This window comes from Amblyraja radiata, unplaced genomic scaffold (assembly GCF_010909765.2).
Source record: "Amblyraja radiata isolate CabotCenter1 unplaced genomic scaffold, sAmbRad1.1.pri scaffold_4_ctg1, whole genome shotgun sequence".
Classification (NCBI taxonomy): domain Eukaryota; kingdom Metazoa; phylum Chordata; class Chondrichthyes; order Rajiformes; family Rajidae; genus Amblyraja; species Amblyraja radiata.
This window is the reverse complement of record NW_022630571.1, coordinates 392,823-494,391: the sequence shown is the minus strand read 5'-3', so window position 1 is coordinate 494,391 and position 101,569 is coordinate 392,823. Positions and strand designations below refer to the sequence as shown.

General features: G+C 42.4%; 1 protein-coding gene across 10 annotated transcripts; it reads right to left on the bottom strand.

Annotated features, from left to right (window-relative positions):
* Nucleotides 1-1,252: 1,252 nt before the first annotated feature.
* tsc2 (TSC complex subunit 2) lies at nucleotides 1,253-97,770 on the bottom strand. 10 transcript variants are annotated; one of them, XM_033016788.1, is made up of 42 exons: nucleotides 97,689-97,770; nucleotides 90,093-90,263; nucleotides 89,486-89,572; nucleotides 87,933-88,043; nucleotides 86,637-86,781; nucleotides 85,182-85,299; nucleotides 83,971-84,019; nucleotides 79,132-79,257; nucleotides 77,815-77,888; nucleotides 76,739-76,865; nucleotides 74,661-74,804; nucleotides 72,251-72,388; nucleotides 71,462-71,565; nucleotides 71,191-71,272; nucleotides 69,945-70,100; nucleotides 68,915-69,034; nucleotides 66,098-66,220; nucleotides 65,105-65,211; nucleotides 62,878-63,013; nucleotides 58,822-58,944; nucleotides 56,851-56,985; nucleotides 54,358-54,547; nucleotides 52,774-52,867; nucleotides 47,201-47,303; nucleotides 45,993-46,090; nucleotides 42,535-42,660; nucleotides 36,450-36,611; nucleotides 34,796-34,951; nucleotides 32,610-32,722; nucleotides 28,550-28,795; nucleotides 26,298-26,504; nucleotides 25,387-25,455; nucleotides 20,643-20,806; nucleotides 18,884-19,389; nucleotides 14,656-14,734; nucleotides 13,177-13,263; nucleotides 11,752-11,938; nucleotides 9,910-10,049; nucleotides 6,755-6,833; nucleotides 5,657-5,748; nucleotides 3,473-3,571; nucleotides 1,253-2,085 (listed from the first exon to the last, which is right to left on the bottom strand). In XM_033016788.1, the coding sequence occupies exons 2-42, from the start codon at nucleotides 90,225-90,227 to the stop codon at nucleotides 1,834-1,836; spliced, it is 5,589 nt and encodes a 1,862-aa protein (XP_032872679.1). In that variant the 5' UTR covers nucleotides 90,228-90,263; nucleotides 97,689-97,770; the 3' UTR covers nucleotides 1,253-1,833. The 10 variants fall into 10 exon arrangements, with proteins under 10 accessions (XP_032872679.1, XP_032872678.1, XP_032872680.1 ...); XM_033016787.1 differs by having other exon boundaries at nucleotides 90,093-90,253; nucleotides 97,689-97,764; XM_033016789.1 differs by having other exon boundaries at nucleotides 36,450-36,590; nucleotides 90,093-90,253; nucleotides 97,689-97,764.
* Nucleotides 97,771-101,569: the final 3,799 nt, after the last annotated feature.

Here is a 101,569-nt window from a genome sequence, read left to right as displayed (position 1 = left end):
TGTGTGCTAGCCTGAAGCAAAGCGCGTGATTGGCCAACTGGCATGTTAAACGTGCTTTGATTGGACTAAAAATACCCAAAATTTTTCCGGTTTTTCTCTAATTTAATAAAAATGTGCAAGTCTTGTTCATGACGAGTTTCAGGGGTGATTTATATAATTTTTTTACACAATATGTGAAAATTTCATGTAGTTTGGTGACTTGGGTCATGAAACACTGGAATAAAGTTCCTCGGCCCACAGCCTAAAGCAGACGATGGCTGCAGCCAACAGAGAGAGAGAGAGAGAGAGAGAGAGAGAGAGAGAGAGAGAGAGAGAGAGAGGGAGATGCAAGAAAGCAGCTATGACATATAATACACAATAAATTATATTATAAATACACAATAAACAAGTTATGCATTCTTGTACTATTACATGGGTATGACCGCACATTAAAAAAATCCCCCCCCCCTTCCTTCCCAACCTCATGGACCTTAGAGTACCCCTATTTTGAGTGAACCCATTTCCATCACTGCTCTAAAGGTACGTCCTTTCATCCTTTTTTACCAAGCCAATTAGCCTCCAAACTTGTCATCATTAGAGGAAACCGGAGCTCCCGGATAAAACCCACGCAGGTCATGGGGAAGAACATACAAACTTCGTAGACAGCACTCATAATCAGGATCGAACCCACTGTAAGGCAGCAACTCTACCCTGTGCCACCGTACTGTAATCCAGATTTCTGTATGCAGGATGTCTAAAAATATTAATCTGCTACTAGCAACAGAAGTGCCATCAACAGCAGACTTCTTTACCAGTGGTAAGTCTGCATACCCTCTCTCTCTGCCCCTCCCCCAACCCGAGTCATCCTGCTAGTTCCACTGTGTGCATCCATAGACCCCTTCATTATCACCTCTTCCACAGCCAACAATGGACCATTGTGGGCTCCACCTTTCCTTGGTCATCGGTGCCGGCTCTGATTTGTTCCGAACCTTTTCATACCTCTAGTTTCCCTCTCCCCTGATTCTCAGTCTGAAGAAGGGTTTCGACCTGAAATGTCACCTATTCATTTTTTTCCAGAGATGCTGCCTGACCCGCTGAGTTACTCCGGCTTTTTGTGTCTATCTTCGGTGTAAACTAGTATATGCGGTTCCTTCCTGCACAGCAAGTCTAAATGACCTTGTTACAATAGTTCCAGTTTAAATTGACATTACCGATTGAAGATTCAAAGAAAATTTGACTCTGCAGTGTTGAGGTTTTTAAAGCAACTCATGAATTATTTTCAAATGAAATTTATTCATTTTTAGTACATCATTTCAACACTGACACTTGCATTTAAAAATTGTGTGAAGCTTGACAACACGTCTTCCTTTACAAGGTAATTGCACAAAGAATAGTTATTGCCGGATCAGAAGGGAACTGAATAAGAGGTGCTGTCCGAAATCCCACTTACTTTCATTTGTCAACTCGCATCCGCTTGGTAGGGTTGCTCCCTGACCCAAAGAATGAGTGACGTTCATGACCTCTCAATGCTCATCAGGGCAGTGAATGGTCATTTATTTCAATACATCCCCATCAGATCCATCAGAGTCGTTTTGGAGAGTGGAGAAGGAGGAGGAGGGAGAGCTACATCCATAATCAACAAGAGACTCCGCTTGTTTATCTGTGTCTTCAAAGGGGGTTGGAGTCCAACCAGCCCACCCACCCTCTTCGTGGAGGTCAGTTGAAGCAGCATTTTCTGGACAAACAGTGCAGCGGTAAATCCTATCCTACCCCCACGGCAAACTAAACACTGTTTTTGGCTTTCGTCACAGTATGGCGTACGTATTGCACACTTTCGCCATGCGGGAGACCGCTCTAAACAAAGTCTGTGAAATCGTCCACGGTGGACATCAGCCTCTTCCTCTGGCCGGTCTCGCTCCCGACAGACTGTGACTGCGACAGGTGCTGCGGGAGGTAATGGTGGTGAGGGAGGTGCTGCTGCTGTGCTTGGTGGTGGTGGTGGTGGTGGTGGGGATGGTGGTGGTGGGAGCTCTTACTCTGGTTCGCAGCGTGCATGTGTATCAGAGAGATTCCGGCGTTCTGACGATACTGCAGATCCTCGCATACCTGGGCCAAAGGGAGAAAAACCCCCCATCATTTCAAGAATAAACTTTATTTGAGCAAGAGCGTGGAAACAGGCCCTTCAGCCCAACATGCCCATGCCAACCAACATGATGCCCCATCTACACTAGTCCCACCTGCCTGCACTTGGCCCATGTTCCTTCAAACCTATCATGTTCACGTACTAGGAGCAGGATTAGGCCATTCGGCCCATCAAGTTACTCAGCCATGGCTGATCTATCTTTCCCTCGCAACCCCATTCTTCAGCCTTCTCCCCATAACCCCTGACACGCTTACTATCCTATCCATGTACCTGCCTAAATGATCCTATGTCTTATGAACATGAGCTTTATATGGGGAAGATGCAGAGTGCAGAATATAGTTCTCAGCATTGTAGGGCATCAGTTTTAGTTTAGAAATACATGCGGAAACAGGCCCTTTGGCCCACCAGGTCCGCAATGACCAGCGACCCTTGTACATTAGCACTATCCTACACACAAGGGACAATTTACAATATTTACTGGTCAATTAACCTAAAAATCTGTATGTCTTGTAGTGTGGGAGGAAACCGGAGCACTCGGGGAAAACCTACACAGTCACAGGGAGAACGTATAATCTCCGTACAGACAGCACCCATAGTCAGGGTCGAACCCAGGACTCTGGCGCTGTAAAGCAGCAATTTAATTTAGTGTAATTTACAGATACAGTGCGGAAACAGGCCCTGCGGCTCACCGAGTTTGTACTGACCAGCAATCCCTGCACAATAACACTACACTAGGGACAATTTTTACATTTATACCAAGCTGATTAACCTACAAACCTGTGCGTCTTTGGAGTATAGGATGAAACCAAAGTTCTGGGAGAAAACCCAAGCAGTTCACGGGAACGTACAAACTCCGTGCAGACAAGCACCCATAGCTATGATCGAACCCGGGTCTCTGCCGCTGTTTAGACCACAATTCTACTGTTGCACCACCATGCGTGTTCCATAGACAAAGTAAGTCCAATGCCCGCAATGGGGTAGAGGTGAATCGGGCATAACCCTAGTTCATGGAAGGACCTTTCACAAGTCTGATGACAGAGGGGAAGAAGCTGTTCCCAAGTCTGATGTGCTTTCAAGCTTCTGTATCTTCGGCCAGATTGGAGGAGGAAGAAGGAGGAATGATCGGGAACATTTATAACAAAAAACTAGCTATTTACCCCTGAAGGTGTATGCCAGAGATTGTGCCCCACCCTCCATGAGCTGAATTGTCTGCGTGTTTGTATAACCTCCCCGCCAATCTGCCTCCCTTTTCTCTGCCATGGCAAATTCCACACTTTAAGCATTTCGGATCAGGATGTTTCTGCTGAACTTCAATTTTACGTTCATGTCAGGGAACCCAGTTATGAATACCTTGGATCGAATACGTTTGATCTGGCGTAGCCTCGCTAGCCACTTGCTTGCGTAGGCTTCTGAAGGGACTGCACTTTTGTGGTGTACAAGAGAAGCCATCTGCAACAAAGGAACATAAAGCATATATAGTAATTAGTAAAATGTCAAAAGTGTTTAATCGTCATATGTACCGAAAAAGGAACAATTACATTATTTTTTGCAACAGCAGAACTGGTCAGTAAACACAGTAATCATAGATAATGTAATAAAGTGTACAGGTGATCGCTGGTCGTCACAGACTCAATGGGCCGAAAGGCCTGTTTCCATGCTGTATTTCTAAACTAAACTAAAGTCAAAGATTAATAGGAGGGTTGTCTCCCTTGAAAATGGGTGGGGTCTGAGTACACCATCTCCAATCACAGACCATGACTACTGTCGACAACTCTACCGAGATGTGGGTTGTAATGGTTGTAACGGGACAGTAAGGAAAGGTAACGATAAAAGACATATCTTAACCCAACTTCAAAGTGTAAAATTCCTCAAAACCAGGCGGCTTCTCCACTCTGGATGCACGTTCGGTACATTAACCTGTGATGAGCGTTTGATGACGCTGGGCCTGTACTTGCTAGAGTTTGGAAGGATGAGGGTACACCTCATTGAAACTTACTCAATAGTGAAAGGACTAGGTAGAGTGGGTGTGGAGAGGATATTTCCACTAGTGGAAGAGTCTAGGACCAGAGGCCATAGCCACAGAATAAAAGGACATAGCTTCAGAAAGGAGATGAAGAGCAATTTATTTAGTCAGAGGGTGGTAAATCTGTGGAACTCATTGCCACAGACGGCTGTGGAGGCCAAGTCATTTGATATTTTTAAGGCGTAGATTGACAGATTCTTGATTAGTAAGGGTGTCAGGGGTTATGGGTAGAAGGCAGGAGAATGGGGATAAGATGGAATGATAGATCAGCCATAATTGAATGGGGGAGTAGACAATGGGCCGAATAGCCTAATTCTACTTCTATAACATGAATTTATAATCAAAAAAAGGAAAAAGAAATAAACCGAAATTAGTGCAAAACAAAATCCAAAAGTTCCTAGTACAACCACAATAGATTGTAGTTCAGTTGGTGTTTGTCATGTTTGAGAGCCTGATGGTTTTTGGAAAGAAGCTGTTCATGAACCTGGAGGTCACGGTTTTCAGACTCTTATACCTTTATCCCAATGGAAATGATCATCAAAGCTATGCATCACGTTGACTTGGTCTTGATGTGGCAGCCTCTAAAAGTGATGGCCTCATGAAGACACCTATAGCTGTAAAGATTAACAGCTCAGCAGTGATCGAAACTGATTCTCGTGAAGCTTGGGATAATTATGGTGGCACAGTGGTTGCAACGGTAGACATCCAGGTTCGATCCCGACTACGAGTGCTGTCTGTACAGAGTTAGTACGTTCTCTCCATGAATGCATGGGATTTCCCCGGGTGCTCCCGGTTTCCTCCCATCTCTCAAAAGACGTGCAGATTTGTAGGTTAATTGGCTTCTGTAAATTGTCTGGATAGAACTAGTGTACAGGTGATTGCTGGTCGGCACGGACTCAGTGGGCCGAAGGGTCTGTTTGCACGTTGTATCTCTAAATTAAACAGTTCTGACTGGAAAAGTGACCGAGAGACTCGGGTGTTTCAGTCTCAGTCCAGTTCCTTGTTTCTCCATTTTGACTACTCGTAAGCCCCTCATGGTATGCCTACTTTGAAGAAGCTCTCCCCCTTTCTCTGAACAGTCTGAAGAAGGGTCCCGACCCAAAACGTCACCCATCCATGTTCTATGGAGATGCTGCCTGCCCTGCTGAATTACTCCAGTACTTTGTGTGTGTTTTGTTTTGTAACCCAGGAACGGCGGTTCCCTGTGTCTACAGTCTGACTGTGTTGACTGAAGTCAATGGAAAGGGAAAAAGAAAATTCATGCAGGGTGGTGAAAGATAAAATTAATCTCAACTTATTTCTCAGACCAAAACGCTAAACTAGCGAGCAAATAAAACAAAGTGCTGAAGGAACTCAGCAAGTCAGGCAGCATCAATGGAAGTGAGAAGACAGATTAAGTTTCGGGTCGGGATCCTTCTCCAGACCAAACAAGTGATATCCTTCTCCTAAAGAGCTGAATGAACCATTAAAATGACCCTATTAAAATGAACAGAAAAATAAAATACACTTACATTTGCATGTAAAGCCATTTGACGCACCAAGAGAGGGAGGTTCTTGTCGGACACAATCCTAGCCACACTTGTGTCAACTAGCCCCTCCATATCTACAAGAAGAAAACACATCAGTAAACCACACATACAAATATTAATCTTTAATACTCAAGCAAATGTTTAAAAAACATTTGGTTAGGTACACGGATAGGATAGGTTTAGAGAGATATGGGCCAAACGCCGGCAGGTGGGAGCTAGTGTAGTTGGGACATTTCACTCGGTGTGGGCAAGTTGGTCCAAAGTGGCTGTTTCCACTCAGTATGTCTCCATAAATGATTCCCTGAATGAGGATTCGATTTACTATGTTTGATTAAGTAACATTTAAGCATTTGAGATAACTTGAATTTAAATAGATAATCACAAATATTTTGCAGCTCGGCAAGACTTTGGTTTGGGGGCATTTGGAGTACCATGTGCAGTTGTGGTGGCACGATTAGAGGAAGGATGTGGAGGCTTTGAAGAGAGTGCAGGTTTACCAGAATGCTGTCTGGATTAGATTGTATTATCTACAAGGAGAGGTTGGATTTTTTTCTCTGGAACGCTAGAGGTTGAGAGGAGACCTGATAGAAGTATATAAAATTAGGAGAGGCCTAGATAGGGTAGACAGACAGAACCTTTTTGCAATGGTAGAAATGTTAAATATTAGGGGGCATAGCTTTAAGGTCAGAGGGAGAAAGTTTACAGAAGATGTGCACTACGTTTTTGTTTTAAACAGAGGGTGGTGAATGCCTGGAAAGAGCTGCCAGGGGTGGTTTGTTCAGATACAATAGCGGCATTTAAGAGGCTTTTAGATAGGCAAGTGGATATGCTGGGAATGGAGGGATATGGATCACATGCAGCAGATGAGATTAACGGACATTGTGGGATGAAGGGCATGTTCCTGTGCTGTACTATATTCTATGCATTTACAAGGAAGGGTAAACCAAGTAATGCCAGACATTAGAGACTGGTAGTAAGCTGTGTGCAAGAGAACATTATACACTTGTAGCCAACTTAAAAACAACAACAGCAAACATTCGTACTTTGAGGAAATCCATTGCACATTAAGCCTCCACTCACCTTGGCGTGCTTGTAGTGTTACCAGGTTGCTTTCAAAGTCCAGAGGTTTAATTATTATTTCCACAAAGTTAAACTGACCCTATTAAAATAAACAGAAAAATAAAAACCGTCAGTGATCAAACAATAGGTTTCTCAAAAAAGTTCCTCTGCATTTTCCTCATAATCCACATGGCGTTCAGCTTAGAGCTGCTAGTAAAGTTGGGAACTTAAAACTCTGCAAATCTGATGTGGAGCAAGTAATGCAAGTAAATGCAGGCAGAAAATAATGTCACGGTTCCCTCTCCAAGATTCATTGGGAAGGTTAATAACAGTATTAGTCCAGTTACAGCCAAATTCTGCAAACATAACAAAAAATATTCATAAAATTCTGCGGTACAGTGGCGCAGCGGTAGAGTTGCTGCTTTTGAGCGCCAGAGACCCGGGTTCGATCTTGACTATGGCTGCTGTCTATACAGAGTTTGCACGTTCTCCCTGTGTCCGCGTGGATTTTCTCCGGGTGCTCCGGTTTCCTCCCACATTCCAAAGATTTGCAGGTTTGTAAGTTAATTGGCTTCTGTAAATTGACCCTCATGTTTAGGGTAGAACTAGATGATCGTTGGTCGGTGTGGACTTGGAGGGCCAAATGGCCTGTTTCCACGCTGCTTCTCTAAACTATACTAAAAATTACACACCAACAGATTATATGCCCCAATATGCCACAATGGCATTAATATTACCAACAATCTGTCGTGGACCAACCACACTGATGAGACAGTCAAGAAGGCACACCGATGTTTCTACTTCCTGAGGAGACTCGGGAAATTCGGCATGTCTCCAGTGACTTACAAACTTCCACAAACGCACCATGGAAAGCAGACTGTCAGGTTGCATCACAGCTTGGTTTGGGAACAGCTCTATCCAAGAACGCAAAAAATTTGCAGAGTTGTGGATGTAGCCCAGTCCAGCACACAGACCAGACTTCTCACCATCGACTCCATTTGTACCTCACGATGCCTCAGAAAAGCAGCCAACATAATCAAAATCTTGTCCCACCCCAGTCATTCCTTCTTCTCCCCATTCCCGTCTGGCAGAAGGTACAGAAGCTTGAAAGCATTCACAACTAGAATTGGAAACAGCTTCTTCCCCCTCTGTTTTCAGGCTTCTGAACGGTCCTTCCATAAGTTATGGTACTGCCTAATTCACCGCTGCCCCATTGCAGACATTGGACTTTGTCTCTGCAACTGATATGCTACAATGCTGAGAACTATATTCTGCACTCTGTATCTTCCTCATTGCTCTATCTGTTGTGCTTAAGTTTGACTCCTTTGTATTTCAGCATAGTATATCTGATCTGATTGGAGAGCATGCAAAGCAAAGCCTTCCACAGTACCCCAGTACATGTGACAATAATAAACCTGAACCTAACTAAGGAATGATTTGCTCCGAATACTGCACCTCAGACCCATTACACCACAATGTCATTGCAAAGCCAATAACAATCACAATAATAATTTATTAGGCAAGTATGTTCTGGAACATATGAGGAATTTCATTTGCCAGGCCAGTCATCCAAATAAAAAGCAACAGAACACACAAAACACATTTGGACATAAACATCCATCACAGTGACTCCTCCACAATCCTCTCTGTGTTGGAAGGCGAAAAAAAGTTCAATCTCTTCCCTTTCATTCCCGCGGTCGGGGGCCTTGAGCCCTCCATTGACGGGACAATCTTGATTCCAGTAGCCGGCGGCGTTTGGGCCCTCCGCATCGAGGCGATCGGGGGGATGTTAGCTCCCCCGTGCCGGGCGATTGAACCCCGGGTCGGGGCTGGTCGAACCTTCCACGACATTGGAGCTCCCGACATCCACGGCCTCTCCCGAGAATGCGAGCTCCCGATGTAATGTCCGCAGGATGCGGTTTGAGCGATCACAGGCAAGGGATCGACTCCGATGATGTCCACGCCCGCGGGGGCCCAATGTCAGTCCGAGGAGGCTCCATCGGTGGTAGGCCGCAGAGCGACCGGAGAATGCGATACGAAAATTAATCGCATCTCCGGCAAGGTAAGAAACTGAAAAAAAAATGTTCCCCCTCCCTCTCACCCCACATAAAACAAACTGAAGAACATTTACATGAATTTTTAACACACACTAAAAATATAAAAAAAGATGAAAAACACGACTGTTGGCAGAGCTGCCAATCGTTCGGCGCCCCTGGTGGTAAACACACCCGAGATCAATAGTGTACATCAAAACCACTTAGTACTTAAGACACAGTGAATGCCAAACTATTACAGCAACTCCAAAGCTTGGAACACTTCAAACTGCAACACCCTGAAGCCTAAACCATCCCAAAGCACCACACATTGGACCCATAAAAATCAATGGATGAAAGACATCATCTACACAAACCAATACTGCTCTTTATAAGCATGAAGCACATCAAAGACATGACTCCTCAAACACAACAGCTCAAGCTAATACAGCACCACAAACAAAAACTAATGAAGCACCTCAGACCCATAAAACACCCTAAATAAATACAGCAACTCAGACCAGAAAGAATGCAAAACTAATAAAGCACCCAAGGCATTAAAAACTTAACTTAACGCAACATCTCAGAAAAAACACTTTAAACCTATTAAACTCTTTATGATCTTCAAACAAAAATAACCCCATAAATCTATTACACTCAGAGAAAGCCAACCACACAAAACTTCTTAAATTAACCTTGGACTCAAATCCCAAACAGAAGAATTCAGCAACTTGGTGTTGTGTTTAGTTTAGCTAAACAATTAATCCACAGTTGATCGCCTGTCCATACTAGTTCTATGTTATCTCACTTTCACGTACGTTTTCTACATATGAGGGGCAATTTACTGAGTGCCAATTAACCTACAAATTCGCAAGTCTTTTGTGATGTGGGAGGAAACTAGAGAAAATGCATAAGCTCACAGGGAGAACGTGCAAACTCCACACAGCCAGCAACCTGAGGTCACACGGGTCTCTGACGGTGTGAGGCAGCGGCTCTACTGCGCTCGCCACTGTACCGCCCTATATTGAAAGGGGAGAGAAGAGAGCAGGTAACAAGGATGTGAATGGCAGGAAAGAGAGAGGGTGAGAAACAGGGAAAGGGGGAAGGAGGTGGCAAAACAACAAAAAAGCGATTCAAATTTACCTTTATAGTTCCCAGTTTGTACTCCTCTTCAGTGTCCTTGTATATAACCACCACATAGTCATTTCCAATGTGCCTTTTCTTGTTGCAACAGGCTCGATCTGATTCTTTGTTCGGCATCAGGGTCGCGATGTGAAAGATTGCTTTAAAGGGATTGAAGAAAATGAGAGTTTGTCACTGCACGGAACAAGGATGGGAGACCGGAAGATTGCTGACTTTGCAAACTGGGCGATTTGAATTTTGGAAATGCATGTTCAATGGCTACAAGACAAGGTGCATTTTACAAATCATCTCCCAATAAAATCATTGGAAAAGAAAATCAGTAGTGAAATAAAAGGGTTACAGTCAGAACCTTTTGGCCCAGGGTGGAAATGTCCACCACTGGATGGCATAGCTGTAAGGTGAGAGGGGATAGTTTAATGGAGATGTGTGGGGAAATATGTTATTTTACACAGAGAGTGGTACGGGCCTAGAACGTGCTGCCAGGGATGGTGGTGGAGGCAGATATGGTAGTGGCTTTTAAGAGGGTTTAAATAGGCACATGGAAGTGCAATGAATAGAGTGATATGGATCATATACAGGCAGATGAGATCAGTATAACTTGGCATCATGTTCGGCACAAACATTGCCCAAACAAAGGACGTAGCTTTAGAAAGGAGATGTGGCGGAATTTCATAGAGGGTGGTGAATCTGTGGAATTTGTTGCCACAAACGATCGTGGAAGCCATGTCTGGGTATTTTTGAGCTATTGACAGATTCTTGATTAGTAAGGGTATCAAAGGTTATGGGGAGAAGGCAGGAGAAGGAAAGATAGATCAGCCATAATTGAATGGCAGAGTAGACATGATGGGCTGAATGGCCTAATTCTGCTCCTATAACTTATGAACTTATGAACAGTACAGCACAGGAACAGGCTTCTTTAGTCCACAATATCTGTACCGAACATGACGCTAATCTCATCTGCCTGCACGTGATATACATCCCTCCAATCCCTGCATATCTACTTGCCTATCTAAGAGCCTCTTCGTTGCCACTATCGTATTTGTCTCAACTACCAGCCCAGGCAGCTCTTCCCAGGCTTCCAATAACCTCTGTAAAAAAAAATCAGCCACGATTGAATGGCAAAGTAGACTCGAAGGGCCGAATGGTCTACTTCTGCTCCTATGATTTATGAGTTTATGAACATTGTGGGCCAAAGGGCCCGTTCCTTTGCTGTGCTGTTCGATGAACATTGTAGATGTGATGATGAGTAATTTTGCAGATTAAATAAAAGTTGACAGACTTAGGGGCAGTGACGAGGGTTGTCAAAGGATGCAGCAAGAGGGTGATAAAGTATTTGAGTTTTCCTCTGCACATCTACATAAAATGTAGAGCAGCGAGAATGTGGAGGAAAGAACTGCAGATGCTGGTTTAAACCGAAGATAGACACAAAAATCTGCAGTAACTCAGCGGGTCAGACAGCATCTCTGGAGAAAAGGAACAGGTAACATTTCGGGTCGAGACCCTTTGGTTTAGTTTAGAGATACTGCGCGGAAACAAGTCCACACCAGCCAGCGATCCCTGCACATTAACACTATCCTACACACACTATGGACAATTTTATGTTTATACCAAGCCAATTAACCTACAGACCTGTACGTCTTTGGAGTGTGTGAGGAAACCGAAGATATCGGAGAAAACCCACGCGGTCACGGGGAGAACGTACAAACTCCGTACAGACAGCACCCCGGGTCTCTGACGCTATAAGGCAGCAACTCCACTGTTGCGCCACCCGTGTCACCCTATCTATCTTCCATGCCCATTTTCAGCAAGAATACGGATCTACGGCAGGTTACAATCACCCACCTTGCATGATGTCGTCATGCCAGCAGTAAGTAAACTGCCCATCATCACCGTAAGTGTCAAGCCCACCAAGGAATATTTGTTCTGGGTTGCAGTCTTGAAGATAGATCAATTTACCAAGGCCAGTGAGGAACTGTGCATACCTCGACGATCCATATGCATTGGACAGAATTTCAACTTCATTATTAGTCTGAAACAAAACAAAATTAAAATTACTTCAGAAGCTCTCTGAACAAGCTGAAGATTTGCTTATATTTATTGAAAATGCACTGGCTTGCTTAGTTTTTGTACTTTAACGATACAGCATGGATACTTCCCTTCCTTCCCTTCCTTTCCCCCTCCCTCTCCTTGACCCCCCTCTCTCTCAAAGTCAGGATCGAACCTGGGTCTCTGGAGCTGTGAGGCTGCAGCTCTACCAGATGCACCACCGTGCCCCCCCCCCCCCCCCCCCCCCCCCCGGTTGAAGATTCTGGATGAGATATTTTTATGTTCTTATTTTATTTTGAGGAAAGTGCAATATTACAAGGCTTCACTGAACATTAATTAAGATGCTAGAAACTTAATCCAAATGGGTTGAAAACACATCCTACGACAATGCAGCTTTTAGATAAACATCCCATCTTTCAGCCCTCATTGGAACAATTCCAAATTAACTCGCATACAAGAATCCCACCGACAATCGGGATTTGGATGGACACATATTTTGCAGGTTGTTACTTTGCATAATTCGAGGGAGGGGAGGAAGGGAAGGAGAAGGAGGGGGGAGGAGAGAGATGGGGAAGGCGAGGGATGGGGAAGGCGAGGGATGGGGAAGGCGAGGGAGGGGAGAAGGAGAGGGGGGAGGAAGGGGAAGGATGGGGAGGAAGGGGAAGGAGGGGGAGCAAGGAAGGAGAGGTGGGGGATGGAGAGGGAGGGGAGCTATTTTGTTGTGTGCTATCCAGTCAAAGAAAAGATTATACATGATTACAATCAAGCTGTCCACAATGTACAGATAAAGGATAAAGGGTACCACCGGCCAGAGACTACAGGTTCGAACCTGACTACGGGTTCTGTCTGTGCGGAGTTTGCACGTGAGTTTCTCCCTGTGACCGCATGGGTTTCCTCACAACATCTCAAAAACGTGGGTGTTTGTAGGTTGATTGGCTTCTGCAAATAGCCCCATAGTGTGTAGCTAGTGGATGCAAAAGTGGGATAACATAGAGTGAGTGTGAATTGGTGAATAATGGTTTGAGTGGGCTCGGTGAGCCGAAGGGTGTGTTTCCATGCTCTATCTCTAAAACTAAATTCTAAACCTTAACTAGGGAGGAACAAGTTAGCAATCTCAGCAAGGTAGGCCAGTGGTCATACACGAGGCTGTTGTTTGAGTACAAGGTAGGTTAATTAGAGCTGGTCAGTATATCAGTTTACTGATGTAGAAGATATTAGTACCTGTTCTTCCCCAACATACACCACTCCAATCTTGTGCGTATCGTAAGGTGGCATCTGATCAAGGACTTTAATGGCGCGGTCTGTAATCTAAGATTAACAAAGCTGCCTGTTAATGACTTATCACTTGCAATACATGTCATGTTTCTCAACCATATTCAAGGAGAAACTATTCACATTTTCACTGGACTTGCAGCAAATTTTGTAAGGTCACACACTTATCCAGACACACGGCCTTTCAGAAGCAGAGACATGAACTAGTAACTCATCTTGGATAGAGTGGATGTGGAGAGGATGTTTCTACTAGTGGGAGTCTGGGACCAGAGGGCACAGCCTCAGAATAATAGGGCGCACATTTAGAAAGGAGATGAGGAGGATTTCTTTAGTCAAGAGGGTGGTGAATCTGGGATTCATTGCCACAAACCGCTGTGGAGGCCAAGTCATTGCGTATTTTTAAGGCGGAGATTGACAGATTCCTGATTAGTTAGGCCTCCAAAGTTTATGGGGATAAGGCAGGAGAATGGGGTTGAGAGGGAAAGATAGATCAGCCATGATTGAATGGCGGAGTAGACACGATGGGCTGAATGGCCTAATTCTGAACTGGTTCGTGGATTTTGTTTCAATTACAATAAAAGAGGGATAACACTAAACTCGGGTGAATGGGTGATTGATAGGCAACGTGGAAACGGGCCGAATGGCCTGTTTCCATTCTGTATCTTTCAATCAATTCCGTTAATCTATCTAATCACCACGGGTTGGAAAAGTTTAGGGATATAGGCCAAACGCAGGCAAAAGGGCCTAGCTTAGATGGTGCATCTTGGTTGGCATGGACGACTTGGGCCGAAGGGCCTGTTTTCATGTGGTATGACTCTATGATGCTAATCAACCAAAACATGAGGGTTGCAGGGACTCAAGTAAAATTATTTGTTTCTCACACACCAAGGACAAATCAATGTGAAGATGTACAGGAGGGAAGCCATTCATTTCATCATACCCATGCCTGTACTTCAAAAGAGCTGGCCAACTTGTCTTACTCTTTCCTTACAGGCTTTGAACTACTTCCCTTCACAAATACAATGTCAAAGTCAATTTTATTCGTCACTTGCACCCGAAGGTGCAGTGAAATGAATTTACCAGCAATGATACACTTTAAAAGAACACACAATACACAATAGAATTTAACACAAACATCCACCACAGCATTCTTCACTGTGGTGGAAGGCAACAAAGTTCAGTCAGTCCTCCTCCTTTGTTCATCCGTGGTTGATCGCATCCGTACGCATCGATCACTCTGTCATAAGCTTCTATCAGGCAGTGTGCTCCAGATTGTAACATTTGTCATTAATGTCCTTCCACTCACTGTGAGTAGCTTTATGTATTACCTCTGCTGCCATCCGAACAATTAACTTATTTTATATACCTCAATTCCGCCCGTCACTTATAGCAACATTTTAGATGCACTAATGATTTAAAACTACTTACCTCATTCTTAGGAATGAGAAGTGGCTTGTTTGACTCACTACCAAAGAAAGGCGAATGATATAACTGAAGAAACACAAAACTGGGAGGGAAAAAAAAACATTTTTCTTTCCACATTCTTCGAGTAAGTTGAGGTTTATTTTAAAGTTATTTCAAATAAGTCAAGCACATGGTGAGAGATTCCTGAATTACCAAGAACAGAGGGTTGTTTTTCAGCACAGGAACATAGAACAGCACAGCACAGGAGCAGGCCCTTCAGCCCACAATGTCTGTGCCGAACATGATGCCAAGATAAACTAATCTCCTCTGACTACGTGATCCATATCCCTCCATTCTCTGCATATCCATGAGCCTATGTAAAAGCCTCTTACTGCCACTATTGTATCTGCCTCCACCACCAGACCAAACAACTTGCAGTGTATAAAATTGAGAGGCTTAGATAGGGTAGACACAGAACCTTTTCTCCCAGGGTGGAAATGGCAGCGTGTTCCAAGCATCCAACACCTGTGCGTAAAAAACTTGCCTCACACCTCGCCATTGAACTTTGTCCCTCTTGCTATAAAGGTACGATCTACAGTCGTTGACATTTCCACCCTGATAGCAAAGGTTCTTACTATCCTACCTAAGCCTCCCAATTTATGAGTTGAGTTTAGTTTATTGTCATGTGTACCGAGGTACAGTGAAAAGTGTTTGTTGCGTGTGAAACAGTCAGCGCAAAGCCAATACATGATTACAATCGAGCCATCCACAGATACATGATAAAGGGAATAACGTGAATAATGTTTAGTGCAAGATAAAGTCAGATTAAAGATAGTCTGAGGGTCTCCAAATGAGGTAGATAGTAGCTCAGGACTGCTCTTTAGTTGTTGGTAGGATGATTCAATTGCCTGATAACAGCTGGGAAGAAACAGACCCTGAATCTGGAGGTGTGTGTTTCATACTTCTATACCTTCTGCCCGATGGGAGATGGGAGAAGAGGGAATGGCGGGGGTGCGACTTGTCCTTGATTATGCTGGTGGCCTTGCCGAGGCAGCGTGAGGTGTAAATGGAGTCAATGGAAGGAAGGTTGGTTTGTGTGATGGTCTGGACTGCGCCCATGATTTCTTGCAATTTCTTGCAGTCTTGGATGGAGCTGTTCCAAATCCGACCAGGGGAGAGAATGGGCCAGGTTACACCAACAACTAACCAGCCTTCTATAACCAGTTGGAAATCAAGACCTGGTGGCCGTGAGTGTATGGATTAGCAGGTTCCGATTTCTGCACTTACCCACCTTGGCAACAGAGTACAGACTGCTCTCTCCTTTCACCCTACATGTACTCCTCAATTCAGTGGTAATTTTAATACAAGGCAAGAAGTTGGATTCACTTCATATTTGGCCTCTCGACTGCATTGGAAGAGGGCGAGTGATACAAATTAAAATGAAGAGAAGTAAATCAAGTGCTTAATGATTTTAGTTTATTTGCATCCATTATATCTGTTGAATGAAACTGTATAATTTACATTGTTAATGAAATTATTATGGCTCACTGGCGCAGCTGGTAGAGCTGCTGCCTCACCGTGCCATAGACCTGAGTTCAATCCTGATGTCGTGTCTGTGTGGAGTTTGCAAGCTCTCCCTGTAATTGCGTAGGTTTCCTCCGGTTTGCCTCCCATGTCCCAAAGACTTGTGAATTTGTAGGTTAATTGTCCTCTGCAGATTGCCTCCAAAGTGCAGGGAATGGATGAGAAAGTGGGAGAACATAGAACTAGTGTGTGCAGGTGACCAATGGTCGACATGGACCCAGTGGGCAGAAGGGCCTGTTTCCACGCTACATCTCTGAACTAATTACACTAGACCATGCCAAAGCTGTTCTCAGCAATTCCCTGCTGCTTCTGCTGTTTCACAGTCTTTCTCGATGTAATCATGCAATGTCACTCATTCAATAAGAAAACACCAGAGAATGACTTCCAAGTTACCTTAAAAATCTTACAGCACATGAGAACTGGTAACCTGATTAAGTTTTAATTATTGTTTCACAATCTCTTGGTCCTTAACCCAAAAGGACGTGGGGAGATAGCTATGACCAAATGTTTAGAAATGTAATGGATTTCAATAATTTTTTTGAATATGTTCTAATCTTTATTTTAAGCTCTGAAAATAATTAAAATGTATCTAAGGATTCAGGCTTTCATTCCATGGTATCTTGCCAGAACAGTCAAGGACCAGCATCAACTCAGAGTAGCTGACATTGAGAGAGGTAACCAAGAACTTGACTAACTGAGACCAGAGCATCAAATGCATGAATAAACAGTGGGAGCAGAATAGTTTGACTCCGAGATCCCTCATCCATTTAATAAACTCTATTGAGGTAGATGGTAGCTCAGGCCGGGCGACTCTCTAGTTGTTGATAGGATGACAGCTGGGAAGAAACTGTAACTGAATCTGGATGTGTGCATTTTCACACCTCTGTATCGCTTGTTTGATGGGAGAGGGGGGAAGAGGGAGTGTCCGGGTCCTTGATTATGGTGGTGGCCTTGCCGAGGCAGCGTGAAGCGTAGAAGTCAATGGAAGGGAGGTTGGTTTGTGTGATGGGCTGGGCTGTGACCACAATTCTCTGCAATTTCCTGAGGTCTTGACTGTTCCCAAACCCTACCATAAAATGCTTTCCACGGAGCAAATAGCAGGCAAGATAAAGGTAATGGTGGCAGAGGTTTGTAACTCAGTCTAGGGTCAAGGCAGCAAACCATACTGCTCAGCCTGAAACAATGACTGAGAATCGACCTTACAGCAAGATTGTGGTATCTGTTTTCCCTGCATTTAACCAGACCAATCTGAAACTTGTACAAATTGAGAAACAAGAGGTAGCTGGGAGCTGGTGATGAGATAAGGCAGGGTGTTAGGTGTTTATGAAATCTGAAATCTTCAGATATCATCAGTGATGGGAAGTGCATGAATAAGGAATGGGAGGGGCAAAGTCTGCCAATATCAGGGACTCTTATAGTTAGTCTGAAGAAGGGTCTCGACCCAAAACGTCACCCGTTCCTTCTCTCCAGAGATGCTGCTTGTCCCACTGAGTTACTCCAGCTTTTTATGTCTATCTTCGGTTGAAACCAGCGTCTGCAGTTCCTTCCTACTCTTATAGTTAGTCAGATGTATCTGTACGCTTTTTACCATATGAAGTATGGGCTTTAAATGTTATTTTTGTTTGCCATTATATTAATACATTTAATAGGACATTAATGAATATAGAAATGAATGCGTGAAGTTTTGCAGATGTTTTGTACCCATGAAAGAATGAATGAATGAATAAGTTTATTGGCCAAGTATTCACATACAAGGAATTTGCCTTGGTGCTCCACCCGCAAGTGACAACATGACATACAGTGACAGTTAGGAATGACAGATAAAACATTAAACATTAATAATAAAACATTATCTTGGCCTACTTGTCACTGTTGTCGTATGATTAATCGAAGTATGTGCCAATATATTGGTGATTATAAAGCTTTTGGAGAGGCACAACAATATGCAATGAATGAAGGTGTATGGATCACAAGCAGCTAAGAGATTCATTTACCATGACATCATATTTGGCACAGACATTGTGGACCGAAGGGCCCGTTCCTGGGCTGTACTGTACTCTTCTATGGTCTATTAATTGTACTGTTCTATGCATTAAGGAAAATGCATCTTATTCCCTACATAACTTATGGCCATAAGACATAGGAGGAGAATTAGGCCATTCGGCCCATCAAGTCTTCTCCAACAATCAACCATAGCTGATCTATCTTTTCCTCTCAACCCCATTCGCCTGCCTTCTCCCCGTAACCTTTGATGCCCGGCTAATCAAGAATCTATCCATCACTGCTTTAAAAATACCAAATGATGGCGTCCACTGCTGCCTGTGGCAATGAATTCAAAAGATTCACCACCCTCTGGTAAAGGTAATTCCTCCTCATCTCTGTTCTAAAGTACGTCCTTTTATTCTGAAGCTGTGCCCTCTGGTCCTAGACTCTCCCACCACTAGAAACATCCTCTCCACATTCACCCCATCTAGACCATTCATTATTCGGTAGGTTTCAATGAGATCCTCCCCCTCATCTACCTAAACTCCAGCGAGTAGCGGCCCAGAGCCATCAAACGCTCTTCATATGTTAACCCAATCATCCCCGGGATCATTCTCGTGATCCTTCCTCAGATATGAAGCTCTAAAGGGACATCTTTCAGAATCCAAAGAGGGTTTTTACCTACCTTGGGTTTATTCCACTAATCTTCTCCGCATTCGAGGCCGACGATCTGTTCTGAACCCCATTGCGCTGTGACCTCCGGCCTCTCCTTGACGGTGCAGAGTCAGAAATGGTGTGGCCCCTGGGCCTGTAGCGGTTTGGAGACAGAGGGGGTTCCTTCTTTTCTGCCGGAGGTAGTGTGTCCTGCTTGCTACCGTCGCTGGTTTCCAATCTGCCATTGGGAGGACATTCCTCTTCAATACTCTCAGCGTGACTCCTAGGCTTTGCCTCAGTCACTGGCTTCGCAGCGAGTCCCTCTTTCCCATTTACCTCCGCCATTTCTTGGAGGTTCTGAAGCTCTGGGGAAGAGCTGGACTTGTTGAGAGTTTGAGCGTGGTTGAAATCAAATTCTTCCTCCAATGGATCAATGGCCAAAGAAGATGGCACAACCTTATCAGAGGCAATGCTCATTATCCCTGGATCTTCTCCCTGAAGAGTCTTTTCCTCCTCCTGACTGGACGTTGATGACGACTTAAGCCCAAAAAAATATTGGCATTCAATAATTTAGTATTCATTACATATTTATCTTCTTGCAATTAGTTTTATTTTACCCAAATTCACTAAAAATATGATTCCGTATTTCATATTTCTTTCAGTTTCGCTAACAAAGTTTGCAGATTTTAGGACGTTATAATCATCTGATGAAAGTACCAATGTATTATCTTGTTTGCCCAACACTATGAACATTAAATTCTCCAGTTTTAATTAACACCCTATCTTTCCTTTCTCCCCCTCCCTCTTTCTATTTGTCTATTGTCTTGTGAACCCTCCACCCCGGTGTGCACCCATTCTTCCCACTATCTCGCCCCCCCCCCCCACCCCTTCTGCCTACTGTGTCCACGTTAACCATCGATCATCCATTCACACTAGTTCTATCCCACTTTCTCATCCACTCCCTTACCACATGAGAGGCAATGTACAGAGGCCAATTAACCTATAAACCCGCATGTCTTGAGGATGGGGGAGGAAACCGGAGCACCCAGGGGAGAGTGACGGGGAGAGTGACGGGGAGAGTGAGCAAACTGCACACAGACGGCGTCCAAAGTCAGGCATGAACCCAGGTCACTGGCGCTGCGGGGCAGAGGTTCTACCAGCTGCGCTACAGTGAAGGTGAAGTGCCAGTCAGTTAATCAGCTCAGAACAAATGAACGGGTGCCTGGGACTACTGAGGAGGGTGAAAATCTACATTCTTGTTCAATAAGGTACATGGACTAAGAATAATCCAGGATCATTGGGTTAACCTATGTTGAGTGTTTGACAGCATTGGGCCTGTAATCGCTGGAGTTTAGAAAGATGAGGTGGGACCTCATTGAAACTTACCGAATAGTGAAAGTCCTGGATAGGGAATGTGGAAATGATGTTTCCACTAGTGGGAGAGACCAGAGGTCATAGCCTCATAATAAAAGGACGTACCTTTAGAAAGATGAGGAGGAATTATTTTAGTCATAGTGAGGTGAATCTGTGGAATTCATTGCCACAGATGGCTGTGGAGGCCAAGTCACTGGGTATTTTTAAGGCGGAGATTCACAGGTTCTAGGGTGTCTGGGGTTATGAGGAGAAGGCAGGAGAATGGGGTCGAGAGGGAAAGATAGATCAGAATGACAGAGTAGACAATGGGCCAAATGACCTAATTCTACTCCGAGAGCTTATGAACATGACTACACTAGTCATACAGATTTTTATGAAAACAGTGACAGAAGAACAAAGGAAATAGAGCAACTTACTCTGCTGTATGATGCTGTAATGATGTCCTGGCTCTCTGCTGGCATGAAGATCGGCTCAGAAACCATTGCCTCAAAGTCCTCGAGTTCGTGAGACTCCACAGGGGAATCACAGGCCTTCAAGTGCATGCCCAGTCCATCACCTTCCTCCGCTACAGCAACCGAATCTACAAATGTGGTTTATCGTCAGAACACATCCACCTTCTCATTCCTCACTACAACGACATTTCCTTAAGTTTAGATGAATGCGGTGCAAATTGGAAACTTCATAGCAGACAAGCCCTTATTCGAGATGGATGATTTGAGGTTTCGCATGTTTTATCCATTCAGAATATTGATGTTAACATAACATTGATGTTAACATAAGCAGAACTGCAGCCACAGCCATGAAAAGCACTACGTTTATTCATCATTCCGACATTTAACTCAGACCTTTGCGGCTTATCAATGTAGCTAATCTGAACCTTCCAAGGCTGGTTTCAACACAGCATAAAACAGGTCCATCACTGATTTTTCAGTCCCTCCTTTAATACGGACAAGATCCCCCTCCCCCCGGAAGTTCCCCCGAAAATGTGGAGCCTGGGCCAGGTGAGACAGCCATCTCAACCTCATCAGGAATTTGAATTTTCCCTCTTTGACCAGGGCTCAGGAACTCCGGCCTAGCCGGAGCTGGCAGATCCGCCATACAGCCAACTTCTGCAGCCGATCGGTGGGTCGAATTTGCCGTCTGCTGCCGGGGCTCAGGAGGAACTCCACCCCGGCCGAAGCCGGCAGATCCGTTCACATAACCGACCTCTGTGGCCGGCATTGCGGGCCAGTATCTTCCCCCACCCCCCCCCCCCCACCCCAGGGCCGTGACCTTTGTTGGTCCAGCAAAATGGATAATCCAGAAAGGCGTAAGAAAGAACTGCAGATGCTGGTTTAAACCAAAGATAGACACAAAACGCTGAAGTAACTCAGCAGTAACTCAGTAACTCATAGACACAAAAAGCTGGAGTAACTCAGCGGGTCAGACAGCATCTCTGGAGAGAAGGAATGATTGATGTTTCTGGTCGAGACCCTTCTTCATCCCACTCCCCTGACATCAGTCTGAAGAACGGTCTTGACCCGAAACGTCACCCATTCCTTCTCTCCAGAGATGCTGCCTGACCCGCTGAGTTACTCCAGCTTTTTGTGTCTATCTTCGGTTTAAACCAGCATCTGCAGTTCCTTCCTACACAGATTAACTAAACCTCTAGCATTTTTAGGAGTACTGGCAAGGAAGCGCAAATACATTTTTGATGGTTGACACACAAGGAACACCGGAGATTAAAAAAATCAAAATGATATGATTATCATCTATGCTCCTTGAACCTGGACTTTCAATGTCGCAGTACTTCCAACAAAACCAGTTTATATTGGGAATTACTACAATCACACAATACGATGAGAAATGTTTGTTTGACCCATGGCAAATCAAGTGAACTACTTCAATTTAAAAATTATACTTCAGGGAAACACACATAATTTCCCTTCACACTGGGACAATATCTGCCTGTTCGTCAATAAGTGATATTGACCCATAAACACCCCACATCTCTTAATATTCAAAATTAAACCACAGATCTAGTATCAATTCCTGCTTGCAAAACAGCTTCAAATTTCTATAATTGTTATTAAACTGGAAGATGCAGCATGGAAACAGGCCCTTTGGCCCCCTGAGTCCACGCCGACCTTCGATCCCTCGTCTCACTTTCGCATCCACTCTCAACACATTAGGGGCAACTTGCAAGGAGGCCAATTAACTTACATACTCACACGTCTTTGGGATGTAGGAGGAAACCGGGGCACCCAGAGGAAAACGGAGAGAACGTGCAAACGCCACACAGACAGCATCTGAGTTTAGAATCAAACCTGGTGCTCTAGCGCTTGAAACATAGCACATAGGAGCAGGGGTAGGCCATTCGGCCCTTTGAGCCAGCACCGCCATTCAATATGATCATCACTGAAGCAGCAGGACTACCAGCTGCACCACTGTGTCACCTCCAACTACAATCACCTTTAAACAGATGGCAGGCTTCTAAATTCACACAACTTTTGAGTACAGGCTGGATCACGTTGAACAGCTTAAAATAAAAGTATTTCCTAACTTCATAACTGATTTGATTTTTTTAGTTTAGTTTAGTTTACAGATACACCGCGGAAACAGGCCCTTTGGTCCACCGAGTCTGCGCCACCCAACAATCCCCGTACACTAACACTATCCTACACACTAGGGACAATATACAATCTTTACCTGAAACAAATTAACCTACAAACCTGCACACCTTTGGAGTGTGAGAGCACCCGGGAAACATCCATGCGGACATGGGGAGAACGTATAAACTCTGTACAGACGGCACTCGTAGTCAGGACCAAACCCGGGTCTCTAGAGCTGCAAGGCAGCAACTCTACCGCTGCGCTACCATACTGCCCCAATGTTTCAGATTAATCCTGTTCTTCCCTTTAAATGTGCATGTTGACCTGAATGGCCTTCTGTGTTGTCATAAGTATGAGATTGGAAGAACAAGATTCTTGTTACCCTTCCAAATAGCTTATTAAAAATATCAATCTAATAAAATGTCAATACTGAAACTAGGCTTGTACTCCATGGAATGTAATGATTTAACCATCTGGTTAAATAGTCACCCATTCCTTCTGTCCAGAGATGTTGCCTGCCCTGTTGAGGTACTCCAGCATTTTGGGTCTATCTCTGTTAAATAAGTTAATTTTAATTGATACACCAACCTCTCATTTACTTCCTATATTTTACTCAAAATAAGGAAATTATACTACAAGTTTGTGGAATTCTCTGCCTGAGGGCAGTTTCTCTGGATGCTTTCAAGAGAGAGCTAGATAGGGCTCTTAAAAATATTACGGAGTCAGGGCATATGGGGAGAAGGCAGGAACGGGGTACTGATTGGGGATGATCAGCCATGATCACATTGAATGGTGGTGCTGGCTCGAAGGGCCAAATGGCCTACTCCTGCACCTATTGTCTATTGTGTATTGTCTATTGTCAGGCAGCATCTGTGGATAAAAACGATAGGTGATGTTTTGGGTCGGGACCCATAGAATCCTAGTCATACAGCGTGGAAACAGGCCTTTCAGCCCAACTTGCCCACACTGACCAACATATCCCATGTACATTAGTCCCACCTGCCTGCGTTTGGCCCATATCTCTCTCAACCAATTCTATCCATCTTCAGCCAAGTCTGAAGGAGGATCCCGACCTGAAAGGTGATCTTTCCTTTTTCACCAGAGATGCTGCTTGACCCGCTGAGTTAGTCTAGCACATTGTGTCTACCTTTGGTATAAACTAGCATCTGTAGTTCTTTGTTTCAACAAGTACACAGGCAGACAGGGTGGTGAAGGCAGTATTTGGCACGTTTGTCTTCATTTGTCATTTAGAATGGAGATGATGAGGAATTTCTTTAGCCAGAGGGTGGTGAATCTGTGGAACTCATTGCCGCAGATGACGGTGGAGGCCAAAACATTGGGTATTTTTAAAGCAGAGATTGACAGGTTCTTGATGAGTAAGGGCATCAAAGGTTACAGCAAGCAAGCATGAAAATGGGGTTTATAGGGAAAAATAGATCAGCCATGATCCAATGTGGAGCAGACTCGAGGGCTGCCAGGCCAAGCCAGGGAAATGAGCCCCACATCAGCTGTGGGAAAGTTAGTGCAGGGGATTCTAATAAACAGGATCTATCTGCATTTGGAAAGGCAAAGTCTGAGTAGGAATAGTCAGCATAGCTGAGCATGTGGGAAAACACGTCTCACAAATTTGATTGTTTTTTGAAGAGAACACCAAGAGAACTGATGAGGGTGAGGCAGTAGACAATATCTTCATCGACGTTAGCAAGGCTTTTGACAAGGTCCCGCATAATAGGCAGGTCTGGAAGGTTAAATCGCATGGATCCAGGGAGAGCTGGACAAATGGATTCCAAACTAGCTTGGAGAAAGGAGTCAGAGGCTGCTGGTCAAGTCTTTATCATTATATTGGAGGCCTGCCACCATGTGGTGTACTGCAGGGATCGGTGCTGGGCCCTCCATTGATTATCATATATATATTAATGATTTGGATGAGAATATGTGCCAAATTTAGTACATTTGTGAATGATACCAAAATTTGTGCTGCAAGGACATTGAAGAAGGTTGCCTTAGTACTTAGAAGGGAGAAGATTGTGAGTAAAAGTTACTTAAAATTAGAGAGTCCTCAATGCCTCCAGCATCTTGTATTCTCCTATGCATTAGCCAGTATCTGCAGTTCTTTCTTTCTACATTCTTACAAACCAAAGTTTTCATCTACTGGGAGTTATGAAGTATAAAGGAATGCATACACAGCAAGGCTTTGAGAATGTGAGAACATCCCCAAATAACCACACAAGACTAAGTGTTGGAAACTGCAGCAGATAATGAAGGAGAACAATTTACTTCAAAATCATTTGGAAGGGCATGCTTGATTAAGTTCAACTTCCAGATAATAATGAAACTAAGCCTTTTGTTAGTAAGCAAACTGCAAGAAAATTTTTTTTGACAAGTGTTTAAACGCCGTAAGCTTGTCAGAACTGTGCTGCAAAGCAGCAGCCACTTTCAACTGGAATACCATGCTACTCCAGCTAATTAAAGAGCTACATATGCCACACACACATAGAGAACTATGAAACAGCACGGGATGCATGGATACTAATGATTCAAGGGCGCCCTTGAGGGTGCTGGCAAGTACCTGCCCAGGAAATGCTCCTGTGCAATTCTCCTCGACAGCTTGTCTGGCACATAGAAGAGAAAGAAGCCACTGCAAAGGGAAATGAAATCAGTGGCCGTGTGAAGCATGGGAGAAATTCTTTTTAACAGAATGCAAAATGCAAAGGCCCAAATGACAAGAGCTACACAACCCCTCTTACTAAGGCTATTTACAGTGCCCTCCATGTTTGGGACAAAAAGCCATAATTTATTTATTTATTTGCCTCTGTACTCCACAATTTGAGATTTGTAATAGAAATAAATCATATGTGGTTAAAGTGCACATTGTCAGATTTTAATAAAGGTCATTTTTTTACATTTTGGTTTCACCATGTAGAAATTACAGCAGTGCCGACCAGCGATCACCCCGTACACTAACAACATCCTATGCACTGGGAACAATTTTACAACTTCCCAAAGCCAATTAACCTACAAATCTGCACGTTTTTGAAATGACGGAGGAAACCGGAGCACCCGGGGAAAACGCAGGGAAAACATACTAACTCTGCACAGGCAGCACCTGGAGTCAGGATCGATCCCGGGTCTTGAGATGTTGCCTGGCCTCTCCAGTTACTCCAGCACTTATTTGTCTTTTTTTTTGTCTCACTTTCTATTTCCCATCATCATTTACTTCTACTTTTGAACCATTACCCCTCTTGTTACTTAATCTCTCCCACCTACAAAAAATCTGCCTACTCGTTCTTACCTATCCTCCCAATTTTCTCTGCATTCTAATATCTCTAATCATTCCCAATTTTTATGAAAGATAATTGTCTTGAAACATTGGCCGTTTCCTTCTCTGCAGATGCTGCCTCGCCCAGCTCCAAGATGAATTTCAGGAGCAGCACATGAAGATTCAGCTCATGCTTAGGAAAAGAGATGGGACATACTCACCTGTATTGAAACGCTGAAGTATTGGTGGCTTGGCTGTTAAGCTGGGGCAGGGCATGGATTCTGATCGACCAGATGCTTGCTGGTGTGGGTCCGTCACTCTCTCTACAGCCATCAGCATAGTGGACAGCTCTTGCAAGGGCATGTTGTTTATCTCGGAAGAAAATGGGCTTGGTGGATTCTCCAGACACAGAAGCCAGCTTGCATTACCTACAAGGTACCAATGCAAGTACAATTAAACCAGATGTCACAAGATAATTTGCTGCCTACTTTCCTGTTAGGATGTGCAACAGAGTTGATTTATTTAAAAAAAATGTTTCTAATTTCAATTCAATTCTAACGTGGACACAAGGAACCGCAGATGCTCGTTTACAAAGTAGACGCAAAGTGCTGGAGTAACACAGCGGGTCACGCAGCATCTCTGGAGAACATAGATAGGTAATGTTTCAGGTTGGGACCCTTCTTCAGACTCGGTGACATTTGGGGCTGGGAGCCAAATGGCCGCCTATCCATGTTCTCCAGAGATACCACCTGATCTGCTGAGTTATCCCAGCACTTTGTGGTTTTTTTCCCTTCAATTCATAATTGCTCAACAATCGGGAATAACCAGGAAATTAAGAGTAAAATTATTAGTTTTCAACAAAATATGCGCAAGGGAGAAAGTTGTTCAGGCTGCACAAGATGAAGTAAGGTGCACAGCCGGAAGAGTTGTTGCCTTGCACTGCCAGAGACCCAAGTTCAATCCTGACCGTCAGTGTTGTCTCTGTGGAGCTTCCACGTTTTCCATGTAACCGTGAGATTTTGCCCTGGGTGCTCAGAGTGCCTTCAACTTCCCAAAGATGTGCACGTTGGTAGGTTAATTGACCTCTGTACATTACCCTTGAATGTAGGTGAGTGGCACACCCTGGGTGGAGTTGATGAGCATGTGGATGGAGTTAAAATTTGGATTGATGTAGGGTGGGTGTAAATGGGTGGTTAATGGTCGGTACCCACTCAGTGGGTCGAAGAGCCTGTGTCCACGCTGTATCTCTCTCTGGCTATGGTGGAGGCTGCTCATGTGGACCTGTAAACACAGGCAGGAAGCAGGAAGGTTCCATGGCCTGACTTAGTGCCACTTGCATTTCCAAACCACTATTTCTCATAGAGGGCAACATGGACAAGTGGAGGGTATTTTTTTATAACTTTCTTGACAGCTAACCTACAGAATTGGGTGCAATTGCAATATCACACCCTGCTCCATATTTTAAATTAACTTTACTGCTGTCTGAAAAGTCAGGCATACAATAAAACAAGCATTCAGTTTCTTCCCAGTTGTTATCAGGCAACTTAACCATCCTATCAACCACTTGATAGTGGTCTTGAGCTACTATCAACCTCATTGGAGACCTTCCAACTATCTCTAATCAGACTTTACTGGACATATCTTGCTCTGAAGGTTATTCCCTTTATCATATATCTATACACTGTGGACAGCTTGATTGTAAGCATGTATAGTTTTTCTGCAGACTGGTTAGCAATAAGAACTTTTCACTGTACCTCAGTACACGTGGCAATAAACTAAACTAAACTAAATTTGCATTTGCCCTTGGGTGAATTTCTTGGAAACAGTATTAAAGCAACAGCTATAAATGGTTGTACAGATTGCCAGTTATGCTTCTGGCAAAATAATTAGTTTAGCTTAGTTTAGAAATACAGCATGGATACAGGCCTTTCGGCTCACAGGGTCCACGCTGACCAGTGATTACCCATACACTAGTTCTATCCTACACACTTGAGCCAATTTTACAGAAGCCAACTTACCTACAAACCTGCACATCTTGGAATGTGGGAGAAAATGGAGCAACCAGAGAAAACCCACGCGGTCACAGAATGTACAAACTCCGTACAGACAGTACCCCAGGTCAGGATCGAACCCAGGTCTCTGGTGCTGTAAGACAGCAGCACTACCACTGAGCCACCCTAGATTGCCCTAAGAGGGGCACAACAGGAAGAGAGGCTTAGAGGGATATGGGCCAAACCTAGGTAGGTGGAACTAGCGTAAATGTGGTCAGGCATGGGCAAATTGGGCCGAAGGAGTTTGTTTCTGTGCCATATGACTCTAAAATGAGATTCAATAACAATCAAAACACTTGTCTTGCTCAGACAAAGTCGTTCTCCATTTCTGAAGATAGAAACCTTCTTTCAATTCATAACCAATAAAGGTTTATTAGATCCACATACAATCGTGGCAGCACAACACAATACGATGATCGTACCCGAGGGTCGGCGAATGTATATTTCTGCCCATCCCTGAGTCAGGACTGAGGCATATTCAGCCAGGTTGGCCTTTTCCTTCTGTGAGAGAGGCTGGCCACTAGAGGGGGCTGCATCCCGATGCAGTGATTTGCGGTTTTCCAATCCTTTTGTAGCTGCCATCACAGAGGGAGCGGAGATCTCGGACTCCGAGGGCGACACCAGAGGACTTAAACTCTGAACTGAATCGCTGTGGAGAGCATGACCACCTGGAGAAACAGAAGCAGCCAACTTTAGAGAAAGCAATTGCATAGTAGTGTAGCCATAGAATCATACAGCTCCACGGTGTATTAGATATTTAAATAGAACTTTAAATAGCATTTGTTAGGCTTTTGGATAAGCACGTAGATATGGAGGGAATGGGGGAATACGGATCATGTGCAGGCAGAATCATAATGTCATACAGCATGGAAATAGGCCCTTTGGCCCAACTTGCCCACACTGCCCAACGTCCCATTTATACTAGTCCGACCTGCTTGCGTTTGAACCATATCCCTCTAAACCTGTCCTATCCATGTCTAAATGTTTCTTAAATATTGCGATAGTACCTGCCTCAACTATCTCCTCAGGCAGCTTGTTCCACACACCCACCATCTTTTGCTTGAAAAAGTTATCCCTCAGGTTCCTATTAAATCTTTCCCCCTTCCCTAATGTGTAGGAAAGTGCTAGTTTAGTTTAGAGATACAGCACGGAAACAGGCCCTTCAGCCCGCCGAGTCCGCGTCGACCAGCGATCCCCTATACTACACACACTATGGGGAATTTACAATTTTACCAAACCCAATTAACCTACAAACCTGCACGTCTTTGTAGTGTGGGAGGAAACCGCAGAACCTGGAGAAAACCCACACAGGTTACGAGGAGAAAGTACAAACACTGTACAGACAGCACCCGTGGTCAGGATCGAACATCGAATCTCTGGCACTGTAAGGCAGCAACTCTACCACTGCACAACCCTGCCGCCCCTCGTGTATGGGGATCGTTGGTCAGCGCGAACACAGAGGGCCAAAGGGCCTGTTTCCTTGCTGGATCTCTAAACTAAACTAAATACAAATTTCACCTTAATGGAGAAACCTGGATGGTGACCAACATGCCAGATTTTATTTATGCAGGTTGTCGATGAAATACTGGAGAGGAGCTCTCAACATGTAAATCCGCACCAGATGTCATCGTTAAGTGACGATGAGAGGGACAGGATCTGGGCTGACACAGTGACACAACTGTTGCCTCACAGCGCCAGAGAACCAGGTTCCACTCTGACCTCAGGTGCTGTCTGCTTGGGGTTTGTATGTTCTGCCTGTGAAAGCGTGGGATTCCTCCATGTGCTCCAGTTTCCTCCACACCACAATGTCGTGCAGGTTTGTAGGTTAATTGGCCTCTGTAAAATTGTCCCTGGTGTGTAGAGAGTGGATGCAAAAGTGGGTTAACATAGAAACATAGAAACCGTACACTAGCACCATCCTACACACTTGGGACAATTTACTATTCTTTTTACCGAAGCCAATTAACCTAGAAACCGACACATTTTTGGAAAGTGGGAGGAAACCGGAGCAAACAGAGAAAATCCCACACGGTCATAGGGAGAACGTACATACTTCGTACAGACAGCATCTGTAGTTGGGATCGAACTCTGGTCTCTGGCATTGTAAGGCAGCAACTCTACCACTGCACTGCTGTGCAGCCCATCTCAATAGAGATATAGAGGATTACATTCCACCAGCCTCCACTGCTCTTTGATTTTTTTTGCACTTGCAAGCACAACAGGCTATTGTTGGGCAAACCTTTATTGAAGTATTAAACTGAGATGGCCTCGGCTAGTTAAGATGCAGGCATGGATAGAGTGAATGTGGAGAGGATGCTTCCACTAGTGAGAGAGTCTAGGACCAAAGGCCATAGCCTCAGAATAAAAGGACATACCTTTAGAAAGGAGAAGAGGAGGAAATTCTTTAGGCAGAGGGTGGTGAATCTGCGGAATTCATTGCCACGGATGGCTGTGGAGCCCACGTCAATGGATCTTTTTAAGGTGGAGGTTGACAGATTCTTGATTAGTAAGGGTGTCAGGAGATATGCGAAGAAGGCAGGAGAATGGGGTTGAGAGTGAAAGATAAATCAGCCATAATTTTACAAATGGCCTAATTCTGCTCCTCGAACTTGTGAACTTGTGACATGGACTAATTCAAAGGATGGAATAGATTCAAGGGGCTAAATAATTTAATTTCTCAGTTGCAATTTAGTTTACTCTGAAATGATCCCACGTATAATTTATGAATTTTGGCACCATATGGTTAATTGCTTTAACAGAACAGAATGTTTCACAGAATTTGTTATTTCACAATTCTACAATCTTCATCTCCCTGTAGATAAGTAATGCTGGACCACCCTATCGTTACATGAATATAGAATATAGGGGCTAGGGGATTCTTAAAAATACTAAATCAAATGGCTGAAATAAAATCCAAGAAAAATTTAAAAGGAATCGAAATGTATTATCTTAGCTAAGATGCTTCGAAGAAAATTCATTCTTAGTTTAAAATTATTTTTAAAAGGATATGGCAAATTGTTCAAACTGCTGGAGTTGGAAGCTTATCACGACTTGATAAGTGCCTTCCATCTTAATTTGGGGACATGTCTCAGAATTTCTATAGGGGCACAATTGAAAGCATAATAACCTACGGCATCACTTCCTGGTTCGGGAGCTGCAAGGCTTATGAACAAACTCAACTAAACAGGATAGTGAAGACCGCCAGCAGGATTATCGGTGCCCCACTCCCTTTCCTGCTGGAGATATACAAGAAGCGGAGCATCAGTAGAGCCATCTCCATCATCCAGGACCCCTACCACCCATCACATCACACCTTTTCCATTCTGCCATCTGGGAAGAGGTACAGGAACATCAGCTGCAAAACCAGCAGGATGCTCCTCAGCTTCTTCCCACAGGCAATAAGGCTGATTAAAGGACTTTGTCCCCTCCCAAAATATCGCTCATCCACACATCCAACCGCGCCCATACTTTGACAGTTAGGCACCAGTCAAAGTAAAGCCACTGTGAAGCCACTGTCGATCAGAATGACTGTTTTTATTATATTGTTAATTTTTAGGCCTACTTGCCTTTTAAAAATGGTAATTTAAATTTGTTTTAAAGCTCTATGTATTATCCTTTTTGTTTTTATTTTTACACTGAATGGAAACCGATTGAGCAACGTTTTTTCGTTTCCTCTGTGTATGCGAGTACTCAGTGAAATTATATTAAAGAAATACTGATACTGATACTGAATAGGTGGCATAGGTAGAGTTGCTGCCTCACAGCTTCAGAGACGTGGGTTAGATCCTGACTACGGGTGTTGTCTGTGCGCAGTTTGTACGTTCTCACTGTGACCACGTGGGCTTTCTCAAGGTGCTCCAGATTCCCCACACATTCCAAAGACGTGCAGGTTTATAGATTAATTAGCTTCTGTAAATTATCCCTAGTGTGTAGGATGGAACTAGTGCACGAGTGATTGTTGGTTGGCACTGACTCATTTCCACACTGTATTTCTAAACTAAAAACTGTACTAAATTAAAGAAAAACACAAAATGCTGGAGTAACTCAGCAGGTCAGGCAGCATCTGCAGAAAATGGATAGGTGACGTTTTGTTTCGGGACCGTTCTTCAGACTGATTGTGGTGGGGGGGGGGGGTGATAGGTGGGGAGGGGCCCAACACATCACCTATCCATTTTCTCCAGAGATGCTGCCTGACCGGCTGAGTTACTCCAGCACTTTGTATCTATCCTTGGTATAAACCAGCATCTGCAGTTCCTTTTTTGTTACTAAACTAGATTAATACGGTTCAGTAATCAACGAGACATCAGTAGCACTAGTCCATTATGTACCTAGACATCAAACTACGAATCATCAATTGATCAATGCAACCAAAGTACCCAGATTTTAAGATTTATGAATACAATAATTATAGTAGGACACTGGCCAAACGTAAATCTGGTCATATATAATTTTTAAACGTCATGTCCCAGAAGCAACATTCACCTGATACGGATCTCACTCGCAAGCGAGCTGCCTTTCCAATCTGCTGGCTGGCTTGAGACTCCAACTTGGCAGGGGCTTCTTGTGTTGTCTTTACTTGCATCGACAAATCCAACCTTAGAGTCAAAACAGTAAATCTACCTTGAACATTCTGATCTCTCTTTAACTATAGACCAAGTATATAAAATTATGAGTCAGTTATGAGAAGATGATGAGACGGTAGACAGTCAAAACCTTTCTCCCAGTGTGGGAATGTCAAACACCAGAGAGCATAGCTTTGAGGTGGGTAAGTCGGACCACCAGTTGCCGGAAAATCGATGGTGGACCTGGACATGATGTCGGATCATGACAAAAATAAATCTGCCCTTACTGAGAACTTCGACCAGTAAGCATGCCATCTGTGGTGGATGAGTTACTGAAGGAAATTCTGAGGGATACGATATACACGCATTTAGAAAGATAGGGGTTGATTAGGGATAGGCATCACAGCTTTGTGTATGGGAGATCACGACATGTGAATTTGATCGAGTTTTTTTGAAGTAATAACTAAGAAGGTCGATGAAGGCAGGGAAGGAGATGTAGTCTACATGGTCTTCAGTTAAGCCTTTGATAAGGTTCCATATGGTAGTAGGCTGCACTGGAAGGTTAGATCACAGGGAGCACTGGCTAATTGGATACATAAACGGTTTGATTGTAGGAAGCGGAGGGTAATGGTGGAAGGTTCTTTATACGCCTTGAGGACAGTGACTAATGGCGTGCCTCAGGGGTCGGTGTTGTTTGTCATCTGGATCAATCATTTGGATGTGCATGTACAAGGCATGGTTAGTAAGTTTACATGTGACACTAAAATAGGTGGTCTCATCAAAAAATACAGAGATGTCTTGATCAGCTGGGTAAATAGGCTAAGGAATAGCAAATTGAATTTAGATAAGTGTGAAGTTTTGCATTTTGGGAAGTCAAACCAGGGTGAGGCTTTCAAAGTGAACGCAGGCCCTGGGGAGTGCTGTAGAACAGAGACACATAGCAGTACAAGTACAGAGTTCCCCGAAAGTGGCATCACAGGCAGACAAAGTTGTGAAGAAAGCTTTGGCACACTGGCCTTCATCAGTTAGAGCATTGAAAATAGTTTGAACATTATGTTGCATTTGTACAAGACATTGATGAGCCCCACATTTGGAAATATTGTAGATAAAAAACAGACACAAAATGCTGGAGTAACTCAGCGGGTCAGGCAGTATCTCTGGAGATCATCGACAAGTGACGTTTCAGGTCATGACTCTTCTTCAGACTTGGACATATCTTGGAAATATTGTGTTTTGTTTTGGTCACCCTGATATAGGAAAGATGCCATGCAGGTGGAAAGAGTGCAGAAAGGATTTACGAGGATATTGCCAAGATTCCAGAGAGTGAGTTGGGTAGGCTTCCTTGGAGTATAAGAGACAGGGGTATACAACATCATGAAAGGCGTAGCCAGGGTAAATGCACAGTCTTTCTCCCAGGGTAGGGAATCAAGAATTAGAAGACACAGGTTTTAAGCTGCGAAGGGAAAGTTTTTAACAGGAAGCTGTGGGGCAACTTTATCACACAGAGGGTGGATTGTATATGGAATGAGCAGTGAGATAAAATGGTTGAGGGAGGTGCAATAACAATGGTGCTAAGAGGTTTGGACAGGTACATGACAGGTACTAGCTTAGATGGACACCTTGGACAACATGGACACATTGGGCCGAAGGGTCTTTCTCTGGACCCTGTGACCCTACAACATGATAACACTGCATTACTTTTTGTGACAATTTTTGGGATAAAACCAATGACATGCAAACATTGTATTTTACACAAAAGCTACAATCTCAGCAGAGCACAGGGCGGAACAGTGGCACAGCTGCTGCCTCACAGCGCCAGAGACCCGGGTACGATCCTAACCCCGGGTGCTGTCTACATGGTGTCTGCACGTTCTCCCTGTGACTGTGTGGATTTCCTGCAGGTGTTCTGGGTTCCTCCCTCAGCTTAACAGACGTGCGGGTTTGTAGGCTAATTGGCTTCTGTAAATTGTCACTAGTGTGCAGGGAGTGGATGCAAAAGTGAGATAACATAGAACTCGTGTGAATGGATGATCGAAGGTAAGTGTGGATTCGGTGGGGCTGCATCTCTAAACTAAGCTCTAAGCTAAGGAGAGGGTTGTACCATACCTAGTTGTTTCTTCAGTGTTCTTCTGCTCCAAGGAATCCAAACCCATCAGTGCTCTTGTTCCCATACCACTGCTGGTGGTAACTGTGACCAGCTTGTTTCCAACCAGCCACGTATTACTCCTTCCTGCACCAAGGAGAAATTCTGCTATAGGGGACCTTAAAAGAAAGCAATAAAGAGAAAAAACCCTTCATGAAAATGAATGAAAGGAAACACTGTAAAGCATGATCAGTATTTGTATGTTGAAGAAAATCAATAGTCAGCTATCAGAAAACCGTGATCACACAAACCAGACAGTCCACCTTTGACTCCATCTACACTACACGCTACCTCGGAAAAGCAGCCGACATAGTGAAAGACGTCACTTGTCCCACCCCGTCATTCCTTCTCCCTGCTCCCATCCGGCAGAAGGCACAAAATCATGAAAGCGCGCACCACCAGACTGCGCCACCAGGAACAGCTTCTTCCCCTCTGTTATCAGGCCTCTGAATGGTCCTTCCATTAGCTAGGGTACTGTCCAGTCCACCTCTACCCCATTGTGAACATTGGACTTTGTCTATGGAACTGATGCGCGACAATGCTGAGAACTATATTCTGCTCTCTGTATCTTCCCCTTTGCTCCATCTATTGTGTTTGAGTTTGAGTTGTTTGTATTTATGTATTGTATTATCTCATGATTGAAACGCATGCAAAACAAATCTTTTAACTGTACCTCGATACATGTGACAATAATAAACCTATTTACATGGGACCACATAAAACAGACATTTGGCCCAACTACTCTATGCTGGCATTTTATGTTCCATCTAAGCCTTTTACAGTCTTTTCTTATCTAAATCTATTGTCATGGCCCTCTATTCCATTGTTCCTCATCTGCTTCTCTTGCTCCTCCCTAAAAGCAGCAACACCATTCTCCTCAACCCCATTCTCATTACGCTTTGGTTAATATCAGCTGAATTCCCTATTGAATTTCTGGTGATCCAAGATGTTCCATTGGAAAACACTGGTTGTGCACAGCAGATCCAATAGAACTAAGACAAGCAGTTTAACAAAAGTGCTGGAGTAACTTAGCGGGTCAGACAACACCTATGGAGAGAATAGATGGGAGGAGTTTTGGGTTGCGGCCCTTCTTCAGACCGATTGTAATAGGGTGGAGAAAGCTGTAAAAGAGAGATAGGGCAGGACAAAGCCTAGCAAGTGATAGATGGATACAGAAACAATGAACTGCAGATGCCGCGTTCCAAAAACAAAATCACAAGTGCTGGAGTTATATTTAGCATCAATCATCTGGTCTGATTAAATAGCGTGCAAAATAATGCTTTTCATTGTACCTCAATACAAGTGACAATATTAACCCTATTTACATGGGACTTCGTAAAACAAAAAAAATGATGGAGTAACTCAGTGGGTCGGGCAGCATCTCTGGAGAAAAAGGATAGGTGACATTTCAGATCGGGGCTTCAGACTCTCTTCAGACTGATGGGGGGGGGGGGGGGTGAGAGGAACTTCAAAGCAAGAAAATAGCAGGACAAATCAGATGACGTCCGGCATGAGGTTCCCCGAGAGACCAATGGTTGGCTAGGAACGATGTGATCCCATGAGGGATATATAATTGTGGGACTGGTTAACTGTTTTTTTAGTGGTGGAAATACTAACCTCTTGGGCAGAGCAGAGAAGTTGGAGAAAACGTATCGAGCCATCATATCCAAGCACGTTTCGGTAAGTTCAAGGTGCACAGTTTTTAGACTGTGTTCCGCATCTGCCATTGAATTCTCGTCTGACGATCCCAAACTAGAACTCGTAACAGAGGTTTGCATTCTATTAGAATGAGAAGTTCCCAGGTCAAAAGCCAGAACATTGCAATGAAAACTCCACCAAACTATTTGCTCTTGCCCTCAATGGCATTTATCTTTCTCGCGTGATTTCAAGCATGCATTCAGAATGTGCCCTTGTACAAGATTTCAAAACTATTCTTTAAATGCAAAGCTTTGACCTTTTTCAGAATCATATTAAAAGTAGATCAACCTAGGACGTGGTTTCAAAACACAAACTGCAACATTCCAATAATACTATCATATATAACAAAGACCATGGCTAGATCTGACACTTTTAAATTAGGTATTTCTTATGTAAACATAGTGTTATACTAAAAATTTACTTTAGAAGGTCTTGGATCTTTAAACTAGCAAAATTGAGTTATTAATTACAAAATTGATGCATTTGATCATTTATTACCTTTGATTACAAATAGGTATAACATTAAAAATTGTGATATTTTTCTATCAATTATTGTAATCGGTTGAATGAATCCTATGTTTGAAAGTTTTAGTTTAGTTTAGCAATACTGCACGGAAGCAGGCCCTTCTGCCCACCGAGTCCGTGCTGACTAATGATCCCTGTTACATTAGCACTATCCTACATACACACTAAGGACAATTTACAATTTTTACCAAAGCCAATTAACCTACAAACCTGTAGGTTTTGGAGTATGGGAGAAAACCAGAGCACCCGAGGGAAACCCACGCGGTCATGGAGAGAACGTATAAACTGTACAAACAGCACCCGTAGTCAGGATTGAAACCGGGTCTCTGGCACTGTAAGGCAGCAGGTCTATCGCTGCGCCACCGTGCCGCCCTCAGCCAGTAACTTGATGCATCATCACATAATATAGCAAGCCAGGATTAACCACAAATTAAAGCAGATTTACAAGTCCTGATAAATTTAGGACACGGTAATTCAATATTATTTTAACATTACGTTTCCAGAGTAAGATACAGTTGAATTATTGGTACGTGGCTGTATTAAGATCTGTGGTCAGTGGTTGTCTTTTACGAGATCCAAGAATAGCCAACATCTCTCCAAAGGTTTAGCGGCCATAGTTTTGAGCCACTATTTTTAATGAGGCTGAAAGACGAACTGGAAATGGTGGTGGGTGGTGTGTGTATGGAAGGAGGAAGTAGTTGAGGCAGGTACTATCGGCACGTATAAGAAACATGGATAGGGTAGGTTTAGAGGGATATAGGCCAAAAGCAGGCAGGTGGGACTAGTGTAGATGGGGCATGTTGGTCGGTGTGGGCAAGTTGGGCCGAAGGGCCTGTTTCTACGCTGCATGACTCTCAATCAAAGTTTCCCAACTTTTATTGTCAGGGGGAATTTCAATCCTGGTTCCGACATTAAAAAAAAATCTGTGCAATTTACTCCCAATTTGGACATTACTAGAAATGTCAGTATTCATGGCCCATCCCAAATTGCTTTTCAATCATTCTGACATGGTTTAGTTTAGTTTATAGATACAACATGGAAACAGGCCCTTTGGCCCACAACGACCATTGATTCTTTAGTCAGAGAGTGGTGAATCTGTGGATTTCTTTGCTACAGAAGGCTCTGGAGGCCAAGTCAGTGGATATTTTTAAGGCAGAGATAGATTCTTGATTAGTACAGGTGTCAGAGGTTATGGGGAGAAGGCAGGAGAATGGAGTTAGGAGGGAGAGATAGATCAGCCATGATTGAATGGCGGAGTAGACTTGATGTGCCGAATGGCCTAATTCTACTCCTGTTCCTTATGACGTATGACCTTATCATTACCCGCTCACACTAGTTCTATGTTAACCCACTTTCGTATCCACTCCCTACATGTTAGAGGCAATTTAAAGAGACCAATTAACCTACAAACTCACATGTCTGTTGGGATGTGAGAGGAAACTGGAGCACCAGGAGGAAACCCACAAGGTCACGGGGAGAAAGTGCAAACTCCACAGACAGCATGCAATAGATAACCAAGATGCACCATTTACACATCCCACCTGTCCACATTTGGCCCACATCTGTCTAAACCTTCCCTATCCATGTACCTGGCCAAATGTCTTTTTTATATTGGTATACTACCTGATTGTTATACTCCCTCTGTCAAAGCTCAGTACCCAATTGCTTCAAAGAATCCATTATCATCCCGGTTCCCAAGACCAAGACCATCTCCTGCCTCAATGACTACAGACCCATTGCCTTGACATCGGCAGTCATGAAATCATTTGAGAGCATCATACTCAATCACCTGAAAACTGTCACCACCCCACTCATGGACCCATACCAATTTGCATACAGAGCCAACAGGTCAGTTGAGGACACCGTCAACTTAGCAACTCATCACATTCTGAACCACCTGGAGTCCGCAAACACATATGCCCGCATCCTGTTCATGGATTTCAGCTCTGCATTCAATACAATAAACCCGGCCAAACTGTTCAATAAATTACTGGACATGAACATTGACCCATGCATCTGTCACTGGATTCACAGCTTTCTCTGGAACAGGCAACAGAGGGTGAGGATCAACAATAACACATCCTCCCCTCTGTTCCTCAGTACAGGCACACCCCCAAGGCTGTGTTCTCTCACCCTGGCTATCCTCCCTTTACACAAACCAGCTCACATCCCACCACAGCTCTGTCAACCTGTACAAGTACGCGGACGACTCAACCATCATAGGATTCATCACCAACAACCAAGAAACTGAATACCGTGCACAGGTCAACCAAGCAGTGACCTGGTGCACAGACCATGATCTCTTACTCAACTCATCAAAAACAAAAGAACTAATCATCGACCCAAGACGCCAGCCATCCCCCAAAACTCCTGTGCTCATTAAAGGTGAATCCATCTCCATCACTGACACATTCAAACTCCTTGGAACCCACATCAGCAACAACCTCAAATGGAGGACAAACGCAGACCACATCTATGGAAAAGCCCAGCAAAGACTTTTCCATCTCCGACAGCTCAGGAAGTTCAGAGTAAGGTCTCATCTCATGCTCCGCTTCTATACAGCCATCATCGAAAGCATCCTCACTTCATCCATCACAGTCTGGTTCGGCAGTCTCGACTCACTCTCCCGGAAGAAATTACAGCGCATCATCAACAGAGCATCCAAAATTATTGGCTTATCCCTACCATCCCTTGAATCACTTTACCACAAACGGACACTTCACAAAGCCTGCAAGATCATCTCTGACCCCACTCACCCTGCACACTATGCCTTTCAGCTACTGCCCTCTGGGAGGCGTTACAGGACAATTGCCTCCAAAACAAACCGCTTCAAAAACAGTTTCATTCCCACTGCAATTAACATTTTAAACTCTGTACGGTGAGGAATAAGAATAAGCATGGCCCTTATGTATTATATAATGTGTCTGTCTGTATGTATATCTATGTTATATGTTTAATGTTTGATGAAATGTTGGAACCTGTACCGAGCTGTACTGATAACAAATTCCACCAGCCTGGCCGTGTGGTCATTAAAATACAATACAATACAAAATTAGTTCAATTCAAACTCTCATCTCCAATCAATTATATAAACAAGCTGCTTATCCAGTAATATGACCATATGCTCTAGTATTCTCAACTCTCATAAAGTGGTAGGGTCATACAGTGTGAAAACTTCAGCTCCACTTGTCCACGCTGACCAACATGCCCCATCTACTCTAATTCCAACTGCTTTGTCCCATATTTCTCTATCCTATTCATGTACATGTCTAAATGTTTCTTAAACATTGCGATAGTACCTGCCCACTCAGGTTCCCATTAAAATGTTACCCCCTCACCTTAAACCTATGTCATCTGGTTCTCGATTCCCCTACTCTGGGCAAAAGACTCTGTGTGTTGCCCCGATCTATTCCTCTCATGATTTTGTACACCTCCATAAGATTACCCCTCATCTTCCAGCGCTCCAAGGACTAAATCCCGAGCCTGCTCAACCTCCCCCTATATCTCAATCCCTCGAGTCCTGGCAACATCCTGGTAAATCTTCTCTGAATCTTTTTAAACTGGACAACATCTTTCCTTTAACATGGCGACCAAAACTGAACACAATAATCTAAATGTGGACTCACCAATATCTTACATAACTGTAACATGACCTCCCAACTTTTATATTTGTTGAACATGTAACATTAATTTTTATCAAGCTGCATCGCAAAAAGGATCAAAAGTTGTTTGAACAAGACACGCCCTCATCAGCCTGACAGGGGAAAGATGTTCAATGACTAGTGGGTAGATAAAGGTGACATATAGCAGCTGACATTTTTACCAAGAACTTTTCAGATGCTTATTTTCAGGAGGGGTCTCAAGTAGCTGCCAATCAGCATCCTCATCTTAAGTGTAACTGAGCAAACGTAAAGATCAGCTTCTTGTTGCAGAGTTTGTAACTGCAAGTCTTACATGACATAAATGATTTACAAAATAATCCATGTCTGCAACAGAGTTAAAGGAATGGCTGATCTTAAATAACAACTCCCACAATCAGCATGGATGAGTCATTTGAGCCAGAAATGAGGAGCAATATTGTCATGCAAAGGATTGCATGTCTCTGGAATTGGCAGAGGACTGTGGCCAACGGTCAGAGCTTGATTGATTTCTTGGAACAGAAGGCAAGCAAGGAACATGGGATCGAGGCCGGAAAATGGAACGGTCAACAATGATCGGAACAACGGAGCCAATTTGAGTCTGTTAACGCCTGTTTCAAGTGCCAACATCGCAAGCATGCCAGAAATGTTACATCGTGAGACAAACAATGTGCCAAACGTCAAGATTAATGGCAGTTATACACTTTCAAATGCCTTCAAAATCTAGTTCTAGTTCCTTTTTGCCAGATGTGACAATGGAAACCCTATGTTTCCATTAAACAAAACAAAACCACATGGTCACAGTGAGAACATGCAAATTCTACACAGACAGCTCCTGAGGCCAGTATCGAACCTGGATCTCTGGCTCTGTGAAGCAGAAGCTCTACCTGTTGGGCCACCGTTCCACTCATTATACCTTATTCACTCAATAACCCATGGATTCTTTAGAACAAATAGGATTGGCCTTGTTTCCTCAACAGTTACTGCACTTCCCTGCAGCATAATTGTGATAGCTTAAAATTGCTCAGGTGTGCCCTGAAATTGTCAAAAGGTTTAAATTATCTCTTAAATACCACAGAAGTCGTTCGGACAATCAGCACATTCCTATCGGACACAAACATTTTCTCTTGGGAAATATATTTTAAAAAATTGAAAAGATACAAAGTGCTGGAGTAACTCAGCAGTTCAGGCAGCATCTCTGGAAAAGATGGACACAAAATGCTGGAATCACTCAGCGGATCAGGCAGCATCTCTGGGGAAAAGGAAAAGGTGACGTTTCGGGTTGCAACCCTTCTTCAGACTGAAAGATAGATTGGGGGGGGGTGGGGAAATTGGTGGCGAGAAAAGGCCAGAACTAAACAAGGCAAACAATAGGTGACCATAGGACGGGTGGACTCCAGGGTGAAGCATCTCTGGAAAACATGGATAGACAACGTGAACTATCCATGCTCTCCACAGTTACTGCCTAAGCCTCCGAGTTACTCCAGCACTTTGCGTCTTTTGTTGTAAACCAGCATCTGCAGTGCCTAGTGACTGTATCTTGAAAGTGTGATTGATTTGAAAATACAGCATGGAAACAGGCCCTTCAGCCCACTGAGACGATGCTGCCCATCAATCACACATTCACCAATTGAGAGATGGAAAGCAGAATTCTTGATCGACAACCACTGACCAATATTTATGTTCCTGAATACAGTAGTAATTCATATCAATATCCCTGTGGAAAATGGCAAATTGTACTTTTCGAAGAAGAGTCTAAAAACTAAGTCATGCAAGCATCCCAGCATGCAGAAACCCCAAAAATGAAACTCTGCGGAGCAAAGGCTCCGGATTGTCTCTACCTTCGGACTGCGTGTTCTGAGACACTGATGCTTCGGGACCGGAAGGCCTCAACTGCCGATAGGTCTTTCATATCTTTAATTTGTGAACTATTCAAGCCTGGCTTTTGGGGCTTTGAGCCTCGCAAGCTACCAGCACAGCCCAAAGACACCGCAGGTGGGAAAGACGCCATTAGGGAGGAAAAGGAGTTGATGGTCAGGTCACAGAACAGGGAAAAGGTTCCCGGGCAAGTAAAGTGAAGAAAACAAACACCAGCATAGAAGAATAAAAGGAAGGGAGGGAGGGGGGTGGGGGGGGGGGGGAGGAGGAAGGGGAAAAAAAAACAACAACTCAAAGCATTAAACAAAATCTGGAAGATGATAAAATAGCAAATTAGATCAAACAGCTTATACGCTACAGAACATAAACTTCTATAACTCCTGCTACATTTACAAACAATTGGCAGAAAAAGCAACGCATGCACTTAAGGTTGGAATGACATTTCAGAGTTCGACAACAACTTTCTGAAATACAGATGCAAAGCTATTTCAGAGCGAGCTGATAATTCTGTAAGTGGTTTTACAAAAATGAAACACGACTGTAAACAATTCTTACATAGCCAATCTAAATCTTCAAGTTTAAGAATAGACGGCTCCCTTAAAGCCATCAATTCTTGATTGTTGGAAAGGAGATTAATGAAAGTGTTGAATTTATGAACTTACTCCAGGGGACACTATCCCTCATACCCGAACACATTATTGTATTAAATTGCCTTCTTTAATTTAATAAGGATTAATTTGGCCATAATGTTTTTTTTAAATCATCTTACCTTTAGAAAGGGCGAGGAATGTCTTTAGTCAGAGGATGGTGAATCTGTGGAATTCATTGCCACAGATGGCTGTGGAGGCCAAGGCAATGGATATTTTTACGGCTGAGGTTGACAAATTCTTGTTTAATAAAGGTGTCAAGAGTTATGGGGCGAAGGCATAGGAGTGGGGTTGAGAGGGAAAGATCGATCAGCAACGATGGAATGGTGGAGTAGACTTGATGGGCCAAATGGCCTAATTCTGCTCCTAGAACATGATCTTACAGTATCTTATATCATCCAAATAATTGCATTGGTTAGAAAAGGGGGGCAGATTTTACGACTAATGCACCGTATAGTTCATCTCATATCAATCAGGCCTACTGCCGCTGGGCAAAGTAACAGATGGAAATTTGGTATTAAGACTAATGTTATATCACCTGGTGGTTCGGGGTTCACTATTATTGTTTGTTTGCTTTTATATATATAAATATATATATTTAATTATTTAATATTAAACAATAAACATATATATGAATATATATAGATATATATATTAAAAATGTGTGTATGTGTGAATGTATATATATATATATATATACACACACTGAATTATTTTTTCTCGTTTATTATATTGTTTACAGAATACAATGTTTACATATTCTGTTGTGCTGTTGTAAGTAAGAATGTCATTGTTCTATCTAGGACATTTGACGATAAAACACTATTGACTCTCTTGATTCTTGACTCTGAACACTAATAAAGTAATTCAGTGTGAATGCAAATCTGAAATACTGCTGTGAATTTACAGTTTAACATATACTTTAATTTCAACTTTCGGATGCCGATATTCCAACCTTAAACATCTGTACACTTGAGCACTAAATAAATCATGTACAGTGCAACTATATACGATTTATACCAAGCTAGGAAATAAAAGAAAGCACTAGTTTCAATTTGAGTAAAATGTATAAACACCGACATCAAGGTTGGAGGATGTGATGGGAGAATATAATCAGGGAAGATCAGCAACAGTGAGGGTGCTTGCCAGAAGCCAACTCTAACATGCACACAAATCATAAAATGAGCCGACTGCACAGCCTTTGTTTGCACATGAATTTCTTTAGCCAGAGGGTGGTGAATCTGAGGAATTCATTGCCACAGACGGATATGGAGGATAAATCATTGATTATTTTTAAAGTGGAGAAAGATAAGTTCTTTATTTCGAGATATGGAGTGGAAACAGTGCCTTCGGCCCTCCGAGTCCACACAAACCATGGATCACCCGTACACTAATTGTATGTTATCCTACTTTTGCATCCCGCACACTAGGGCAATTCACAAGCCAATTAATTTACAAACCTGCACTTTTCCTCCCACGTCTTTGGGACGTGGAAGGAAACCGGAGCACCTGGAGAAAACCCACGCAGTCACAGGGAGAATGTACAAACTCTGCACAGACAGCACTGGTAGTGAACGTGCCATAGACGGCTGTGGAGTTCAAGTCATTGGGTATTTTTAAGCAGAGACTGAAAGATTCTTGATTACTAAGAGCATCAAATTATTGGGGGGAAAAGGCAGGAGAATGGGGTTGAGAGGGAAAGGTAGATCAGCCATAATTGAATGGCAGAGCAGACTCAATGGGCCAAATGGCCTAATTCTGCTCCTATGACATGATCTTTCCTACTATTCTGCAGCTAGACTTGGGACTGAAAATTATAAAAGGTACATAAATATGTTCTGGGCTAAAAGACTTAAGAATCTTCATTCTGCCAGCTACAAGGAATCTAAGTAAAAGAAGATAAACCAATCACGTCCAACACAATGTTCATGCCCTGCCTTGTCCATTGTGCAAATATAAAATGTCATGCAAGGACCCTTCACACACCTCCCCAAACTAGTCTGTGCCAGAGAAAGGAAAGCAACACCTGTAGAGTAACAGGTACTTTTCCAAAGTGACTTTGCAAAGGGCAATTTGACTCCACAAATGCCAGCTGGATTGTACAAACAAAACCATGGCAGCAAAACTCAGGGCCCCCAAGTCTCCAATACCACCTGAACCAATTTGAATTAGAATTTAGTTTCGTTTAATTTAGAAATATGGCATGGTAACAGGCCCTTCCGCCCACTAAGTCTGCGACGAGCAGCCAGCAATCAGCCGTGCACTAATTCTATCCTACACACTGGGGAGAATTTACAGAAGCCAATTGACCTACAAATCTGCACTTCTTTGACATTTGGAACGAAACCGGAGCACCTGGAGAAAACTCTCACGTCACAAGGAGAACTTACAAACTGTGTACAGACAACGCCCGTAGTTAGGATCAAAGCCAGGTCTCTGGCGCTGTAAAGCTGCAACTCAACCGTTGTGCCACTATGCTGCCCCAAATTACCATGTTTAAATGTAAACAAGTTTTTATGCAAGTACAAAATCTAAACAGAAAGGATGATTTATGGATCAGCTAGGCAGCCTAATAGAAAATTATCAGCTTGCTGAACACCAATGTAACAGGAAGTAGCAGATCGAAAGATCCCCATTTTATGCTCCACTAGCAAAGTTAAAAGCCAATTGAACATATCAAAATTCAACCTTTTATATTATGGTTTACTTGTGGGCATCTTGCTGGATGAGAAATTATGTTAAAAGTATGCTCCCTTCTCTGGAGGGTAACCTACCTTTTGAATGGTCTTTCGTTTAAGCTTGTGCTACGAGCTCGAAAGCTGCTGGGTTCGTGTGTATCCTCAAATGGTAGCAAGGCATTTGATCGGAGACCCTTGTTTAATGTTTAGAAAAAAAAACAAAATATAAAGTACCAAGACTAATTAAATTCAAATCTTGATTACAATGTTTACTTTTATAATTGTCACGTGTACCAAGGAACAGTGAAAGGCTTTGTTTTGCATGCTATCTAACAGATAAAAAAATACTACTTAAATACAATCAAATCAAATTCAAGTATAATAGGTAGAGCAAAGGGAAAGGTGCAGAATGCAGAATATAGTTCTCAGCATTGTAGCACTTCAGTTCCAGTCCAATTCTACAATGGAGTAGAGGTGAATTGGACAGTACCCTAGCTTATGGAAGGACCATTCAGAAGATTAATAACAGCGGGGACGAAGCTGTTCCTGAGTCTGGTAGTGCATGCTTTGAAGCTTCTGTACCTTTTGCCTGAGAGGAGCAGGGAAAAAGAGGAATTACCGGGGCGAGACAAGTTTTTGATTATGTTGGCGGAATTTTTGAGGGAGTTGTGGAATGAGCAGAAAAAAGTTTTCTAACACTCGCAAAGAACATGGAGGCAGTGTTTCTTTCCAAAATCAAAATGCATTGGCATGTTTGCCAATTTAATGAAAACAGCATTTCATTTGGGAAAATATATGGACTGATTAACAAGGGAGACTTCACTCTAGAAATAGAAACTCGGACCCGAGGAACAGAAGGCTGGTAAGCAGATTTGCTGCAGAAGCAAGTGCAGTGGAGTGCACCACGATGATGGAGAGGGCCGCTGGAGGCCCTGCATCAGCCTGGGGCTCGGCTGGCTCTGGCCAAATGCTTGGATCGGATGCAACCTGCAACTGCACTGAGCGGTAGAGCAGCGGTGGACAATAACGGTTACACTTGGCCAGGCTGACCTTGCAATGCTGCCATGACAACGGGCCTTCATAGTCAGGTTAAGAATTCTGCACTTATCACTATGGACTAGAAAATGTGCCAAACTTGGCAACTCTTGTATACTGTCTCAGTGTACTATTTCTAGACACTTGTACTGTATCTAAGATGTGCTTATGTATAGTAATATTTGTACTGAGCTGCATGCTAAAATGCATTTCACTGTACCTCAGTACATATGACAATAAAGTACTAATGAACCATTGAAGAATCTTACTTTTGTAATGTATCGCACAAAGTCCTTCCTGAACACAAGCCGACACCGAATAAACCACATGGCTATGACGTGGTGTGCTAGGGACACTATATATTGGTTGAATCTAAGAAAAACAGAACAACAATCCAAAATAATCTTTGGTAATTAAACTAACATACATGGTGGAGGTTTAATACATATATTTTAAATGACGTGCAAGGCTATCAATATTTAAAACAACAAATGAAACTTTTTTTTGATACAAATGATATACCAGGTACTTTGCCTTCTTTATTATGGGAAACATTTAAGGCATTTATGAGAGGAATTATAATTTCATATCAAAGTTTTCAAAATAAAAAGAATAAGACAGAACAAATGTTGTTAGGACAAGAAATCAGGGAGTTAGAGTTAGATAATGCCAAAGATTCCACGACAGATATACACAATAAGATAATATTACTGAAATTTAAACTTAATCGAATTTTATCGGCAAGAGTAATAAGACTATTCCAAATTACAAAACAGGAACATTTTGAGTTTGGTGACAAACCACATAAGCTTTTAGCTCGCCAATTGAAAAAACGAGAAAAGGAAAATACTATAACCAAAATTAAATCAGAGAAAGGTGAATTACTAATACTACCTAAAGATATGAATAATAGATTTGCTCAATTTTACCAAAACTTATATACATCTAAAATTAAAATAGAAGATAGTAAAATAAAAAAATTTCTAGATAACTGTAATCTTCCAATACTGGACCTTTTGGAACAAGAGGAACTAGGAGCTCAAATTACAATCAAAGAAATAGGTGAAACAATAAAATCGCTGAAAAATGGTAAGACACCGGGACCAGATGGTTTTAATAATGAATTTTATAAAAAATTTCATGAGATAACGACCCCTTATTTATTTAATTTATACTCCCATGCTTTTAAAGAAAACAAACTACCTGAAACACTAACAGAATCAACTATTACGCTTATTCCAAAAAAAGATAAAGATTTAGAAGATCCGGGCTCATACAATACAATACAATTTATTTGTCATTTGAACCCCATTGAGGTTCAAACGAAATGTTGTTTCTGCAGTCATACACACAAGAAAGAACCAAGACACAACACAATTTACACAAACATCCATCACAGCGCATCTCCTCCTCGCTGTGATGGAAGGCAAAGACTTATCTCTCCCCTGCACTCCCCATTCCCCTCCCGATGTCAGAGTCAAAGCCCCCGGCGGGCGATGGTAATTGTCCCGCAGCCATTTACGCCGCGCCGGGTGATGCAAGGCCGCGCTCCGGGTCTTGTTGTTGGAGCCCCCGGCGGGTGCTAGCAAAGTCCCGCAGCCATTCCAAGCCGCGCGGGGCGATGATGTAAGGCCCCGCTCCAGGTAATCTTCAACCCTGCTACTCGGGCGGGAGAAGTCGCCGTTGCGGAAGCCCCAAAAAGCGGTCTCCCAGCAGGGACCCGCGGGCTCCCGGTGTTCCTGTCTGCCAGACCTGCAGTTGGAGCCTCCGAATCTCCGGGGGTCGGGTCACAGCCGAGCGCCACCACAGCTCCACCCACTCCGAACTCGGCCAGCTCCGCGATGGTGAGTAGGTCCGCAGGCTCCGCGACTGGAGCCCCAGGTCGTTCCTGCTGGAGGTCGCTCCACGGTGCTAGGCCCCAATGACAACGGAGACCCGACAGAGAAAAGGTCGGGTTCTCCATGCAGGGGATAGATTTTTAAAGTTTACCCCACCCCCCGCCCCCCACACACATACCCACACACATACACAAAAAAATAAAAATAAAAACGAGACAAAAAATAATAAAAAGACAGACGGACTGCAGAGGCCGCTGCGACGTGAGTCGCGCCGCCCACCGATCACCGAATACAGAGCTATATCACTTTTAAATACAGATCAGAAAATTTTAGCAAAGATTTTAGCAAGAAGATTAAGCAAATATATTAGTAAATTGATAAACCCTGATCAAACGGGGTTTATACCCAAAAGATACTCATTTAATAATCTGAGACGCCTGTTTAATATAATGTACTCGCATAAAGTAGAGGAAGAAGATATATCAATTATTTATTTGGATGCAGAGAAAGCATTTGATCAGGTAGAGTGACAATACTTATATAAAGTACTACAAAAATTTAATATGGGAGAGAATTTTATAACATGGGTAAAATTATTATATGATAAACCGATGGCAAGAATTTTAGCTAATAACATGTTATCTCAAAAATTTCAACTATCAAGGGGTAATAGGCAGGGATGTGCATTATCACCCCTGCTATTTGCCCTTATGATAGAACCCCTGGCTGAAAGTATAAGAATTCATCCGAATATTCAGGGCTATAATACCAGGGACTCAAAGAATATAATCTCATTATATGCAGACGATATACTTTTATATATTACAAAGTCACAAACGAGCATACCAAATTTATTAAACTTAATAGAGGAATTTGGGTCTTTTTCTGGATATAGAATAAACTGGAATAAAAGTGAAATCATGACATTAAAACCTTAAGAACCTACACACTTATTGAAGTTCCCCTTTAAAATCGCAACAGAAACATTTAAATATTTGGGTATTCAGATTAGTAGAAAATATAAAGCATTATTCAACGCTAATTTCATACCTTTATTAAATAAACTTAATACGCTGATTAAATTTTGGAAAACACTTCCCTTATCATTATTAGGTAGAATAAATGCAATAAAAATGATCTTCCTACCACAATTACTATACCTATTTCAGTCTATACCGGTATATATACCAAAATATTTTTTTTTTAAATTAGACTCTAATATTACTAATTATATTTGGGACTATAGATCACATAGAATCACAAAAAAACACTTATGTAAACCAAAAGAGGTCGGGGGACTTTCACTTCCGAATTTTATGTATTATTACTGGGCAGTGCATATTAAGAATATGATTTATTGGTTGGATAGTTCTACCCAACAGACAGAATGGATAAAAATGGAGAAGGAGGATTGCCATCCTTGTAATATAGGAACGATCCTCTTCTCCCCAAAAAAACTGAATAACACAATATATAAGAAGAACCCAATTATATATGGTACAATAAGAATTTGGAAACAAATAAAATTATCTTTAAAATTAAGAAATCTATCATTGTTAATGCCAATAGCGAATAACCCTTTATTTAAACCATCTCTTATTGATAAGACATATAACCAATGGGAAAGTCTCGGAATTAGAAGGATCGGGGATATGTACGAAATGGGAAACCTACTATCATTCCAACAATTACAATTAAAATTTAAATTGAAAAACAACCAATATTTTAAATATCTTCAGATTTGCGATTTCATGAAAAAATATATACAAGGATATCAAAAAATAACCTCTGAAGTATTGGAAGAAGCAATGAATATTGAAGCTGACTCACAAAAATTAATATCATATTTATATAATAGTATTCTAAATATAGACCTACCATCGACAGAGGTACTTAAAGAGTGGGAACGGGAACTAATGATAAAAATCACGAAGGTTACATGGGAAAAATACTTGATATATATTCACAAATGTTCAATTAATGTAAGACATAATCTAATTCAATTTAAAATTGTACATAGATTATATTATTCAAAAACAAGATTGAACAAATTTTATCCAAATATATCCGCCACTTGTGATAAATGTCTAGCCCAAAATGCAACTATAACACACTCCTTAGTTTCCTGTATAAAACTTTATAGATTTTGGAATGATATTTTTGAAATATTTACAAAATTATTCAAGACAAGAATGGAACCTAATACTGAAATGATTATATTTGGTGTAATGGAAGATGGGAATAAATTGAACACATCTCAAAATCTATTCTTTAACTATGGTTTAATAATAGCAAAAAAATTAATACTTAAATTTTGGACGGGTACATCAATACCAACGCTTAAAATGTGGATTGCAAGTATGTTGGACACCGCTCATCTTGAGGAATTGCGATTCCTCCTAATGGATAAATCAGACCAATTCATAACGAGTTGGTCTCCATTCGTCGTTTTTTTGGAATCATATGGTGCAACACAATTGTAAAAAATAACTGTTTCAGGACTGGATGAGGGTTGGTCAAGATTATAAATAATGATCTCCTTTTTTTATTTTTTATTTTTTTATTTTTTTCTATTTTCTCTTTCTCAACTTTCTTCATTTACTCGTTTTCTTTCTTCACACACTATATATTTCACATCTTTCTATTCTTTACTATCTAACTTCTTTTTCTTATTCTAATCTTTTTTCAATGTAACAAAAAAAAAAAGAAGTTGTACATAAAATGTATTATGAAAATATATATTAGGCACTTTGGTGCCATATGACTGTACCTGTACTTACTTCTAATAAAATAAAATAAAATAAATTTTTTTAAAAAAGGTGCAAACACATTCAGGACTCAAAACAGTTAATCAGAGTCATAGAGTCATACAGCGGGCACAAGCCGACCAACTACGCTAGTCCCATCTGCCTGCGTTAGGTTGATTGTTAAGTTAGAAATGGGCATTATGTGTGATGCATATGTTACTTAATTCTCATCAGTCAAAGTCTGAAGCAAAGGGCGAGGAGCAAGGCTGGTAGGAGAGCAGGGGGAACCGGGGTCTGAACTGCCGCACTCTCGTGGTCGACTGCGCGTGGTGCCCCCGGGGAACAAAGGTGGACGGGCGAGGAGAGGGACTTCGTTTCGCTGGTCGGCCCGCACGTCCAAGGAAGGCGATGGCTGGACACCCGCAGCAGCCTGGGGTTTGTCTGGATGGGCAACGCTCATAACAACAAGAGCACGGACTAGACTTTGGAAATGGCACCAAAACATGGCGCCTCTTGCATGTGGAATCCGTGGACTATTTCTGTACACTTGCTAATTGGGGATGTGCTTGGGGATGGCAATACTCTATTGGACTGATGGTAAGGAAAGAATTTCACTGAGCATTTGCACATCGCATATGTGACCATAAAGGCACAATTGAACCATTGAGCATTGTCGAGACCTCGGTGCAATTTGGCGTAGGCTCCTTCATTTACAACGAATTGCAAATGGAACCAAAAACTAACGCCAAGAGTGAACCTTCCCAGTTAGGCTCATAGAGTCATATTGTGTGGAAACAGCTCCTTTGGCCCAACCTGCCCACACCGGCCCACATGTCCCGTCTACACTAGTCCCACCTACCTTCGTTTTCCCCATATCCCTCCAAACCTGTCCTATCCAAGTACCCGTCCAATTGTTTCTTAAACGTTGCAATAATCCTTGCCTCTACTACCTCTAGTTCCATACACCCATCACCCTTTGTGTGAAAAGGTTACCCCTCAGATGCTTATTAAATCTTTCTCCCTTTACCTTAAACCTATATCCTCTGGTTCTCAATTCTCCTACTCTGGGCAAAAGACTCTGTGCATCCTGACCTTATGGCCGTGATAGAGTGGGTGAAGACTTAAATCACTGCCTGAGAAAGCCTTGTGGAGATGTCCTGGGCCTGAAGTAGACTTGGAAAATAAATTAAAAGCTACAAATAAGAATTACAACTTTAAAAACATATAGTTTTTTTTATAAACAAAGTAAATACTCACTTGAAAGGGTTAGTGTATGGTAACGATATAGCAAACACACTGACATACTGTTCTGCCACAAAGTTGGCATAGAGAGGAGGAAGTCTCACCAAGGCTGTAAGAGAACACATACTTTAATTCTTCTGATAACTCACGGAATCTCAAGACCACCACCACTGCACATTTTTACTGGGTTTTCCAAGACTACCATCACTGCATATTTCTAGGAGGTTTTACAATGCAATTAAGATGAGTTTGTGATCAGTTACCAATCAAAACATACAACAGACAAGAGAGAGGTTGTGGACATTGAGAGTAGGAAGGAACTGTAGATGTTGGTTTATACCAAAGATAGACACTAAATGCTGGAGGAACTTAGCAGGTCAGGCAACATCACTTGTGTAAAGGAATAAGTGACGTTTCAGGACAGAAGGAGGGTTTTGTCATCTTTTCTTCAGAGATGCTGCCTGACACTCTGAGTTACTCCAGTATTTTGTGTCTATCTTTGATGGACATTGAGAACCACTGTCCAGCACTGGAAAGAAGATGACAAGTTGATTGTCCCAAGTCCCATGAGATGCAGTGAAGGATTTGAAGATAAGTTCATAAGTCATAGGTGAAGAATTAGTCCATTTATTCCATTGAGTACACCGCCATTCAATCCTGGCTGACCTATCTTTCCCTCTCAACCCCAATCTCCTGCCTTCTCCCTTTAACACCCTTGATGCACCATTTGCATCCTCTCCCATCAGTCAACTGTGAAACAACATTGTTAGAAGCCCAAAAAGAGCAGACAAATCACCAGAACACATGGTTCAATGCCTCCGCATGTCAACTCATTTCCACATCCAGCGATGCAGTTCACATAATACAGTGTACTTATTATTTAGAAAAACTTTAGACTTTAGAGAAACAATGCGGAAACAGGTCCTTCGGCCCACTGAGCCGGTGCTGACCAGCGATCACCCCATACACTAGTACTATCCTACAAACTAGGGACAATTTACAATTTGATGAAAGCCAATTAACCTACAAACCTGTAAGTCGTTGGAGTGTGGGAAGAGACCGGATCACCCCAAGGAAACTCAAACGGTCACGGGGAGAACATGCAAACTCCTTACAGACCAGCACTGGAGGTCGGCATCGAACCCTGGTCTTTGGCACCATGAGGCAGCAGCTCTATCACCCCCACCACTGTGCTGCATTAGTCAATTGTTACAGGAATTTTCAGTCTGCCACTCTGTCACATTCCAATAGAGTTGATAACTTACAGCTCCACAGTCCTGGGTTCGATCCTGACTATGGGTACTGACCAAAGATCTTATAGCGAAGCTATAGGATCTTTGGTACTGACTGTACGGAGTTGTACATGCTCCCCGTGACCACATGGGTTTTCCCTGGGTGCTCTACTTTCCTCCCACACTCCAAAGATGTACAGCTTTGTAGGTCAATTGGCTTTGGTAAAAACTGTCCCTAGTGTGTAGGATAGTGCTAATGTATGGGGCGGGGACTCGGCGTGCTGAAGTGCCTGTTTCTGTGCTGTATTTCCAAATGAAATTGAACTAAATTTGCTTGTGATCTGTTGAAACATCCAGATATCCTTACTTGATAAGAACTCCAGCATGGGAATGGCCATGGTGAGCGTGGCAGAGATGTGGGTCAGTTTGAGGATGATGCCCGGTAGCAGCTTAACCATGATATCAGGCATCTCGATGATGCACATGGTCAAGGTCACCACACATTGCTTTGCACATCGATAGATGAGCCCAGTATCGAGGCAATGAACAAACTCACGCTATTCAAAACACAAAAGAATAATGTTTAGTTTGGAACCTCAGAATAATGACGTGTTCATAAAGATATAGCAACTACATTTAATCGATTGCAGTTCAGTTTTGAAATGAGTGGTCTCATGAGGAATGCTTCAATTACATTTTAGTTCTGCTGAAATACTTCCAATATGCAATATGCAAAATACTCTGCAGATCTGGCAGCATAGATGGACAAAGAAACAGTATTAACAATACAAAAAGGCACAGTGTGCCGGAGTAACTCAGCACCCCCGCCCCGAAACATCACCTTCAGCTTAGGAAAAGGGGAGGTGCAACGACACCTGGGTGTCCTTGTACATCAGTCACTGAAAGTAAGCATGCAGGTGCAGTAGGCAGTGAAGAAAGCTAATGGCATGATGGCCTTCATACCGAGAGGATTTGAGTAAAGGAACAAAGAGGTCCTACTGCAGTTGTACATTGCCCTGTTGAGACCACACCTGGAGTATTGTAAGTAGTTTTGGTCTTCTAATTTGAGGAAGGACATTCTAGCTATTGAGTGCAGCGTAGGTTCACCAGGTTAATTCCCGGGATGGCATGACTGGCATATGATGAAAGAATGGAGCGAATGGGCGTATATTCACTGAAATTTAGATGAGAAGGGATCTTCTAGAAACATAAAATTCTTAAGGGATTTGACAGGCTAGACGCAGGAACAATGTTCCCCATGTTGGGGGAGTCCAGAACCAGCGGTCACAGTTTAAGAATAAGGGATAGGCCATTTAGGACTGAGATGAGGAAAAACCTTGTCGATCAGAGAGTTGTGAATCTGTGGAATTTTCTGCCACTGAGGGCAGTGTAGGCCAATTCACTGGATGTATTCCAGAGAGAGTTAGATATAGTTCTTAGGGCTAACAGAATCAAGGGATATGGGGAGAAAGCAGGAATGGGGTACTGATTTTGGATGATCAACAATAATCATATTGACTGCCGGTGCGGGCTCGAAGGGCCGAATGGCCTACACCTGCACCGATTTTCTATGTTTCTATGTTCTTGGAGAAGCTGCCTAACCCACTCAGTTGCTTGAGCACTTTGTCTCTTTTTATTTGTAAGCTAGCAACTGCAGTTCCTTGTGCCCCCAGATTTAACAATAGGTTGGGGTCAACCTTTCATCGCAACTAAAATTTAATTGATGCATTCCTCATCAAACTATTCATTTCAAATCTGGACTGCATCAGATTTCAGAGTCAAGGACTATTATTAGTTTATAGAATCGTATGTATGCATAAAGGTCATAAGGGATAGGACTATTTGGCCTATCGTGTGTGTGTGTGTGTGTGGACAATATATAAGGACAAAAGGACAGAGGACATTTATTGTCACATACACCAATTGGTGCAGTGAAATTTGAGTTGCCATGCAGCACACAAATAAGATAAACAGAACACTTTAGAATTTAACGTAAAACATAAAAAACTTCCCCCCACATATATATACACATATACATATAACACTAATTATTTATGTTTTAAACCTCATTGTGTGTAACGCAGTAGGTCAGACAGCATCTCTGGATAATATAGATAGATGACGGTTCGGGTTGAGACTCTTCTTCAGACTTTGTAAACAAGCATCTAAACAAGAGGGGTGATCTTATAGAAGTGTACAAGATTATGAGAGGAATAGATGGGGTAAATGCACAGAGTATTTTACCCAGAGTAGGAGAATCAAGAAACAGAGGACCATAGGTTTAAGGTGAGGGGTGGAAAGATTTAATAGGAACCCGAGAGGCAACTTTTACACAAAGGGTGGTGGGTATATAGAACAAGCTGCCGAGGAAGGTAGTTGAGGCAGGTATTATCGTAACATTAAAAAAAACATTTGGATAGGTACATGGACAGGACAGGTTTAGAGGGATATGGGCCAAACGCAGACAGGTGGGTAGTGTCGATGGAGCATGTTGGTCGGCAGGGGAAGTTGGGCCGAAGAGCCTGCTTCCACATTGTGTGACATTATCTGCAGTTCGTTGTTAAACCATATCTGTAGTTTAGTTTAGTTTATTGTTACGTGTACTGACGTACAGTGACAAGCTTTTGTTGCCTGCTAACCAGTCAGCAGAAAGACAATACATGATTACAATTGAGCCATCCACAGTGTACAGATACATGATAAAGTGAATAACGTGAATATTAAGATCACAGTTAAAGTAAGAAATGGTGCTGTAGAGATTGAAGTGGAGCGATTGTAATGCGTGATTGCAGATCCACCTCTGTGACTAGCACACAAAGAGTCGCCTGGCATGGGCGCCATCTTGGATCTTGTTAACTACCTGCTTGGTCTGGTCCAAGTAAACATGGTAGGAGGTGATGACCGTCAGCACGGGAACCACCACCAACTGGACATCCGTGCGGGAGAAACCCTCGGGCGTATTCCGCAGCCTCTCTGCCAACTGACGGTCGGTGACCTGAAAAGGAAGATCAGAAATTACTTAGTCATAGAGTTGTAGAGCACGGAATTAGGCCTTTCAGGCCAATTCATCCATGCTAGGTTTAGTTTAGAGATACAGCATGGAAACAGGCCCTGCAGCCCAACTTGTCCATGCTTTGTTTAGTTCAGTTTTGAGATGCAGCAGAGAAACAATAGATCACCCATTCACACCAGTCCTATGTTATCTCAGTTTCGCATATTACTCACTAATTTACAGAGGGCCAATTAACCTACAAACCTGGACATCTTGGGGGATGTGGGAGGAAACCGGAGCACCCGGAGGAAACCCACGCGATCACAGGGATTTACCCGGGTGATTCGCAGGGTGTTAACGTCCATTTGTTTTACATAAACAAAAAAAGGCCATTAAATGCAACATTAAACATTCCTCGTCTTCAATAAAAATATATTTCAAGTAGTCGCATAGCACTGTTCATAGAGTGCTGTTAAGAGACAACAACAATGCTGTGGATCAGGAGCCACATACAACGTGAATAGGTATTTTAGGTATCTTACCCACAAACAACCTACCCCCAATTTTCTTTTGCAGATTTCACTCCCTGGTGGATATCAGTGAAATCAGATGGGATTGTGCAACAATCTAGAAATTATAACTATGATACTACCAGTTTTTTCTTTAGTTTAGTTTAGTTTAGTTTATTGTCATGTGTACCGAGGTACAGTGAAAAGCTTTTTTGTTGCATGCTATCCAGTCAGCTGAAAGACTATACATGATTACAATCAAGCCGTCCACAGTGTACAGATACAGGGTAAAGGGAATAACGTGTAGTGCAAGATAAAGTCTAGTAAAGTCCATTCAAAGATTCTCCCAAGGTCTCTAATGATGTAGATGGTAGGTCAGGACCTCCCTCTAGTTAGTGATAGTTGCCTGATAACAGCTGGGAAGAAACTGTCCCTGAATCTTGAGGTGTGTGTTTTTTTCATTTCTGTACCTCTTGCCTGATGGGAGAGGGGAGAAGAGGGAGTGACCGGGGTGCGACTGATCCTTAATTATGCTGGTGGCCTTGCCGAAGCAGCATGAAGGTCAATACTACTTCAATTAACCGGATTTCATTCCTCAGCTGTGGTGGATTTTAACCAGCAAGTCCACTTGAGTCTCTGGATTGTTGGACCAGGCCTCCGCCCTATTAATTCAATAATTTAATCACTTTTGTCACCATTCCCAAACTTAAATAAGCTGCTCATCATATAGAAGACCTATCAAAGGCTGCAAGGCTATACCCCTGCACATGTGCCCAAAAGATGCCCTGTGACAAGTCTAACACAAAGCAGAGGGTGCTGATCAGTCCTGACTGCATCAATGCAGTCCGAGTGGAAAAAATATTTGATTTAAATAGAAAAGAAAAATACAACATAACATAGGCAAATGAACGTCTTTAATTTAGCTCTGCTGTTGGGTGTTGATTTATGCTGTAGTGATCATAATCAGTTTCAGATACTTCGAACAACTCAAGTTATATATACAACTTAAATTTTAAGCTAAAAAAGACACAAAGTGTTGGAGTAACTCAGCGGGTCAGGCAGCATCTCCAGAGAACATGGGAAGGTGGCGTTTCGGGTTGGGACCCTTCTTCAGACTCTACAGTCTGAAGAATGGTCCCGACCCAAAACGTCACCTATGTATGTTCTCCAGGGAAGCTGCCAGACCCGCTGAGTTACTCCACTACTTTGTGTCACAAAGAATATCTACTGAGCTTAAAAAAGGGCTTCCAGCACTTGTGGAACGGCTTCTAAACAGCAGGTTATTATAGTTTATATAGCGTTGCATAGATGACTGTTTTTTTAATCTTACCATGGTACAGAGAGCTGAGCAGAGTTGGTCAATGCTGCACGGAGAAGTTAGAATCAGTCCTTTGTACTTGAGCAACTCTGGCAACTTATCCAATACGAGTTTCAGCACCTTCCAGTCCGTCTCCTTTACAGGGAACAAGAGTACACAATGAACAAGGGAGAAGTCTTATTCACACACGTGAATTTAAATCATTCCAATCATTTGATGTGGTTTCTCCAACAACCTCAAGTGAAGTTTGCACAAAAAACTCATTGGTTGTCAGCCTCACTGATTTTAGTAGAGGTTCAAGATGATAAAATATTTTTTATGATGGTGTTGTAGGAACTTCTGGAAATTAAAAGAAAGCTGGGAAAGACTAGAATATATTTCACCCAAGAGTCATAGCATCAAACAGCATGGAAACTGTAACGTCCAGCTTCTTCCCTACAACAATCAAGCTATTAAACGACAAGCTCCAAACTACATAGACTTTGTTTGGGGCAATGTTTCTGTCTTTGCACTTTTATTGTTTGTTTGGTTTTATATGTGTACCAAACTTTTTTTGTTATTATGGTGTTTACAGCATATTGTGTTTGATGCAAGTAAGAATTTCATTGTTCCATTTCTGGACATATGACCATTAAACACTCTTGACACTCTTTTGACAAGCCCTTCGGCCCAACTTGCCCATGTCAACCAAGATGCCCCATCTACCCTAGTCCACCTGCCTGGGTTTGGCCCATACCCTTCTAAGCCTTTCCTGTCATACTGGGGTAGCATGATGGGAAAAGAGGACAGCATAATGAAGATCATTTTTGGAAAGACAATAAATAGAAATCCAATCGATTTAGGAGGTGTTTATATTGCAAGGTATCTCTTGCTGGTGTCAAGATAAACATAAGAGGTTGTAAACGAGGCTCAACTGATCATAAGATAAGTCTTTTTGACACCCATTTGCAAGAAAATGAAGAACGGTTTTCTGATTAAGAGGGGAGAGAAAGTTGAAGGTTGTTCACTGATGAATTATTTTAAAATTGTAATATCTGTATGCAACAATTGTGTCAGAGGCTATAAAAAAAACCTGCAAGTGTTGTCAATCAATGAAGCACACTGGGTTCTGTCCGATTGTTTCCCAGTACACGCTGTTAAGGCCTTGAACAAGGCGACTTGTTTGAGAAACTTACCACTGCTCTACAAAGTTTTCTTTGCAAGATCCAATCTGTAATTAAGAAGACGACTGGGCCCCCATGTGAGAGCCAGATTTGAGGTTCAGGTCAAACACACAATTCCCTCCGATAGATGGAGAAATGGTTTCTTCAACAAGAATGTTGCCAGCCATTGGACACTGTGTACACTTACAAGGTTTGGTGGGTACTAGCAGGCAAGTAATGCTACAGAAACTAAGAGTCCAGGTTTTCCTTTTATTTTAAAAGCAAGGAGGTAATGCTGCGGCTTTATAAAGCACAGCCTGTTTCCATGCTGTATCTCTAAACTAAAACACTGTTTAGACCCCATACCCGAGGAAGGGCGTGTGTCGTTGGTGAGGGTCTAGAGGAAGTTTACAAGAATTATCCCAGGAATGATAGTTAAAGTATGATTAAGAAGGAACTGCAGATACTGGAAAAATCGAAGATAGACAAAAATGCTGGAGAAACTCAGCGGGTGAGGCAGCGTCTATGGAGCGAAGGAATAGGTGACGTTTCGGGTAGAGACCCTTCTTCAGACTGATGTTGACCCAACCTCATCCTAAAGTATGACGTGTGTTTAATGTCTCTGGGCGTGTACTCGCTGGAGTTTAAAAGGATGAGGGAGGATCTCAATAAAACCTATGGAATATTGAAATGCATGGATAGATACAAGATACAAGATACATTTATTCGTCACATGTGCCAGATGGCACAGTGAAATGAAATTCCCATACAGCCATACAATAAAAATAAAGGACACAACACACGATAGAATTTAACATAAAACATCCCCACACAGCAGAATTAGAGTTTCCCACTGTGTGGGAAGGCACCAAAGTCAGTCTCTTCCTCCATTGTTCCCTGTGGTCAGGGCCTCCCCGTGCCCTCCGCAGTTGCCGCTACGGGCAGCCCGATGTTCAGGCCCGCTCGCCGGGGTGTTGTAAGTCCGACTTCGGGGCTGGGGGACGTCCTCAGCGGCGTGGACACAGAGTCGGCCCCCTCCTACCGGAGTCGGCGGCTCCCAAAGTCCGCAGGCCGCGCCGGGTGGAGACTGCTGCTGTAGACCCTCTGCAAGGCGCCCCAGGACTCCGTGATGACGGTCAGCGCCGCCCGCGTTGGAAGCTCTCCGCACCAGAGCTCCACGATGTTGGAGCAACGGCCCAACGCTCCGGAGCTCCAAACGGCGACCCAGGTAGGCATCGCCCGCTCCGCGGTGACTCCAGCGCTGCGCCGCCGCTGTAGCAGCCCTGGTCCGGTACTCGGTCCCCGGCAGGAAAGGCCGCACCGATCCAGCTGGTAGGCCGCGAGGTGGGGGGCGAGGACGCGACTCGGAGAAATAGTCGCGTCCCCGCCAGGAAGAGACTGGGAAACGGTTTCCCCCTTACCCTGCCCCCCTCCCCCACATAGAAAAGTTAAAGTTTCCCCCAACACAAGACTTTAGACTGACTAAAAAAAAAATTTGAAATAACAGGTAAAGGCCAGTGCAGCGCCCCTAGAGGACCAGGATTTGATGTGGAGAGGATGTTTCCAGTAATGGAAGAGTCTAGGACCAGAGAGCACAGCCTCGGAAAAAGAGTGCGTACCTTTAGAATGTAAATGAGAAGGAACTGCTTTATTCCAGGAGGTGGTGATTCTGTGGAATTCATTGCCACAAATGGCGGTGGAGGCAAAGTCATTTTTAAAGTGGAGATTGATAGGTTCTTGATTAGTAAGGGCGTCAAAGGTTACGAGGATAAGGCAGGATAATGGGGTTGAGAAGGCAAAATAGATCAGCCATAATCGAATGGTGGAGCAGATGCAATGGGCAGAATGGCCTAATTCTCCTGTCTTATGAACCCAACCTCATCCTAACTGCTTTTATTGCAACATATTTTCAGTTAGATGCCGACACAGATGGTTAGGTCCCATGATTGTGCTCTGACTGAAACAGTTCACAATTCTGTTATCAACGTTAGAAAAGTGGAAGTTAAGGAAGTCAGTTAAGTAAATGGTGTATTGCAATGAGGCAAATAGCATGCAGGAAATGGGAAGAAGGGTGCAGTGCAAATAGCAGAAACGCTCTTCACCATTTGATATGGGTCAATAGTGATTATCGTCATAAGCAACAGAACAATTAAATTTGTACTTGCTGCAGCTTTACAGGCACATTAGATGCAACTACAATAAATAAATTACATACAATGATGTATAGGAACAGGTATTTTAGCCAGCTGAATCCACGCCATTGATCACCCATTCACACTAGTTCTGTTATCCACTCCCCACAAACTAGGGCCAATTTACAGAGACTAATTAACCTACAAACCCGCACATCTTTGGGATGTGGGAGGACTACAAACAATATTGAACACTACATACTCCAACTAAACTCCTAACCATGAATGGCCTTGACTGCACTATAGACTTTGGGCTTTATTTTTGTTTTTGCACCATCTAACATTTTAATTTATTGAACTTATTTTTGTTGTTTCTTATGGTATCCATCGAATACTGTGTTTACATACCCATTGTTCTGCTGCATTGTCCCATTTCAGGACATATGACAATAAAACGCTCTTAAAACCCACACGGTCACAGAGAGAACATGCAAACTCTGCACAGGCAGCATCCGAGGTCAGGATCAAATCCGGGCCTCTGGCGCCATGAGACATCAGCTCTGCCAACAGCACCTTCCTTGCACCCACTGGAAAGGTGGAGGGTTCTGATCTAAAACGTCACCTACTCTTTTCCTCCAGAGATGCTGCCTGACCCGCTGAGTTACTCCAGTTCTTTGTGTCTATCACTGCTTGGAAAAATAGAACAGCTGGATAGAACTTCCAGATTTACCCTACAAGAAAAACGAGGTGTATGTCATTTAATTGCTTTGTGTTTTGGTTTGGAATCTACTTACACGCTCAAGGCACTGGAGAATTGCATTGAAAGCCAGAGAGAAAGGCAGGTAACCCAGCCTAATGGTGGCACTCTGAGCTGTGGCCGGACTTCCTGCTGGTGGAGAGACAGTACCTTGCCCTTTCTTCTCAGAATCACTGCAACAAAATACAATAAATGCGTGGATGAAATTTAAAATAAAACAAAGGACAATTTGTACCATCCAAATACCATTGGACAGATCACATCGAATGTCCACGGCAACCTAACCGTCATGGTATTTACTGCACTTATCATATTAAAACATGTTTAGGTTTAGGTTTGTTATTGTCACTTGTACCACGTGTAAAGCTTTGTTTGCGTGCTATCCAATAATCAGATAATACAATCAAGCCAAACTTTTTAGACTTTAGAGATACAGGTGGAAACAGGCCATTCAGCCCACCAAGTCTGCACCGACCAGCAATCACCCGAACACCAACACTATCCTACCCACTAAGGACAATTTACAATGTTACTGAAGCCAATTAACCTACAAACCTGTACATCTCTGAAATGTGACAGGAAACCGGAGCACCCGGAAAAAACCCACGCGGGCACAGGGAGAACGTACAAATTCCATACAGACAGCAAGCACCCTTTGGCAGGATCGAACCCAAGTCTCTGGTGTTGTATGGCAATAGTTCTACCGCCACGTCACCATGTCAAGTGCAATAGGTAGAGCGATGGGAAAGATACAGTGCAGAATATAGTTCTCAGCATTGTAGCAGAACAGTTCCAGAGACTAAATCCAATAGTCGCAATGAGGTAGGTTGGAGAATTGGAACAGTACCCTAACTCAGGAATAGCTACTTCCCCTCAGCCATCAGGCTATTAAACCTGGCTCGGACAAAACTCTGATTATTAGCAACCACTTTCTGTTATTTGCACTACCAGTTTATTTATTCATGTGTGTATATATTTATATCATGGTATATGGACACATTTATCTGTTTTGTAGTAAATGCCTACTATTTTCTGTGTGCTTAAGCAAAGCAAGAATTTCATTGTCCTATACAGGGACACATGACAATAAACTCACTTGAACTTGAACTTGAACCATCCAGAAATCTGATAACACAGGGGAAGCTGCTGCTCCAGTCTGGTGGTGCATGCTTTCAAGCTTCTGTATCTTCTGCCCAACAGGATCAGGGAAAAGAAGAACTGGAGTGGGAAAGGTCTTTGATTAGGTTGGCTGCTTTCCCGAGGCAGCAGATGGAGCCAATGGTGGGGAGTCTGGTCTGTGTGATGGACTTGGATACATTTACAACTCTCTGTAATTTCTTGCGGTCTTGGGCAGAGCTGTTGCCAAAATAAACTGTGATGCTAAACAACAGTATGCTTTCTGTTGTACCTCAGTAGAAATTTGTAAGAGTTATTGGAGACATGGAAAATTTCCTCCATCTCCCGAGGAAGCAGAGATGTTAATCTGTCTCTTCAATGTGACCGGTCTACGACAGGTCATTGGTAACATTTACATCATGGAATTTGAAGCTATTGTACGACAATACCTTCATGGTGTCAAGCCTTGTTGCATGTTTTATGAACAGAGTTTACATGGAAAATTTTATCATGACATTCCCATCTCAGCCAACTAGTGCAGTAAAATTCTCTTACATTTCAGACAGAATCCACAGTAGAACCACACAGTGGGTGATCTGGCCCATAGAGTCAACGCCAAACCCTTGCTGGTGACTTTATTGTCCTATTCTTTGGACATAACACTACAAATTATTTTCCCTCCAGTTTCGGCCCAATTCATAGAACATAGAATGGTACAACATAGAGCAGTGCAGAACAGAAATGGGCCCTTCTGGGTTCAATGCTTGTGCTGAACATGCCGTTAAACTGATCTCTTCGGCATGTACATGATCCATATCCCTCTATTCCCTGCACTTCCATGTGACTATCTAAAAGCCTCCTCAACACCACTAAATTATCTGTCTCCACCACCACCCCTGACAAGCGTTCCATGCCACTATTGAACGTTCTCCCTCTCACCTTAGAGCTATGCCCTCTAGCGTTGGACATTTTCACCCCCGGGAAAAAGGTCCTGACTACCCTACCCTATCTATGTATCTCATAATTTTATCTACTACTGTAGTCTCCCCTCAAACTCCAACGTTCGAGAGAGAACAATCCAAGTCTATCCAATTCATTGTTGAAAGCCTGGACTGACTTCACTTCCATCACCCTTACAGACTGCTTACCTGCTTCCACAGAAACAATAGGGACTGAATCTTACAATCTTGTCCTTGTTTGGCACTCCGATTCGAAAGAGAGAGTCTGCTCGGAGATGCAGGAAAAAATTAAACACCTGTAGAGAAAAAACACGACTCATCAAAAAACACACTTACAATTAGAAACAGGAGGCTCTGCAAAGCAATCATACCTTCCACTTTTAGAACTTACCGCATATACAATGACCAGTTTATATCAGAAGGTGCTGTGATTTAAATTATATTTAATAATATGTACTAGACAAGAATGTCTGACCTCCAAAGTGAGGTTACTTATAAATATCTCTGATTATACGCTTATTAAAGAGCACAACTCCTCATCGGATGATGCACTGAGATAGGAACATTCACAGAAATGTCAGCCTTTAAAATGTTGTCCTAATTGCATCACAAGAGCATTATTTTGCTTCCTGAAATGGAAGTTGTCCAGTTGATTATATCATCGTTGAACTTTAGAATAACAGTGAGCAGGTTTGCAGAACCAAACCCGAGACAGGTCTGAGGGGAAAGCTGGCCTTCAAAGTAAAAGCTATTTTTTTTTCAAAGAAAAATATTTGTTTAACAGACATCTAAACATCTGGAAATTAATAAAAAGGAACTGCAGACATTGGTTTATATCAATAAAAACAAAATGCTGGAGTAATTCAGCGGGTCAGGCAGCATCTGTGGAGAACATGGATATGTGACATTTCAGGTCGGGACCCTTCTTCAGACTGATTGGAAAGGGGGACCAGAAGCAAGAAAAGACCAGAACAAATCTAGGGTTGACAACAGATGACGTCAGGCAGGCCCGACAATCGGTCTGAGTAAGGGTACCGACCCGATACGTCATCGATCCATTTACCCCAGAGATGCTGCCTGACCCGCTGAGTTTGTCCAACATGTTGTGTCCAGAAATCTGGTGTAGGATGTGGCTGCACAAATTTAAGGTTATTGGGTAATGAATTCTCTAGATTTACCTACCTTCAGGCGAATACTGCTGGCAATAGCAGAGGGGTACATTTGCAGGTAATGTGACTGTATGTGGCTTATCAGAAGTTCATAGACTCGACCCGCATGGCTGGCAGGCAAACTGTACAACTTGGTCTGGGAAGAAAAATATGCATGAATTATGCCAAAATACAGTGTGGTGTGAACTCAGGGTCAGAGATGCTTACTTTGCAGCTGAGACAGACCATAGAACAGTCCCTTCGGCCCACTCTTACCTATCTGCACACAATTCATATCCCTCCATTCCCTGCATATCCATGTGCCTATCCAAAAGTCTTTTAAATGCCACTGAAACATATCAGGCACCTGAACCATCCTATTAACAAATAGAAAGCAGCCCTGAGCTACCACCTACCTCATTGGAGACCCCCAGACTATATTTTAATCGGAATATTATGGACTTTATCTTGCACTAAACATTATACCTTTTATCCTGTATCTGTACACTGTGGATTGCTTCATTGTAATCACGTATAATCTTTCCACTGACTGGATAGCAGCAACAAAAAAGCTTTTCACTGTACCTCAGTACATGTGACAATAAACTAAACTAAACTAAATATATAATGGTAGTTTTATGGAGATGCAGGAAAGAAAGGAAAACAGCTTACTTTGTAAGAGAGTTCAAATACCACCAAGAACAAGCACCTAGAAATTACAAAAACCTTACTAATTACACTCTTTGATATGATCCATTTCATTTCTGTGGGAAGTTAAATTAAGTGGAACATTTTAATGAATCTTATTAGCTTACCAAAATTATTTTGTGTATTTTAAGAAGTACAAATTCTAATCTTGAAAACTACACGTTATCTGGGCTGGCACACATTATACGGTGATAAAAACGCAATTATATTTACTCTATAATTGCTTTTAAAATGTATTCACATGATCAGTGTTTTGTTCCCCTCAACGTAAGTGACTTGTTACAATATATTCAGACGGTAGTTAAGATTCTCCCATCATTAAAATTATTCATGTTTTCCTGTTATGATGTTGAGTAGATAATATTTAGATTGTGACCGGATTTCAATCGATTCCCATAAAATCTTTATTTGAGTTATCTGGGAATCTAATAGTCACCATTATGAATACCAGATGTTATTCAGAAATGTACTCAATTTTAAGGTGAGAGGGGAAAGGTTTAATAGGAACCTTAGGTGCAACCTTTCTACAAACAGGGTAATGTGTATATGGAACAAACTGCCAGAGGGCGTAGATGAGGCAATTACTATCACAAAAATTAAAAGACACATGGATAGGAATGGCTTAAAAGGATATGGACGGGACTAGTGGAGACGGGGCAACTTGGTCGGCATGGACAGGTTAGGCTGAAGGGCCTATTTTCTGTTTGACTCTATTTAGATTTCCAAGCTTTTATGTAAGGTTTTAACCCTAAATCAATCCAACTGTCAGGATTGCTGGTCCAATAATTTGACCTGGATAGAGTGAATGTGGAGAGGATGTTTCCACTAGTGAGAGAGTCTAAGAACAGAGTCCATAGACTTAGAATAAAAGGTCGTACCTTTAGAAAGGAGATGGAGGAATTTCTTTAGTCATAGTGTGGTGAATCTGTGGAATTTATCGCCACAGACGGCTGTGGGGGCCAAGTCAATGGATATTTTTAAGGCGGAGATTGACAAATTCTTGATTAATAAGGGCGTAAGGTGTTATGGGGAGAAGGCCACACAAGAATGGGGTTGAGAGAGAAAGATAGATCAACCATGATTGAATGGCAGAGTAAACTTGATGGGACTAATGGCCTAATTCTGCTCCTAGAACCTATGAAGACCTGTTTGATCCTGACCTCGTATGCTGTCTATGTGGAGTTTGCATGCTCTCCCTGTAACCACATGGGCTTCCTCTGGGTGCTTCGGTTTCCTTCCACATCTCAAAGATGTGTGGGTTTGTAGGCTTATTGGCCTCTGTAAATTAGCCATGTGTGTAAGGAGTGGACACAAAAGTGGGATAACATAGAAGTAGTGTGAACGGGTGATCGATCGTTGGCATGGATTCTGTGGGCCGAAGGGCCTGTTTCCCTGCTGTATCTTTCAAACAATTCTACCAAAGGACTTGTTACTTCAACGCAATACCAATCTTTGTAGTTCAACCCCTCCCTGAAGTGCAGGAGAATGAGGGGTGATCTTATAAAGGTGCATAAAATCATGAGAGGAATAGCTCGGGAAGGCGCACGGAGTCTCTTGCCCAGAGTAGTGGAATCGAGGACCAGAGGGCATAGGTTTAAGGTGAAGGGGGGAAAGATTTTAAAGGAATCTGAGGGGTAACTTTTTCACACAAAAAGGGTGGTTGGTGTATGGAACGAGCTGCCCAGGAGGTAGTTGAGGCAAGGACTATTGCAACCTTTAAGCAATTAGACAGGTACATGGATGGGACAGATTTAGAGGTATATAGGTCAAATGCAGGCAAGTGGATCTAGTGTAGATGGAACATGTTGGTTGGTGCGGGCAAGTAGGGCGAAGGGCTTTTTCCGCACTGTATGATTCTATGACTCTCAGGGTAATTTGTGCACAATTGTAAGCTATTAAAAGTAGCCAACATAAGGAATGGATAGAAAGTCGGCTAAAATTATGTTTTTAAACCAAATAATGTCAGTTTTTATCTCAGTTGAATAACCAACAGGCCAGTGACACAGCCTTAATTGCTTCCACAGAGAACGGTTCACGAAGGGTGCCTAAGCATTTGAGGTTGGCTTGTTCATTAAAGGTAGCCAGGTTTTCAAGCTCAACATTCACAAAAACAAGCTCACATGAAATTAAGCATATGATCAACCTGCAGAATTTCCAGAAGACCCAAGACTGCTGTCTTCACGTCCTCCAGAGGTGAATCGTATAGAAAGTTGCTTTCCACTGCTTCAACAACAGATGGATCAATGAGTGGTCGATTGATAACCTTAAAAACAAATTAATGTTATTAATATATTTTGTTAATTTTAGGTGTTTTCTCCTTGTGACCACAAGGGTTTCCTCCAGGTGCTCCTGTTTTATCCCGTCCCAAAGACATGAGGGTTTGTAAGGTAATTGGTTCTCAGTAAATTGCCCCAAGTGTGTAGGGAGTGGATTTGAAAGTGGGATAACATAGAACTAGTATGAATGGGTTATCGCCAGTTAACTTGGACTCAGTAACCCTCAGAGGCCATTTCCATGCTGTATCTCTAAACTAAACATGCATGCATGTTGTAGCCATACATAATTATATATTCAATATTTTAGGTTAGAGATACCTAGTTACAAACTATTAATTGGTGAAATAGATGTATTTCAGTATAAATTATCAAATTGCAATGCAATATAATTGTCTCATGAAATCTTAACAATAGTGAACCTCTTGCAATCTTAACATGAGTTAATTTGTATTGCTATTATGAGTTAAGAATTTGTATTGTTTATAATTGGTATGGCTATATTTTAAACACAACTCTTTACCATTTTATGAAAGCAACCCGCAATATTTTAACAGCTATATCATGAGATGTTGCTTCTATTCAAAAATCACATAACTACAATTTCTAACAAACAGATTCACATGGAATAGACAAGAGATGAAGTGGAAATCAAATACTGTGCGACGAGTTTGCACTGTGCAACCACTTCGGTACATGATTTTGCACTTTTAGAAACAACATCAAATTTGTCAGGACTATTCCCTGCTTTTGGACACAAACCAAATTATATTAATAAATAGAAAATAGAACAGTGCAGCACAGGGACAGGCCCTTCAGCCCACAATGTCTGTGCCAAATATGATGCCAAGATAAAATTTAAAATTAAATTAAAAAAATGCTATCTTTCAGAACTAATACCTTTTCTATGATGTCCAAGAGACTGTTAAACTGAGGCGTGTGGCAGTCCACTGCCAGGTCTACGAGCAGCTGTGCAGCCAATCTCCGTACCATGTGATCCTTATCCTCTGCAACATGCCCAAGTTGAGGGATCACCACTGCTTCAATTAGCTCCTCCTGTGAAACGTACAATACTTGCATTAAATTATCAGAAATAACCACCAGCGACAATCCTCTTTTGACACTTTATGGAGGAATGTTTGGGTTTATTGAATGCTATCCAAGCAGAAAAGATATACCATACATTGATCCAATCAGTTCAAACTCAAGTACAATGGATAGAACATAGGGGAAGATACAGAGTGCAGGATATAGTTCTCAGCATTGTAGCGCATTCATTTCTTAGGCAAAGTCCAATGTCCTCAATGGAGTAGGGGTGAATCCGACTACACCCTAGCTTATGGAAGGACTGTTTAGAAGGCTGATAACGGAGGGGAAGAAGCTGTTCCTGAGTCTAGTGGTGCACACTTTCAAGCTTCTGTACCTTCTGCCTGTCAGGAGCAGGGAGAAAAATAAATGACCAGGGTGGGACAGGTCCAGCATTTTGTGTCTATCTTTGATTATGTTGACTGGGGTGGGACACGTCTTTAATTATGTAGTTTTGAAGAAACAAAAGTCAACTATGTATACAACATTCATAGCTTAAATTTAATCATTCTGGCTAATCAATGCAATACATACACATCAATGTAAAAATTGAACAGTGATCACCAGGAGATAACCTGCTCAGAGAATTATCAATCTGCTCCAAGGCTCCCAGCATTGGGAATAGATGGGAGCACACATAATTTAAACTCTTAACTCACATGAAAGAGGCCAAGCACTCCAATGCAATCACAGATAGTAACAGATATTCCCGAAAACAAAATTGCCAAAGCCAAACCTACACCCTATCATAGGTCCACAACCTATCGTTAAAACTTTGCCACGCAAAACCTGGCTACCCAACCTTTGACAAGGAACTGCAGATACTGGAACCATGAGCAAAAAACACAAAGTGCTGGTGTTACTCAGCAGGTCAGGCAGCATCTCTGGAGAACATGGATAGGGGACGTTTCGGGTTTAGACTCTTCTTCAGACTTCATACTGAGCCTTTTCCATGATTCTAAGCCTGATCCATGTTCTCCAGAGATGCTGCGTAACCCGTTGAATCACCCCAGTACTTTGATATTTTGCTTGAAACCTACCCTTCAGACTTTTCACTCACTTCATATAATTGTCGATTAATGCTCAAAACAAACAACAAGACGTCCAGAGCTTTCTTGCGGATGGTGCTTCGATTTTCATTCCTGGAAGGAAAAAGGATGGAAGTCACTGGGAATGCTAAAGTATCTACAGAATTTACATTTTCCCAGCTATGATCAGGGGCGGTGGGGATGAGAGAGAGAGAAAAAGAAAGAAAAAAATCGCCAGACCCACAAAAATCACGGGTCAATAAAAATGCAGGAGAAGCAGAGTAAATGAATACGGACTCTTACTTGAAGAACTTATCCATTAGTTTCTGCAGATTCTGAATCCAGCAGTGCTTGGCTGGGTGAATAGACTGAGCCCGGTACGACACCAGTGTAAGGACGGAGATCTCCTTCAAACATTTAAGACAAAATACAATGTGTGAAATGGTTAACGAGTTTTGTACCAGCATTTCTTTTAAATCACAGAATGGACTGCATTACTTTTTCTCGTACCAATTAGTTTAGTTTATTATTGTCATGTGTACAGAGGTACAGCGAAATTGAATCTGGAATTGAACTGAATAAATTTTATTAGCCAAGTATGTATACATACAAAGAATTAGCCTTTGTTGCATGCTATCCAGTCAAAGAAAAGACTATAGGTATAAGATGAGGGGGGGGGGGGGGGAGAAATTTAATAATAGGAGCCAGCGAGGCAACCTTTTAACACAAAGGGAGGTGGGTATATGGAACAAGCTGCCAGGTGAGGGATCTATAAACACTGCTGTAATTTCTACATGGCGAAACTAAAATGTACAAAAATACCCTTTAATAAAATCTGACAATGTGCACTTTAACCATTTGTGATTTTTCTATTACAACTCTCAAATTGTGGAGTATTGAGGCAAATAAATAAATGATGGGTCTTTGTCCCAAACATTATGGAGGGCACTGTACTTGACATCAAATGTGCACCATTAAGCAGCTATAGCAAGTACTACAATTCAAGCAGCAGCAGTACAATTCAGCTCAATATCAGACGTTTCAAGAACTATTTCACAAATAAAGATGACGGCAGCAATTTTGGAATCTTACCGGCCTTTTATTGGAACATTTTTCAATCAGTGCAAATAATCGTTCCTGAGGACCGTGATAGTCGTTCAGTTCATACAACTCTTCTATTGTGGTTAGCAGCTCATGTACAATAATTGACAGCTCATTACTACCCAGTGTCTAAAAATTGGGACCATAAAAATAATTAGGGGGATGTCTAACCAACATTAAAATGCATGTTACACAGGCATGTTATTTGAATTAATTCCAACATATCATCATAACAAGGTTTTTTTAAAGCAGGGAGATTTACATTTATACACATTTTCAGGACTTCCCAAAGTCAAAGAATACTTTTGTAGAAAAGCCAACACGCACAGAACAAATTTGATTAAAAACATCATAAATGCATCATGTGCAGACAGATGAGACTAGTTTATATCGTCATAAGAGTCATCCAGCATGGAAATAGGCCCTTCGGCCCAACTCGTCTATGTTGACCAAGATGTCTAATCAAAGCTGGTCCCATTTAGCATAGACATTATGAGCCTAAGTTCCTGTACTGTTCTATGATCCATGTTATAAAACACGCAGATAATGATACGTTTGGTTTCAGTTTTAGAGATACAGAGGGGAAGCAGGTCCTTCGGCCCACCGAATCCACGCCGACCATCGATCATCCATTCCAACTTGTTCCACGTTATCCCACTTTTGCATACACTCCTTGCACATTAGGGGCAATTTAAAGAGGCCTTTGTGATGCGGGAGGAAACGGGAACACCCGGAGGAAATCCACGTGGTCACAGGGAGAATGCGTAAAATTCACAGAGACAGCACCAGCGGTCAGGATCAAACCCAGATCTCTGGCACTGTGAAGCAGCAACTCTACCAGCTGCTTCACTATGCTGCCCTGTTTAAATAACATCGAGGGAGGGATAAATATTGACCAGAATGTCAGGAATAATTCCCTGTCTGTTTAAAGTGCTTCATTCCACTTTTGATGGTGGAGCTTTGACCCAGATTCTGTGCTCAGGTCTCTAGAGTGGGATTCAAACCTGGAGCTTTTCAATTAGAAGAGAGAGCACTTTTCAATGAGTCACAGCCAATGCATACTTTTTCCAACTGGAAGCCGGATTCAATGCCAAAGTAGAGGAAATTGCTATTGCAATTAACAACAATCACCAAATCAATCACAGAAAATTGATGTGTTTACTTTAAGATATTAGATCTCAGGAGAACAACTCATTTGCTTAAAAAACACAGGTCAAATGTTAAATTTTTTTAATTGAATTCACATTCTAAAAACTAAGGAAGATTACACGCATGCTATCAGAGGATTATTAGCTTGGGCCTCTGGGTTACTAAACAGAAATAAATGCTTGATCGCTGTGCCAAATCGAAGGAAATTACATTATAGAGCTTATAAACAGTGGAAAGTTAAGCGTGGAGGTTGTATGGATTCCAACATGTATGTATCAACAAAAAGAATTGATCTGCAATACATCAACACAATTCACTATTTGGGGAAATGAATATTTACCTGGAATAGGAAATAACTACTGCTGCACAGTGGCGTAGTGGTAGAGTTGCTGCCTTACAGCACCAGGGACCCAGGTTCGATCCTGACTACGGGTGCTGTCTGTGCGGAGTTTGTGCATTCGCCCTGTGACCACGTGGGTTTTCTCCGAGTGCTCTAATCTCCACCCACATTCCAAGGACAGGCAGGTTAATTGGCTTCTGTAAATTGTCCCTAGTGTGTAGGGTAGAACTATGTAGGGGCGATCGTTGGTGGGCGTGTGCTTGGTGGGCCAAAGGGCCTGTTTCCATACTGTATCTCCAAATTAAACTAAAATAAAAGTGCAGGGCTGTGGGGAAAGAACAATGGACTAACAGGAATACGCTTTCAGAGAAGCTGCTATAGGTCTATTGAGCTGAAAGGTTCCTTGTCAATTCAAAATTGAAATCAAACAAAATGTAATCACTGAATATTGGAATTTCAAATCTACTTTGTCCTTTGGGGATGCAAGTGTTACAATTTTAGGCTTCTTATTTCTTCCTGATTTATTGATTAGAAAAATCAGGATAAATGACCAGGAAAAAATTACACACTGCAGAGATGGCAGCTAATAATGAACATTTCAAGAGAGTTAGCTCTAGCTCTTAAGGCTAAAGGAATCAAGGGATATGGGGAAAAAGCAGGAACGGGGTACTGATTTTAGATGATCAGCCATGATCATATTGGATGGTGGTGCTGGCTCAAAGGGCCGAATGGCCTACTCCTGCACCAATGTTTCTATTATCTTGGCTGCCTGATGTAAAAAGTAGTCCTTTTCACAGAATTGTGTTTGTGTTTAGTGGAATAACGGGCACACTTAGGATTATAGAATAAAGACCTGGATGCCCTGTCTAAAAGACAAACACCAAGATTTAAACAAGCAGACTTCAAACTTACCTCAATTTGCTGAAGCAATCGCTCAATTATATCTATAAGCTGTTCCCAAGTAACCACCTGCAGTTCTTTTCCATATTTTTTGATCAGTCGAGTGATGGAAAGAACAATTTCATAGGATACCACAGCATTGGCACTCGTCATAGCCTGGAAGGAAGGACCAGTTGCATAGTATCTTGAAATTATATATACCGCACTGAATCTACTTGTAAATGGTCAGTTAATAGTCTCTCAGTTAGCATGTACCCAGGATAGTTACCTGAGTATTAACTGGCAGCATCTATTGTAGCCCCAAGTTCAGAGATGAAACAACACCATTGCTAACATTGAATGAGTTACTGACTGCTAGATCTAAAAGTTTAAATTAACATTGTGCCAGAATAAGTGAGTATGATACAGTAAACCCTCATAATAAAGGACTTCTATGTAGCTGATAGTGAACTGAGGCTTGCGTTGCCCCTCACCTTTCACCAGTTACACAATGAGCTGGTGCCAGGTGGCGGGAGCTTCCGATCGCGTGAGTGGCGTGAGCGAGCAGCACGAAGGCGGCGTCAGTACAGGGGCCCATCCCCGGCTCACCATGTGTGGGGCCAGGGGCTGTGCGGTTCCCGGCCCTGTGAATTCCCGCTGCTTGAAACCCTCCCAACGCCACATTCCTTCCCTCCCAGCCTTGGGTTAAACTTTACCTCCTTCACTTGGTTATAGCGGACAATCGGCAATAACAGACACCATCCTTCCCTCCCTTGGCCCGATATTGTGAGGGTTTACTGGAATAAAAATCAAATTATTTTGTGTCCAATTGCGCAGTTTGCATATGTCCAATATCAATTGTAAATGTGTTAAATATTAACAGTTTCTACATATTCTAAATATTAACTGTTTAGTTATTATATAGCATGTGACTGAATCATTCATCTAATTTCATTTGATGTTATGGGGACACGAGTAACTGCAGATGCTGGAATCTTCAGCAAAACAAAGTGTTGGAGGATCTCAGCGAGTCAGGCAGATTCTGTGGGGGGAAAGGGCTGATAATGATTCGGATCGAGGAAAGTCCGAGGAAGGTTCCCGATCTAAAATGTTGTCTGTCCATTCCCTCCACATTTCATGCCTGACTCACTGAGTTGCTCCAGCACTTTGTGTTTTGTTTAGTTTCAAGTATTTTCACTTACTGAATAATGTTAAAAAAATTATGGGCCATCAGTTGAATGACTGAATATTGCCAGCAAGTTACTGAACGTTTCATACGCAGTGAACATTGCCCAAAATTGTCTCCTTCAGTCACATTGGCGCAATAAAAAAAAATCAAATGTTCATTAACACCATTAGAACTGCCTGTGAAAGGTGGCAAGGAGATAGAAAAACTCCTGTCCCACTTCTCATTCTCTTCTTCATTCACTTTTTAAAATTGTCCTTTGCTCAAATGTTATCACTTCTGATGAAAGATAATCAATCTGAAATGTTAATTCTATTTCTATCCACAGATGTTATCTGACCAGCTGAATATTTCAACATTTAGTTTTTTTTAAACATGTATATTGAAACTGGTCTTATTCCCAATGGTTTTTGTAATCTTAATACAGGAAACTAATCTGATTATACAGCTTTATATTGATTTCCCCCTTCACATACCCGTCAGAATGGTTTAAAACCCAATGATCTTTAAACTCTTAATGCAGGAAGCTAATCTGAACATACTGAGCATGTCCAATCTCCCCTTCATGGAATGGTCATTGCATAAACTTCAAAAGCAGTGATTGCACATAAAATAGTCAGAAAGTTAATGATAGTTAGTGATAGTCAGAGAGTTAGTGATAGAGTTAGTGATAGTGTCAGTCAGAGAGCATCAAAACAGGCCCTTCAGCCGAAATTGCCTGTGCCAACCAAGATGCCCCATCGACACGAATCCCATCTGCCCGCGCGTTTGGCCCAAACCCCTCTCAACCTTTCCAGAGAATTTGTACCTATCCAAATATCCTTTAAATATTGTTATAGTAACTCCACCAAAACAAAGCTACGAACATAAACTCCAGATTTGGACCCAGAAGTTGCTTTGGTCTGGAAAGGTTACCCAGTCTTACCTTGTAAAAAGAAGGCAAAACAGATGTTGGGGTACTCTTCAGGGTAATGAGACGATGTGCACCCCAGAGAGCCATTCCAACAAAGAATACGGCACCTCTCAGCAAAGCAGCATCATCCATGTGCATTCTAACATCAAAACAACAAAGTTAAATCAAATCATCGGCTGAAGAAAGATTGCAGTAGATACTATGCAAATATTTAAAATAGTCTACCCTCGTTATTACGGACCTATTTATAATGGATTTTGATTATAGATCAGTCTCTTTAAGAACGCAGGCTGCTAGTTACACTGTAGGAGGCCACAGACTTTGACAAGCAGTTGCTTTAATCTGCACCTTTACGATGATACTTTAGAGATACATTAGAGATACAACGCAAAAGCAGACCCTTTGGCCCACCCAGTCCGCGCTGACCAACTATCACCCCATACACTAAAACTATCCTACACACTAGGAACAACTTACAATTTTACCAAAGCTAATTAACCTACAAACCTGCACATTTTTGGAGCGTGGGAGGAAACCGGAGCACCCGGAGAAGACCCACGTGGTCACAGGGAGAACGTACAATATGTAGGAAGAATGCAGATGCTGGTTTACACCGAAGATTGACATGAAATGCTGGACTAACTGAGCAGGACAGGCAGCATCTCTTGCGAGAAGGAACGGATGATGATTCGGGTCGAGACCCTTCAAACTCCATACAGACAGCTCAGGATCGAACCGGGTCTCTGGCGCTGTAAAGGAGCAACTACCGCTGCCCCACTATGCTAACCCTATTAAACTATGCTCTATTACCCAATGCAACAAACAGCCTTTAGTATTTTTAGCTTGCAGTAACAAAAATACATTACCTGCTGTTAAAAAGAACTTTATATTTGAAAACAACTCCTTGTTTCATGGAGGTGTTTCACCACCAGGTGGTTGCAGTGAATCCCTTACTTGGTTATAGCAGACAATCGGCAATAACGGACAACATCCCCCACCCCGGTCCATAATAACGAGGGTTATCTGTATGTTTCATTTATTATTCAATGCTTTTAAATAAAAGGTAGAGAGTGAAAATATGTTCATACCTGTCCTCCATTATACGACACATTGTATAAATTGCACTATGTCCCAGGTGAGTTCCCAAGACTTTGCGCATTAGCTGGAAAAAGAACATCCTGTTACATCCTTAATTTGACATAGCAATAGTCCTTGCATTGAAACACCGAGGTGTCAACAGTGAATTCATCAATTATCAGTCAGTTGAGGATTGAATTTACCCATTTTTTCCTTCAATTATTTATAGTGACATGGCCTTCAAGCAAGGTTGACAATTCATAAGTAATAGGAGCTGACTTAGGCCATTCGGCTCATCAAGTTGGCTCATTTGGCAGCATCGCTGGAGAAAATGGTAGGTAATGTTTCAGGCTCAATGTGAAGAAGGGTCTCGACCAGAAACGTCACCTATCCATCTTCTCCAGAGATACAGCATTTTGTGTCTATCCTCTGTACTGTTCTATGTTCTAAATGTAGAGAAACATATTTTAGTTTCATTGGCTCATCATAACAAAAACTATGACAGATCACCTGGTGGCAAGAATGGTAAAGCATAATAGCTATTCTTTAATGGAAAGGCATCCACATGAGAACAGAAAATGAGTTGTGTTGCCATCCATAAGCAGGGAATAGTGGTGAAACCAAAAAGGTTCTTAAATTCCTTATGCTTTTAACTCTTGATAATTCAGAGTAGCGATCATTACTGTCTTTTCAGCCGATTTCGCTATTACTTCAATTTGGTGTCAAATTTCTAAACACCAACATTCAGTTCCTGCATTTTTGTACAACAAAGCATTTTAAAATGTCAGTGCTGGAGGAACTCAGCAGTCAGGCAGCGTATGTGGAGGGAGATGGATAATCAACGTTTTGTGTTGGGAACCTTCTCCAGACTGAGCCTGCAGAACGGTTCTGACCCAAAATATCATCAGTCAGTCCGAAGATGTTTCCCGACACAAATTGTCGTCTGTGGGATCTGAAGAAGTGTAAGAAGGAACTGCAGATGCTGGTTTATACCGAAGATAGACACAAAATGCTGGAGTAACTCAGCGGGACAGGCAGCATCTCTGGATAGAATGAATGGGAGATGTTTTGGGTCGAGTATAGTTTAAAAAAAAGCTTGGCAGTGAACAGGTTAAGGACGTGCAGGTTTGTAGGTTAATTTGCTTTTGTAAATTGTCCCTAAGATGTAGGATAAAACTTGTGTACAGGGTGATCGCTGGTCATGGACTCAGTGGGCTGAAAGACCTGTTTCCATGCTGCACCTCTAAAAACGCTGCCTGACCTGCCATGTTCCTCCAGCGATTTGTCTTTTCTTTATACTTACGCATTTTGGTTGTTACAAATCTTACCTTCCAACAAGATTCACAGAATTCCTTGACATTAACTGTACGACAGAGTGTAATAATAAATCCCGGGAGAGACTCAGAAGGCAAAGAGTTGTAGCAGACAACTGCATCGAGGACTTGCAAGGAGACCTGCGAGAATCGAAGAGATGTTAAAACAATTACTACATTTTCACTTCAGACCAGAACACCAGTCTAAACCAAAAGCATGGCAAGAACCACATGACTTTGAAGCAACAGTGATTATCCAAACAATTAATTTCAGTTTCCACATACGCCATCAATTGAGAACAGAAGGGAGCGAAGTTCAAACCATTTCTTGCATGGATAAGTGGGCTCACTGAAGAATCATTTACTTAACTTATAAATCCTAATACATCCATATCATGCCCTCAGACAAAACAATTCAAGCCTTTCAATGGTTCAATGATGCATTTATTGTCACATTGCTAACACAGGAAGATTATTTTTCATACAAGCAGTCCAGTAGAGTATTGCCATACCCCCGATCCTCGATCCTCGATCCTCGAAATAGTCCTCATATAAGAGGCGCCATGTTTTGGCACCATTTTCAAAGTTCATGCTCCGGTTCTCATGAGCGGCACCTGTTCCAGGCAAGTCCCAGGCTGTTGCGGGGCCTCCAGCCATCTCCTTCCTTGGACGCTGCATCTTCCTTGGACTTCTTTACACACTGCACACCTTGAGAATTTGTTTTGGTCTATTAAAAGCGAATATATCCTGACTGCACTGATTGGATTGGAAATTCCCATCCTCAAACTGCATATATTTATTTTCAGTCTTACTGTCTCCGACTATATTCTATCTCTGTCCTGCCCATTCCCTTGACATCAGTCTGAAGAAGGGTCTCGACCCAAAACGTCACCAATTCCTTCTCTCCAGAGATGCTGCCTATCCCGTTGAGTTACACCAGCATTTTGTGTCTACCATTTATGTCTTTTCAGTCAAGCTTCATTAAAGAAATGTTGTCAGTTGAGACCATTGCAATACTTCTAATAGCTGATTGACCAATGAATCGTAAAATAACATGTCAAAGGAACAGGCCCTTCGGCCCACAATGCCAGTGCTGACTGTGATGCCAATTTAAACTAAACCCATCTGCCTAAACATGGTCTTTATTCCTCCATTCCCTGCCTGTGCATGTCTAAATGCCATGTCTAAATGCCTCTTACACATTGTCCGTGTCCGTGTCTAAATGCCTCTTAAACATTGCTATCGGTATAGTGTAGTTTATTATTGCCGCTTGTACCGAGATACAGTAAAAAGCTTCACATTGTGATGATTAAATAGATCGTGAAATACATCAGGATTAACAAATAAGCAAATGTTCATACTAAATATCTGACTATAAACTTCCACCGTACATAATTTTAGTCAGATATTTAGTATGAAAATCTTGATCATGGATAGACAATGACACAAAATATAGATAATTTAGATGTTCTTATGACATGATTGTGCAAAAATAATGATTTTAATTATCTTGAGAGTGGATATTTGTGGATTTTGAACACATGTCAGTGCAAAACGGCCCTTGCCTGCTGCAGTGTTATAAACCAACCGAGTAAAATTTATGGGAATTAAACATTCAATTCCTTCGATTTGGCATAGAAATTCATGACAAAATGAGATTTTAAAATCATGTTATTTCGTGAATTCTTGTATGAATGGGATCAGTTTGTTATTTGGATAGTTTGGCTATTTAAAAAAATATTTAGACTTAGACTTAGATCCTTTATTTGTCATTCAGACCTTTCGGTCTGAACGAAATGTCGTTGCCTGCAGCCATACATATAATAATAAACAACAAAACACACAATAAACACAAATTAACATCCACCACAGTGAGTTCACCAGGCACCTCCTCACTGTGATGGAGGCAAAAATCTTAGGGTTGCTGTCTCTTCCCTCCTCTTCTCCCTCTGCGCTGAGGCGATACCCCACCGGGCGATGGTGAGTCAGTCCCGCGGCTCACCGAACTCCGCGAACGGGCCGGTTCAAGCTCCACGGCCCAGGGTGGTCGAAGCTGCCGCCCTCCAGTCCAGCGGACGCAGCTGTTGCCGCGGGAGCTACGGAAAACAGGCACCAGCCTATGACCTGCGAGCTCCCGACGATGTCGTCCACTGGCCCGCGGCCGAGCCCCGGAGTCGCCGCCGGAGCCCCGGAGTCGCCGCCGCCAGAATGCCACCTCAGCAACCGGAGCACCGTCTCAGCCCCGCGTCGGGCCGCCTCAGCCACCGGAGCGTCGTCTCAGCCCCGCGCTGGGCCGCCCTCACCGGAGCACCGTCTCAGCCCCGCGCCGGGCCGCCTCAGCCACCGGGGCACCGCTTCAGCCCCTCGCCGGGCCGCCCTCGCCGGAGTGCCGTCCCAGCTCCGAGTCGTGCCACTGCCACCGGAGCGTCTCAGCCCCGCGCCGGTCCGCCCTCACCGGAGCGCCGTCCCAGCCCCGAGTCGTGCCGCTGCCACTGGAGCGCCTGAACGCCGCCACAGCTCGAAGACGGCCAGTCCTGGCTGGCTCTGTTGGTGAGTCCTGGCTGGCTCTGCCTCCGGAGCCTCGAGGTCGGTCACAGGTTGGAGGCCGCCAGCTCCGCCATTAGGCCTCAGCGCAGACGGAGGCAGAGAAGGGGGGATACGACAGAAAGAGTCGCATTCCCCCGAAGGGAGAGACAGAAAACCATGTTTCAGTCCCCCCCCACACATAACACAACATAATAACCAAAAATTTAACTAAACAAGCCAAAAAAACAACAACAAAAAAAGTAAAAACAGACGGACTGCAGGCGAGCCGCAGCCGTTCAACAGCGCCGCGACTTCCGGAATTTTTTTTAGCCTTTTCTTAAGAATGGGATAGATGTTTAGATCTAGTAATTGAATTGATTTGATGACACTGATGAATTTGATTTTTTTGTTGGGTATTTACTATTTGTTTTAACGTCACAATAATATTAAAGTTCTGATCTAGAGAATATCACATTTTGAATTTTCAAGGCAGTCTGGGTGTTTATTACTATTTCCGTCACGAAGGTTAATTTTGTAATAGGCTACTTAATTAGGTAATTAACTAATTATATACTTTAATTTCAGGTCATACAAGTAAGATGTATCATATTTGTTTCAGAATGCTTCTATAATAACTGAAATTTTCATTCAGTTCTTTTAATTTTTAAGAAAGTTATGGGCTTTTATGTCAATTGACTGCCCTCGATCACAGCTTTTGTGTTAAGTTAATGGAAAAGCAATAGGGAACAAGATGCTAATTTTCGAGTATGAAAATGACCATAACCTTTTTAATACTGAAGATATGAAAGTGAATTAGGTATCAAATTAAAGTTCATTTTATGCTTTATATGATGGGATAAATTACAGGCTTGATTTTTTTAATCTCAAAATTTTGTAACATCCCAACTTTGTCTCCTCCTCTGTATGCACGAGACCCATATCCATTTGCCTATCTGAAAGCCTCTTAAATACCACTATCGCATCTGCCTCCACCTCCACCCCTGACAGCACATTCCATACACCCACACTTTCTGTGTAAAAAAACTTGCTCTGCACATATCTGTTAAATTTTGCTCCTCTTACCTTAAAACTATGCCCTCTAACCCTTGAGGAAAAGGTTCTGATTGTCTACCCTATCTATACCACTTATAATTTTATATATTTTTGATTAAGCAATACAACAAAATTCCTACTCTCAAATTTGCTACTGCAATTTTGTGTTAAAAATTAGCATCCCACTTCCTGAGCAATAAAATTATTTTTAACCTCCCTGCATTTCTAAAAGTAGGATGCAAAAACTGTTTTAGCATGTACATAAGGCACATGACTTGACCTCCAGACTGAATGCTTGAATTAGTAAACAAATTCAGGAGTATCAACATCACATTGGGGACGACAGATGGCACAATGGGCTAAGTGTTCGGCTGGCAACCGGAAGGTAGCTGGTTCGAATCCCGCTTGGAGTGCATACTGTCGTTGTATCCTTGGGCAAGACACTTCACCCACCTTTGCCTGTGTGTGTCCTTGGGCAAGACACTTCACCCACCTTTGCCTGTGTGTGTGAATGTAATTATGTGAAGCACTTTGGGGTCAATGCAAGTTGACTAAAAATGTGCTATATAAATAAAGAAATTTAATTTAATTAACACCAAAGATAGATACAAAATGCTGGTGTAACTCAGCAGGTCAGGCAGCATCTCTGGAGAAACAGAATATGTGACGTTTCGGGTCGAGACCCTTCTTCAAACTGAGTCAGGGGAGCGCAAAACCAGAGGTATGAAAATGGTACAAAACAAATCAGAGCCAGCACTGATGACCCAGTAAAGGTGGAGCCCACAACGATCTATTGTTGGCTTGGAAGAGGTGATAACGAAGGCATACAAACAGTGAAACTAGCAGGACGACTAGGGTGGGGGAAGGACGGAGAGAGAGGGAATGCAAGGGTTACTTGAATTTAGAGAAATCGATATTCATACTGCTGGATTGTAAGCTGCCCAAGGAAATATGAAGTGCTGTTCCTCCAATTTGCATGTGGCCCCACTCTCGGTGGAAGAGGCCCAGGACTGAAACATCAAGTGTTTACACGGAAATGCCAAAGTAATATAAATGGCTCACCTAATAGACTTGGTTTATAAATGTGCTTCGCTTACCACCTATCCACAAGTTTCACATGCAAACAAATATCCATACAACAAGCAATATGTCACAAAGACTTACAAGATTATTATTTTCCCCAATGTTACAGACCGTCCAAGAGATTTTAAAGCACAAAACAATCTTTATATTACTATGCAAGGTCTGCTTGTGGGCTGAATATCAGATACCAACCTCTATATCTGTTGCCACTGTGGTCAGATTACAGAGAACACAGATCTTACTGTAAGAAAAAAGAAGCATCCATTACCACGGGACACTGCGCAGTTAAACAAACCAGAAAAATAAAATAAAATTACATAATTGTTAACTATAGAAATGTTTATCATTTTAGTTTATTTTAGTATAGTTTAGTTCATCATTGTCACGTATGCTGAGGTACAGTAAAAAGTTTTTTTATTGCATACTACCCAGGCAGCAAAAAGACTGTACGTGATCAGTGATTACAATCATGCCATCACCAATGTACAGATACAGGATAAAGGGAATGCCGTTTAGTGTGAGGTGAAGGTTCAGTAAAGTCTGATTAAAGATAGTCTGAAGGTCTACAATGATGTAGATGGTAAGTCAGGACTGCTCACTAGATGGTGATAGGATGGTTCAGTTGCCTGATAACAGTTGGGAAATCATTCATTGGTGCATTTTTTTTAAAACATGGAACATTGGGACAACATGCTCCTATTTTCAGAAGAGGGACACAAAAAATTATCATTTAGGAGCAAGATGAATTTATGCAGCAATTTGATCATTAGTACAACAGTCCAGAATTAAAAGGTTTTATTTGTCCTTTAATCAATAATAACTTTACCAATGTCAGGAGTTCTCATGTAATAACAAAGCATGAGCAAGGTTATCCTAGAACAGTCGACAACACCAGTTAGACCAAATTACATTGAAGACGAGAGAGGGTGCAGCGAAAATATACAAGGATGGCACCAGAGCTGGAGAGATTTGGTGTGAGGGTGATCAATGAGACTGGAGATGTTTTATTTGAAATAAATGAGGATGAGGAAGATTGAATTCAAGTGTATAAAATCATGAGGGCGACATGGTGTACCGGATGATTGCTGGTCGGCATAGACTCGGTGGACCAAGGGGCCTATTCCTACGCTCTATATCTAAAGTCTAGAGTGAAATGTAAAGCCAGAGGGAAGGGTATAGGTAGGAGGGAAGGGGACATGATAGTGGAAATAATGGGTGTCCACTAGAGTGGGGGGGGGGGGGGATGTTAACCTCCCATGGGCAATGGGCCACAGACTATGTAATCAGAGCCTGTAGTCATACACAGATGAGAAGAATTGAAGCAACAATACAGAATTCCTGCAGCTTCAACTGCCCTCAATGCAGCGCGACCAAATGTTTCATGAAATAACCTTCTCGCTTACTGTACTATTTGAGCCACAATCTGGTCCAAGTAGCAACTGTTGAATTTGACCAGGTTGACAAGCACCTCCAGAAAGTCCACCGTCAGACCAATTTCCATCCATTTGAGAACAAACGAGGCTTTAACAAACACAAAGACAAAATTAGATCAACATCTGCAGTTCCTTTTTATTACAATTACGACAGGATTTTTTTGTTGCCCAATCCTGATATATAGTCAGCTACCCTTGGGATCAGGTCAGGTAATAAGCCTCTACGCAAGATGTTGCTGTAAATATGCTTACATAATTGCGATTATGTTTGTCAATTCACCATAACTGCCTTTGAATGATTTTAATCAGACATAGTGTGTCAGAATAATTTTTAGGAGGTCTATATAATTTTCTTAAGTAATGAACAATTTTCCTTTTCCATAATTTTTTTTTAAAACAGATGATTCACAAATATGTGAAGCAATTTGCAAATAACAGATATCATTCTACAAAACAAATATTTTAACATTATTAATGCAAAAACCAATACTAATCGAAATGTCTATTCTCTGTTGATCTAATACCATAAAATTATGAATTTGCATCAATAACTACGTCTTTAAACCCTTTAAAATATTTCAACATCACCCATGCTATTCTAAAGATCTTTCTGAATGCTTTCTAACAGTCAGTGAATTGGAGACGGTGCAAAGAAGATTTACAAGTCTGGGACTGAAGAGTTTGAGTTAAAAGGAGATGCTAAATAAGTTGTTCTTTCTTCCTTGGGGCTTAGGAGAGTGAGCGGTAACCTTTGAGGTACATAAGACCATGCGGGGCACAGATAAAGTGTGCGGCCATAGCCTTTACCCTTGGATAGGGGGCTTAAAACTAGAGGGCATAGCTTTAAGGTGAAAGGAGAAAGATTTCAAAGGGGCCCGAGCGACAACTATTTCACACTGATGTTTAGTTTAGTTTGGTTCAGAGATACAGCGTGGAAACAGGCCCTACAGCCCACTGAGTCCACACTGACCAGCGTTCACTAATACACTAGTTCTATCCGACACACTCGGGACAATTTACAGAAGCCATTTAACCTACAAACCTGTACGTCTTTGGAACGTGGGAGGAAACTGGAGCACTCGGGGAAAACCTATGCAGTCACAGGGAAAACGTACAAACTCTATACAGACAGCACCCATAGTCAAGATCAATCCCGGGTCTCTAGCGCTTAAAGCAGCAACTCTACCACTACGCCACTGTGCCACCCCAGACATGGACTGTACATGGAATAAGCTGCCACACAAGGTGGGTAAAATTACTTGGACAGAAAAATGGATAGGAAAGGAATAGTTTGAAGGGATATGGGCCAAGCGTAAGAAAGTGAGTCTAGCTCAGTTAAGCAACTTGGTCACCCTGGACAAGTTAGGTCGAAGGATCTGTTTTTGTGCTGTCTAGCTCTAGGGCTTGACAACAAGCCACACATACACAGGTCTTCTTCCAGGTAGGTGATGTCTTTTCCATTTTCCGTTAGTGCTTTGAAAACGTCAAGTCTCTCATGCAGATCACTGTTCATAGGGTAATCCTTGATAACACGGAAAAAGTGTGCTCGCATTGGTCCAAGTCTTTCCCCCTGGTTATACAAGTAAAAGAGATTATATAAATTAAATACAATATTTGCTCTTACTTACTCAGACATGCAAAAAACAGAGAACAGGTTTGAGTCAATGTCAGAATTATTGCATCTGAATTGAACAACATCATGGGCTGTTTCAAACTAAAATAATATTTTCTTATTTTGATGGATACTTTGTTTTTGATGAAGTGTTTTTTTACCGGTAATTAACTGTAATAGGTCAGCCCGACAGCACAAAAACTATTCAATAGTGGGTCACATGTAGGGATAAACTGTTCATATTATAAATGAGGTAGTACATGTGCACAATTCAGGTAAAACCTAGGCACAAGGAACTGGCGATGCTGCAATCTTGAGCAAAAAACACAAAAACAGCGGTCAGGCAGCATCTTTGGAGAACATGGATAGGGAACGTTGTGTGTCGGGACCCTTCTTCAGACAAGTAAAACCAATTTTGTTACAGACTGTGGCAAAAAATGGCGGCTTGGAGGTTTCAAATTGATTGATTGAACGATATAGCATGTAAACAGGCCCTTCAGTCCACATCGTCCATGTCAACCATTGATCATCCGTTCACACTAGTTCTATGTTATCCCATTTTCTTAATCGCTTCCTGCACGCTAAAGAAAAATTTACAGAGAACAAGTAGCCTACAAACCTGCTCGTCTTTGGGATGTGGGAGGAAACCAGAACACCCAGAGGAAACTCACTCGATCACAGGGAGAACATGCAAACTCTACGCAGACAATACCCGAGGTTAGAATTGAACCCGGGTCTCTGGCACTATGGGGCAGCGCCCAATGACATTACGGATATAGCATATTGGTAGAAACTTATTCCCTGGGTGCCCCGGTTTCCTACCACACTCCAAAGATATATGAGTTTGAAGGTTAGTTAGATATTATAAATTGGCCCTAGTGTATAAGATAGTGCTAGTGTACGGGTGATAGCTGATCAGGGCAGACTCAGTGGGCCAAAGAGCCTGGTTCCACACTGTATCTCTAAACTAAACTAAATTATACTAAATTAAACTAAACTAAACTATACTAAGCAAAGAAGTCTCAAGGAGCTATTTCAATTCCAAGCAATTCTAAGCAATTCAAAATGCAGGCAATGATTTGGTCTTGATCCAAATAGCTCCACCTTACCTGTCCCTGAATAATAGCTTTCATTAACTGCAGTACTGTGAGTCTGGCCTCCGAGGGCTGATCATCCGACATCAAGTCAGCCACTGCCTGCCACACAGCCTCCACCGCATGCTAAAAATCACACAATAAACAAAAGGGTATCACTGGCACATGAGACAGAACAGAAACTATTCCAGTGCAGCAAGTAAACGATCAGCAGAAATCTTTTGAATGAGAAGACTGAATACTATAGTGTCAACAGAAAAGAAAGGGGCATAAATAGAAGCAAAGAATCATGAATACAGGAGGCAATTCAGTCCATTGAGTTAGTGCCAACTCTTTGACTAAGCTATCCAAAAAGTTTCTGTACCACGGCCTAGCCTCAAAGTCCTGCAAATGTTTGACCTTCATACTGTATATTCAGTTCCTTCTGAAAGGACACAATGGTACAGACAGCACGGTGGCGCAGCTGGTGGAGCTGCTGCCTCGCAGCGCCAGGGACCGGAGTTCGATCCTGACCTCGGTACTGCCTGTGTGGAGCTTGCACGTTTTCCTTGTGGGTGTTCAGGTGTCCTCCCAAGTCGCAAGGTCGCGTGGGCTTGTAGGTTAATTGGCCTCCGTAAATTGATCCAAGTGTGTCGGGAGTGGATAAGGAAGTGTGATAACATAGAGCTAGTGTGAACGGGTGACTGATGGTCAGCATGGATTCGGTGGGCCCAGTGGCCTGTTTCCATGGTTTGTCTCTAAAAACTCACAACAGCCATCTGAAGACAATGCAACCCAAGTCATAAATCATTGCCTATGTATGTATAAAATCACATGGGGAATAGATAGGCTGAATGAGTATAAAATCATGAGGGGGTTAGGTAGTTTTTGTTGCCCAGTATTGGGGAATCAAGAACCAGAGGACATAGGTTTAAAGTGAGAGGGAAAAGATTTAATAGGAACCTGAGGGGCATCTTTTTCCACTCAAAGGGTAGAGGGTATATGGAACGAGCTGCCAGAGGAGATAGTTGAGGCAAGTACTATCACGTTCAAAATACATTTGGACATATGGATAGGAAATGTTTATAGGGATGTGGGCCAGGCAGGTTGGACTTGCATAGATGTATACCTTGAGGCATCTTGGTCGACATGAAAAAGTTCCGTGTTGTATGACTATTTCCTGTTCTGGGAGAGATCATTCTTTTAGTAACACTACTTTGAATCATCTAAATAGCAAATCTTAATAGCTCATCTTTGAAGATAAACACTAACATTATGTATTGCTGAACTATGAAAACTTGGTTGAGCTGCATAAGACCATAAGGTGCAGAGTAAGGTCGTTAAGCCCATCGAGTCTATGCCTGATCTATTTTTTCCTCTCCACCGCATTCTTCTGCTTTCTCACCATAACCTTTGATGCCCGATCCTAATCAAGCACCTATCAATCAGCCATAAAAATACCTATTAGTCAGCATTCACAGACGAATGTGGCAATGAATTCCACAGATTCATCACCCTTTGGCTGAAGAAATTGCTCCTCATCATCATTATGAAGGTACATATGGAGGACATGGACAAACAGTTCTTACCTCTTCAAACTTCCTGGTCCTGGCGAGCTCACAAACATGTCCAATGGTTTTTATTCTATTGTAGAGTCCGCTCTCTATATTCAGTTCCTGAGGCAAACAAGCAAGAAAAGCACATTCTCTATAAAAGCATTCCAGGCAGAACAACAAGAGCTCTGAAAAATGAAACAGGATATGGTCTCCGGTTCAAAATCTTCTCCCGGTCACTCCCTTTTCTACCCTCTCCCATCAGGCAAGGTATAGAGGTTTGCAAACACATACCTCCAAATTCAGGGACAGTTTCTTCCCAGGTGATATCAGGCAACTGAACTGTACTATCACCAACTAGAGAGCAGTCCTGACCTCCCATCTATCTCATTGGAGACTTTTCATGCTATCTTTAATAGGACTTTACTGGACATAATCTTGCACTAAACGTTATTCCATTTATCATATATCTGTATAATTTGGATGGCTCGATTGTAATGTCCAATCGGACTTTATCTTCCACTAAACATTTATCCTGTACACTGTGGACGCCTTGATTGTAATCATGTATTGGCTTTACATTGATTCAGTAGCTCAGTGCACATGACAATAATAAAACTAACACTTAAATTGAATACAATACCTTTAATATTTCGAATGTGATGATGAACTCTGTGGGCTTGGATTCCGTTTGCTTGGTGTTAATGCGGGGACCGATGCCCAGAATGCTTTTGACTCGTTCGCGAAAGGACGAGTCTTTGCTCGGAAGCTTGGACATGATCGCCGAGGCCAGTCTTCCCTAAACTGGAAAAAACTGCCATTAGTGCATTCGCCTGTTGTACAGATCAATGATGGAACGTGTTTATCCATCCATTTGCTATCTTATTCCAAACTTCAAGTTATGAGCAAATTGAAAAGAGCGGCACAGAGACACAGCAGTAGGGTTGCTCCTTACAGTGCCAGAGACCCGGGTTTGATCCTGACCATGGACGCTGTCTGTCCGTAGTTTGTACATTTTCCTGTGACGGTGTGGGTTTTCCCCGTGTGCTCCAGTTTTCTCCCACACTCCAAAGACGTAAAATGTTTGAAGGTTAATCGGTTTCTGTACGGTTGCAAATTGTCCCCAGTATGTAGGATAGTGCTAGTGTGCGGGGTGATCGCTGGTCGACATGGACTCGGTAGGCCAAAGAGCCCGTTTCCACTGTATCTCTAAAGTCTAAAGTAATTCTCAGGACCTCCAAATTGTAATCACATACAACTAGCAACACAAAGACGCACTTTGCATGTTGCAGTCCACATTGATTGAGCAAGGCCATGCAACTAATACCCTCCAGTTCGTACCAGTAGAGATAAAATTAAATTAAAATACCACATCTTTCAATTGCAGTGCTTCGTGGAAACGCCTTGTACATTCTCCAAACTGCAGCTTTCCACTGCAAATTCACAAGATACTCACTCAGTCACAGAGAGAACATACAAACTCCACACAGACAGCACCAAAGGTCGGAATCGAACCAGGACTCTGGTGCTGTGAGGCAGCAACTCCACCAGTTGCTCCATTGTGCCATCCCAATGTGCCCACTATGCCGCCCCTAAAGAGTAAGTGGTTTATTGGAAAGAGAGACACCAAAAAAAATCCAATCTGCGTTTTAAAATAAGGATACTGCTGAACTGAAAACCAATGTGAGTAGACAAGCACAAAAGTGGTGAAGGGGGGAGGAATATCATTTATAAGAGTCAAGAGTGTTTTATTGTCATATGTCCTGAAACGGAACAATTACTTGCAGCAGCACAACTGTTAACACCATAATAAACAGCAAAAAAAGTTCAGTGCATATATACACACACACATACACTATATTTAGTGTATGTATGCACATATATCTATATACAGTGGCTTGCAAAAGTATTCATACCCCTTGAACTTTTCCACATTTTGTCACGTTGCAACCACAAATGTAAATGTATTTTATTGGGATTTTATGTGCTAGACCAACACAAAGTGGCGCATAATTGTGAAGTGGAAGGAAAATGATACATGGTTTTCAAATTTTTTTACAAATAAAAAACTGAAAAGTGTAGCGTGCAAAAGTATTCAGCCCCCTTTACTCTGATACCCCTAAATAAAATCCAGTGTAACCAATTGCCTTCAGAAGTCACCTAATTAGTAAATAGAGTCCACTTGTGTGTAATCTAATCTCAGTATAAATACAGCTGTCTGTGAAGGCCTCAGAGGTTTGTTAGAGAACATTAGTGAACAAACAGCATCATGAAGCCCAAGGAACACACCAGACAGGTCAGGGATAAAGTTGTGGAGAAGTTTAAAGCAGGGTTAGGTTATAAAAAAATATCCCAAGCTTTGAACATCTCACGGAGCACTGTTCAAACCATCATCCGAAAATGGAAAGAGTTTGGCACAACTGCAAACCTACCAAGACATGGCCATCAACCTAAACTGACAGGCCGGGCAAGGAGAGTATTGATCAGAGAAGCAGCCAAGAGGCCCATGGTAACTCTGGAGGAGCTGCAGAGATCCACAGCTAAGGTGGGAGAATCTGTCCACAGGACAACTATTAGTCGTGCACTCCACAAATCGGGCCTTTATGGAAGAGTGGCAAGAAGAAAGCCATTGTTGAAAAAAAGCCATAAGAAGTCCCGTTTGCCATGTGGGGGACACAGCAAACATGTGGAGGAAGGTGCTCTGGTCAGATGAGACCAAAATTGAAGTTTTTGGCCTAAATGCAAAACGCTATGTGTGGCGGAAAACTAACACTGCACGTCACCCTGAACACACCATCCCCACTGTGAAACATGGTGGTGGCAGCATCATGCTGTGGGGATGCTTTTCTTCAGCAGGGACAGGGAAGCTGGTCAGAGTTGATGGGAAGATGGATGGAGCCAAATACAGGGCAATCTTGGAAGAAAACCTGTTGGAGTCTGCAAAAGACTTGAGACTGGGGCGGAGGTTCACCTTCCAGCAGGACAACGACCCTAAACATACAGCCAGAGCTACAATGGAATGGTTTAGATCAAAGCATATTCATGTGTTAGAATGGCCCAGTCAAAGTCCAGACCTAAATCCAATTGAGAATCTCTGGCAAGACTTGAAAATTGCTGTTCACAGACGCTCTCCATCCAATCTGACTGAGCTTGAGCTATTTTGCAAAGAAGAATGGGCAAAAATTTCAGTCTCTAGATGTGCAAAGCTGGTAGAGACATACCCCAAAAGACTTGCAGCTGTAATTGCAGCGAAAGGTGGTTCTACAAAGTATTGACTCAGGGGGGCTGAATACTTTTGCACGCCACACTTTTCAGTTTTTTATTTGTAAAAAAATTTGAAAACCATGTATCATTTTCCTTCCACTTCACAATTATGCGCCACTTTGTGTTGGTCTATCACATAAAATCCCAATAAAATACATTTACGTTTGTGGTTGTAACGTGACAAAATGTGGAAAAGTTCAAGGGGTATGAATACTTTTGCAAGCCACTGTATATATATGTCAGGGTTCTCACTTAACTTTTTTTCGCTGTTGCCATCCGGGCAACCTAGGCGGCTTTTTAGGTTGCCAAATGACAGTTTAGGTTGTCATTTAAGACGGCTTGCATGACGCGTGTGATAATGTGCTCGGACGAAGTGCGTAGTTACCAGTCGGAATTATGCTCAATGAAGCATTCACATATTATTTCTGCTTCAAACTAAACATATTTACCAATCAAGACATGATTTATACCACAATGACATGCAGCAAAATTATAATACAGTATCTCAACTCTTTTTACACGTTGCAATGAATGCAATTTCTATTATTTCTTTCCACTTCCAAACAAAAATGTGGTTGGATTATTCAGCGTATGATCAACCTGTGTCAATAAATCCTGGATCATGGTAACATATATGCTTAACCATACACACTACAGATTGATGCAAGCATGTTTTCTGTGAAGGACCGAAAATTATCATGACATGGCCATAGCATGGGTCTTTTCCTCTTGAATCTTCAATCATCAATCTCTGTTGTGCCCAGTCACAGCAAGGTAAGTTGATGAAGAATTGAATCGATCTGTTTGACACCTTTGAAGACACAGTAACAACAAGAGGGGAAAAATAGATACATAATATATCCCTTCTGCTCTAGGATTTTGTAATTTAAAAGAAATAAAGAGAATGGAAGTGTACTTTGATTTTATTTTTCTTGTAACATACTTGTTACTGTATTATTATTATTATTACCAGACCAGACTATACCATACTTTTGAATGTACATAGTACCTCTTTTACTCTGTGCCCACTAAGAAGATGAGTCATGGAAGTAGGTGACTATATTGAATCAATCATGGAACTTGGCAAGTGAGATTACCCAGAAGGGCAATAAAAATGGCTGAAGTGGTTATTTATTTTATTTTTGTTTGGGAGGGATATCAACTTTAAATGAACAGAAACATTATATTTGTGAGAACTTGTGCAACTTTTCTGCTTGATATTTAAACCATCTGTTGAAAAGCAAAGTAAAGACAGAGCTGTTCAAATACATCTAAAAGTGGTGGGTGGCACGGGTACATTGACAACATTGCCTATACCCACTTGGCGATTTTTTTCGGCGACTGCGGAGCGTCTCACTGACGCCCGTAAAACCGTCACTGACACTCCGCAGTCGCTGAAAAAAATCGCAAAGTGGCCCTTTAAGGGAACAACAGCAACAGAACAATTTGCAGCGGTGTCAAGCGCCAATCCGCTACCTGAGCCGCTGGTTCACAAACAAGCAGCAACTCCACAGGGCAAGGCAGGAACTCTCCGAGAAACACCGGCACAGTTTGCATCAGGCCGTCCACTGTCCACATCAGCCAAGCTTTCCTTCGTTTGCCAAGCCAGGCAAAATTACATGGCTTTCAGGTTGCCCGGCAGGACTTTAGGTGGCCATTGGCACCCGGGAAACTGTTAACTTCGAGCCCTGCATGTATATAGATATATATAGATATATATAGATATATATAGATATATAGATATATATAGATATATAGATATATACACACACAAATACAAACATGCAAGGACAAAAGCAATGCCCCCAAGTCTATGCAGTTCAGAGCCTATTTGAGGTTGGAGTATTTAGTAAACTGGTTGTGGGGAGAAGCTGCTCCTGAACCTGGATGGGATCCAAATTATCTCATTCTATGCTGCAACAATTCTATACCAACAGCCAGCAGGTTCAGATTGATCAACTCCAGAGTAATTTCAAGCCACCCCTTTATTGAAGATGTTACATCTTGAAATGTTTTCATGCTTGCTCCACTCATTTTGACCACCCTTGTGAACACAAACTGGATTATTTACAAGTAGGCTTTTGTTTAGAGCAGACCAAGTCTGCCTGTTTGGCAGTGAAAAGTGTTTACCAGAGAGTGGCATGAGCAAGGGCCAAGACAAAAATTGGTTCGTTTGACCTAATGGTTCTTTAAATATTTATACAGACCAAAAAGATGACATACAGTATGATTAACTTTTTTTTTGTATTCATTTCCTTTTCTACCCTTCACTTCATAGAATATATATATATAGTGCCCTCCATAATGTTTGGGCCAAACATTTATTTATTTGCCTCTATACTCCACAATTTGAAATTTGTAACAGAAAATAATCACATGTGGTTAAAGTGCACATTGTCAGATTTTATTAAAGGCTATTTTTACACATTTTTTTTTCACCATGTAGAAATTACAGCTGCATACATAGTCCCCCCATTTCAGGGCACCATAATGTTTGGGACACATGGCTTCACAGGTGTTTGTAATTGCTCGGGTGTGTTTAATTGCCTCCTTAATGCAGGTATAAGAGAGCTCTCAGCATCTAGTCTTTCCATCGCCTTTGAAAATGTTTATTGCTGTTTATCAACATGAGGACCAAAGTTGTGCCAATGATAGTCAAAGAAGCCATTGAGACTGAGAAACAAGAATAAAACTGTTAGAGACATCAGCCAAACCTTTGGCTTACCAAAATCAACTGTTTGGAACATCATTAAGAAGAAAGTGAGCACTGGTGAGCTTACTAAAACCGGCAGGCCAAGGAAGATCTCAACAGCTGATGACAGAAGAATTCTCTCTATAATAAAGAAAAATCCCCAAACGCCTGTCCGACAAATCAAAAACACTCTTCAGGGGTTAGATATAGATTTGTCAATGATCACTGTCTGCAGAAGACTTCATGAACAGAAATACAGAGGCTACACTGCAAGATGCAAACCATTGTTTAGCCTCAAAAATAGGATGGCCAGGTTACAATTTGCCAAGAAGTACTTAAAGAGCAACCACAGTTCTGGAAAAAAGGTCTGAGGGCAGATGAGACGAAGATTAACATATCAGAGTGATGGCAAGAGCAGAGTATGGAGGAGAGAAAGAACTGCCTGGGAACGAGAGAGACACTTAAAAAGTACTTTAGAAATTGACAGCAGAAAAAAAGCTGATTTGGAAAAAAAACAGTCCTGGGGAAAAGTAAACCCGCTTCCAATTAACAACTGTTTCTTAAGAGCAAAGCAGTAGGTTTTATTGCCAATGGTCATTGAAATTGACAAGCAATTGTTCTGTTGACACGTGCAAAGATACTGTATGAAACAATGTAACATACAGCCTTTGGCATTTTTATCCAATAACCATTTTAGCTTGCAAAAACAAGCTTGTTTAAAAAACAAACCTTTGTTTTTGAAAATCCTGCAGGAAAAATAAATCATATTGTCTGAATCTCACGAGCTACTGGCACCCTCCCACCCCTTTTCCCCGTTGACAAAATTATTTTTTGAATGAGATTTTCTACAACACAAGGTTATTTGAAACCTGGTCACTGGCGCTGTGAAGCAGCAGCTCTACCAGCTGTGCCTCCCAAAATGGCCATGTGCTGTTTGCAAATTACTACTCACTTGGAGCTCAAACTGAATGTTTTATACAAGGATAGCGAGGCACTGTTCCACTTTGGAAATTCCTTTAATCCGATACATGCTGTCTGCGAACCACATCTCCAAAAGGATTTGAGGGCGGCACGGTGGCGCAGCGGTAGAGTTACTGCCTTACAGAGCCGGGTTCAATCCTGACTACGGGTGTTGCCTGTACGGAGTTTGTACGTTCTCCCTGTGACTGCGTGCGTTTTCTCCGGGTGCTCCAGTTCCCTCCCACACTCTAAAGATGTACAGGTTTGTAGGTTAATTGGCTTTGGTAAAATTGTAAACTGTCCCTAGTGTGTAGGATAATGCTAGTGTATGGGATAATGGCTGGTCAGCGTGGACTCAGAGGGCCGAAGGGCCTGTTTCCATGCTGAATCTCTTAAAGTCTCAAGTCTAAACAGAGAATTATGTAACAGGTTCTATCACCATCTTGCAATCCCAAACATCAGAAAAATACAGTGTTCATAGGTTCCACTATAATCTCTTGGATTTGAGAGACTTTAGCTACCTCTTCCACATTGACCTTGGTTGTATGTTTTTAGGAAGCAGCAATTCCTTGGCAGTTAATCAAGTAAAAAACAGCAACATTTATCTCCAGTAATGAGTTACTTGTTCTACCTTCTCCTCTCCTATAGCATTTCTGATCACGGAGTGTCAGCAACAGATCATGAGGAAAAATTAGACGGCAATGCAGTAATTGAAATAGACATCACATGAGTGATTCCAATTTGCATAACAGTCCAACCTGCATGCAGTTTGATACACAGAGAGATACACAGCATGGAAACAAGCTCATTAACCCACCATGTCCAAGTTGACCATCAGTCAATCATTTAGACTTTAGAGATACAGCGTAGAAACAGTCCCTTCAGCCCACTGAGACCATGCCGACCAGCGATCATCCCGGATGCTAGCATTATCCTGCACACTAGGGACAATTTACAGAAGCCAATTAAGATACAATGACCCCACCACCCCAGGGAGACAATTGCACCCCACCACACCCCACCCCAAGGAGATCAGCCCCCCCATCCCAGGGAGATCTGCAGCCCATCCCAAGGAGAAATCAATGCACCACCCCAGAGTGATCAATGCACCCACCCCAGAGTGATCAATGCACCCCCCCACCCCAGGGTGATCTACACTCTCCCACCTCAGGGTGGGGGGAGGGATCCCATCGCCTGCCCCGCCCCCTCCCGTGTGCTCCCTGCACCCAGCGCCCACCCCTCGGCCGTCCCGCCGCCCGGCCTCTGACCCTGGCCCTGGACCGCGCCGCGCCCGGTGGTGCCCGGCAGGCGGCTGTCACTCACCCCGTTGCCCGTTCCCCTGCTCCCCGGAGCCGCCGCCTCACTCTGCCATTGCACCGGCTGCAGGCCCGACCCTCCCGGAACTGACCTCACCGCGGCCCCCTACTTCCGCCTGCGCGCCCGCGGAGCCTCCTGGGGGTTGTAGTCCGAGTGTAGTTCAAACACAGAAATGTTGCATTCAACATAAAAGTCAAGTGTTTCATTGTCTTATGTTCAGAAATTCTTATCTGCAGCAGCACAAGAACTATGTAAAGATAGCACTCTGTAAAACCCTTAATAAACAACACATAGTTGTATGAATACTCAAAAGAAATTTAGTGTATGAGATGCTGCCTATTCCGCTGAGTTATTCCAGCATTTTGTGTCTACCTTCGATTTAAATCAGCATCTGCAGTTCATTCCTACACATATTTATACTAAACTTCTATATTTGTATATATGCACACATATGCGCACACATAATATATATATATTTGTGTATATATGTATGTGTGTGTATGTGTGTGCATATATGTATGTGTGTGTATATATGTATATACACATATTATTGTTCGTACATTTGTCTGTCTGATTTATGTAAATCAAACAGACAAATAGACAAACAATAAAAGTGCAAAGTCAAAAAATGCTGGAGTAACAGCGATTCAGGCAGTATCTCTGGAGAAAAATAGATAGGTGATGTTTCCTGGCCCCTCTTCAGACTGATTTTAATATATTGGTATTATATTATTTAATTGCTTTTATTATATTAAACATTACAATAACCAATTCTGGTGTATGGGTCAGCATTTATTATCCATAAAACCATAAGCTGTTTGATTATTCTTTCTTCCCATTTTTCCCTCATTAAACATAATTTTCCAACTTTCTGTCTATTTTCTTCATCTATGAATATCTTTAAAAACATTTTTTTAATTATAATTTTATTGGAAGCAATTGTACAAAAAAGAATGACATAACACTTCTACAACTTTAGCACAGCTTCAATTTTAACATTTTACAAACAGAATATTAAATTGAAATAAGAAAAAAGAGAGAAGAAAGGAAAGAGAAAGATAAAAAGAAGGAAAAAGAAGGAAGAGGGGATATGTCCGTCGACCCACCCATGCGCCCGCTCACCCAGCCTTACAATCGGTTTTGAGTTTGTGTTCAACCATTGTATTGTTCAAGAAATTCAATAAAAGGGGACCATATATTTAAAAATCAATCTGGTTTGTTAGTCAAGACAAACTTAATTATTTCTAGATGTCGTGTCTCTGTCATTTCTGTAATCCACATCTTCACTGAGGGGACTGTTGACTTTTGCCAAAATTTAAGTATAAGTTTTTTTGCTGATATTAGACCGTAATCAAGAAAGCGTCTTTGAAATACCGTTAGTTTGACACATGCCTCTGATATTCCCAGTATTATCAGTTTTGGGTCTGGTTCTAGAGGAATTTTCAGTGTTTTAGAGGTAACATTAAAGTCTTCCGTCCAAAAATGTTCTATTTTTGTACATAGTACAAAAGTATGGGTTAAGGTGGCTTCTTGAGAATGACATTTGTCACAAAGGGGGGAAACACTGGGGAAAATCTTGCTCAATTTGGTCTTTGAGTAATATAGCCTGTGCTGTACTTTAAACTGTATCAGGCAGTGTCTGGCATTTAAAGAGCAATGATGTATGTATTGTCGGCTTTCGTCCCATATATCCTTGGAGATGTGTTGACCCATCTCATCCTCCTATGAACGCCTATAAATCTCAGATGATGGAGCATCGATGTTTTGGAGGACATTGTAAATGTGGGATATCAACTTCTCTGTATCTGTATGTCTATTCAAACATTCATCGAGTATGTCTGGAGCTACAGAGGAGCAGTCTTGTCTATATGTTCTCACGTAATCCCTAACTTGGAGGTATCTGAAAAAGTTATTGGTGTTCAGCTCGTATTTCTCCTGCAATTCTTGAAAGGAGGAAAGAGTCCCCTTCTGATAAAGGTCTCCCACAGTATTGGTTCCCTGATTCTTCCATTGAACAAAAACACATCTAGGGTAGAAGGTTTAAAAGAGGGATTATTTGCAATGGGGAGAAGGAGAGACATGTTTCTCAATTTGAGACTGAGTTTCAACTGATCTATGAATATTTCTCTGAAAACTGCTTGCCTTCCCACCTATTTTACCATCTACAAATAACAACATTGTGGTTGAGATTCGGCCATAAAAGTATTGATTGCAAAACCATTTTGGGAAGATTTATTTCCGCTAAATCATTGTCCTCTTTAAATATAACAGAGGGGAAGAAGCTTTACCTGAGTCTGGTGGACGAGTTTTCAACCTTCAGAATCTTCTGCCCAATGGGACCAGGGAGACAAAGGAATGACTGGGGTGGGACAAGTGTTTGATCATGTTAGCTGCTTTCTTGGGGCTAACATAATCAAGGATCTAACATACCATGATCATTCCTTCTTCTCCTTTCTCCAATCCAGAAGAAGGTACAGAATCCTGAGGTGCGTGCCAACAGACTTAGGAACAGCTTCTTGCCCTCTGTGGTCAGACGTCTGAACAATATTCCACACGCTGGGGTATTGTCCAACCTACCTCATTGCTGACAATTGATGTTTTCTCTCGAACTGTTACACTACAATAATGAGAACTATATTCTTCACTCTGGTATCTTTTCCTTCACTACCTTTTGCATGTGTATGACTTGATAGTCAAGGGCCGAAAAACCCGGGGGGGGCCAGAGGGGACACGTCCCCCCCCAAGTTTTGAGAGGTGGGGTACATCCCCCCCCAAGTTTTTGTGATCCAGATTTTAAAATCTCCGCTTTCCGCGAGACAGTGGGGGTGGGACTGATGATCGAGGGCACGATGATTGGAGGAGGAAGGAGTTGGGGGGGGGGGGGGGGACCGAGGATAGAGCACGTCGATTGGAGGAGGGAGACGTGGCATAGACCTGCGCCTCATCCGCAAGCAGGTTCGATCCCTGCCGGGTCTCCGGCGCTGTCCGAAGCCCCCCCCCCCCCCACAGGTGGTCAGAGAGGTTGGGAGTCAGATGTGAGCTGTGCCCCCAGGCCCACAGCCAGCGCAGAGAAACAGCACTAAACCCAGCTCAACTCTGCCTGTCCCGCCAAGTGAACCTACAGCCCTCCCTGGACTTGCGGGAAATATGGCCAGCGTAGAGAAGCAGCACTGGTGTCCCGTCAGTCCAGACAGGGCTATAGGTTAACCCGGTGAGACAGGCAGAGTTGAGCTGCATTTAGCACTGGATTGAGCCTCCGAAGCCTCGTGCGTGTGTGTGAGTGTATGCATGCGTGCGTGGCTGCCAAAAAATTGTGTCCCCCGTCCCCTCCATGTTTTGATAGCGAGTTTGTGTAATATTATCTTATTTGATTACTTAGCACACAAACAAAACCCTGTGACTGCACCTCAATACATAAGATAACAATAAGCCTAAACCCAAAATAGGAGTATGTAGATAAAATGTCACAAAGTGCTGGAATAACAGCAGTTCTCTGGAGAAAGACACGTAACTCAAGCTTCTGTAACTGGCAGCAGAAGGAATGGGTGGCATTTCGGGTCGAGACCCTTCTGGAGAACATGGATAGGTGATGTTTCAGGTCGAGACTCATCATCAGACAGTTCAATTGAACCTATAAATTTTCAATAAAACTGAAATGGAATTATTATCCTGAACTTAGAATACTGGAATATCATACAATACTACACTCAAAAGGTCATGTTTAAAGGTTGTCAGAACGGATTGCAATGTTGATTCAAAAGAGACAGCTAGGTTCATCAAAGTTAAATTATAGAAAGGATTTTTCAACAATAGTCCATGTGATCTATCCTTGTACACAAGCTGTTCCAACTGATCAAATGGGCAGAGTTTCAATGGGAGTCATTTTT

Excerpts from the sequence above, each read along its gene's own strand:
- tsc2 (XM_033016788.1), bottom strand. The coding sequence starts at position 90,227 with ATGTCCAAGCTTCCGAGCAAAGACTCGTCCTTTCGCGAACGAGTCAAA. Across the intron at positions 71,566-72,250 it reads AATGTTCCAATAAAAGGCCG|GAGATCTCCGTCCTTACACT; the intron begins GTAAGATTCCAA and ends AAATGTTTGAAG. Across the intron at positions 10,050-11,751 it reads GCATGACGACATCATGCAAG|CAATCTTTCACATCGCGACC; the intron begins GTGGGTGATTGT and ends ATCCCTTTAAAG.